This window comes from Heterocephalus glaber, unplaced genomic scaffold, assembly GCF_053883595.1.
Source record: "Heterocephalus glaber isolate CG9 unplaced genomic scaffold, H.glaber_assembly_v1.0 deba00000943, whole genome shotgun sequence".
NCBI lineage: Eukaryota > Metazoa > Chordata > Mammalia > Rodentia > Bathyergidae > Heterocephalus > Heterocephalus glaber.
Window position 1 is genome coordinate 6,850,814 of NW_028258175.1, and position 129,460 is coordinate 6,980,273.

At 43.1% G+C, this 129,460-nt stretch overlaps 1 protein-coding gene and 1 pseudogene across 1 annotated transcript; both read right to left on the reverse strand.

Moving 5' to 3' along the window:
- Window positions 1-51,529: 51,529 nt before the first annotated feature.
- Window positions 51,530-120,710, reverse strand: Otoa (otoancorin). Its single transcript, XM_087209110.1, has 28 exons — window positions 113,508-120,710; window positions 113,124-113,152; window positions 113,001-113,031; window positions 112,857-112,884; window positions 111,296-111,383; window positions 110,402-110,533; window positions 106,969-107,204; window positions 102,327-102,430; window positions 98,116-98,216; window positions 96,148-96,317; window positions 93,717-93,852; window positions 90,462-90,677; window positions 87,203-87,370; window positions 86,308-86,448; window positions 84,832-84,890; window positions 84,581-84,698; window positions 79,691-79,764; window positions 79,154-79,289; window positions 78,097-78,287; window positions 73,588-73,681; window positions 69,844-69,973; window positions 67,008-67,195; window positions 64,767-64,922; window positions 59,063-59,205; window positions 58,708-58,844; window positions 58,099-58,196; window positions 55,062-55,257; window positions 51,530-52,792 (listed from the first exon to the last, which is right to left on the reverse strand). Exons 1-28 carry the CDS (start codon window positions 113,596-113,598, stop codon window positions 52,722-52,724), a joined length of 3,462 nt encoding a protein of 1,153 aa, XP_087065236.1. The 5' UTR covers window positions 113,599-120,710; the 3' UTR covers window positions 51,530-52,721.
- Window positions 79,761-83,991, reverse strand: LOC110344212 (putative C-mannosyltransferase DPY19L2 pseudogene; annotated as a pseudogene).
- Window positions 120,711-129,460: the final 8,750 nt, after the last annotated feature.

Here is a 129,460-nt window from a genome sequence, read left to right on the forward strand (position 1 = left end):
GGCCCTTTTAAAATTTCCTTTTAATTCTTTAAGGCAAGGTTTCATTAAGTCACTTCATTGTCCAAGCTGGGCTCAAACTGGTGATCCTCCTGCCTCAGCCTCCAGAATGTTGAGATTACAGATATGTGCCACCACACCCACAGTGAGGCCCTGTCTCTTAATATTGTCACACTGGGGATTGGGTTTTGACGTCTGGAATTGGGACAGGGAGAGATGCAAACATTTAGACTATAGCAGATATTGTTCTGGGCCAATGTTTAGTCGACATCTAGTATATTTGATCAGTTATGAGAGTTGTTAAAATAACTAAATACTTCTATTTTTTTTGGAAAAGGCCATTCTCCAGAGCTTCACAGAAACCCTCCCTGATCTGTCCACAATCGGACAGGTAATGGGTTAGCAATTGCAACACAGAGCTGCTAATTGCCCTGCTTTACCTCTAAGACCAGTATCCATTCTGATTGGTCAGTTGGCAAGCTGGGAAAATTGTTACTTTTTAAAATATCTATTGTTCTCCCAAAAAATTATATTCATTCTTTCAAAAGAGCACAATGTCGGCTCCAATCAGAACTGCATAATGGTTATCCCGCTGGAAGAATTTGAGAACAGCGGTTTGCAATTTTTATTGTGGTCACGACTCACGTGTCAAATGACATTTACATAAAAGATCCACTCTCTTGGGCTTTACCCAAATTTTAAAAATTATTCTTGTCTGCATTCCATCCCATAAGTGAGCTGTTGGACTGGGGCTTCTACCCAGGGCTGTCTGCCTGGTGCTGTCACACACCTGAGCACAATTGCTCCTTCCGGAAGGCCTGTGTCAGCTCTCTTCTTGCCATTCATTTTACAGTTGGCCTCTGTCCCTCCATATTTCTTATCATTATGCTCTGTCACCCTGGCTGCTTTGTAAGCACTTTGGAGACGTACAGTTTGGCAGATGTTTTTGTTCTCACTGTACCTAGCCCACTGCCTGGTTTGCAGTAGACTTGCAAGGATACTTACTGCCATTGATACATGTCATTTGCAAAATGGTCCCTTGCTCTAGTTACTGCCACAACTGTCTCTGGGTGGTCACCACTGTGGAGGACACAGAGTTTGTTTCAGGATCCTTAAACAGGACTGGTATGAGAAATATTCCCCCTTTGTAAGGGGAAGAGATCTTTTCATCTACTTGCCTATTCCAAAGAGCAGTGTCCTTGCAGACCTTCTGCTTTTTAATACAAGGGATGAAGGAAAGATACTATAAGTGTTTCAATCTTTTTTTAAAAAATTTATTTACAGTAAAAGATACGTTACCAAGAAAAACAGAATAAGCGTGTTCAAAGGTGGGGGCATATTCTGAGTACTAATAGCAATGTACCTTACTATAATAAATTTTTGAATGTAAACATTTGCCATATTTTGCTTGCCACCCCTCATTGATCAAATATTTATAGCAATTTCTCTCAAACAAAAACATGATGAGTCCTCATCCACCTTATTCACTGGCTCTTACACCATGAGACTTTTGCCTCTTCTCAAAGCCATAATGACCATGAAAGATAAATGTCTGAAATCAATTCAGGACATCAAAGCAGCCATGATAGTGCAATTAAAGTCATTCAGGAAAAAGGATTTCCAGAACTGCTTCCAAAAGTGGCAAGAACAATAGAATAAGTATGTTTGAAGCGGGGCGGGGGGGCGGGGGGGTAATTTTGAGGGAGATTAATGGCAATTTGTCTTTTACTGAAATGAATTTAAAAATTCACCATATCTTATCACACCTCATGTCTTTACCTGCTCGCATTGTTATCTATAACAAATATCACTTCCCATGAAACAAAAATCTTTGACTCTCTTATATGCTCCAATCTAGATGTCAGAAGGAGTCATGGCTCTTACTGGCACAGCTGTGTCAGAGGTCAAAGTGCCTCATGGCGGATGAAGATCTTCAGATTGGCCAGTGTGTAGTTAATGAGGGTGATCCACACCCACGTCATAAGCAGATCCTCAAACCCTAGCGCTTTGACACAATGAGAGTGTACTTCTCACTCACGTAAAACCACAGTGACGGTGTTTCTGGTGAGTGGGTAACGCTTCCATGCAGTGATTCAGGGCCCCAGGGTCTTCCACTTTTTGGTTATGCTTCCTCTCCTAGAGCTCTGGAATTATCTGCACTCCGTTGACAGAGAAGGAAAGAGAACAGAGAAACCACCCAACAGTCATCCACATCACTTCTGATCATGTTCGGTTGGCAAGGACAGATCCAAACTGCAGCAGTCTCCATTCTATGTTACCACTGCCTGGCAGAGCTTCCTGGCACTGCAAGCAGCCACTTCCTGTTCTTGAACCCATAATCTAGCCTAGGAGGAAAGCCTGACTCCCAGAACATGAGTCTAATGAAGCTATTTCTTTTTAAAGTATAAGTAACTGCTACTGGCCCATAATGAACATTTTTATTTTTAAAGTATTTTCTTTCATAGAAAAGAAATATAATTCATTCTTTTCCACAGAAATAATAAAGAAAATTGCTACTGGGAAAGGTTTGGCATTTGAAACCTAGTGGGAGATTTCTCCAGCAGATGGTTTAGTGACAAAAAGCTTATAAGAATTTCTTACTGCTAGAGAGAGAAGGAGAGGGAAAGTGGGAGGACAGAGAGAGAGAGAGAGAGAGAAGAAGAAGGAGGAGGAGAGGCAGAGATTTTGATCTGATAAAGAAGTGTCCAAAGAAAGTAATTCTTATTCAAAGTCTGATGACTCAAATGATCCATACACTAGATCATAGATTTCAAAATCTGGCTGTGCATCAGAGTAGCATGGGAAGAATGTTTAAAATACCCCGGAATCAGAATATCTGTGGGTGGTAACCAGACATGCATATTTTTTAAAGCTCCATAGGTGATTGCATTGAAACCCTGTGGCTCAGCGGCTTGCTTAATTCTGACGGTAGCTATGAAGCTAGGCACTCTTATTAGCTGAGCAGATACTCTGCAGTCTTAGCCACCTGCTTTTCGTTTTCTATATCTCCAAACCCACCAGCAGTAGGCCCTTCACTAGACTCCTCATCTTTCAAGAAAAGCATTTGGATGATGTTTTTAAGAACCCCATGGGCAAGGGTGCCAGTGCATTTGATGATTTCATTTGGAAGCAAGGGAGGCAGAGTTGACAACCAATCCACCCAGCACTATCTGCGGAGAATCAGAGCAATGTCACAGCCAATGGCTCTGTCGAACAGCATTACCCACATCCTCTGAGAAAGAAAGTATCTTGGGAGGAGCATAGGCTTTCATAGATGAGCTGTAACTCCCAGCACTGCCATCAACTAGCTGGGAGCCCAAGATAATTTCCTCCCACCCAGTTTGTTTATTTGTAAAGTAGGAACAGATAATATTGACTCTATTACTTTATAAGTTTCAAATGGGAAAAATGTAAGGAAAACATCTGAGAAAGAACCTACCATAGAATTGGGACTCAATCAGTAGTACAGTCCTGACTGCATCTCTTCTAACCTCCTTCTCCCTGGAAAGACGAGAACCAATTGTAAAGGGTTGAGAGAAAACATTCACATTTCCCCAGTACTGTTAATTTTCTACAGAAAGGTTATCCAGGATAGAAATTGGAGATGGGTGAGTCTCTCTTATCGTTTGTGTAACATAGCTACCACTGAATAGACTCTTACCATGAGTCATGGATGTCACGCCAACCAGAAAGCATCTTTTAGCACCTGAGGCCACTGGAGGGAAACACCAGGTATGCTTTTTGTAGCTATAATTTAGGTTATAGAAATGATTTCTGTGAGTCCCACATGGTCAAATACAAAATTATATGGAATTCAGATTAATCACACAGACAGGCATAAAACACCAGACTCTAAATATTATTTACCCAGCATCAAGCAGATGTTTGTTTCCAAAGCTACAATCTCCTCTAATTGGCTGATGCTGCACTGCATAAACTCCAATGCATGCTTATGTTCTATAATGAATGACAAATGCTAGAAGAACCCTCAGCGAATTGACAGCCTCCCCCTCTGGCATGTAAATTATGTAGGAATTCCATCAGCAGACGCAGATCAGCTCATCTGCATGATTGGCAAGCTAGTGGATAAACACACCCTTGGATTCATTGTCCAAATGCAATTTGATCAGTTCATCTCTGTTCTTATAAATCATTTAATTTATTCATTGAGCCAACATTTATTGATTAGGCATTCCTAAGACAGACACTGTCTTAGGCCTTGGGAATATAAAGATGAATAAAGATATGTTCTCTTCCTTCAAGATGTTCACAGTGAAGGAAATAAAATAAGACTATTAAAGAAATAAAATGAACCATGTGAACAAATGCAAAAATAAACACGTGGGCAGGCTTCAGTGGTCACTCAGTGGAGAAATGGCCAACTCTACCAGGCAGAGTTAGGATGAAGCCACTGACTTGCCAGGTGAAATTTGGAGATGTTATCCAGATATGAAAAGGGAGGTTTCAATCAAGAAAACACCAAGGACAGGTGACCTGGGATGCCTCCCCCTGGGAGTCACAGAGAGTTTAATCTTGCTGGAGCACACGGTGCACGTGTCTACTTTGTTTGACTCCTATAAAATGCACGGCCCCTGGGAACGCAACATAACTGTATCTATTGAAGTTTAAAATGTGTACGCCTTGTTTGTGGCAGCAATGTGCAGGGAAGTGATTCTTCTGTGGAGATTAGTTAAATAAACTACACCAATATGCAGAAATACTCCACAAACTAAATACTATGCAAAAAGAATGAATACATGCTCCATATACATCAGCAGCCATGGAAGGACCTCCAGGACACACTGTCAAGTGAAAAAGGAAGTAAAGGAAAAAATATATATAGTATGCTGCCCCTTGGATAGAAAGAAGAGAAAATGAGAATACATGTTTCTTCTCTTTATTTTTTATCAATAAACTTTAGAAGGGCCAGGGATTTAGCTCAGTGGTTTCGCCACCTGCTGCCCAAGCACAAGGACCCAAGTTTGATCCCTGGTACCAAAAATAAAAATTAAAAAAAACTCTAGAAGGATCTATAGAGAATCAATACCCAAAAGGGTGATGGAGAGAAAATAGATTAAGAAAGACATGAAGTGAGACTTTGCAATATATATCATATATATACTTTTTATTTGGAGATCATATAAATGAGGGTATGGCTTATTCAAAAGGTAGAACTAACCTTTAAAATTTAGTTTAAAGTTGTTTCATGCTTTGTGGTCTAGCATTCCAGTCTTGATATCAAACACAGAGAATCACATACTTTTGCATACTGAGGTATGTTTCTTGTAGCATTGTTTATTGTGGAGAAGAGAGCTGAAAATAGTCGAAATACTCATTAGTAGAATCATGGAACTGAAATATATTCATATTTTGAAATAATATAGAGCAGTGCAAACAATGAGGGAGGTCTATGATGTCCACTAACATGGACAAATCCCCAAGTCCTATTGGTGCAGGAGAAAAATGTGTACAATGGTGCTTTTCTGGGGCTGGGGATGGAGAGGTGAAGGTCAGAAGATACAGAGTTTCTTAGGATGGATAAATTTGGGAAATCTCTTGTACAACATGGGGACTATCATTATAATAATATACTACATACTTGAAAAATTCTAAGATTATATCATAGATGTCCTTACAAATAAGTATATGAGGTGGAGGATATGTTACTAGCTTGATATAAGTATTTCACAATACCGACATACATCAAACTATCACACTGTACTGCAAATATACACTATTTTTCAGTTAGCAATAATCAGCAATAATCGCACCTCGGCTATGATACTGCCACTGCACAAAGCTCACAATTTTTAGTTATCAACCAGACAAGTAAATGAAAAAGGTTCAGAAAGATAACCCTACACATAAAGGTAATGCACACACACACACACACACACACACACACACACCCCAACTAATACAGAGCTATATAAGCTCAAAGAAATCACACCCAATTGGTGACAGTTTATACTTCTGAAGATGGCCTGGGGCAATGGTCAGAAAATCTCTTTTGTGAAGAGTCAGATAGTAAATATTTAAGGTTTGTAGGCCTTACACTTCTGTCATGAGTAATCGGCAATTCCACTGATCTGTGGGTGCAGCCATAGACAATATAAGAATGAAAAAACAAGTTCTAATAAAACTTTATTCAAAACAGATGGTGAGGCAGATTGGCCATCAGTAATTTTCCAACTCCTGGTTTAGAGAATGAGGAGGAGAGGCAGGCATAAGTTAAAGACTATATGTTTAGGTTTAAAAGAAGAAGGAGAAGGAGAAGGAGAAGGAGAAGGAGAAGGAGAAGGAGAAGGAGAAGGAGAAGGAGAAGGAGAAGGAGAAGGAGAAGGAGAAGGAGAAGGAGAAGGAGAAGGAGAAGGAGAAGGAGAAGGAGAAGGAGAAGAAGAAGAAGAAGAAGAAGAAGAAGAAGAAGAAGAAGAAGAAGAAGAAGAAGAAGAAGAAGAAGGGGGGAGGGGGAGGGGGAGGAGCAGCAGCATTCCTTAATGATACAACATTACAAAAATAAATTTAAAACAACAGTGCCGGTGTATTGATCTGTTTCAGCTACTATAACAAACTACTGCAAACTGGGAAGCTTCAAACAGCAGACATTGTTTTCTCACAGTTCTGAAGGTTAAAAGTCCAAGAACAAAGGTACAAGTGTTGGTTCCTACAGAGACCTTTCTTCTTGGCTTGCAGACATTGGACTCTCCACTGGCCATCTTCAGAAGGCCTTTTTTCTGGGGAGGAAGGGAAAGAAGGAGAGAGAGAGAATATTCTGGTATCTCTTCTGCTGCTGCTACTGCTGCTTCTGCTTCCACTTTGGCTATTTTTCCTTTTTCTTCGGATACCAGTGCTATTGGATCACGGCCTCAGCTTTTTCACTTCATTTAACCTTAATTTCTTACCTAAAGGCCCTATATCCAAATACAGTCACATTAGAAGTAGGAATTTCAACATATAAATTTGGAAGAGACACAATTCAGTCTACAACAGAAGACCAAGTCTTGCATCCAAAGCACTACTTTGTCCCAGAAGTCTGGATAAATTAGTCAAAATCATGATGTTTCTCAACTTGAAAAGGCTCAGCCAGAGGTTATAGCTTCCTCCTCTCAGACTCTCCTCCTTCTCTCTGACAAAAATATTCCTCCCCTAGGGATGTGCCTTGTCCTGATCTGGAAGTCTTTATCCTGCCATTCAGCCTTCCTCTGAATATCTCCTCATCTGTTAAACATCCTAGAAAAGGGTTTGTTAAAATAAGATCATGGCAAAAAAATTCCAAGTCCCCTTTGCTTCAGCTGGACCAGGAGAAAACATCTCTAACTCCCCACCTTAAGGAAGTGAGACACAGGACCAGAGCCTTAGGCAGGAGATTAAGGTGGAGCCCTTCACACTTCTATAGGTTACATATTTACTGAGGGAGAAGCTGGGACCCCCCACCAGGGAAAAGGCAGAGATGAAGGGCAGAGGATGACATGCCCAATCTCGTTCACATATCCTAGGCAATTCAACTCAGAGCCAAAGCTGCCCCAGTCAGCAAAATCAAAGCCTTGAAATCAATAAGGCCCCTTACAAGGCCAATTAGCAGCCACCTGTTATTCTAATAAGATCATGCCCACTTTGTGAAGAAAGGAGGGGTTTCTATTTCCTGTTCCAAAGACCCGAGGGTTGGATTTTTTCCAACTGCATTTAGTCTCCCAAAAGTTCTGATGTATAAAATGTTCCCCATCTCATTACATTCCAAGGAACCTTTTAGCATTGTAGACAAATTTCAGTGCCCTTTATTAGTCAGTATTACAGGTGCTCCCTGGCTGATTCATTCCATAAACTAACACTAGGAAAACACATGGACTTAAAAGTAGAAGAGACACACTCTTCCTTAAAGTCTTTCTATGAGTTTGGCTGAACTCTTATATCTGCGGCTAGCTCCGCTTACTGGAGGCTCATCTTGTTAGTGTGGAGTGAAGAGTATTCTTTGGGATTCCATCCATCCCTGTTGGTAAGTGTGCCAGCCTCTTTGGAACAATAATACCCAAGTTTCATGAGCTTCTCAGCATGTGGCTCACCACACATGTGCCTCCTTTGTCCATAACTGCAAAGTAGACCAATCCACACATTCACCTCTGCCAGCCAAGCAGCTGGGTCAGGAGTATTTATAGTGTTATAATGAGGAAATGAGGAAGAGTCCAAAGTAGCTTTGAGATTTCTAGGCTGCGTCCCATTACCGAGGATAGGGAAATACCAGAGTTCCTGATTGGGGCAGGGCCAAAGTGATAATGAGTTTCCTTTGGGGATGTGGTAAATTTGATATCTAAGTAAAGTGTTCTATGTAAGTATCTGGCACTTAGTCCTAGGTCCTAAATCAAAAAATGGACAAAATATATGATCATTTGATTCACAGAAAAAGATAAATAACAGCTCTTAACTATAAAGATAGTCAAACTCACTCATAATATGAAAAATGTAAGTTAACTACCTGAATACCATTTCTTACCTATCAGATTGGAAAAAATCCAAAAATTTGATAACATGTTTTGTTGATAAGAGCAAGGAAACAAGAAGTCTCCTACGTTGCTGGTGAGGATTTAATTTTATGTAATCACTATGCAGAGGAATTTGGCACTCCAACAAAATTATACTTTGTCCCTAAAATCCCACTTTGGAGAATTTATCCTAAGGGTATACATGCACATGTGAGAAGTTATATTGGTATAAAGTCACTCAATACAACATTATTTAAATGCAAATTGTTAGGCAACTTCTCAGGAGAAACAGATCTAAAAGCCTACATATAAACACGTACACATATACAGGCAGTCCTCTCTATTCACAGCTTGTGCGTTTATGGATTCAGGCAACAACAGCTAGAAAATATTCGAAAAAAACCCAGATGTTTTTGTCATTGTTCCCTAAACAATACAATGTAGCAACTATTTATATAGCATTTATAGGGGCCAGGGATTTAGCTTAGTGGCTCCATGCCTTGTTTGCAAGCGCAAGGTCCTGAGTTCAATCCCCAGTACCAAAAAAAAAAAGAAAAGAAATTTAATATATAGCATTTACATTGTATTAGGTATTACAAGTCATCTAAAAATTATTTAAATTCTATGGGAAGATGTGCATAGGCTATATGAAGATACTGCAACTTTATATAAGAGACTTGAGTATCTGTGGATTTGGGGATCCACAGAGCATCCTGAAAATGACTCTGTGCATGCATGTGTGTGTGTGTGTGTGTGTGTGTAGAAAGATAGAGTGAGAGATTTATTATAAGGAATTGCCGCACACAATTATGGAGGCTCAAAGTCCAGACCCAGAAAAGCTGATGGTATAAATTCCTGAGCCCAAAGACAGAAGACTGATGTCCTGGCCCAGAGACAGGCCAGGAGAAAGACTTCCCCTTATTCTTCATTCTATTCAGGGCTTCTCCAGACTGGATGAAGCCCACCCACATCAGAGAGGGCAGTCAGTTTTACCCTGTGCACCAATTCAAACGTTAATCTCACCCAGAAACATCCTTGCAGATGCACCCAGAATCATGTTTAACCACACATCCTGGCAGCCCATTGTCCAGTAAAGTTGAAACATAAAATTAATCATCACAGCAAGTGACTGGGAACCACTCAAATATCCATCAGTAAGAGACTGGTTAAATAAATTACAGGACCCTCAGACTATGGGACATGGTGTAATCATAAATTTTAAAAAGAAAAAAATGAAGATATTCTCTCTATACTGTCATAGAAAGATCTAAAGTGAAAAGAGCAAAGTGGAGAATATGTGTATAACACGGTACACCGAGGCCCAGGGATTTAGCTCAGTGGTTTCGCCACCTGCTGCGCAAGCTCAAGGACCCGAGTTCGATCCCCGGTACCAAAAAACAAAACAACCAAACATGGTACATGGAAAGGAAAATTAGGAAAACTGCCAGTTTATCTTAATTGTCTATCTGACTGGATTAAGAAATTCCTGGAGGGCCGGGGATTTAGCTCAGCAAGCGCAAGGACCCAAGTTCAATCCGCGGTACCAAAAACAAACAAACAAAAAAGAAATTCCTGGAGGAGTGATTGAATCATGGGGACTCTATACTCATCAGCGGATTAATCCACTGATGTTCACAGCTGAATGCGCTGTTGCAAGCTGGGCCTCAAGGGACGAAATGCGTCACTGGGGGCCGCCCTGGGAAGATGTATCTGACCCTGATGCTCTTTCCCTGCATTCTGCTCCCGGCCTCCATGAAGTGAGCTTTCCTCCACCACACCCTTCTGCCATGCTGTTTCTGCCTTGGAGCCAGCTGACCACGGACTGAAACCATGAGCCAAACTAAACCTTTCTTCCTGTAAGTTGCAGGTGTCAGGTATTTTGTCCCAGCAATGGGAGAGCTGATTGATACAAAAACTATTTGTATTTCTATTTTCTTGTGTGTGTATGTAAAGAATCTTTGAAAGAACTCAGGAAGAAATAAGATCAGTACTTTGCTGTGAAGAATAGAAGGAGGCAAATGTGAGACAAAGAAGGGAGAGAGAATTTTTGCTGACTGTTTATACTACCTGGACCTTTAGCTATGATGATGTAGTACAGGTTGATCATCCCTGACCCAAATACCTAAAATCCAAAATGCTTTAAATCTGGGAGGCCAGGGATTAGCTCAGTTGCACCAAACTTGCCTGGCGAACACAAGGTCCTGAGTTTGATTCCTGGTACTGGGTGTGTGGGGGGGTGCTCTAATCTGAAACTTATTAGGGTCACCAACATAACTTCACAAGTAGAAAATTCCATACCATGAATTTTTTTTCATGAACAAAATTATTTAAAATACCATATAAAATTATTTTCAAGGGGCCAGGGACTTCCTCACAAGCACAAGGTCCTGAGTTCAATCACCAGTAGCAAAAATTAATTAATTAAATTATTTTCAGGCCGTGTGTACAAGATGTATATGAAATAAATTAACTACATGTTTAGATTTTAGTCTCATCCCCAAGAAATCTCATTATGTGTCTATTACGTGTACATTCCCAAATTCAAAAGAAATCCAAAACACTTCTGGTCCCAAGCATTTGAGATATTGGATACTCAATCGGTTGCTATTTGAAAATATTTTAAATAACTGAGAAGAGAAAAATAAGTGTCAGGTGCCTATAAATTACAGCCCTTCAGGTCTGAATGCCAGGAAGGCAAGGTTGTCCAGGTAACTATTGCCAGAAAAGGAAATAATGTAGAAGTCGGGCCCTTAGGGGACAGCAGCACTGAAGGGGCAAGTCAAGAAGAGGTAGTAAGGGGCAGTTAGGAAGGCAGAAGACCGGAGAGGCAGGTGGCCCCGAAGGTATATAATGGTCTCGTGGCAAAATGATAAAGTGCAGGCGTAAGCACTAGGCAGCCGAATGGTTTCTGGGATGATATATTTAAGCAGATCGTCTGTATTGTGTTTGCACTTTCTATAGGAAATATATCACTTAGTTACATTTCTTTTCCTGGAATTCCTTTCTCTCCTGTCAGTGCAGCCTGATTTGAGATGTAAATAAACTGTGGAGAGAATGCCCCAGTCTCTCATACTCTGAATTCTACCACCAGCCCAGATGAGAAAGGTGATGAATGTATGAAGGCTGCTGTATAATCTCTTCTGTTTTAATACTCGATTATCGTGTCCCTCATCTTCCCCAGACCTGAAACTCAGCACATTAAAATTTCTTTGTTCCTTCCACAATGCTTATATCTCCATTGCATCTCTAGCCTCCTTTAATATTGTTCATTATTAAAATGAACACAAAAAAACAATTACTCAGGTGGCAGGAGGAGTCGTCCCGAGCCCACCCAACCACACTGAGAGCCAGGGTCCTTGTTCAGATGAATTACAGCCCACATGCCCAGCCGAGCCCCTCACCTGCCCTCGAGCTCCTAGGACCCACCACCGGCTCAGCCACATGCACTTTAGACACTGACAGCCACTTAATTCAGTGCGTGTTTGTTAACACCAAGTGCTGCAGGAGGGCCAGGCAGTGGTGCAAGCCAAGCCCTTGCCAGTGCAGCACTTAAGAACAAGCAATTAAGGACATAGACTCCCAGAGTGGCTGAGTTCAAGTCAGAACTCTGCTACTAAAGCTGTATGATCTTGGACAGATTCTTCACCTCTCGATTCCTTGTGGTTCCCATTTGGGAAAATGGAAATAAGAATAGCACCCACCTGTTGTGGGTTGAATGGTGTCCTTGCTCCAAAATAAATATGTTGAATTCGTAACCCCAGTACCTGTGAATGTGACCTTCTTTGGAAGTAGGGTCTTTACAGGTATAGTCAAATTAAAAAGTGATACAGAATGAGGATGGCTGCTGAATTCAATGACTGCTGTCCTTCTGAAGACAGAGGGAATTGGAGACATAGATACAGTCATCTGGAGGAGAAAGCTATGTAACCACAGAGGCAGAGACTGGAGCGTGAAGTTTTAAGCTGCACCAGCAACCACTGGAAGTCAGAAGAGGCAGAGAAACATCCTTCTCCAGAGCCATCGGAGGGACCATGGCCCTGCCAACCCCTTGATTTCAGACCTCTGGCCTCCGTGATTATGAGAGAACATGTCCCTGTTGTTTTAAGCCAGCCAATTTGAGGTAATTTGTTACAGCAACCCTGGGAAACAAACACACCATCTCAGAGGGTTGTGTGAAGATGGAGTCTACATGCATTCTTGGCTTGCCTAGAATAATGTCTGACATCTAGAGAATCATGCACAAGTGAAGCATGATTGCTCGTGTTCATTCCCATCATCGTTTCTCTTGTTATTGCTGTTGTTTTGCCCCATGAGCAGGCACATGTCCCTCATCACGTTAAATAGCGGACAAATGGATGCGCTTCTTGCCTGCTATATTCACAGAACCTGGAGCTTCAGATTGGCCAACAGCTCTTAGTCCAGCCCTGGCAAGGGAAGAAGCCAAAGTCTCCTGCACACAGTGCTTGAGTCACCCTCGCAGGGGAATTGCAAGAGGGGAGACGTCAAGGGCATGTGTGTCAGTTGGCAACTTGAAAACACTGGGCTGCTTTCTGTTAGACTGCTCATCCTGAGGGTAAGAGTGGATTCCTTAGTCAACCCCAAGTAGTTAGGCCAAAAGGTAGCAACAGTGGGATAGGATAAGATTCTTGGAGTCAGGCTGGTTCAAATCCCACATCCTCCACCTACCAGCTCTGTTACCTTTGGCATTTCTTTAACCTCTGTGAACCTCAGTTTCCTCATCTGTAAAATGGGCAAAGGCTAACAAAGAGACATGCACAATAATGTATAGTACAGGTAGATAGTCTGGAGAGACTGAGAAAGGGAAGTTTCTTCAAATACAAGATCTTCTGAAGACACACACTCAGTCTGATGTCTCTGAGATTATTCCCTCAGCCCACTGCAATTATCTCTTCACTGTAATCATGTCTCTCTGTGTAGGCCAAGATCCTCCAAGAAAGAGGATGTATGTTCCTGGGACTATGGATGGCCTAGAACAGCGTATCTGTGCAATAAAAACACATTTTGAGCAAAGTGATAGCTTAACCCAAAGTTTCCCAGTCTTAAGACATTTACGTTTCAGCTATATGGTTTCTGCTATATCCACTTACTACCCAGACTCTTGTTTTAATAATAGTTGCCTTTAAATCAGGAGCCGGCTAACCACGGCGAATAGGCCACATCTGGCCATAGTCGTTCCCGTATTGTCCATGGCTTTCAAGCTAGGACAGCAGAATTCAGTGGTTGCAACAGAGGCCATTTAACCCACAAAACCAAAAACATTTACTCTCTGGCCCTTCATGGAAAAAATTTGTCAACTCCTGCTTTAAATCAACTCACTTTTTAATGTAAATATATTTTTAAATAGAGAACTTTATATAGCTAATGTCATTGAAAATCACTATTCCTTGCCGTAAATGGGAAATAATGATAAAACGAAGATGTAACTATTATGATTAGGGTGAGTCACAGAACACACACAGAGCAGTAAAAGGACCAGGATTTATAACTGGGGAATCAGGGGACATAGGGAAAGGAGGTACTGGGACTGGACATTGCAGCTATAATAGAATCACAGCTCATCACAAAAGAACAGAGTAAATAAAGGCATAAAGGAAAAAGGACACTGGGAACAAAAAAAATTCTTTTCAACCTCTGAAAGTAATAAGCACAATTCATAAACTAGATTAGAAAAGAGGTTCTCAGCAGATTTATAATGAAGCAGCTGATGCTAATGAGAGCAATAACATTCAAATAGAAATCTGTTTACCTTTGGGAAATTCATACATAACTTTGACGCTGCACTGATTGATTTAAGGGCCAGGGACGGACTGATTAACCTTCCTGGGCTTTCTGTTTTTGAAGGATAGTTGCCTGGGATTCTAAACCGTGCTGAGGACTCCATCACCTGAGCGATGAGGAGCGACTGGCACCAGGTGGGACAGTGGTCAGAGCAACCAACCGGTTCATATGCTACAGTTCTTTCCTTTATGAGCACTGCAGGCTTGTTGGAAAACCAGAAGAAAGCTATGGCCCTCCTTTTCAGAAAAATGCACAGAAATAGACACACCAAAACTTTTGCATTTAAAATGTTCCACATTGGAAATGCATGTCCTGCACATAAACAGAAGTTAAAGGCAATCTATTTTTTAAAGTCTTGGTCTTATTATTTTATGACTTATTCTAGAGGGACTGGCTACAAAATTGTAAATAAAACACAAATTTTTCATTGTTCTCAAAATCACATTTTAATGAAAACATCACATTGCTTGCCGTGAAAAAAAGGTTGCAATTGTGGAGCAGTCTCTGATACCAATACCAAATCAGTTGCAAATTTTCATTTAAATGCTATCAAGGGTCCAAACTTCAGAACCCAAAAGGATATATAGGAGAAGACAAAATTAACATTCCCATTGCTCATTTTACCATGTGAGAGTGGGATTATGTAAGTAAACACCAAGGCCTCTAAGATTTTTTTAAATTAAATTCATGTTGTGTGTTTTCTTTTGTACTTAAGTTAATGAGCTGGGTCAATGAGTGAAAAATTTATCAATCTATGTTTAGATCCAAAGGTGGTCTGAGAGTGAGTGTTTCAAGGTGTCTTCAAATACAGCAAACCAAAAAATGTATCAGCCTCTCGCCCTCAACTCCAGTCTGCAGAAGCACTTCAGTTTTGCAGTTCGTGGACCTATTCCTCTGTAGGTTAACTATTTGGCCCAAAGAGCTCATGGATTTTCTGCAGCAATCATCATAGACACCAAAGGACCTGGAATGGGAATATTTGCATCATTCAAATGACCAATAATGTTTTTCCAAGTAAGGCCAGTAGTGAAAAAACAATCCCTGCCAAATTGTTCTGAGAGGGAGCTGTTCAGTTTTTCACAAAAGTGAAATTTTCACCCCACATTCAATCAAGAACTTAGGGATTTGTTTTCTGGCCACACAGTTACATATAAACAAGAGGAACATAATATTCAGCATCTATCCTGTGACAAAAACTCCTCAAAAGACCAGCTTTCATGGCACTAGACAAGACTCCTTTCAGGGTTTTGGCCAAGTCTCCATGCCAGTTGCAGAAAGTAATGAAGTGTGAATGAGTCTCCAGCAAGGCAAAGAAGCCATATGTGTTGTGCAGTGCGCCAGACGCGGCCTTCCATACCCAGACACTTTTCCCAGTTAAAGTTATGCCTGAAAAAAAATAAACTTTCCAGTCATAGATGTTTCCAAAGGGATCCACCAAAAGAAAATGTTTCTTTTGAAGGTGTCAGAAGGCACATAACGAATGAAGGTAGCTCTACACTGAAAGGTGTTGGCAGTTCCACGCAGTTACAGACCAAAGGAAAGAGGAACTGCTCCAATTTCTGCTTTAAAATATCAGGGGGAAATGTTCATCTTTCACAGTACATGAGGTTATTTCATAAAGGCATTACTTTATTGATGTCTCCACTCCAAGGCATAAACCAAGTAGATCATTGCTAGGGTGCTGTATTTTCCAAACCATCCCTTCACGTTCAGATCTCTGTTGTTTGACTATGTGAGGGGCAAAGTTGTAGGCTCTTGCAAGACTCACCATTAGGGCTGGGACGAAGACAAACTCAGGTGGAGTTTCATCCTTTCCAGATCTAAGCTCCTTCTCAAGGAGCACACCTACACGGCAAGACACTTCAGGTGGAAGTTGCTTCTTCACTCTGGTTATCTTTTGCAGCCATTAACAAGTAATTTCCATCCCAAGAACCACTGTGGCTTTAGCATCCCATTACGTTCAGTAATGAAAGTGAAAGCCAGAAATACATAAATTGCAACATGTTTTTATTTCATCATGCTTCCCAACCAAGCCAAGCTTAATATAAACCAAGATAGACTTGCTTTAACATCATAATAAGAGATTTGAGGTGTGATTGAAAAATTCTGTCAATATTTAATTTTTTAAAAAGTAACGTAAAAGATATGTTGTCATTAACCCCACTCAAAATATTCCCCCTTGCTTCAAATACACTTATCCCACAATTCCTGCCACTTTCGGAAGCAATTTGGAAATCTTTTGTGAGTGTCTTTGGTTGTGGCATCATGGCTGCCTCAATGTCCTGAATCAATTTAGAATGCTCACAGCAATCCCTATCAAATAAAAACATGATAGTGTGTCCTCATCCACCTTATCTACCAGACCTGGCACAGAGAGAGTTCTGGCTCTCCCCTAAAGTCAAAATGGCCATGGAAGAGGACTTTCAGAACTGCTTCAGAAAGTGGCAAGAATGATGGGATAAGTGTGTTTGAAGTGAGGGAGAATATTTTGAGGGAAATTAATGGCCATCTGTCTTTCACTGTAATTTTAAAAAATTTAAACATTCACCATATTTTTATCACATCTTCTGCCTTCTCTCATTTCTCAATGATAATCTAGGTATCCGCACAGGACAGCCATAAACTTTGTCTGTATGACCTCACCAAGCAAGCATCCTCTTTCACACAGAATCCTTTGGGATGAAACAATGCATACTAAACAAATATACCTTACTTGTATAATTTTACAATAAAAATTTTTAAAGAAATAACTTCGAAGTAACAGAAAATAAAACTAGAAAAAAAAGATGTGTGTGCTTATATGCCTCCCCCCATCTCTCATTAAGAAAGTTTGCTATTGACATTGACTACACCACAGTTACTGTCACAGCAACTTCCAGTGGGAAAATCAAGTAGCACTGTAATGCGATGTTCTGGCCAACTGGATCAAGGGACACAGGCCCATGGTCAACATGTACTTCAACCCCAATGCACCCCATATTTCCCGCTCTTCCCTCTGCTTTTATACTTCGATATTGTCTGACTTCTTATGTATGGGTAGAGCCATCCACTGATTAGCCAACATCTCCTTTGTGAACCTGTAGATCCCACACTCTAACAACATGGACCCCTCCCTTTCCTCCTGAGAACCAGTGTAGCTTAGTGCTCTAGTGAACAGCTGTGAAAGTCAGATAGGCCAGGTTGGATTCCCAGATCCATTATTTTATTACTTTAATAGCTATGTGACTTATTTAATTTTTCTAAGGCTTTTCCTCATCTGTAAAATGGGAATGAAAGGAAATAATGTATCTCTAAAGGAGTCTGAATCTAATTTGATGCCTAACTGCAACAACTTCCAAGTGCCAGCCTTTCTTCCTCCCCTTTCTGACCACATCTGAGCACAATGATGAGAAAGCCTGTGGGTGGAAAGAAGTTCAACACCATGTGAGCCTTGGCTTGTAAGCAAGAAGCCCCACCGCAGCCCTAACCTCTGCCATCAGGGAACCAAGCCAGTCTCCCTCCTTGCTCCCTCGAGCCATATTGGACCTGCTTAGGATGGCTTCCTGCTCTCCCCTGAAAGCTTCAGCATATGAGTGCTACACCTTGTCATACTCATGTATGTGTGTGTGCGTGCGTGTGTAAATTTGGGGTGATAATGTCCATCCCACCTCTTCAAGCTGACCACAACAATGAATGCTGTGAGCAGTGTGTCCAGGCACTGACCACCACCCCTAGGAGTTATTCTTCTCCTGCCTTGGCCTACAGACCGGCTCTGCTGCCCACTGGCAGCCTCTCGGGAGCTGCTGCTGGCTGGCGTGCTCTGTAAGTTGGGCCGCTGCCTGCTGGCTACCTTGTACTTTGAGCTGAACTGCTGTGCACTGCATTTGCTGAGTTCTTTCAAGTCTCCTCATACATTTAACCAACCTAAATCAGCAGTTTCAATAATTAGTGTTAAGAACAGAAGGAATGGCAGGGATCTTCCTTAAAATGCCCTTCGGTTGTGTGCCTTCAGCTGGAGCCTTCTGTGTGTCTCATATTGAACTGCATGCCTCAGTTCCAGTACATGCCGTGACCACCACTAGATTGAGGGGAATGACTCTGTTACCACGTGTTGTATGCCTCCAACAGACTTTATCCCCCATTTTATACAGTGCTCAGGGAAAAGACTGACATCCTGTGCAATACACGTCCTCATTGGGTGGCCCCTGTATGGAGAACATGTCGAAGTCATGCTCCTAAAAACATGTAGCTAACTAGGACCCCACAAAACAGTTTTGCTCCTGCTGCTGCCTATGTCTCTGCCACAGTAAAGATCTTCATCCTCAGAGTTATAGGAAAAAATATCTCCAGTATTCCCGTGATACAGCCAAAGGGTTAGTTTAAACTCTATTTAAGCCCTGGGTTTTTAAACCCAGTAAAGCAATCATTCCACAAGGGAGGCCTCTAATCCTAACTATATTAATTTGAGGCTGTGTGGAGGGAGAAAGTTCTAAATATATGCAAGGTAGCAACTTTTTCTTTGAAGTCCATCCAGTAACCACCATGAGTAATAGTCATAATACCTGGAGAGAAGAGAAGAACAACAAAAATGCTGAAAGACTGATCCACAATTTGACTCAATTGGGAATTCAAAATTTACTAAAAGAATTTATATGATAAAAATCTAAAAAGGGACAGATTGGCTTTTGCAGCTCTACAGCATAGATTCTGAATTAACTTTAACATCTACTGAGATGAATCTGTTGGCAAACTTTCACATGCTTTACCAAGATAGAGCCCCAAATTTTAGTTACCCTTGGGGATCACACTAACTATACACAATGTACTCCCTATAATCTTATAGGAGTTACTGAACACTAAAATAAAAGAGGAGGAGTTGGGGTGTAGCCCAGGGATAAAGCTCATGCCTGGCATGCACAAGGTCCTGGGTTCTATCCTCCACACCCCCCAAAAAAGACTAATAGCTATGTTTCTCCTTAACCATCAGACTGTTAACTATTGCCTTGTCTAAATCCCCTATAGTGAAAAACTCATTGCCCTAAATACCCCATTATTAGGCATGGATTGTCTGACCCAATATGTAATAAAGTTAAATTAAGTGTCTCACATTTACACAATTGGCTTAACGAAAGTGGAACTCCATTGACCTCGCTGATCCATTAGAATATTTGTTAAGACCCATATAAACTGGGTCTGGTGGAACTCCTAGAACTCCAGCAGTCTGGGATTCTGAGACAGGAAGAAGTTTAAGCCCAGTCTGGGCAACTTAGTGACTTAGCAAAACCTTGCCTTAAAATTTAGGAAAAAAATTTTTTTAAAGACTGGGGATATATAGGTCAGTGCAAAGGCTCAGGATACAGTCCGCAGTATAAATAAATAAATAGGAACAAGGCATTTAAGGATGAAATCCATCATGTAAGATCTATTTAAAAAGAGGGAGTGATCTCAACTTTTATCCATTGAAAAACCCAGTTTGGCCTGTTTTTAACCTTGGAAGGAAGGAAGGAAGGAGGCATCACCATGGATACTGCAATCTTGACATCATCAGAGTCCTACACCAGTACTTCAAGTGTTCTACCTATTCTATCTTCCAGCAGATTTAGTGTTTCTCTTTTAATAAGTAGATCTTTGATCCATTTTGGTTTTAGTTTAGTGCATGGTGAGAGATATGGGTCTAGTTTTAATCTTTGGCATGTGGAAGGTCAGTTTTTGCATCACAATGTATTAAACAGGCTATCTTGCTTCCAGTGAAAGTGTTTTGCCAAAGATGAGGTGGCTGAATGTCTTTGGAGTTGTTTCTGCATCTTCTAGTCTGTTCCATTGATCCTCAGATTTTTTTTCCAGCACCATGCTGTTTTTATCATTGTAGCTTTGTTGTATAATTTCAAGTCAAGGGTTATGACACCCCTGCCTTGCCTTTGTTGCCCAGAATTGATTTTGCTATTCTAGGTCTTTTCTGGCTCCAAATGAATTTTAGGATTGTTTTCTCTAATTCTGTGAGGTATGCTATTGGTATTTTGATTGGGATTGCATTAAATCTGTATAACAATTTTGGAAGTATGGCCATTTTCACTATAATAGTTCTTCCTAAGAACAAGGGATATCTTTCCATTTTCTGATATCCTGTTTGATCTCCTTTTTCAGAGTACTGTAGTTTTCCATGTAAAGGCCTTTTACTTCCTTCATTCAATTGATTCCTAGGTATTTCCCTTTTTAGGATGCTATTATGAAAGGTGTGTTTTCCCTAATTTCTCTCTGAATGAGTTTGTTATTTCTGAACAGGAATACTATTGATTTTTGAGTGTTGACTTTGTATTGAGCTATGGTTTTGAATGTGGTTATTAAATCTAGAAGTCTTTTGGTGGAGTTTTGGGGTATTCTATGTAGAGTATCATATCATCTACAAAAAATTAGAATTTAAATTCTTCCTTTCTTATCCTTATTCCTTTTATTTCTTTCTCTGGCTAATTCCCCTGGCTAATATTTCCAGAACTGTATCGAATAAGAGTTGTGATAGTGGACATCCTTGTCTTGTTCCTGATTTTAGAGTGAAAGCTTTCAGTGGTTGACCATTTAATATGATGTTGGCTGTTGGTTTTTCATAGATAGCTTTTATCAGATTGAGATAAAGACCATCTATTCCAATTTTTTGGTAGAGTTTTGATCATAAATGGGTGTTGGACTTGGTCAAATGCTTTTTCTTCATCTATTGAGATGATCATGTGGTTTTTGTCCTTGGCTCTGTTAATATAGTTTATTTATTGATTTGTGTATGTTGAACTATCCCCACATCCTCAGGATGAATCCTTCTTGGTCATGGTTCATAATCTTGATGATCTGCTATATTCTATTTGCCAGTATCTTATTGAGGATTTTTACATCTATGTTGATTAAGGAGATTGGCCTGAAGCTTTCTTTTTTGGTTAGATCCTTCTCTGGTTTTGGTATCAGGGTAATACTTGCTTCTAGGAATGAGTTTGGGAGTATTGTTTCCCTTTCAATTTCATTAAAAAGTTTGAGGAGTAGTGGCATTAGATCTCTAAATTTCTTGTAGAATTCAGCAGTGAATCTGTCAGGACCTGGGCTTTTCTCCGTTGGTAGGTTTTTATTACATCTTCAATTTCATTGACTGATATTTGATTTAGAACCTTTATATCTTGATTCAGTTTTTGCAGTTCTTATGTATCTAGAAATTTGTCCATTTATTCTGTGTTTTCCATCAAATGAGAATACAGGTTTTTGAAGTAGGTATTAATGATCTTCTGGATTTCTGCAGGATTTGTTTTGATTTCACCCTTTTCATTCCTACTTGCATGGAATGGAGTGTTTTCTTTCCTTTTTTGGTAAGGTTGGCTATGAATTTGTCAATTTTACTTAATCTTTCAAAGAACCAACTCTTCAATTCATTGATTCTTTGCATTGTTTTAGGAGTCTCAATTCCATTAATTTCTGCTCTAGTCTTTATAATTTCCTCCCTCATACAAGCTTTGGGCTTGAGTCACTCTTCTTGACTTAAGAGTTTGTGTTGGGAAGTCTACTGTAATTCTAATGGGCATTCCTTTATAAGTGATTTGTTTCTTTTCTCTAACAGCTTTTAATATTCTGTTCTTGTGTTGAATTTTTGGAATCCTGACTATTATTTGCCTTGAGGTAGTTTTTTTTTTATTTTGGCTAATTGGAGTTCTATATGCCTCACTGATCTGTCGTCAAATTCTCTTTCCATGGCTGGGAAGTTTTCTGCCACTACTTTGGTGAACATGTTTTTTATGTAATTTGCACTATCTCTTGCTTTTTTATTGACTCTGATCAATTTTATGTTATTCTTCTTTGCATCATCAACAGCTGTTGGATTGATTTTTCATAGTCCCTTGCTATTTTTAAGAAATATTTCTTTTCACGATCATTAACTGCAATCTTGTCTTTTAGATCTGATATTATATCCTCACATTGGTTCATTCTGCTGCATATACTTTCAATAAAAATTTTAATCTACTGGATATCTAACTGAATCTGTTCCATGGATTCTATTTCTATCATATGTTGAGCATTCATGGTTTCCATCATTTTCCTAAGCTCCTCTATTTTTTATCTGTATCTTCTCTAGATTTATTAAACATGCCCTTCATTATGGTCATCATCTCTGAAGTTATCTAAGAAATTATTTCAGATTCGATTTTTTTTCTAGAGCCTCATTCACTTGCTTTATTTCTTCCACTGTTACCATGTTAGAAAGTTCAAGGGAGTGGCTTTTGAATTGTTCCACCTCATGGCCCCCCTGGGTTTGCCTTTGGTGAGCTGGAAGTCTGGGGTTGCATCTTGCTTCCATGTCTTCTCATTTTCTTTTTTTTAGTTTAATTAATTCCTGGGTTGATGCTTATAAATTGTTTATGGTAGAAATCTTTATTGCTTGTATCAAGAACCCTTAGGATATGACTGCTTCTCAGAAATATCTTCCAGGTGTAGCTGGCTTTTGGGTCTGTTGCAAGATCCTACCTCTTTAATTCATTGGCAATGAGAAATTGCTGCCTATTTAGCCTAGTCCTGGGTTCTTTGGCACTGACCTGTAGTATTGTTTATGACACTCAGGCAATTTCAGTCTTAGCATACCAGGAAGAACAACCTATTAGAACATATATGTAACATTAGCTAAAGTTGTACAATTAGTAATGACAAAGGCATCAATCACACCCTAGAAAATGACAAATTGTGGTAACTATTAATTTACCACCTTTAACCATATGAACAGGATTTGTAGTTATATAACCTAATCTAAAACAAATCAGAAAACTCTGTACAGTAAATACCCCCATGATATGGTAATTTTACCCTCAGGGGAGAAAATTGAAAAGGGGCTAGGGAAAAAATAGAGAAATAGAAGAAGATGAAGGGATAGAGGCAAGGCTGGAGGACAAAGGAAAATCATGCAAGCTTTGGGAACTGGTGAAGAAGACAAGAGGGAAAGAAAGAAGAAAAGAAACAAGAACAGAACAAAACAAAAACTAGAAACAGTGTTCTCACTTGTATAAAAACAAGAACAAACATAGGGCCCAGGGATTTAGCTCAGTGGTTCTGCTGCCTGCCTTGCAAGCGCAAGGTCCTGAGTTCGATCCCCAGTACCAAAAAAAAAAAAAGAACAAATAATCAAGAAAAAGAAAAAGAAAAATTCAAAGAAGGGAAGAAAAGCAGGAAAAAAAATCTCCACTTCAGGGTGTATCTCTGCTATCAATGACTGACAGAAGGGGCAGACAGAGCCCAAATCCATGTTGATTAATCCCAGCAAGCCAGCAGTAGAATTATGTTGGTGGTGGATAATCCTACCAAACCTAGACCTTTAGTTCCACTGAAGTTCAGGCTGCTTCTGGTTTCTGGCTGTGAGGCTAGAATTGAAGTTTTTCAGCTTGTATTTACTCCAGTGACTCCTGCTAGTTTGAACTCAGTTGTGCCTCACCCTGACACTTAGACCCACTAGATGGAGCCAACCCAAAGTTGCTCTGAGTTCTGACTTCAGCTAGACCCTTTCCAAAATGTCCACCAGCCAATCACCCTCTCCTGGGGAGAATCTGAACCCAAATAATTCACCAGTCCACAGCATCCACTGCTCCATTCCACTGGTATGTTTCTGTGGAGGCCTCTGGGATCTCCAGTAGACATTGTGCCTCTGCAGGTCCAAGCTGCCCCTCCCACACCATGAGTCAGGGCTGAGGGAGAAAGCACCAATTGCTACCTCCCTCTCCTGCATTGTGGTCCCTCTCTTCACTCTCCTCATGGGCTCTAATTCTTACTTCAGATCCTTGCGGGGTCCCAGGGACCCCCTTCTCTCCTCCTTCTCTTCCTCATATTGCTATATTCCAGCATCTGTATTCCAAATATTGGAGAAGCTGTTTCTCTGCTGCTCACCATTTCACCATCTCAATAACCAATATTTAAATTACTAACTGCATCTAATCAGCAACTTGCAATACTTTCAAATCATAGATTTAGCTAAATATCTTCTGTTCTGAAGCTATTTTAATAGCCTCTCAGCTGCACTTTGTTTTCACCATCAAAGGAACACAATATGTCTTTGCAAGGGAATCGCAACAGCCCTGCCATTGCACATGGTCTATGCAGATCAGAGGATTACCATATCCAATATGAGCTTGCTAGAAATCTGCTCCTTTCCTTCCTTAACCAGGATGTTCCTGAAAAAGCAGAGGACTCAAAGGTCAGAAAAATTGGCCGAACTTCAGAAAGTCATCTTAGCACAGGTCAATAATTGGCTCCATCTGCACACTTTTACAGACTTGTGGACCCATACCAATGGTCAATGGAAAAAACAACAGTTCCTTATCCAAGTTTTCTCCCTTTGGAGTAAAGAACTCCGTGATCTCTTGCTTCACAAATACCCAAAATATAAACCAAGGTCACACAATTCTCTGAATGCACTAAAGCCCTAGTACAAAGCCTCACCTAGACACCTCCTATATCCTTTTGTGTTCTGACCAAAGCACTCATTTTACTTCTTCCCAACATACACAATGCTGGACTGTTGAGTGAGTCACTCAATGGAACTTTTATCTTCCTTATCATCTCAGGGTACAGGCCTCAGAGAAAACCATGAAGGCTTAATTCAATAAGTTCAAACTCAACTAAATGAAACACTGCACATCTTAGTGACCACTCCAGCATCAAAAGAAAATTGTAATAAAAGAATTCTATATGATCCAGCAATTCTAATGTTGAGTGTATAGTCCAAAAGAATTGAAAACAAGATCTTAAGGAGATATTAGTAGATCAGCATTCATAGCAGCATAACTCACAATAACTAAAATATGGAAACAATGCAAGTATCTATCAAATGATGAACAGATTAATAAAATAGGGTAGAACCATACAAATGGAATATTACTCAGCCTTAAAAAGAAAGAAAATTCTACACTATGCTATACATGGGTGAAAATAAAGACATTATGTGAAGTGAAATAAGCCAGTCATGAACACTATCTGTGTCCTAGATATGGATTCCAGGTGCCTAAGAGGCACCTAGAATAATCAGAATTGGAGAAACTGAAAGAAGAGGACCAAGATGAGCGGAGATTGAGGAGTTACTGTTTAGTGGATACAGAGTTTCAGTTTTATACAGTGAGAACAGCGGTGGGATGGATGGTGCTGCTGGTTGAACAGCATTATAAATTTATTTCATACCATTGAACTGTACATTAAAATAGTTAAGATGAGAAACTTTCTATGCATTTTACCACAATAACTTTTTTTGCAGTGCTGGGGATGGAACCCAAGGCTTTGTACATAGTAGGCAAGCTCTCTACAACTGAAATACATCCAAATCCTAACATTTTTTTCAAAGTCTGCCTCTGTCTTTGATGTTGGACTATTGATATCTTCTGAACTCACCCCTCCCTCTTCACCTCTGCCTCACACCTGGGCAAGCTGTCAGGAAAGCAGGAAAGCCTGGATGGCCTCCTTTGGTACCAGCAGAAAGTTCAAACTACACAAGCCCTAGCCTCACAAAAACTCGCCTCACCCTAGCTCCACTCCAACCACCACTAAAGCTAAGACAGTCTCCTTTCCCTGTCCTGTCAAGCAATTGGGGGACTATGCCTTGTTTTCCCCAGAAAATCTCACATTAGGAGCAATAAGCCTCTTTCTCCCCTTCTGGTGTGTGTGTAGCACCATCAGTCCTGACATCTGAGCCAGATTTGGGGTGAAGAGATCCGTGTCATCTTTGCTGGGTGACGGCAATAACACCTAGCACATTGCATGTTTAATACATGGAAATTGGTGTCATTTTTATCTCCCTACTTAAATGACTAGAGATATGTAAATCTGATAGTTACCCTACTCATGCCCAGAGAGGCAAGATAATCTAAGAGATATCCTTGAAGCTAAACATGGCAGGTCCTTTCCTGTGCAAATGGCAAATAATGTCAAAGAAGATTGAAGAGTGCCAATAGAAAGCACTGATGAATAGTTAGAGGAGAAATAGTTCCATGTTAAGGGAGGTTTCATCTGTTGGGTACTCAACGAATGAATGAATGTGAATATAAATATGAATGAATTTATTGAATGAAGGAATGAATGAATGGCCCCAGTATGTGGACCTGGGAACTAATTAGAAATAAGGGCAGAGAGGGCCGGGGATTTAGCTCAGTAGCACCACACCTGCCTCACAAGCACAAGGTCCTGAGTTTGATCCCCAGTACAAAAAAAAAGAAAGAAGGGTCTAGAGAAGGAACAAGTCAAAAATAAGAAATCAAAACCAAGAAAGTTGCCTTGATGTACACACTCCCTACATTTGTCAAACTTGAGTGATTAAAGTAAATGTTGTTTTTTTTTAAGTTTTGGTGGTGAGACATTCAGAAGCACCTATCAAAAATATCAAGACTGGTACTTTTTAAGAGATTGTGTAGAAAAAATTCCAAAATGATTAAAATTGGTGCAGAGACCAAGGAACAATTTTTTTCTTTATCATATTGATCATTTCAAGTGGAACTGTTAGCTATCTTAGAAAAATTGTGGTTCTGAATTGCTTTTGCCTCCAACTCTGGACCTCTGTTCCTAAAGGATTGTTTCCTAGAGGAAAACATTCAACCAGAAAATTTTAGCACACCAGAATCTCACTAAAGATTAGGAAATCTCTGTGGAGGACTGAATGTCTAAATTGAAAAGTTTTTGCTGTCACATCTAGATATAAGTGAAGTAGTTCTTCATACGCCCTTCCTTTCTTCTGTCTGTAGCTCACTGATGTCAACTTTTCTCTCAGAATTAAAATTAAATGAAGCCTATGACACTGATTAAATGAAGCATCACTCATGGAGGGACATGGCCCCCAGTTTGCCTCTACTGAAGTATCTTCAGAGATATCCATCTCACAGCAAATCTCCACTTAATAGACTATTTTTCTTTTCTGCTCATTTGCACATAACCCAAAAGTCCTATTTCAGGTGGACAGTTTCCACTGGGCACCCTCATTAGGCTGGGCCACCTCTGTAACGTCTTCTGAAGTCTCTAGCTTGAAGGATTACTACCCCTTCCAGATGGTGTAGGGTGACTTTCCCCTACCTGGGATTGCTTGGAACAAAAACAACTACTTCAGCTCCTTGTCACTAAACCAAGAAGAGATGGCATCAGACTTCTCAGAACAGGATGTCATTACTGGTTGTTCTTTGTCAGCCACAGGTGAGACTTCTGAGTAGATCTCAAAGCTTCCCAAGGCTCCATTCCCCACTGCCAGCCTTGCTCTGCAGTCTTCTCAGGACCCGTGTTTGGCCTCCAGACTGTGACCAGAAAAGGGACCCAGAGCCCAGAAGCTTAATGATGATGGAATGCAGGGATCTGGGCGCCCATCTTCAGCAACTCCACCAGTTCCTCTGGGGTGCTTCCTTTCGCATCATGAAGGGAATGCCTTTCCAAACAGCAGCAAACCCTCTCAACTGGTGGTTGATCTGGATATGTAAAGCTAATCCTCTAACTCCAACAAATGGTCGGCTATTAGCTGCCACTCAGGTCCTAAGGAAAGGCCAGGTGTGGTTGCTGCCTATGGAACCCAGGGGACATCCTCCCTTAAAATGTAAAGACATCTAGGAAATTAGTCTTAATAGCTTTTCTATTCTTCCCTCCAACTTCATTTTCTTTAGAATCAGAGAGATTTTCCTGCTAAAGGGTCCTTTAGTAAAGTAATATACAGAGCGAACATATCTTGAGAGTGTTCAAAATTCCATTTACGTATCACATTCACTATTTCAAATGTGTACTACTTGTCCTATTGTTTGCCTAGTCTTGTTCATTAAGTTCACTTATTCTTAATTTATATTTTTAATCTTAAGCAATCACATCCAAGAAATAATGAGTATGTTAGTTATATTTTCCATAATACGCATTATACTAATTTCCCTCTCAAATTTTTCATGTTCAACTTAGTATCATTTAAAACACTTTTAAATACCATATATAATAGTCAAACTTTGAGCAGCACAATAGAATCTGCACAAGTTTATTTTATTAGAAATTTTTAAACATTATGGGAAGACAAAAAATGGAAAGGGAACATTTGAGTTAACACAGAGATAGCATTTGCACGGAAGAGTTGCTACCCTGGAGGAACAAAGGGAAGAGCGGGACGTCATTAGAAGCTGGAAACTTGAGAAGACCCTCCCTGAGCTGAGCCTTCAGCCTCTCATTGTCACAGACAATGTCTCTGTCTGAGCCACTCCCGAGGGTGGTTCCAGGAGTGGAAAGGAAGAAACTGAAACCTGGGACATTGCTTGTCATCACCTCCCCCTACCAGGGCAAAGATTCCATGCTATTCCCAGGATGCTGCTGATTGGAAGAGCAGGCAAATAAGAACTCATCTTCCTTCCTTCTATGCCTCCAGTTGTGACGGAGCATTCAGCTGGCCAGGGAGGAAGCTGCTACCCAGAGCCTCAGGCCCAGCATCACACAGCAGTCTAAGGATGCACTAATTGAGAAGCGATGGCTTAACAATCAGCACTCCATTCTTGGCAAAATACTTCCATAAAAGATGCTCAGAAGAGAAATGCCAGTTTTGGAAAAGATGCTTGTGTGTTGTGTGAGAGAATTTGGAACAGGCTTTCCAGACCCCCTTAAGGCCCAACAAACAAATTATAATTTAGACAAGTCTGGGATTCTTCGCAGCTCAGCTTGTGGTGATGGTATTAGCTTCGCAACTCCAAACAAGTGAAGTTGTCTGTGTAAAACCCCCCTCAACAGCACCTTACTGGGAAACCTAGAGATGCAGAAAACAGAGCTTTTGATTCTTGTTTCCAACCAAGAGGGGTGGGTTTGCGCATAGGCACTATGTCTAGCCTCAGGAAAGGATGCCACTGAGGCATCCTTTCTTCCGAAGGGCTCACAGATGAAGGGCAAAGACAAACTCTTGAAAGTTTCCTCCATTGTGCACCACAAGTGATGTAGGCCGTGTGCCCTTCACTGCTAATTCCAGCTTTAAAATCTCCAGTGAAGCCAGACCTGGTGGCGCACGCCTGTAATCCCAGTACCCTAGGAGGCTGAGGCAGTAGGATCGCAAGTTTAAGCCCAGCCTGGCAATGTAGTTTTTAATGAAACCCTGTATCAAAGTAGAAAATAAGGAAGGGCAGAGAATACAGCTTAGTGTGAAGGCCTGGGTTCAATCACCAGTAACACCTAAAGAAAAAACCCCAAAAATCTGTGATCACAAATTCCTTACTTGGTTACAAAAATGTTCTCAAGTATTCACCCCTCCTTGTGTCCCACTGTTTATGACATGATTTTAGAGCTCCTCCCATCAAGGGCTGGTGTCTGTCCCTGCCCCTGAATGGGCTGGGGACCTGCTCTGGCCTGTAGAATGTGGCAGAAATGGTGGAGCGACGGTCCTGAGCGTAAGTCTCAAGACCGTGGGCATCACTTTCTCTCAGGACTGGGCCACCATGGGATGAGCCTGCCGAGGCCAGCCCAGAGGAGAATGAGCGGCCACAGGGAGGAGGGGCCCAGGTGCTCCAGCAACAGCCAACTCAGAAGCTAAGGCACCTGCTGAGCCACAGCTGGCCACAGATTCATGAAAGGGAACTCAGCCTAGAGCACAAAAACCTCCCGGCTGAGTCCAGCCCAAATTGCCAACCTATTAAGCCGTGAACCCGTAAGTGACTGTCATTTTAAGCCACTACATTTAGGGGAGTTTGATAAGCAGCAATAGTTAAGTGATTCAAATAGGCCTATAAGGCTGAGGGGAGACTTTCCCTGCCTCTGTTTCCAGCCACATACTTCATTCTCTTCTCCTCTTGGTCTATTGCTGGGATTCAGCCTGACACGACTGCACCCTATTGAGTCAGAATTGCCATGATTGGCCCTGAGTGGTAGGGGCTGGTTTTCCCCACATAGTTTCCTAGTGTATTGTGAATTAACAAAATCATTAGAGTGATACGTGGCGCTTCACAACTGGATCCTGGCTCTATCAGTGCCAGGAATGTGCCTGAAGTCTTTGAGATAAACCAGGCACATTCCAGTTTGGATAAAGTCACCTTTGTCCTGACCACTATACACACCCCCTCCTTATGAACCAAACTGTAGGGATCCAGCTGGTCTTGCTGCCACCCAGAACCACACTCCTGTCAGTAAATCCACAAAAGATTGCACTCTGTGGAATCCTGGGTTGCCTCCCGTTTGGGCTCATGGCGCTTCGATTTTCATGCACCAGTACTGGGTTGTTTTAGAACACCCGGGCCCGCCCTCCAGCTCAGATGTTGAAATCTCGACCCCCGAGATGATGGTATTAGAAAGAGAGGCTTTCAGAGGTTATTGAGTCGAGATGGTGGCACTCTCACAAGTGCAAGGAGTGTCCTTATAAAAGTCACCCCAGGGGACTCATTTGTCCCTTTTGCTGTGTTAGGATGTGGTAAAAGGACAGTCATTTAGGAAGCAGGCCTCACCAGACATGAATCTGCTTTTGCCTTGTTCTTGAATTTCTTCAGCCTCTACAAGTGAGAGAAATAAACTTCTGGTTTTTATAAGCCGCCATCTATGACGTTTTGCTGTAGCCGCCTACACAGACTAAGACCATCTACCAAGACCACTCTTCTCCACCCCTCACTCACGGATCAACTCCAAATCTGTAGTTATCGGTTTAAACACTGCTTCCTCTAGACTTCCCTCAATGTCTAACATAAATTCTATCTCTGTCTCATACTCTTCCACAGGATCTGCTACTCTTTCCTTCTGGCACTTACAATAATGTGTAATCATATACCTGGTTGTGGGGTTCTTCGTTTCAACTCGCCTCCTCCACTGTCCTGGAATCTCCCTGAGACCCCTCTGTACCCCTCACAAACAGTGGCTGGCCTGTGTGATCAAACAATTCTCTCTTCCCTGGTAGGTGGGGCTGTAAGCACGGGCTCCTCCTGGGAGGAGGGGCTGAATAGAAAATGTGTATCCAAATTTTAAACACAAAATTTAAATTGACCCACAATTCAACCTTCAGGAATCTGTTCTCTGGATATTCTTGTGCATGTGTGCAAAGACACATGTTCAAAGATTTATGTTCAGCACTGTCTATAACAGCAAAAGACTAGAAGCAACGCTAATATTAACCAATAGGGGACTGGGTATATGAGATACTATCTGAGGTGTGGTCAAAAGCTACAGTGAATGTTTTAAAAATTTATTTTAGAAAAAGACACATTGCCATTAATCCCCCTCCAAATGCTCCCATGATTTGAATATATTTCAATTACTTGTTTGTTAAAGACAGAAATAAATAGGCACTGATCCAACCACCTCTCTCAGTCACTGGCTGGGGCCCATCCTAGAAGAGCATAACCATGATTCCACAGCTAAGTGAGATCCTGAACACCCCAACAGCTGAAGGCAGTCAGCTCTCCACTCCACCAAGTGGGACAGTGAGCCACTTCCCAGATGAGGAGCTGAGCAGCTCATTTCCAGGTCTGGCACAAGGATCACCATACAATGATGACAAAAGAATTAAATCTAAGCCAGGCGTGGTGGGTCACGTCTGTAATCCCAACACTCTTAGAGACTGAGGATGGAGAATTGCAAGTTCAAGCTCAGCCTGGACAACTCAGCAAGACTCTGTCAGCCTAAAATAAAAAAAATAGAAAGGGCTGGGGATGTAACTTGATGCAAAGACCCTGAGTTCAATCCCCAGTACTGGAGAGAGAGAAAAAGAGAGAGAGCTAAATCTATGTACTAATATGGAACAACCTTCATGATATATTGTTGTATTAGTCAGCTTCCTGTTACTGTAAGGAAACATGTGGCACTGGCAAACTCCCTACCTTATAAGCCAGAAGCAGAGCATGATTCAAAGACTGGGTCATTTCCAGGGCACACCCCCAATTACCTAACTTCCTCACCCAAGTTCCCACCTCCCCAGTGTTGCCCCACCTCCCAGTAGCACCACCCTGGAAACAGAACATTCAACATGTGCACTTTGGGAGGACAGTTATCCAAGCCATGGCAAACAAGTGAACAAATAATAGAAAAGAGCAAAGAGATTTGGAACTAGATAGAGGTGGTGGCTGCACACTAATGTGAATGTCCTAAAGGCCACTGAATTGTGCACTTTAAAATGGTTAATTCTGTGAGAATTTCACCTCAGTTGTCTTGGGAAATGAAGAATACAGTTGCTTTTATTTGTGCTGACTAAAAGGGAAGTGCAGACATGTGTCTGTGTACAGACAGACATGCAGCCACTCTGGCAGGAAAAACAGACCTCAAGACTGTGGTCTCAGTCAGAAAGGAGGCTTACTCTTGCCTGGCCTCCCTTGGTGTTGGTTACATTTTTACCACAGGCATATAAGTACACCCCCTCTTTTAAAAACATCACTAAAGATGTTGTTTAGTTCTTCTTATGGGTGAATAAATTACTTGCCAACAAGAAAAACAAATGAAAAAATTTTCCTGCAAGATTGTTATGAGTAAGACACCACTGTATGAATCATTCAATTTTAGAAAATTCGGACTGTGTCAGGGAGGGTATATCAGGTTTGTCTTTCTCTCTCTGTGTGTGTGTGTGTGTGTGTGTGTACTTCAAGAATGCAGACACCCTAAATAAATATATGGAACCAAGCAGTAAATATCAAAAAGTGGCTAGAAAAGGAGTAAAGTATAACTTACTAAAAATTCCTTCACCAGCTGCTAGACCGTTCAGCATTGGGTAAATTAGCCTGCCTTCATAGACTTCATTATTTTAAGTCTGGAAGAATGGCCATCCCCTTCTCATCAAAACAGAGACTGGCCACCCTGTCTCTCCGCCGATCATTCAAGTCCATCTTTCAAATCTATTTGATGGCATCGCTCGGTAAGGGGACCTTTTTCAACATGGCTGCCTCTTTTTGACCCACAATAATTTCAACTCTTTCTACAGCTCCAGGCTCCACCAGGTTTTCTGTTATTACACAGACTTCCTTGATGACTCTAAACTGACCTGGAATGAAGAGACAAACAACATTTTAACTGTGTGTGTGATTGCGCTTCTCACTGGACTGCTCCGAGCCCTGACTTCTTTAGAGTTACAAAACAATACTAGGGCTTTGTTTCCAAAGTCATACAAGTAGTTTTCCAGAATCTCTGCCAGTGTTTGGTTTTATGTAGTCAGTGCTCAGACTTTTCTCTATGGAGAGACATATGGTTTGGGCCCATTTTAGCAACTCCATAATAAAACCGATTATAAAAATAAGTATCTAAGAATATCTTATGCTTTTAAGATTGACGCTGCTGCTCACTACTCAATTGTTAGCTGTGGTTGGCAATGCACTCAGCACCTCTGTGGTCAAGTTCACCATTGCAAACGCAGACCCAGTGTCAAATCACAGTGCAGGGGATTTGAGTTTGTGTGGACATCCTTTCATCACGGGCCACAGCTCACTGATCTCAAGATCTTGCTGCAAATTCTTATCCCTTCCAGGTGGCAGCACAGCTTCAAAATTACTGCTCTTTAAGAAAGTAAATGAACAAGGATACTAAAACCCCCAAAGCCAGAATGGTCCAGCAATCCTTCGTGATTCATTTATTCCTTTGTCCGGGCATTTATTCAACAAATATTGACTGAGTGTCTATTTGCATGGCAAGCACTTCATCAGGCCCTGCCAATACAATAGTGAGCAATAAAAATACAGCCTTGACCACATGGAGCTTATGACCCAGTAGGGAGATGGAGGTGGTAAATAAATAATCACACAAACATATGGTTACATATTGCACGATGTTCCAAAGAAAAGTATGGTGCTTACTTAATTTGGAAAGCTAAAATGATTCTCAAGGTGAGAACTGAGAAATAAGTAACTTCACTGGTGCAAAGTGGAAGGAAAAGTAGTTTAAGTACCAGTAAGAGTGACAACTATGTAGAAGGAGACAGGGATGTCGTTAAAGAAATAAAAGGACTGTATGGCTAGGGTACAGTGACCAAAGATGGTGAAGAAGGTATGACCAGAGAGGCTGGCAAAAATCAGATCATACTGGGTCTTGTAGGTTGTCACAAGAGTTTGAAATTTTTGATGATAGTCATTTTTACTTGACTAAGATGGAACCTCAGAGTTGTCCTGATTCGCATTGAAAATGTGGTATTTATACACAATGGAGTACTACTCAGCCATAGAGAAGGTTAAATGTTCATCATTTGTATGAAATGAGACTGAAATACTAAGTGAAATAAATTAGACACAGAGGATTAATTATCATATAGTTTCTCTTATAAGAAAAACCCAAAATATAAATAAATTAAAGAGAAAAATAAACAAGAAATAATAGGAAACAGGGAGGTAGACTTTTTGGAAATGGGAAGGAGATGTAGGAAAGGGAGAGGTGGGTATAATGGTTAACTGTGGGGTCGACTTGAGTAACAAACTCCAGCAGGATTAGTAAACACGGTTCTGGGTATGTCCGGATGACTGACTGACTGACTGACTGAGGAGGGAAGACCCACCCGGGCGTGGGTGGCACCAACCACTAGGCGTACAGCCTGGATGGAATACAAGGGAGAGGAAAAAGGAAGTCTCGCTTTTGCTCCTCCAGAGGAGCTCCAGTCTCCACCTTCGCCCTTAGCTGTCCATCTCCAGGCTGCCAGGGCAGACCCCTCACACGGGACTCTGCAGGGAGCTCCAGGCCTTCGACTTCTGCCTGGATCCTCCCGCTCTCCACATGCAGACGGCCATTTTACACTCTTCCACCCCTGACTCTGCAGGCGGCCATTTTGAGCCTGCATTGTAAATCTTTTATATATCATATATCCATACATATGTTTTAACATTAAATCTGATTCTCTAGTGAACCCTAATCAATACAGTGGGGGAGAAAGAGAAGTAAAAATGATGAAGATGCAATATGCTAATGTACTAATTCCCCAAAAGTGAATGTAATTATTATACATCACAAACATACTAATAAAAATAAATTTACAAAAGGATTCTGGATTTTATAGCAACTGTAAGGAGCCTTGGAAGGTTTCAGTAAGCATAGCAGCTTTATCAGAGATGCATTTGTTGAAGGTTTCTCTGGCTTTTTTTGGAAGAACAGACGGGGCAGGAGACAAAAGAGGAAGTAGGGAGATTAGACAGGCTGTTGCTGTAGACAATTGAAACATCATCGAAGCCTAGTGGGACGAGAGGAGGTAGAAAGAAGTAGATGAATCGGAGAAACAATACTTGGAAAGAAAGTTCAAGTGCAGAGGAGCAAGTGCGAGGGGGATGTGTCCAGACTGTCAGCTGAGCAGCTAATCACATACCCTCAGAAACAGTCTTCCACGACCATCTCAACATCCAAGCCTGCTTCCTCCTGAAATAAGAGCACTACTACTCTGAAGGATCCTGTGCTGCTCAAAGAGGAGGGTGCCTGGGAAGCACTGACAGTCAGTGCTGAAACTCTTTTCATTCTTTTTATGACCCCTCTTTGTTCCATATTCTCCTCCTTGTCTTTTGTAACCCGGTTTTTCATCAGATGAGCCATGTTCCATCCCGTCTTTGTCCACGCACTAACCCCATCCAAATGTCCTCTCTATTCCATTTTTGCAAGACCGAGGTTACCCTTCCTCAGGCCACACCTCTCCCAGCAGTCACTGACTTTATGATTCAAGGCAATTTCTCCCGCAATGCTGGGCAAAGGTAAGTCATTTAAATAGTGTGCTCTATTTAACAGCTTAGTGGTACATTTTGATTGCAACTTGGTCAACTAGACATGGTTTTTCTGGTTCTCATCATGGTTGCGAATGCATTTGCTCAAATAAATAAAGAATAACTCCTCCAACTAGGTATCCTGTTATGATTCATTCTTGTTACCCGTGCATAGTTCTCAGGAAGAGTCACCAGGATGAGGCAAATGGTGTTGGCTCCCCCACAACAAGGAGATGTCATGGAAATTTCTAAAGTGTGAGCTGTTGGCTATTTTCAAGGAGACTCGTTGCAATTTCTTGGGCCAGGAAACCCAAGGTTTGCAGTAGCTGCTTCTGGATAACTCCTCAGTTAAATCTGTTAAGGAATTAATGAATAAATAAAGCTTTAAATTAATTGGAATAATATTATGCCAACACCAATTTCCAGGTTTTGATGATGCAATGGGGTTATGTAGATGTTATTGATGGAAGCAAATGATGGGTATAAAGAAAATTTTTGTACTATTTTTGTTACTCTTGTGAATCCTAAACTATTTCCAAAATGAGAGGTTATAATTTTAAAATCTAAACGCAATTTTAAAAATTAATTATGGCAATCCAGCTTCAAAACACTCTGTGGTTGGTTATACTTCTGCATGCCTTGAGGAGGAACAAAATATATTCATGGAGCTAATAACTATATTTCTATCAACAATAGACCACACACTGTGCCGTAAGTTTATATTGGCTAGTAATGCCGTAGCCATCTCAGTTTGTGTAACTACACACTATGATGCTCCTACAGTAGGGAAATAACCTAATGATGCATTTCTCAGAATGTATCACTCAGAATGCATCACATGTATCATTAAGTGATACATGACTGTACTTCATGAGTCATCAAAGCTGCAAAAACAGAAGTTTTTATACATTACACGAAAAACCAGGTAGACATAATACAGTATTATAAAAATGCCTCCATTGACAGAGCCCAAGTTTCCAGCCCATTATCCCAGAAGTTCCTGTGGTGGGGATAGTTCTCAGATGCAGCGACAAAGCTCATCTCCAATCCCAAGGTTCTGGGCACCATGCAGAGACTCCCACCAAGCCACCCTGCCCCAGGACCCTGCCTACCTTCCACAGCCTCAGTGCCTCAAAGTTCACTGAGCCAAACAGCAGATCACACACTTGTTCTCCCATAACCTTTGCTCAAAGTTCCCCAAGCCTGTTTACAGGTAACAAGAATTTTTAAAGCAGCTAACATTGATTGGTCACTTCTTAGCACTTTACATCCCTTATCTTGCTTAATTCTCACAACTCTGACCTAGAGCTAGATAAGGAATCCACTCTGCAACCAGCAAGCTCTTGTGGCAAATAGGTCCTACCCCTCCCCGCCCTCTCTCCTTACTCCTCTGGAGACCCTCTGTCCTCCTCCTCTGGGGCCGAAGCATTTATAAGGGAAAAATCATTCCATCTCTCAGGTGTGGAGGGAGGAGAGAAATCCCACCTCCACCTCAAAGTGTGAAAAATAAGCTTAACCACCCCTGAAACAAGTTTTCAAATGCCTTTGAAAAGACTTATAAATCAAATAGGATTTGTGCATCTCTCAACTCTTCAAAATTAACATGTATGCACCTGAAGTTTAAGCAAAGAAATTCATTAAACAAACAAATCTAAAATCATAAAGCCCAGATTTAGAGATTTATCCCCTCACTCTAATAAATATCCAATTCAGATACCATTTTGCCTTCAAAGAGCCCTGCAGGTTCTTACCTTTGTTATCTTTCTGTGCTTTTCCCAGAAATATTACATCTTTGAAATGAAGAAAAACATTACTCCCAGAGCTAAAACAGAAAAGGCTTTGAACTATTTTAGAGATAAATCAACTCACAGTTACTGATAAACCAAAAAGAATAAAAAAGACTATTTCAAACCAAGTTGGCCCCTTTTACATATATTCAACTGTCAATTTCCAAATCAGCCTTAGAATACACACATACACAATCAAATTCTACTGAAATGTCACACAAGCCCCCATTCAATCAGTTCGACAATGTAATGGTTGTCAGTTAAATAAATCTCAAATCAAGCTTCTAATAGACCCTGATGCAGGCAGATATTACAAATCCCATACAACCTCTTTCACCAACAATAGCATTCCTTGTATACTAGATGCAAATTTACCTTAACTTTATTTAACTTTTAAAATGCTTCCCTGGGCTGAGTTGCTGAATTCTGTAATAAAGAATAATGGATCCCCTGATGGTCTCCAAGCACAGGTGCTCTGAGTGTGCACTGCACCAAGGCATCTGGCTAAGGTGATGAGTGAGGACACAAGTCCAATCCATGCTACGGTTAAGCCATCTCACCTGGTCTAGAGGTTCTCAACCTGGGGGAGTGGATTCTTTTGACATTCATTCACTCCATCCAGAGGAGTCACTTTTTGAAGTTCCTCTGAAAAGAAATGGCATCGCTTTGGAATTCACTCAAGGGAACTTAGGTGCCAGCTCCAGCCTTGGACAGACCCCCCACTCCCTGGCTGCCTCCTGTGCCATCCACATTGGAACCTGGAGGTGGAAATGGGCTTTTGTGCATAGCCACCTCTTCTCTACACTGCCTCTCAGCTTCCGCCCTTATTTTAAATGCTCAATTCCTAGTCCCCAGTATTACAAGTACAAGACTCATTCTTTCTGATTCTTCTGTTACAGAGAGATGGAGGTACAGCATGGGCAACTCTCAACACAGATTGTTTTGTAAAACACTGGACATGATTTCGGAGATGAAGAAAGTTCCGTTACAGATGAAAGCACAAGGAATACAAGGAACCTCGGTATAAGTAACTGAAAATCAAGTTCCTGTCTTACTGTATCACATGAAAACCGCTGGGCAGATTTCTACTAAAGTTGGAAAGTACAATCTTGAAGGTTTTGATTTGAAATACAGGACCCATTGTACATGGAGAATTTACTCTGAAGACTGCTAGAAGGGACTCGAAGGGATGAACCGTCACTCTGTCATTTTATGATCAGGAACACGTACAGCACAGATCAGAATGCTGTCAGGAGAGGAAACCAGCCCTGTGTCCGATAGAAGCCCGAGTCCTCTGGGCCAGGCACCACCATCAAACACAGAGGCCAACTTTGGTTTTTAGCTGCTTCTTACATGGGCAATTCTGTATTTCCTATCCCTGGGAGGAGTTCGGCAAAGACACCCTACTAAATGATCTTTTACAATTCTCTGGGCAATTGCCTGAGAGACTGAGTGAAAAGCAAAGGATGGTTGTACAAACAAGGAAATGTTTGTCTTTATTTGCCCAAGACCAGAATCACCAATGTAAAAGGAACCCATTTTAATCAATTTGGAAACTTACCGTGTCATTGTTTACTCTGTTTGTAGGTTCCTGGTGTCTTCTTAATAGTATTGTCCTATGCAACACACAATGACTTCTTGAACCTGTAGTAGCTTTTCACTCATCTATTCAACAAACAGTTACTGGACATCTGTTATGAGAGGTGATCAAAATATACAGTGAATGTTTACATTTTTAAAATGTATTAAGGTAGACGACACATTGCCATTAATACCCCTCGAATACTCCCCTCACTTCAAATACATTTGCCCCACTTTCTGTTCTTGCTACTTTCTGAAATAGGTCTGGAGTTCCTCTTTTATGAGAATCTTTACCAGGTGTGATCAAAAATGTGCTGAATACTCCTGCCGAGCGCCATCCAAAGGAAAGGCAGCTCACAAAAATATTAGTGTGTCCTCCCCCACCGTATTCACCAGATCTGGCACCGTGTGCTTCTAGCTCTTCCCCAAAGACAAAATGACCATGGAAGGTAAGCACTTTGAATCAATTCAGTACCTTGAGGCAGTCATGACGGCACAACTCATGAAAGAGGACCCCAGAGCTGCTTCACAAAGAGGCAAGAATAATGGGGCAAGTGTGTTTGAAGTAAGAGGAGAGTATTCTGGGGCAGAGGGAGATTAATGGCACTGTGTCTTTCACTATAATAAAAATTTTAAATTTAAACATTATATTTTTCAATCATGTTTCACATGTGTCCACCACTGTTCTGGGTACTGAGCATGTATCATGAACAAGACAGACAAAATTCCTGCCTCATAGAGCTCACATTCTGGGATGGGAGCAGGGAAACAGCTGTCCTTTGCTTTTCACTCAATCTCTCAGGCAATTGCCTGGAGTGTTGTTAAAGGTCATTTAGGAAGCTAGCCTTTGCAGAATTCCTCCCAGGAATAGGAAATACAGAGTTGCCCATGTAAGAAGCAGCTAAAAACCAGTAAATTGTGCAATAGGTCAGGTGTGCTATGGAGAAAAATTAAGCAGAGAAGAAAACAGAAAGTGTCAGGAATGCACCGTCAATGTGGGGCGGTCAGGGAGGTGACTGGAAGTGACTTTAGATAGAGCCAAGGCCTAAAGGAGATGTAAGTCTGAAGCCCTGAGGGGATCCAGTGAAAGGGGCTCAGAGGCACAGGGGACAGCCAGTGAGGACTGCCCTGGGGCAGGAGCTGGTCTGGAGTCCAGACACACACGCGGCCAGGTAGCTGCAGGAAGGGGGTGGGGCTGACACCCAGCAGGTGGCGAGCAGAGTGAGTTGGTCCTGTAGCGACTGTAAGAACTTTAGCCTTGACTCTGAATAAGATGAACAATCATGGCAAAGTTGCAAGCTGAAGAACCTGCTTTTTTTCCCCATTTGTCTTGAAGCAACATATAGCTGTCTCTCAGTACCTGAAAGGAACTGGCTCCAGAATACTCTGGATATCAGGATCCGAGCATACTCAAGGTCCACGTATAAAATGCCATGGCCTCTGCATATAACTTATGCACGTCCTCTCGTATACTTCAAATCATACCTGACAGGATGTAAACGCTACATAATATGATGTATATCTCAGTGGTGGATTAACTCAGAGTCAGCATGAGTGGGGACAGCAAGCTGAACTGTGTCAGCGTAGCCCTGGGCCACCCTGGGGACTGTGGCCAGCGGCATAAAAGGACAACAAGCATAAAGGGAAGTTTGCACGCTGGTGATTTTCTTGGAGAAGCTTTCCATGGGTGGTTTTCCTGATGTGAACTCGGCTGTCTCATCCTCAGAGGAGCTCGGTCCTCGCTGCCTCTAGGGTGGCTGCTGCTCCCCTTGGGGAGCTCTGCTCTTCGCCTTGGCCGTGGCTTCCTGGCTCCAGTGCAGATCCCTCAGGCGGGTGGCACAGACTTTCTGGCTTCTACCTCTGGCCCTCGGGCCTTCCTGGTGCAGATCCTCAGTATGGACCTGCGGAAGACGTTGCTGTAGGCTCCAGGCCTTCAGCTGGATTCTTCAGGCCTCTAGCGCAGACAGACCTCCTTTTTGCGTTCGGCTACATCTGACTGTAGAAGCACTGACTAATACAGTGTCACACAGTGTCTCATAAAGAACAATAAGGGGAGGCCAGGGATTTAGCTCAGTGGTGCTGGCGCCTGGCTCGCAAGTGCAAGATTCCAAGTTCAATCCCCAGTACCAAAAATATATATATATATTTTTTTCAAGCCATGTTGGTTGAATCTGCAGCTGTGGGACCCACACAGAGGCTGGCCACGCTTCTCTGACTCTGAAAAGACTGTGGTGTGTTGCTTACTCTTTGCTGTGTGGCAGCCAAACAGCATCACACTCACGACTGGATAGGACCTGGCTAATAACACAACTCACCCAAATTCAAGTTTTTCTTATATATATGCTCTTTTAACAGCTCTGAGCTACACTTCATAAACTATAAAATTCCCCCATTCAAAGCTTTATAAGTCAGTGCTTCGTAGTGTATTCAGAGTGCAGCCATCGCCACAATCTATTTTAGAACATTCTCAAGGCTCCCAAAAGAAATCCTGTCCCCACTATCAATCACTTGTCATTTGCCCAACCCTTCTCACCACTAACCCAATACTAGTCTGCTTTTTAATCTCTATAGATTTGTCACTTCTGGACATTCCATGTCACTGGAGCCACACAACTCGCCTAATACGGGCCTGGCTTCTTTCACTCAGCATAAGGTTTTCAGGATCCGTTCATGTGACACCATGTCTATTTCACTTCCTTTTTTAAACATTGTTCACCATTTTCCACAGTACAGTTCAGTGACATTAAGTACATTCACGTTGTTGTGTAACTATTATCACCATACATCTCCAAAACTCTTTTCATCTTTTAAAAACTAAAATTTTGCACCCATTGAGCAATAGCTTCCATTCCCCACTCTCTTCAGCTATTAGAAACCATCCTTCTACCTTCAGTCTCTTTAAATCTGACTACTTCGTTCTTTTTTCTTGCTAAATAATATTCCACTGTGTGGATATATTTCATTTTGTTTATCCATTCAATGAACCGCATTTGGGGTGGTTGACTTTTAGCCATTATTAATGATGCTCCAACTTATTTTTTTAGAGTATCATTCTCATTTTACATTGAAACAGACCCTAGAAGGGGGTAAGTTAGCCAGCTTTCCGTTACTATAACAAAATATTTGGGATAATTATAGAGGAAAGGTTTATTTTGGTTCTGCTATGGAGGTTTCACTCCCTGACTGGCCCCATTGCTTTGGGGCCTAGGGTCAGGCAACACATTATGCCAAGACTGCAAGGAGGAGGAAGCCCTTTCCTTCAATCCCGGAAATAAAAGAGAATGCAGAAGGAGCGAGTCCCACGCTCACCTGCAAGGGGCGCCCCCTAGTGGTCAGAAGTCTCCCTCTAGGCTCCGCCCCTTAAAGCGTCCACCACCCCAACTGTGTCAAGCTGGGAACTAAGTCTTCGACACACTGGCCTTTTAAGATCCAAACCTGAAAAGGAATCAAGCCAGAGAAGGAAAAACAGGAGGTTCTCTCAGGAATCCCTAGGAGAGCTGACAGCGGCCCACACCTGGGGGAGAATAGTCAGAAATGGCCACATGCTGGTGTATTTTTACACAACTCGTGCTCCTGGTGTTTTCCCTGCTTCTTTTTCCTTTTTTAACCATGACTATAATTACTTCACTGCATTTTTCTGACTTATTGGAGCACATGTTTGAAACTCTGATATAAACACCTACATTTATCTTTCTTGCTGTGTTAGGTATTTAACAAAGTCTGAGCTCTCCCAGGATTTGTCTGCATGAACAAACCACATCCAAATCTATAAAAGGCAGCTCCACTGTGTCTCTATAGTTCCACTGCAAAGATTTCACAGTCTTGATCTCTAAAATTAATTCATCAAGTTCAATGTATATGTACTCTTGAATTCTTTTCTAGCTTATATTTTTCAGCAATGTTGCTAACTACATTTCTGTGACATCCTTATCTAACACACTGGTTCAGATGTCAGAACGCATGGGAGTTTTAAAAGATTTTCTCCAGTGGGATGAATTTCTCTTTCATATGTGCAATGATAACTTGATCTGAACATGGCTAGCCAATTTTCTTTGCTAGATTAAAATTTTGTTTGTATGCATTTCTTAACAACTTTAAGCTATTGAGTAGCAATATATGCAAGAAAAAGCTGAGAGACTCATGTAACAAATATATTACCTGTTTATAACCTGTCCTATGTAGCCCAGGGTGGCCTCGAATTCACAGCAATCTTCATGCCTCAGCCTCCCGAGTGCTGGGATTACAGGCATGCACTGCCATGCCCAGCCTTCATGACATCAGTGAAAAACTTGATCAGATGAAACAGGCAGCATTAATTAACTTGATTCAGGCTATGCTGAGGTGAAGTGCCACCTCAAATCACAGGGGTTTGAGGGAAATTTCTATGGATTTTCCTTTCAACCTTCTGGGATGCATTCTTTGATACTAGATGTGTGAAACCCAGGAGTCAAGCCTAACAAAAAATGGATGGCACACTCAAATTGGGTAACTGAGAGCAGTTTAGGGAAGAGACCATTTCCAGAAGCGTGAGTGAGGTTAAGAGAAAACAAGGAATGTGAAATACCCTGCAATTATAAACTACAGGGAACTCTTACCCACCAGGTCTAAATGCAAAGGGGAGGGAGAGATGCCTGGATTGAGAGAGCTTAACTTTCAGAAAGATCCTCCCAGCAGGAGCTTGTGGGCTTCAAGGAGGAAGAGTCACTGCCGACCCTCAGGAATAAGAACCCTGACTTCCCTTTCCACCCTCCAACCTCCTGCTGGGTTTCCCCTGGCCAATCACAGCTGGATCCAGAGGTAAAGAATCTTAACAATGTTCTCAGGGCAAAGCAAAGCTGGGAAGAGTACAGGGTAGATTTGTAGACAAAGGCAGAAGGGATCCAAAGCATAAACAAAAAGCCAGACACTTGATACAAGCTTTTTTAAAGGAGGGAAATCATAAAAATTCTTCTGGGAATGAGGCTATCTAGACTCTCAGAAGCTGGAATTTAAAATTCATATGCAGAAACACAAAATAGCTTAAAAGCTATGAAAGTTTTCTCTGGAAAGGAAAAAGTGTCCTTGGCACTGGGTTTAGGGGGATCAAAGTCCTGTGTTGGTCAGTTTTCCATCACTAACAAGATCCCTGAGATGAACAACTTACAATGAAGAAAGGTTCACACTGGCTCATGGTTGCAGAGATTTCAGTCCATGGCTATTTGGCCTTGTTGCTTCTGGCTTGTGGTGAGGCAAAACATTATGATGGGGAGCATGTGGTGGAGAGTTGCTCACCTTGTGGTAGCAAGGAAACCAAGAAAGAGAGAGGAGAGGCCAGGTCCCAATATCCCCTGCAAGAGCATGCCCCCAGGGACCTAGTGTCCTTCCACTAGGCCCCACCTCCTAAAGCCTATACTGTCTTCCAACAGTTCCATCAGCAGGGGACCAAGCCCTTACCCATGAGCTTCAGGGGACATTTAAGACCCAAACCCCCAAAAGCCCGCAGCCTCAGCAGTACCCTGCTACATCTACCAAGAAAGCATTCCCCAGTACCTGGAGTGAGAAATACTGGAGCACCTGAAAGAAGCGAAGTATCCCTCCCCTTATCCTCAGGAGACACATTTCAAGACCCCTAGTGGATGCCTAAAACTGCAGATAGTACTGAAGCCTACATGCACTATGTTATTTCCTATATGTACATACTTATAATAAAGTTTATGTTAGGCACAGTAAGAGATTAACAACAATAACTAATAACCAAATAAAATGTACTCTAATAAGTTATGTGAATATTCTCTCTCTCTCATTTTATTTTACCCTTTCACTTAAAAGAAGCACCTCAAAGCTTCTCTGGCATGTCTGAATTGTCAGCATCACTACTCTCATGCTTTGGGGGCATTACTAAGGAAAATAAAGTTACAAGCACTTTGATACCATGGCAGGGCTACTAAGTGACTAACAGGGGAGTAGCATATACAGCATGGATACACTGGATTGGGGGATGATCACATTTGGGACAGAACAAGATTTCATCATGCCATTTGGAACAGCTAACTCAAAACCTATGAATTGCTTATTTTTGGAATTTTCCATTTAATATTTTTGAAATCACAAAGGGGAATTACATACTATACTCCTACCCAAAACTAAGGGCATTGTTGGAACTACAGGCTGGGCCCTGCAGAAATGGTCTTTGTGCATTGCATGAGGATACTTCGAGAGTAGCAGGCCTGGGAGGAGTGGGGGGTGAAGAACTTTAACAGCGTGTTCACAGGGCTCGATATTAGGGTTCAGCTTTGTTACAGACCATCTCCTCATTTCTGTTCTTTCATTTCTATAGCTAAGTACTTGACAAGACCAGTATGAGTGTTTGGCTATGGGGATAGTCACGGATGCTAAATCCCTGACCAGATGCCTGCAAGGACAGAAGACCCTGCCATTTGTGTGAGGCTGCTGGATGCTGTGTAGAGAAATCAGACTTCCTGAGAGCAGGCTGCGGCATGAGCAAATTCAGGCCACACCAGAACTAGAGGCCCCTCCCCTGGAACTCCTGACCTGAGTGAAGATAAGTGAAAGATGACATTGGCTGCCCTCAGGGTTCAGGAAGTCAGGCCAGTTGGACTAGTGGACAGGCATCCAAGGGAGCAAATCTGGAGTAAGTAAAGTCTGACTCAGCCCCTTGAGGCCTAATGCTCAGCAAGGGAGGGCCCAGGTGGGTGGGAGGAGCAAAGTTCCTTCCCCTGATTAGAGTCCTCTCCAGAACAAGCCCCCAGGCTCAAGGCAAAAGCTTCGCACACTATTTGCTATTTTGTCACTCACGTAAAGAAAGTTTTCAGACACAGGGTCCCTGTAACCATGAGGCACTCAGGTGCACCAGGCCCAAGCTCAGGGTAAAGCTGAGTGTTAGGACCCCATGAAGCTGAGATGCTCACACTGTTTGTTCTCATCACCAAGAACATGGGCAGTTTGTGACCAGCTGCATCCACAGTAACAACTACTGGAGGACACCCAATAATGAAAGAAAATAAACAGCCAGGCATAGTGGCACATGCCTGTCGTACCAATACTCCGGAGGCTATGGCGGGAGGACTGCGAATCCCAGCCCAACCTGGGCAGTTTAGTGAGGCCTGCCTGGAAAAAGGCTGAGGATGTAGCTGCATGCAGAGACCTGTGTTCAATACCCGGTACCACAGAAAAGGGAGAAGGGGAGAGAGGGACCGAGAGGAGGAGAAGGGGGCCTAAAATAAAGAAGCCACCCCAGGTGCTTGTAAACAGCAGAATCTCCAAACTAACCCTGCTCAGGTACCTGAATGGTCTGGGGATGGACCTGTAGGTGGGATTTGATCCAGGCTCCAAAATGTCTCACCAACCCAGTGTTTCTGATGCTATTTCTAAACGGCATTTTTCTTTCTTCATTTAATCCCATGTCTTCCTACAGGTTCTCTTCTCACCATTTCAGGGTGGCTAGCCGGTTCACTCCGAAGGGAGCTCGGGCTCGCTCTCTCTCTCCCTCCTTCCTCCCCTCTTCCCTCCATCTCCCCCTCTCTCTTTCCTCTCTCCCTTCTCTCCTCTTTCTCCTCTGTCTTCTTTCTTCTTCTCTTCTCTCCCCTCTTCCCCCCCTCTTTCTCCTGATGTTGATGAAATGTCAGGCTATAACCCTAAAGCTGAAGGGCAGCATGAGAGAAGGAAAGAAGTCAATTCTGAAAGAATGCAATGTTAAGAGACAGCAAACAGGAGATCAAATCCTTGTAACTTTCCTTGAGTCCCTGGATCCAGCTAGGTCCAGATGCAATGAGTCAAGGACCCCTGGTGCACCTATGGGTGCAGGGCGACTCCCATCAGCTTAGAGCCTGGCATGGGGGAGGGAGGAGACCTGGTGTCAGGAGTCCAGAGCATGAAGGTGAGGACAGTCTTGAGGGTAAAGTCCGCCCTTATGTTTAGGATGCACTGAGGAGCCAGGGAACAAAAGGCCAAATCAAATCTTTTAGGACAATGTTCCTCAACCTGCAATGATATAACCTTTTGCAGGAGGCACCAGGATGGGAACCAACTGTAGCAAGGCAATACAGAGAGAATGGAAGACAGAGAATTTCGCAGCCACTGTTACTTTTTCTAACTGGCATTGGTGTCATGGGAAGAGAGCCGTGAAGGGCAAAGACCCCATGGATGTTCCACTTCCTCCCACTTTCACCTAATGCAGAGCCACGAGACACAGCCCCACGACGCCCACAGGCCCTGCTGATCTGGCTGTCATCTCTCCAACCTCATTTCTCACCTCGTCCCCTTCCCACTTCTTAGTCGCAGCCTTGTGGTGACCTTGCCTGTCCCCAAGCACCTTAAGCTTCCATCCTGCCTCTGGGACCTTGCACTTCTCTCCTGCCTCGATTCTTCTCTAGATGGATGCCTGGCCTCCTGCCTTCCGTCAAGACTCTGCTCCATCACCATCTTTTAACAAATGCCTTCCCTGACCACCTGGTTCCTAATTAAAGTTCATTCTCTACCACTCCTTTCACCTAGAGTGCCCAAATTCTCCATTCCTTTTGCTCCATAGTATTGATTACAATCTGATATGTAAGATGTGATCAAAATACATGATGAACGTTTAACTTTTAAAAGTTTATTGTAGCAAAATACAAATTGCTGTTAATATCCCTCAAAATATTACCCCTTACATCTAACACGCTTATCCCATCATTCTTGCCACTTTGTGAAGCAGCTCTGGGGTCTCTTTTGTGTCTTTACAAGATGTGATCAAAAATATGATGAGCGCTACTGCCGAGCACCACCCAAAGGAAAGGCAGGCTGTGAAAAACATCATGGCGTATCCTCATCCACCTTATACACCAGACCTGGCCCCTTGCGACTTCTGGCTCTTCCCTCAAAGTCAAAATGACCACGAAAGGTAAATCTTTTGAACCACTTCAGGGAACCAAGCCAGCCATAAGAGTGCAACTAAAGACACTCACAAAAGAGGACTTCCAGAGCTGCTTCACAAAGTGGCAAGGACGATGTGTTCGAAGCCAGGGCAAGTATTCTTGGGGGGTAAGTGTGCAGTTAATGGTAACATGTCTTTTACTGTTATAATTTCTTAACTTAAACATCCCCCAAGTTTTTGATCATTCCTCATACGTATGTGTGTGTTTACTGTCTGCCTTTGCCACCCTCCAGCAGAGGCAGAGTTTTAGGGCTCACTGCATCTGTTCACCCAGCACAGGGCCTGGCAGAAAAGTCAGTTTCCCACAAATTTTTGTAAAACGAACACATTGCAATCCTCTATCTTCCCTCCCCTGGAGTGGAGCCAAAGATTCCTAGTCTTTACCGGGCTAAAATTCCTACTGAGGTCAGTGTAGTGCAAGGAAAGAAGTGGGTTTACTCATATATTCAACAACTATGGAAGGGACACGGACCAAAACTCAGCCTACTGGGAGCTGTGGACAGTGGCGGTGAGCAGGACAGAGAAAGCTCCTGGCCACAGGAGCTTGTTTTCTGGTGGGATAGGTCCTGAGGAGTAGGTGTGTCCGTTCCTCCAACGCCACCCTTTCCAGTATGACAGGTCCCACAGCTGGCCTGGGCACCAGTAGGAAAACACCAGACTGCCCATCCCAAGGTGCCAGGGAGAGTCACAGGGGAGCACAGTGGACAGTGGGGTTTCTGAGGGCTTGACACGGCAGAGAGAAGGTGAAGATGGTACAGATACCTAAAGGACAGCTCAAGGACAGACTCTGACCTCAATCACTTCAAAGAGTCTTCCATCTTGAGTGGACAAGGTGACCACACCCAAGGGGGAAAGCAGATGGCTTCTTGACCCGGATGTTCTTCCCTAAGGATGTGCCAGGCATACACCATGTGGTATTTATTACATGACCTGGAAGTTCTTCCATGAGACTGCAGGTAAAAGGACCTTGATGATACTGAGGGTACAGTCATGCTGTGGAGCCAGCGGGACTGGTTGTTGGAACAGCAAGTACTCTGGGGGAGATATTTCCATGAATCATTAGATACAAAGTCTTCGTGGCAAAGTAGATAAAACAACCATGTTGGGAGTACAAGCTCGGATCCCAACTTCCCTCCAGTGTGTGATTTCTGTGACCCCGCTCGTGAAAATGGGAAATAAGTGGGGGAAAGAAATCAAGAGCCATCATCAGCTATGAAGTAACATGGCCCTTTTAAGTGCAGAGGAGCTTAACAAACAAGCCTGGCACACACAGTAGGTGCTGGGAGATGTAATGTGAGAGATGAAGTGCACCATCTTCCCATCAGAGGAATAGAACCAGCACAGTGCCAGGACAGCATGTTGACAACACAGTGTAACAGCCCTGACTTCTCAGTGGATTCCATAAGGATTTAGTTCTTGCTTAGGAGTCTTCAGGTTGGCTGGGACTCCATAGAGCTCAGCTTGGCTCCAAGGTACAGGGTGAGTTCAGGTCTGCTCCACACATCCCTTCACAGAAAGTTGCAATTACTTCTCAAAGTTAAGCCACATCATGCAAGCATTTTTAAAACTTCTGGTTGGAATATAATATGTGTATGTGTGCGTATGTATATATAACTTAAATATATAGGATTTTGTCAATCATACTCAATTTAAATAATTTTAATAATAATAGATATATACTTTATAGATCTCCCAGCCAGACTCCTGAGAATTCTGTAATACTTAATTTTTCTGTATCTCATACACATGATCTATATAAGCTGGATGTATATTTGTGGGAAATATAGATTTTTTTAAAGACATCTCAAGAGGAAAAAGTAGACAAAGAACTTTCAAGGTGAAAGAAATGCCAAAGTATTTAATATTAAATTGTCACTCTCTTCCATGATGGCATTTCTTCAGGAGATCCAAGTACACAGACAGAGACCGAGACAGACACAGAGAGCAAGGAGAGTGGGGGAGGAGGGAGGGAGAGAGAGAGAGAGAGAGGGAGAGAGAGAGAGAGAGAGAGAGAAAGAGAGAGAGAGAGAGAGAGAAAGAGAGAGAGAGAGATCGGCCTTTGGCAGAACAGCCCATCCCCAGCAGATGCACTGAGCCCCTGGGCACCAGGACAAGAGAGAATAACTGAACCCCAAGTTCACTGAAGGGGAGGCTGAAGTTGCAGGAGTCTTTCAGCCCCCATCTAGCCAGGCTCAGCACTCGAAGTAGGCCTAAAGCCGGGGCTTCTGCAAAAGGATCCGGCTGGAGTAATAGTTAAAATGTTTCATAACCGGGATGACACAGGCCCTGCCACTCAGCCGTGACCAGCAGCACACGTAACCTGTGTGCAGATGGCCTGGATCCCTGCATCCTCCGGGGAAGCTGGGACAGCTGGCAGCCCTGAGTCCTCAGGGAGGGCTGACACTGAACTGGAGCAGAGGGGACAGCACCTGACAGGGCGGAAGGCAGCTTCGCTTCCGCTTCGCTTCCGTGCCTGCAAGGGACTGAGCATTTCAACCTGAGACCCCAGGGGTCCTGAAGGGCAGGAGCTGGATTTGTCTTCCTGCCTGAGGCAATCGACAATTTTATGTGTTTCAAGGCAAGCTGGCCTCCCGCCAGAGGAGGAGGTGAAGAGATGACTGGCAGGATCTCTCTCTGATCTGGCTTATTAGAGAGTTAAAGGTACTCGGGCTGGAAATGGTACAGTGCAGAAATAAAGAAGTCTGTGTGGGAGGCCTTAGGCCAGAGTTCTTCAACATCTCCAGGGTCAGTCCCCTGGTGTGGACAAGGGGCATCGTCGCAGTACCTACCTGGCAGGGTCTTGATGATGATGAAACGGTCTAATTGACAGTGACAGCCCTCTGAACAGTCTGACAGCCTTCCCTCCATCATGGAAGACAACATGATTATTCCAGGTGGGAGGGATGACCCGGAAGTAGATCAGAAAACAATGATCAAAAGGCTGGGGGTGGAGTTCAGTGGGTGCGAGGGCCTGGGTTCAAGTCACAGTGCCAAAAAGCAAAAAGAAAGAGAGAGAGAGAGAAACCATTAAGTGAAAAGATGAGATGCGGATGCCGTGAAAATAGCAAGTTAGCAACATGAAGTCAGACTCAAAGCAGAGTTGTTCTTGTCATTGTCTGCCTTTAGTTGTTCAAGATAACCCCGGGCCATAGAAAATGAGAACCCTGAGTGCATACCTCAGCCTCTCCGATGAGTCTCCACACAGATACGATCTCACCCAGCATCCTTCTCCCAGGAGCTGGTCTAACCCAGTGACTCTAGGGCCTGCTGATGTCTGTGACGAGAGAAATATTCTGTCCCTGGGAAGCAACACAGGCAGCCACCTCCCCACTAGGATGAAAGAAAAGCAAACCAGACCCTAAAACCAACTGGGCCACACCTTCCATACTGCAGCATTTTAATTTTCTATCATTAGCACAGGTGACACCTGCGCTCCATCAGCCTCTCCAATACCTGCTTTGTAAAATTCACCTGCCTCTCATGCAGCACCACACATTTGGGGGAACCCACACAGGCTTCCCTTCTCATGTCCAGGGGAAGAGTTAACTGTGGCTGTGCAGCTAGGAGAACCAGGATGCCTGCCTTATCACCTGAGGAGGGTCATGACAGGTAGCTCTGATTGCTACCTTCAAGAAGGTGTGGCTCTTAGAACCTGCCGAAGAACCCTGCTGTCTTCCTTGTCTGAGGCCCAACTTCCTGAGCCCAAGGCCAAGGGCAATCTGGCAACTTCCAGAAGTAACTTCGTCCCAAGCAGACTGGACCAGGGGCTGAATAGCCGGGCAGTGTGGTCTTAAGCAATATGTTTTTATTTTTTATTTCAAAGCATTCCTCAAAGCACAGAGCAACATAAAACCAGAAGAGCAACCACCTCCACTAAAAAAAAAAAGGTGATTTTGAAAGTTTAACTGATAACTTCAGTCGTTCATCCAGCTGATTCCCAAGAAACTAAAAAGCATCTGGAAAATGTATTTAATAATTGATTTAACGTTGAGCCATGTTAAATGTTTTAATTTCCAAGCACTGCAATGCCCACCAAAACATCAATTAGTCCCAGCAATCAGGCAAGAATATTGGCTCCTGTTGAGGGATTCATTTATTTCAACACTGTTAAGTATCGAAGGAGAAATCCAATGCAGCCTATAGCTCCAAGGAAGTGAAATTAAGCCAGAGTGGAAACCAGACCCAGCACTGGCTAAAAGGGTGTCATTCCTGCACGCCCCTCTCGCTCTCTGGAGGGAGCAAGGGAGGCCAGTAACTTGTAAGATCTTCGTGCTTTTAACAGAAAACATCTTTCCCTCCCCACAGCTTCTCCAACTCCACCCCAAAAACAAAGGAGGCTAAAACAAGACAGAAAAGGGCTCCCTGCTGGGGAGACAGGCTGACTTAAGAACTTGCAAGATCATTTTAAATAATTCTTTTTCCTTTTGGAGCCTTTTAAATGTCAAGGCTCCAGGGTCTCACTGCCCTCGTTGAGGCTCTGAGTCCAGGTCAGGGTCTGCCACCGTTGGAAGCATCCTGTGTCTCCACGTGGCTTGGCCAACTGCTCAGGACATCGAAGGGCTGAACATCGGGCCACTCACCACCAGCTCTGGGCCATGAAAAGCAGCAGGGAGCAGCCAACCCAAAGGCCCCAGGAGAGAGGCGCTCCTGAAAGCAAACAAGAGGACACATTCGGTCTGAGGCAGGAGGATGGCAAGTTCCAGCCCAGCCTGGGCAACTTAGCAAGGCCCTGTCTCAAAATAAAAAATATAAAAAAGGGCTGGAGGTGTAGCTCAGGGCAAAAAGCAAGCAAACAAATGGAAACATCAGGGTGTTCCCTTGGAGTTTCTGACTCAGCAGGTCTGCAATGAGGCCCAGAAATTTCCACTTTAAGCATCACTTTCAGGTGATTATCATAATTAAACAAGTTCAGGAAACAAGAGATAAAGAGTCTGGCATGCTAGAAGGATTCACCCAATGTCAGCTCTTTCTCAGGCCCAGGGGGTGCATGAAAAAATGGCGTCTAGGATCCTGCCTTCATCACTTTCTAACAATGCTCATTCAAGGGAAAACTGGTACCCACAGCTCTGTGGGGCATCTGATGTCTAGCACAAACTCCCTGTGCCAGCAATCCCCTTTGAAGAGCTCATCATTCAAGGTCGTTGGCTGTAGCATAGTTTACAACAGGAAAAAAAAATAGATACACACTTGTATGTAGATTTGGTTAGAGATCGGTCTGGCATAGCCATGAAACACACATTTGCACAGGTCCTGTGGATGCCGTATGGAACTATCTCTGAGGTATTTTATTAGGTTAAAAATAAATTCAGGGTGCAGAATAAGGTGTATAATAAGCCTTTGTAAAAATGCAGAGGTCTGATTTTGTAGTTTGTGCACAGAATATCTCTGGCCAACACTGGTTGCTCTGCGGAAGGGAACTGGGTGGCAGGGGGAGGGGGGAGGGGAGAAGGGACAGAGGGAAATTTCATTACATCAACTTTCAGACCTGCTATTCTTCAACCGTGTGCATTATCTATTGTGTGTGTTATCTAGTCATGCAAAATGCAATCATCTTTACAAGCAAGTTTAAAGGCGGGCATATTGTATTTCAAGGAAAGGTGATCAAAACAGTAGTGCATCGAAGGGCGTGGCTCCAGTTTGCGAGCCGCCTCTGGCCACTTGTGGCTGCAAAAATTGGGAGTCCCCCAAATTCCCATCCCGGTGGAAGTAGGGGAACTGGGAAGGAGGGTTTGTTGACAGAGAGGGGTGATCAGGTCAGGGAAGGGAGGACCCTAGGGGTGCTGGTTAAGCACCCTGTCCCCTTTCCTCTCTGGGGATCTGAGCGTGCTGCTCTCTGCTCTCGGGATACAACCCGCTTGACTGAGTCCATCTTCTCTTGGACATCACTGGTGGCCGGCGGCAGCCAGGATCCAGTCCCTCTCCCCTCAAGCCTATCCGGGTAAGTTTCCCGCGTGCGCCCTGGAGGCCTGCTCCTCCATCCTGTGCCTCATGGCCACCTGGCTGTGTGCGTGTGTCCCTCACTCCGTGCTCCCTGGAGCCCCGCGAGGACCTGACGCAGCTGGCAGGGGTCCCAGCGGGCTCCCCGGCCTCTCCACCGGCGGTGCGCACCAGGGACAGGAGCCCCCGAGGTGTGGGAGCGTTGTGGGCATGAGGAGAAACGGGCAGGAAAGCTGTTCCCCCAAGTAAAGTGCCTGCTCCACCCAGAGTCACCATTACCTTCCCCTGCTTATTTTCTTCCTGGTCTCATCAGTGTTTTTGTTTGTTTACTTGCTTGCTTGCTTGTTTGCTTGCAGTACTGAGGATTGAACCCAGGTTCTACATCCCCAAGCCTTCTTTTATTTTTTTATTTTGAAACAGGGCCCCACTGAGTTGCTAAGCTGCCCAGGCTGCCCTCAAACTTGTGATCATCCTCTCTCAGCCTCCCAGAGTGCTGGGATTACAGACCTGGGTCACCCTGAAGGGCTTCTTATCATATCTGAGATCCACTTGTTCATTTACCCACCTGTTTTTCTTATCTCTGTATTCCCAACCCGACTACAGATTTGAAACATAGCATGTATTTGCCCTATATATATTGGTTGAATTAATACTGGGCAGTAAGGAGGGGGGATGCAAACAAAGGGTGGATGCAAAGGAGCTAGTGAAATGAATTTACTCCTGAGATTCTGCTCCAACGCATTCCAGGGAAATGGAATTTTTCATAGCTCTCCCGGGTGGCTTTAAAGCGCTGCGGAGTTGAGGTTCACTCTGGGAGCCTAGGCAGGGGCTTTGAGGTTATCTCTGAGTCTGAGGGCAGATCCCTGAGGACTATGAGACGCCCCGTTCTGAATTTAGTAACCTCCCGTCCCAAGCCCCGCAGGTAACAGAGGGGCCGGGAGGGCTCGGTGGGGCCCCATGCAGGGCCCGCTCGGCTCACCCCGGGGAGCCCCTGCGGCGGACGTCCGGGTGGGGCCGGCGCTCTCGGGCTCGTCCGGCCAGGAGTGGGTCTTGGCGCCATCTAGTGCCCGCTGTAGGCTCTGCAGCTGCGGCGCGCTGAGCCGCTGGCTCTGGCCCTGGGTGACGGCCGCCGCGTTCTCCGGGCCCAGGCGGGCGAGGTGCGCGGCAGACAGCTCCTGCGGGGGAAGGGCGGTCCTCAGCGCGCCGCGCCTCTCCGTCCGGCCTTCACCACCTGCCCTGCCGGAACCCGCACATCTCGCCATACCGAGGCCCGTGCGTGCGCTTCTGAGCTGTTTCCTTAACATCAGATCACTTTCACTACACAAGCGTATGTATGTAAAACTGAAAAAAAGAACTGAACAGAAATTTCCAAAAATGGGAAACCAGCGAGACTCGCCATAAGCAAGCACTGAACAGAAGTCAAAAGAAAGCAGCATATGCGAACTCCCGCTGGGTCTGCTGGCCCGTAATATTTGGACCTCTGGCCCCTTTAAAAAGCAAGGATAGGGGAACTCAAAAGGGTTAAAAGACATTTTAAAACATTCTAGTTCCAAATTAAGACTTTCTCCTGGAAGTGTGGGGTAATAAGGGAGAGTTGAAAGGGGAATCATGATTTTCTCACTCTGTGACAAAGCTGTTTAATCCACACACGATTCCTTTCCAAAGCTCCGGGTCCTCAACCTGAGAAAATGCTTATATAGGAAAGAAAGCACGAGCCTGAAAGCCATGGACCTGAAGCTGGGCCTCAGCTCTGCCACATACCAGCTGTGTGGCCTTGGACAAGTTACACAGCCTCTCTGAGCACTTGGCTTAGCTGTGAGGTGGCCCCGAGAATTCATCTCCCATGCCAGTTCTGATTCTCGGCCATGACTGCCTGAACACCAAGCCATGAATCCCGCTGGGCTTGGAGGAGGAAAAGTCTGGTGACCTAGTGGTGATGTCTCCCAGCAGTGGGTGATTCTGCTGTGTACTCTGTCACTGAGGACTGTGAACAAGATATTTTCCAAGGGCGACAGCTTCGAAGGACTCAGTGACTAGTTCCTGTGGGAGTTGGATAAGATGGGATGACAGGATTCTGCTTTTATAGAAGGATCTCTAGCCTCACTCTGTTTCAGAGCCCCCCATCCGAGAAATCTTATTTTTCTGATCCCATCCATTCCTCTCAATCACACTCTTCTCTCCTGTGCAGGTAGATGCTTCCCCAGGGCCACAGCTTAAACTCCTGAATATAGCAATGGTCCCTTCAAGCTCTGGGTACCCACATCCCTCGCCTCACCCCTGGGGACCTCACTGCAGGAGAATGAGCAGCTGCATCTACAGTTCCCAGGAGGCCATCCTTCCAGGCACTTCCTTCTGCCTGGAATTCTGTTCTCTTGCAGCCTACCAGACCTGTGCTCCATGATACAGCATCACCTCCTCATCGAGAGAGAGAGAGAGAGAGAGAGAGAGAGAGAGAGAGAGAGAGAGAGCTGAATCTACCGTTAACAGAGTCTGCATTTCAGAAATTAACTATCTTTCCAGTGCTGGCCCTATGACCCACAGGCCAGATTGAATCTCTAGGCCTACTGTGTTTTCAAAAATAAATTCAAATGGGCTGCCAACATTTAATTATCAGGAGATTTCATACGAAAATGAAGACTTCCAGCTGCTTCTATTAAAAAAAATAAGGCCCAGCAATACTGGGTCCTCATCATCACATCACGTTAATGTGGCTGCGACGGGAAACGGCCTCCCCATCTTGACAGGGCTCTCGCATCCCACCCGGCCCCACCCGGCCTGCCAAGCGCGCTCACGTTGCCTTCCTGACCCCCAAAGTCACCCTCACCAGTGACGTGGACCCCAAGTGCCCCTCTCCCGGGGCCTGAAACAATGAAAGTTATCAATAAGCGTTTCTGGAATGAATACTTAGCAATGAAGCAGCCACAGCTGTGCTCCAAAGGAGACCAAGCGTGAGTGCTCAGCAAAATGCCAGGACTGAGCTGCCTATCCCATGCGGAACGCCCCCAAAGGGAAGCAGGAATTGGTTCCTCCTCCTCGGCCCAAGAACTGTTCTTTACGCCCAAACAGCCGCTCCCTACGCTGTGTTGGGAACTGTCCGGGGTGCTGACGTGGTTCTAGCTCAGCTGCCAGTCTTGAAATGAACCGCGGGTTTGAGTGCCTCACCCGGGTGTGGCGAGCAGAATGCGTTCCCACGTTACTCATGAACACCAGCGTCCATCAGAGCAGAGCGTCCCGACCAAGTGTCCCTAATCCCGTCTGTGGACAGGAAGCAAGGGCCTCGCCCGGACTCCCTGCTCCCTCACTTCAACTTACCCATCTCCATCCTTTCAATTCTTCCACAGCAATGAATCACCTGTCCTACTGTGAGTTATCTAATACTTCTCTTTAAATCAACTACAATATTTGTATTTAAAAGGAAATGTTATCAAGCTCCACAATTTGCCATCTGCAAATCTGCTATCCAGAAACTGTTTTTTCCCCAAAGTTTAAAACAAACTTATTTACTAGCAAAACTTGACCTGAATTGATGCGAAGCTATTTATAGTCTGTTCCAATTAGTGTGACTTGTCAAAGATTTCTTCTCAAAAATATTAATGCATTGGCTTATAATTACTTCAGACACTACTGGAGGTGTTAAGGTACATATTGTACACCCACAGGGAGATCTTTTTAAAATTTGAAAAGTTCTGAATTCTGAGTTTATCTGTCCTCAAGGGTTTTACAGAAGGACTTAGGAACCTCTCACATCACCATAAATAGAAAATCCACATCCCTTGCTGTGAAGAGAAGGTGACCATAAAAATAAATCTAATCAAAATATAAACACTTTTTAAAACTTTTTTTAAAACACTTAAAATTATCTTGTGATTATCCATTGTGGGCCTAGAGATGTCCTCTGGCCCCACTAGCAGAAGCCTAGTTGCAAGTCCCAAGAATCCATGGTCTGCTACACGTTTCCCTATGTGATCTGAAATGGAGTCAAGCTCCTGTTTCTCCTTGAAGAACTGAGCACCTACTTTGAATATCTCGTCAGGAAGGCATTTTATTGCTGATGGCTGGAAATATGGCATCAGTTCCTTGTCAAGCATTCGGAGCTCTGCCTTAGTTAATCCAGCTGGGGAGAAAAAGGAATCAGGGGCTTTAGTTCAAGCCATCGGAACACCATGTGTTTTATTAATGGTGCTGCATAATGTACAGATCTGCGTGAACTAGACAATCATCATTCCTTACAAAAGGCCCGGAGAATCACATTGGGGAATCGAGTTCCTTAATCAACTCAGAAAAATATGTGGGTCACATTAGCCGTGATTGGCCTCCTACAGTGAAATGTATGCCCAGAGGAGCTTCAATTTACACACTTTAAGATTGTGTATAAATCTATTTAGAGGCCAATTAAATCCTTCTATACCAGTGTTTTTCAAACTGTAGAACGCACAAGCATCTCCAGAAAAGCTTATTTTGAAAGCACATGTACAGATCCTACTCTCTGCAACTTCAAGTCTAGCCTCTACAGTTGCTCCATTGATGTTCACATGTGGCCAAGGATTGTTACTTTGTTTTACTTTATTTTAGTCCCAGATTTAAGTTTTTGAAGAAGTAACAGGTGTGCTCCATAGGCCTCTTACCTGCAATGGTCCCAAGCTCCTGCAAGACAGAGCTGGTCCATTTAGAGGGCTCTCCAAACACAACTTCTGCCTTCCTTTTAAATTCAGCCAAGACATGGGTGCTGCAGAGTAATGTCCCAATTCTGGCCACCACCATCCTTGAAAGAGAAAAGGATACAGTATGAACTCGGGGAAATCTCCAACCAAAAAACAATGTGTAGAAGGTTAAGTAGACTAAGCACTGAGACAAGATCCAGCTAATCCCACTCTCTATTCTAGCCCAAAAAGAACCAAAGCATCAGAAAATGGTGAACACTGAGATGGGTAGATGGATGCATGGATCGTCTGTCATTTTACATGCTAGCATTCTGGTTACCTGAATTCTGAGATCTGTATAAGTGGGATTTCGGTGACATTCATAGCACACAGGGTGGCACCAAGTCCTACTAAATGATAGCTCTTCAGATCTTGGATACCATAGCCTGAATCCTGGAGGAACCCTTGAAGGATGGATTTAGCCTATAAAAGATGAAAATGGCTTCTGGTTTATTTCCTTCAGAAACTTTTATTACTTTCAGATACTTTGGACATTCAGGACCCAAACACTTCCATCTGTTTCCAAAACTTTCCAACAATATCCCATAGTTCCCTGCCTCTGCCTTTGCTCAAGCCAGCCCCTCCATCTGAAATGCACCTCTGTACCCCCTCCATCTGAAATGCACCTTTTATGTTTTTGTTCAATTCAAATATCACTTCTTCATAAAGTTTTTCCAGTGCAGCTAGAATGAGTTTTTCTTCCTCTATTTCCTACAGAAATACACTTTCTGTCACTCTTCAATTCCAGAGAGCAGTACATAAAACGCTTTGGTATTAAAAATCACACAGGCATATCTCCAGTGAGCTTTGATTGAAGGGTACTGATGTGTAGGATTCCTGGTTTCCAGGACAGTGGCTGTTCGACATTCATGACTTCCCCTGGAGGATCACTCCTCCCACCCTTATTCCATGTACTTCAGTCTGAATTAACTGCAGATGGCTAATGATGGGACCTAGTCCTGTCCAAGTCGTCTTTTTTTTTTTTTTTTTGTACCAGGGATCGAACTCGGGTCCTTGCACTTGCACAGCAGGTGGCAAAACCACTGAGCTAAATCGCCGGCCCCCAAGTCGTCTTTTAACTGGATTCAGTGATTCGTTCTCTGCTGGGTATGTGATCTAGCCAGAACCAGTGAAGGCTTTGAATGGAGCGATTAACAGAGAGCTTGGACTTGAATTTGGAAGGATGCACACGTGGATCCTTGGAATGATATAAATGCAGATCTGCTAGATAGAAAGATCTCTCACTACAATAAGAGTCTGCCTCTGAATACAAAGGAAAGCAGAGCCCCCCTTCAAGGTTGTAAGAACTAGGGTCCCAACAATAATCTTGAAGCTCCTGGATCCAGCTATACCTGAACTCTAAGGCTGAACTTTTCTATTATGGGAATCAATAAATCACTTCTTTTGCCCAAACTAGTTTACAGCTACTTCTAAGTAAATGAACCCTGATTCATTTGATCTACCTATGTTGACCTGAAAAAGGATGCAAACCAATCCATTGCAGATGAGCTTTATAATGAAGTCAGGATCATTTGGTGTTCATAGGAGCAGGGGGGAAAATTACAAAAGATCACAAGGCAAAAAAGAGAAGGAGACTTCCAAGAACGAGCATCTCCTTACTGGAGTAAAAGTCACAAGAATGCAGTCAAGTTCCCCTTCACCTTTCAATGTTAGTCACCCCATCACACAATGTGGATCATTACAGTGTCAAGAAAAATGCTGAGAAATACTGCGAAAGGTTGCAAAGGAGGCTCTACTGTTGGTGTGGCTATAGCCTTTCCATCCCTTGGCTATATTGAAGGGCTACCTTTTCCGAGAAGACTGCCCTCCGGACTCCTTCAGCCCAAACAGTCCCCCTCCCCACTATTGCTATGAGTATCTGTTCCATTTTCTTTATCGCTTATTACAATTTTTAAACTTGTTCATCTTCATCACTGACTTTTTTGTCTGTATCACCAGTAGACTCCCCCAAAACAAGGACTACATCTAGAGAGTTTGCCATTTTGTCCCAAGCATGTGCCATAATGCCTAGCACATTGTGGGAGGGCCGGGATTTACCTCAGTGGTCCTGGCGCCTGCCTTGCAATTGCAAAGTCCCAAGTTTGATCCCTGGTACCAAAAAAAAAAAAAAATCCTATCACATTGTGGGAGTCCAATAAGGAGTTTTTAAGTGAGTGAGTGAATGAAAGAATGAATGAATGAACGAACATCGGAGTGAATGACATATAGAAGTCATATGCAATATGTGTTCCTTTTGAAATGGTATCGTTTTGCTGCCTTCACATGATGGACTGGCTTCAGGGAGATTTCCCATGTCTCTGTAAATCAAGCTCATCTGTTTCTTTATGAAGTATCCTTCAATGATTACTAAACTCATAGCTACTGTAGGGGAGTTTCAGTAATGCCCCTCTGAGATGTAAATATCTTTATCTAAAGGGGACTGTGCATACAAAATAATAATAGCTAACATTTATTGAATGCTTTCTGTGCTGGCACTATTTGGCCAACTTTATCTCATCTAATACCCTAATCCTAAGTGTTAATATTAAGTATTAATATTAATATTAACCCTCTTCCACAGGTGAGCAACCGAAGCACAGAGGTAAACAACCCATATCCCACTGCTAGAAAATACTGGTACTAGGATCAAAGCCAAGACAGTCAGACTCCAGAGCTTATACTCTTAACCCGTGAAGACGTTTGGCTAGGGAAAAAAAATGAAGACTCAAGATAGATTTTGAATTTTTCTTATTAAGTCTTCACAATCAGGTTTCACTATTGGACTCATAGCAATTTGTGCCCCCCAAGTATGAGGCATTCCCATTTTAAAATGAAAGTGCAAAAGTACGATTCAAACAAAATTACTTTGAAGATGTAGTATTAAATTGTCCTTGCCACTGGAACCCAGAAAATGCAAGCTCAGCCTGCAGGGTGATAAGTCAAAATATATTTCCTTGAATGACTAGCCCAGTGTATATGTAATGATTCCAAGACAATTAATACCAACACTTTTAGGCAATATTAACCACTGAAAAATGAGGAGCTATAAGATTTCAATCTCTCTCTTCATCCCTCTGCCTTCTATAATAGTTTTTCCCCTTATATTGGTTTTTAAGCTGAACTATCTGTTAATATAGTTCCTCCAGGTCTGACTATTAATCTAGAAACTTGCATTTAAGGGTTTGATTGGGAACTAAAGTTGAGGAACTGACTGCAAATGATATATGCAAATGTTAGGTTTTCATATCCTCTTCGAACATATTGATAAATCTCACTGCCATCCATGGGAATTAAAATTGGTGCAAAAGGAAAGAGACACTCTAGTTTCTGAGTTGAATATATTTTTGTGTTTCCCCCAGACTGCATATAGCATGATTTTAATATCAGATGTGTAATGTGCCACTTCTCAAACTAGTCAAACACAGTTTTAGAGTCACAGAACCAGAGGTTACCAGATGCTGGAATGGAAGGAACTTTAGGGTTGGATTTAATCCTGTCAACTTGCAAATGAAAAAACTAATCCAGAAGAGGGAAGGAGGAAGCGTGGTGGTGATGGTAATGATGATGAAAAGCAGCTTTAATGACTTTTCTGTACCAGACATTATCCAAAGTGCTTTGTTTTATTAAGTCATCCAATCCTCGTGACCTGCACCTCTGTGATCCACAGCTCCAAGGGAATGCCCTTCACACTGTGTTCAACCTGAATGATGACACTCAAGAGTTGTGGAATATGACAACCTTGATTACAAAAAGCCCGGGAGAAAAGGGACATGCATGGGCTGTGCTGCCCAGCACCTATTCTCCCTTAGTTTAATAATACCACTACACTTTTCTGTTCAAGAACTATTCTGTATTAGTCTTCTAGTGCTGCCATAACAAATTACCACAGACTTAGTGGCTTAAAATACAGACGTGTTCATTTACAGTGCTGGAGATCCTAAGTCCTAAAATGAATCAGCAAGACATGTTTTTTCTGGGAGTCCCAGTGGGACTTAACTTTCTAGCTCCTCCATCTTGAAAACCAGCAGCATAGAACCTTCTTATCTCTCTTTTCCCCTCTGCTTCCATTATCACATCACCTTGTATAGCCGTGGCACCTGTATCTCTCTAGGACACTCTGTGATCACACTGGAACCACCGCGATGACTCAGGGTATCTCTCCATCTCAAGGTCCTTCAATAAATCTCATCTACAAAGGCCTATAAGGCAACACACTATATTTACAGGTCCTAGGAATTCAGATGTAGATACCTCTGGGAGCCTTAATCAGCTTTCCACATGCCCTTCCCCACTCTCAGTACCTGTGGCCCTGGGCAGAGGGACTACACTTGCTGACACAGGCCCGGCCAACCAGTATCTTCTCCCCCTGACCTGAGCATTGTTCAAAGCAATTACATCGTTGGACTTAATGACAGGACTTTCTAAAGCACAAATGAAAAAGAGACACATTTTTGTAGGGTTGCTAATTAGGTAAGATATAAGCCTGTTGCTGAAAATGACCACTGAGGAAGAACTCTCTCAATGAAGACAACATGGAGGAGCTAGGACTTCCCTTTCTGGCAGTCCAGGTGAGGAGACACCCTAAACATCTCTTCCAGTCAAATTCTGGGGAGAACTGCTTTTTAGTCCATGAAGGATTAGCTGTCACGGAAATTTTTCTTCCACCACAAACAACTAGAAGAACTGAAGGAAAACAAGGAATAATCATACCAAAAAAACAACTGTACAAAACTGAACAAAATATGAAACTACTATATTCAGATATTGGACAACAGGGAGCACAGGATGGTGATCTTGAAAGAAGGAAAACAAATAAGGTGAGCCCAAAAAGTTTCCTTTCTCACTGCCTGGAGACTCTTTCCACGGGGACCCAAACACACTCAGAGCTCCGCCTGAATTGAGGACACAGACCCAATGTCAAAAACCACAGAAAACAAACCTAGCAAACTGTTTTTCCTTATGAGTCCACCTCAACACTCAAAAGATAGTGACTCACTCCCACTGACCCCTCCAGAGCAAGAAGGTGTTAGCATCCATTTATTCAATAAATATTTCCTATGTGATAAAACATGTATACCTAACCATATTTTTTATAGAAAAATATGTCCAAGTCATCTTTTATAGATACAGTTTCTGTGCCCAAGCTCTATTCTAAGCCAGTATAAATATCACAGGTGGCCCCAAAGGAAATAAAATGAAACTCTCAGAATGTTTTCTTTCCATATAAGCAGCCTCAAAGAACTGAAAATCTACATTTTTCTATAAATAATGAGAGGGAGACAGAGAGAGAGAGAGAGAGAGCAGAAAGGCCAGGACACCTACTGTCCATGGGGTGAGTACTAGAGAGAAGAAAACTACACAGTGAGAATTCTAGAAATCTGCAAAGATGCCAAAGATGTCCACCTGAGTACGGAGTCCTGATTTGCACATGTAAGGTCTGAAAGTCCACAGAGTCAGGGAGGGTCATCAGAAGACAACAGGCTGAGCAACTCCCATAGCTCACATGGAGGGGAGAAGGGTGAACTTTCCCACCAGCCAGAGTGGGGAGACCTTGAAGCACATCATGCATTAAGGCAGGGTCTTTAGATGAACCACGTCCCAGTGATGGGGGTACATTAACCACAGAATGAAGGTCACTCTGGACTTTCCTAAGAAAACTCAAATGGAGAAAAACGTAATTTAAACATAGACCAACACAAAGGCCAACATTCTTTAAAGGAATACAACTCAGTCAAAAGCTCACCAGTGTAAAATTCATAATGCCCATCAACTAGCCAAAGTTACTAGGCTTGCAAACAAGCAAGATGTGACTCAGAACTAGGAGAAAAAGTGATTTGCAGAAAGAGACTCAGAAATAACATTGATGATGGAATTAGTAGCAAGGATGTGAAAGCAGCGATTATAAATACTCTATGAACAAGGAAAACATAAGCCAAATTCAGAGAGAGCTGGAATATTGAGAAGACCCAGGAGCATCCACCCACCTGCCCTAAGGTCCAGCCTGTCTGCTGGCTCAGAGAAGCAACGGTGTCGATGGAGCTGAGGTCCAGCTCTCCCAGTTCTCTCTCAGTAAGAGCCAGAGCAATCCGCCCCAGGGAGACCACGTGGTGTTCTCTCCAGCGGGAAGGCGAGTCCCAGACCTTCAGGTGGGGAAAAAACAGAATGTCAGTGACACTGCTTGCTACAGTCAAAGTGTGCATGTCCCCTTCAAGATGCACTGCAACCTAATTCGCAATGTGACAGGAGAGAAGGTGGAGCCTTAGAGAAGTGATCAGGCTATGAAGACTCTGACCTCCTCAGTGGGAGGGGCGCCCTTGTAAAAGAACCCCCCCCCTCCGAAAACTTTGGAGCCCTGTTTCGCTGTGGAAGTATGCTGTCAGATAGTGCCACCTATCAGAAGCCCTCACCACTCCACCTACCAGGGCCTTGATCTTGGACTTCTCAGCTTCTAGAACCATGAGAAGTAAATTTCCATTGTTTATAAATTACCCGGTGTAAGGGATTCTCATAGCAGCTTAAACAAGATAAACCAGTATTTTAAACAGACACAGGTCTGGGCCTAGTAGCAGCAGCCTCTAATCCCAGCGATTCAGGAGGCTAAGAAAGGAGGATCATGAGTTCGAGGCTACCATGGGCAACTTAGTGACACCATGTTCCAGGAAAATATAAAAAGGGCTGGGGATGGGGTAGGGTGCTAGCCTAGCATGTGCCAGGCCCTTGATTCAGTCCTTAGTACTGAAAAAGCAAAACAACAACAACAAAGATATCGAGTAAGTCTCTTTAATACAACACTATCTTATGAATCATTAAGAAAAAAATGACTACCTTTGTTTATTTTATTTTATTTTATTTTTTGGTACCAGGGATTGAACTCGGGTCCTTGTGCTTGCGAGGCAGGCAGCGGAACCACTGAGCTAAATCCCCGGCATACCTTTGTTTAAAGAAGTAAACATATGAAAAAAGTTCATTCTCAAAAAAAAAGAAAAAAGTTCATTCTCAATTTTAATTAATGAAATGTTAATTAAAAATAATTAAATTAAGACCATGTTGGCCCGCCATATTGATAAGGAGTAAAAAGAACAATCATTTATGAAGTGGTAAAGACACAAGGTAAAGGGCACCTTCGTTTGCTGTTGCTGAGAATGTATATGGGTATATGCTTTTAAGAGGGAAAATTGTCTATAAATATCAAAAAATGTGTATCTGGGGCTGGAATTGTAGTTCAGGGGTAGAGTGCTTGTCTGTCACACACCAGGCCCTGGGTTTGATCCCAGCCACACACACACACACACACACACACACACACACACATACAATGCATCTGTATTGAACTGAAGAATATGTTTCTTGTCACTATTCCCTAAACAATATGTATAACAACTATTTACACAGCACTTACATGTTATTGGGTGTTGTAGGTTATATTCGAGTATCACACCATTTTAAATAAGGGACCTCAGCATTTATGGATTTTGGTATCTGCGGGGGTGTGGAGTCAGCTCTCCATGGTCACTAAGAAATGACCATCAGCAGGATATCCATGCATGAAATCTCTATTTTATACACATACACAGAAGTCTGTGAGACTTCAGGTGAACATAACAAATATCTAAAATCCTTAGTTCTGGGTAAAAGACTGGTTTTCTTATAATTTTCTGATTTTCTACAATACACTTGGATTACTTGTAAAACCACAGACTTCTACATATAGTTTTAAGCAATTTGATTTTTTTAATCCCACAAAAGTGACCAGATCTTTCACAACTGTCCCAACAGCTAAAACAAGGCGCTCATTGGGAACTTTTTAAAGATGATGAGCTTCTTCCAGTCTTCCCTTTCCTCTTTCCTGCAGTTTTCAGATAAATTTGCAGTAGATGCTGGGCAAATTCTGCTGGCAGGAATTGGGGTTCTCTAAACAGTTAAAGCAAAGGCAGAATTCCAGGAAACAGTTTCAGTCAGAACATGCAGAGAAATTGATTTTCTGATTACAGGATGCCAATACATGTTCCAATCCATTTTCTGCCACTGTCCTAAGCAGGAGGAGCTAATCCCATTACTCAGATTAGGATCTCACGACTACATCGTTTGAGCTGAGGCAGTGACATTTCAACCAAATAAAGTACATGTCGATTCCTTGAGGAGGGCTCCACAAGGACATGCTGAGGCTGAGTTTCAGTTTTGTTTGTTTCTTCTGTTCAGTGCTTCCTCCCTGAGGTGAGCTTTACCTGGATCGCCTTCTCCTTCAAGGCCATCAGCTGAGGCCAGCTGAAACCCTTGACAGCACCCAGCAGCTCCACATTCCTGATGAACGTGTCTTCTCCCATGCAGAAGAGATCCTCAGGCTCCCAGCAGGCATTGGCTTCAGCCAACTTGAAGATGTCATCAGAAGAGGGAGCAGAGACTCCATGGCAACCTGCAGGACGAGGGGATGCGGAGAAGGAGCAGGGAGAGAGCATTTCAGTAAATGTTAGTGTCTTTATTGAATATAATCCTTCACCAGCCAGACTGGCTCACAACAGGCAGGGGAGCATAGGAGCTGGAGGCACAGACCAAAGGCCCAGTTTGAACCCCACTTCTGCCATTTTGCTAACTACCTGGTAACAAAACTCATGGAAATGCCAGATTTTTGCATAGCCACATGCAAAAGAAGGAACTTCACAACATGACAACTGGACTCCAAACTCCTTGAGGGATAAGTACTCATGGTAAACAGTCCTGACCTCAGGTTCAAATCCTGAGCATTTATCCCTCTGTGCTTCTGTTTCTTTGTCTACAGAATCGGTATAAAAAGTCCCTTGTACGATGATTAAGAAAGCTGAAAACGTCACCATATTGAAAGCGCTTAGAACAATGTAAGGCATACAGTAAGCCCTGAATAATTATTTTCCATCATTATTATTCAATACCTGCCTGGCCCCCTACATGTTTGAGTTTGCAACCCAGCATTAACGGCTCCAGAGAAAGAGCCCTCCTGTCCAACTGAGACAGTGATTTGCTGTCCACAAAAATCATAGTGGGGGTTGTGGCCTTCTAGTCCCAGGAAAGAAGGGAATGGGCCTATTCCATTCTCCTGGGCCACAAGAGAAACCCATCCATTTCAGTCTTTGCATAAACTGAGCCTTCTCAGAAGAGTTACCTACCAACATTCAAATAAGATATCATCATTGCTGGCCCAATGTGCCCAGCAAGAAATCTCAAGGCTCTTAAGAGCAGTGCTGGATTTTTGCCTCATCTTAGCAGCTGACTGTGACTGCGTGGACTGACTCACCCTCATCAGAGGCCAGGCATTTCCCAAGCCCTATGGCCACTCCCTTCTCACTGTGTCTTCAACACTAACTCACTGGGCTCCAATCAAGATGCAAAGTTAGAGCAGGGTGCCAACTGTGGTCCTAAACATCTTTATCACAACCCACTTGGAGGGAACTGAAGAGTCATCCTTCCTGATTCCCGGGCTCAGTGACAGCACTGCATTACAGAGCAACCAAAGAGCTGAATGGCACAGCAGGGCCTTGATCTTAGTACTCTGTGTGTCCAGGGCTTAGGGTAGAATGTGGCACATAGTAAGTGTTCAGCAAATATTTGTAAAATGAACACATGCACAGCATTAACTAAAATAAAACCAAGTAGTGATTGTGCTGATACACTGATTACTAAAAACACAGCAGCAAGTGACACTCTGAGGCAACTAATAAAAGCCCTAAGTAATAGAGCCTCCTCCCCTGAGTGAGGGAGGTCTTGCCTCATGTGTGAGGCTTTGGGGAGGCAACTGGATTGTGGGTGTGAGACACTGGATCGTGGGCATGTGACACTGAATCCATCTATTGATGAGTTTATGGCTGGGTGTGATGTTGGGAGGTGAAGCCTGGTGGGAAGAGATGGGTCACCATGGACCTGGCCTGGAAATTATATATATATTCCTCCTCCCTTGATGGCCCACTGCTTCCTGCCTGCCATGCCATGAACTTCTCCTCTGTGATGCCCCTCTGCCACGCCATCCTGCCCCGGAGCCAGCCGATGATGAACTGAAACCTCTACAAACTGTGAGCCAAATAAAGCCCTTCCTCCTTTAACTTGTGAGTGTCTGATATTTTGCCCCAGCAAAGAGAAAGTAATGAAGACACTGCCATCATGCCCCCTCTGCCTGGAAGCTCCAACCTGAAATGTCCACATAGACCACACTCCACTCCACAGGGCTTCATTCAAATGTCACCATCTCCATGAGACCTTCCCTGATGGCTCTCCTTTCACATCATGATCCCCTACCAGACTCCCAGCCCCCTTGCTCAGCTGTATTTTCCTTCTTGACATTCGTCCTCATATGATATACTGCATATTTTGCTTATGTATGGAATTGATTGTTTGGCTATACCTCATTTCAAAGTAAGCTCTAAAAGGGGCAGGCATTTTTCCTCTTTAAGTCACATAATAGATGCTTAGTAAATATTTGCTGGATGAATGAAAGCAAGCAAGCACTGATTATTAACTTTGATTATTACAATTACTATTAGGCCTGATTAACTTTGTCTTCTCGTGGCTGGCACAAGTCTGCACATAGCGCCTAGTAAGGATAATAAAAATATCTAACACTTCTTGAGCATTTTCTACATGCCAGGCACTGCTGTGAATATGTTTATAGGTTATGCCCACTAGTCCTCAAAATAATCCAGTGAGGTACAAGGCTTTCGTTTTCCCGCTTTACAGAAGATGAAAGCTGAAAATAGAGAAGTTAAAACACTAACCCAGAGTCACACAACAGTAGTCAGTGGCAGACTCGTAATTCAAATCTGGCCAGCTGCCCCTGTAGTTGCAATATTTAGCTGCTAAACTGTGTGGTTCCTTGAAGCCAATCCTACCCATTAAACCTAAGCCTGAGTAAGAAGTGTGGCGCATGATTTCAAATCTCTTTCCAAGGTGTCGTTCTTTGGCCTGTGGATTTTTGCTATTCTGTTGCTTCCCAAATACTTCATTTGTCCCATGAGCAAGGAGGCCCCTTAATGTCAGAGACTCAGCTCAAAACACCGCCACCCTGGCATGAGATCAGATACCCCAGGGAACACTCACCAGGGATGGTGTGAAAGCTAGGATTCTCATCACTGCTATTCCGAACAGACTCAAAGACAGCCCAGAGAAACTCTTTAGGGGGCTGGATCCCAGCTATCCTTGAAGCTGTGTGTTGAAGAATACCAGGAAACTGTGGGTTAAGAGGGACAGATCATAATCAAAGCACATTACACAGATTTAAATCAGAGCTTAAACAGTAACATTACTTAATGCCCTTTATTCTTCCTCACTGCAGCTTCTCATTTAAATTTAATCCCTAGCCCAACTAACGTGGTCTCTAAAAAGAATCCTATTAAATGACACTTGATCTCCACAATAATCCACTAAATGTTAAATAAGTATATGACATTTTCAATAACCAGAACATCAAAAATAAAGTCATAGGGCCAGGGATTTAGTATGGATTTTTTGTTTGTTTGTTTTGCTTTTGGGGGGGGTACCAGGGATAGGGCCAGGGATTTAGCTCAGTGGTGCCACGCCTGCCTCGCAAGCACAAGGTCCCAAGTTCAATCCCCAGTACCGCAAAAATAAAAATTAAAAATAAAATAAAGTCATAATACTTGACACTGGCTGAAATGTTGGAGACATACACCCTCACTTTTCAGAGGGACTGTTAAATGGTGCATTATTACCAGGGCAATCTGATAATATCTACCAAAATGTAGGTTCGTTTATCCCTTATTGGCGTGGTACTATTCTATTCTATTCTATTTTTAATTTCATATTTACCATAAAAAGAAGCAGGGAAGGGTTACCTTTGGGTTTTGGATAGAGATTAGCATTGAGGAGCTTTGGTTGCCCTGGAGAAGGCATCAGTTCTCATCTGGAACTAATGGACTTTCTAGGGACTTGGGATATTACTGGGGGCCCCATCCGGGAGCCCAGGAAATGCATCAAGCGCTCACACTGTTGTGCACTACTGTGCCCCAGCCTGCCCAGAGAGAAGGCATCTCAGCTCATGTAGTTCTCTCTAGTCCAATTCTCAGGGGCTCGGGCTGCAGAGTTCTCAGTCAGTTTGTCTGGGCTGGGGACCATAGAAGTCCCCAGTTGATTCTCAAGTGCAGCTAAGGCTGAGCGGCCGCTCTAAGACACAGCCGTGAACTGCATGATGACCTTACAGTCAGCGACAGGCCACACACACAGTGCTGGTCACATAAGATGGTAATGGAGCTGAAAATTCCCCGGCGCCTAGTGACACCGCTGCCAGCCCTAACACAGCACATTCCCTACGTGCTTGTGGTGCTGCTGTGTAAACAAACTGACCGCCCTGCGAGTCATCTAAAAGGACAGCCGTGTGCCAATTAACAATATTTTTGTTTTTTGTTTGGTTTTTTTTTTTGGTACCGGGGATCGAACTCAGGACCTTGTGCTTGTGAGGCAGGCACTGGAACCACTGAGCTAAATCCCCGGCCCAACAATGTTTTCCATCAATCCAAGCCCGAGGTGCAACAGTGGGCCCCTGAGATCATGTCGTCTCCTGACGTTAGTTTGTGAAAATACATTCTACGTTGGCACAGTGACAACATCACCTGATGCTGCATTGCTCAGAACTTCTCCCCGCCATTAAGCAATGCATGACTGTGGTTAACTTTTAAAAATGCAAAGTGCATAGTGGAGAGACTGGTATTTTCAATTCTCTATTTTTAAAGGGGAGCATGTGTGTAGGTACGGGTAGGATTTTTCTGAAAGGATGCAGAAGAAACTGAGAACGGTGATCGCCTCTGAGGAGGGAAGCTGGAAACTAGAAATCTGGATGGGAGCAGCTGTTACTTTTCATGCTGTAGCCTTTGGAGCAGTTAGGATTTTTGTTTTTTATCCAGGAGCATATATTACTTGTTTTATTAAACATTCAAAGCATGAAAAAAGAGTATAGAGAATAATGCAACAAAACATCCGTGGACCCACAATCCAGCTTATGAAATAAAACATCACAGATATAATCAATAGGCTCCGCCCTTACTGTTCTGCCTCCCTCCTTCCCCAGAAGTAACTGCGATGCTGAATTTGGCATTAACCATTCTCCTACACACTTTTAAGTCTCTCTTACATATACGCTGGTTTTGCATGTGCTTCAAATTAATTGAGCTAGGGGCCGGGGATTTAGCCCAGTGGCTCTGCCACCTGCCCCGCAAACACAAGGACCCGACTTCGATCCCTGGTACCAAAAAAAAAAAAAAATTAATTGAGCTAGTATTTATTCATGTACTTAGTATCCTACTATGCATATTCTTTGTAACTCAGGGTTTTTTTCAACTCTATGTTGTGTTTTTTGAGATCTCACCATGTTTATATAAGACTGTTGATTTTAGAACTTTCCTTTTTTTTAATACTGGGGATTATTCACATCACATGGAGCTACATCACCAACCCTTTTATTATTTTTTATTTTGAGGTGGATTCCCAATAAGGTGCCCAGGCTGGGCTTCAACCCACAGTCCTTCTACCACAGGTGTGCACCAACCCTCCCCTGAAGTTGATTTTTTAAAGACTAGATCAGTATTATAATATTTATATATCTACTTCTTATGACTGTATGTTTGAACATTGAGAAGATGATTTGACCGTGTGTGATACCAGAGCAATGTGCGTGTGCGTGTGCGTGTGTGTGTGCGTGTGCGTGTGTGTTGGACAGCCCCACTGAGCAGGTACCATGTGCACCTGTGCACTGTGGTACAGGTAGGAGAGTGTGAGGTTTTCCTGCTTGTAGTAGATCTGACTGTTGTTCAGCAGGCATTCACTTCTTCCCCATCCTCCACCTCCATGGAAAGAAGCTACTTCCTGCCCCATAGAGGTGAGGTTTAGTCGTGTGACTGGCAGGCCATTGGCATGTGGCCGAAGTGACAGTGTGTCATTTCTCCAATTAAACGTTTTCACTCCATTTGCTGGAGCTTCAGACCTTCTCTATGAAAAGATCCATCAAGGGCTCCAGAGACAGACTTAGGGAGACTTACGGCTGCCCCAGAGACTCACAGACCAGGCAGCAGGAAACAAGCACTCTTTGTTATATGCCAGTGAGACTGAGTGACTCAGTGTGTGGCCTCACGTACACAGCAGGAGGACACTGATTTCCACTCAGCTTGCACGTCTCGGCTCAGGCTGTCTAATCATAGAGAGTCACCCCGAGCACAATGCCCTGTCAAAGCTGATGCCCAATAAAGCTGTGTCTTGAGGTTCAATGTGTTTGCACAAGTGATTGCAAAAGCCTGGGCATACATGTGCCCAAGCATATCATACTGGTGGCCATAAGACCTTGAGCAGAAGTGGGTGCGTTGGCACACACCTGTAGTCCCAGATACTCAGGAACCTGAGGCAAGAGGATCACTTGAACCCAGGAGTTCAAGATCGGCCTAGGCAACATAGGGAGAGACCCCCAACTCAAAAAGAAACCCAAAAAAGCACTAAGACATGACGATCATGAGTTCAAAGGTAGCCTGGATTACATAGCAAGTCCAAGGCCAGCCAAGCTATGTAGCAAGACTCTGCCTCAAAAAAAACCAAAAGCCAAGTGACAATTCCCAGGCTTCCCACATCTGCCTGGAGGGCCAAGGGGCGGTTCAGGGCTCTACTCAGCTCTTGCCTCACTCCCTTAACCTGGGCCTTGGGCAACCTGAATTGAAGCTAGAAACATCTGAGGGAAAGAGGAAGCTTCCAGAACCACAGACTATGGCACCCACGGGATACAAGTGGCCACACTTTCCTCCCCTTCAAACTCTTCAGCCTCCATGGAAGGAGGCACAGAGGTACCTTTGTGGCAACAGAATGTAGTTCATCTCCAGAGAAGAGTGTGAGAAAAGGTGCCAAGTCCTTCAGAGTCTCTGCTGTCCAGTTCTGTGGGGGTCTACGAAGAGATGACAAGCAGTAAAATAAACCCCATGTGGTGATGGACATCATTTGCCCTTGTACCTTAGCATCTTTATTTTCAAGAACTGACCATTCTTAATACCTAGAAAGGCTGTCAATCACAGGGCTCTACTGTGGCCATGTGGGCATGTGATGCAGACTGACCAATCAGAGCTATCCCTTGGAATTTTGATGGAACTATCAGAGGGACTCTCGTTTTCCTTAGATCTCTTCCAGTAAAGAGGACACTGGAGGCCAATCCTGTCACCAAATGGAGAAAATAAAGGTCACACCAAGGAATTCTGAGCTGAGGAATAGGAGAAACATTTGAGACTCTAGACCCAGCCATGCCTGAACTCAACACCATGTAGTTTTCCATTATATTACATTTTTGAACTCAGCAAATTCCCACTTTTGTAAGTTTGAGTCAAATTATCAAGTTTCTGCAACTTACATTACAATGTTTCCTTCCTTCCATTCCTTAATATAATAAGAGTAATAATGGAGGGGCCAGGGATTTAGCTCAGTGGTTCCACCGCCTGCCTCACAAACACAAGGTCCCACATTTGAAAAAGAGTAATAATGGAGTTTTTCCTATTTAATTACCCAAACAGTCTTCTCTCACAAAAACAAATTTTTTCTCTTGAACTTGGCAGGATAACAGCCCTAACCCAGAACTTTGTTCTAAGATAGATCAGAAATGTCTATAATTAAGTACATGACACTATCTTTGGTGACATCTGTAAAAGAGATCTACCCAATTAATAGTGATAACCCCCACAAGACCAACTGCCCCTGGTGCCCACCTCTATTTCTTCAATAAAAAGTATCATCCCACTAGGCCACGAGTTCATGAGAGCAGAAACCACTCTTACTTTAATAACCACTTATTCTTTAGTCCTAATAGAAAAACAGTTGCCACATACTCAGCACTTATGTGGCGCATCTTATTATACATTCTTTACCTATATTAACTCATGTAAGCATCACAACCACCTGCTGGGAATGATGACTGTCCCCATTCTACAGATGTCAAAATTAAACTGCAAAAAGATTAATCAATTTTTCCCAGGCCACCTGGACAGTAAACGATAGAAACAAAATTTCAACCCGAAGATTGTGACTCCTGAGTTCACGCTGTTAAATTCTACACAATAGTATAATGCCTGTGACACCATAACTGCTCAAAAAATACTTGTCATCTCAGCCCTGACTGATAGCTAGGCTCTCCCTCAGGAGACACTACATGGGAAAGAACAGTTCTGTTTTCTTTCAGGGACCTCTGACTCACTCGGAGGTGCTGGTTCCTATCATCATCCTCCTCCAGTCATAATAAATACAATAATGTAGGAATGCAAACTGGTAGTTACTTTGGAAGACAGTAAGATGCCTTCTTTGAAAACTAAAATCATTCTTACCATATGATCCAGTAACTGCATGCTTTGGTTTTAACCCAAAGGAGATGAAAACTTATATTCACACAAAAATCTGCATATTAATGTTTATAGCAACTTTATTTATAATGGCCAAAACCCATAGGTAACCAAGATGTCCTTCAGCAGATGGCTCTCTACATAAACTGTAGTACATCCAGACAGTGGAGTATTAATCAGCACTAAAAAGAAATTATCTACCAAGCCATTAAAAGACATGGAAAAAAACTTAAGTGCACGATACTAAATGAAAGAAGCAAATCTAAAAAGCCTACATGCTGCATGCTTCCAATGACATGACATTCAGGGAAAGGTGAAATTATCAGTGGTGACCAGAGAGTAAGGGGAGGGAAGAATAAATTTACGTAGCACAGAGGATTTTTAGGGCAGTAAAACCATTCTGAATGACATTTAATGGTGACTATGTTTTCATACATTTATCCAAACCCATAAAATCCACAACACCATGAATAATTCCCAATGTAAACTACAGACTTTGGGTAATAATGGTAATGTAATGACAATAATGTCGATTCATCAATTATAATAAATACATTGCTCTGTTGGGAGATGTTGACAATGGGAAAACTATGGATATATTGGGGCAAGGGATATATGGGAATTCTATACCTTCTTCTCAATTTCGCTATGAACCTGAAACTACCCTTAAAAACTACTCTTTAAAACAATAAAAATGGACTTCTAGAAAGATGGCAGAGTGGTAAACAGCAGCAAAAGAACATCCTCGAGATTCAGAATCCAGACAGTGGAATATAACAACTTGGGGAAGAAAAGAAGGAAGATGGATCCCTGGGAACCAGGACAGACTTGAAGGGAGAATTGGAGCCCACAGGGAAGTGAAGAGACAGACCTCAACTCAGAAAAAGGAAGTGGCAAAGCACTTCCTCCCTGACTCCTGGCTTGCAGAGTGAGAGAGGAGCCTACAGAGACACAGTGAGTTCATGTGACTCCAGAGGTCTCCACGGAGAAACACACCAGTGGAACGGACCAGTGGATGCTGTGAACTACAACAGCTGGTGAGTGACTCTAGTTCAAACATCCCCTGGAGAGAGTGCTTGGCCAGACACCATTTTAGGGAGAGGCCAACTGGACCTTGGACTCAGAGCAGCCGTGGGTTGGCTTCCTCTCAGGGCTCCCAGTGACTGGATGAGGCACAACCACAGGAGACATTCAGGGTCAGAGAGCCAAGGTCAAGCCAGCAAGAGACACCCAGAGTGTTACAGGCTGAACAACTCAGGCCCCAACCCCACAACCAGAGGCCAGGATCAGCCTGAATTTCTGTGGAGTTGAAAGCACCAGAATCAACACCCCACCCTATTCCTACTGCAGGCTGGCTAGGATCATCCACCACAGATCTGGGCTCTGTCTGCCTCCTTTGTCTACCATGACAGTGGAGCCACACCCTGATTGGACACTATCACAAAACTGTAGACCCCAGAAGATAACCACAGGCTTGAAACCACAGAGAAATCTTTTTTCTCTCTTTGCTTTGGTTGTTGTTGTTATTTTTGCTTGTTTGTTTTTATTTTTTCATGAGTGTGGACATTGTTTTTATTGTTTTGTTTAGTTCTTGTTTTTGTTTTTTCCTTCTTTCTTTCTCTCCTGCCTTCTTCACCAGTTTCCCAAAGCTGGGGTAACTGTCCTTTGTCCTTCAGCCTTGCTTCTAATCTTTTTCTCTTCTTTTATTTCTCTATTTTTTCCTCTTATCCCTTTAAAATTTTCTCCCAAGGGTAAAACTGCTCTGTTGAGAGGATATTTACTGTATATGATTTTCTGATTTGTTTTATGTTTTATTATGTCACTACATGTCTTGTACCTATGCTTAAAGTTGACAAATTACCAGTTACCACAGTCTGTCATTTTCTAGACTCTGCTTGATGCTATTGTTATTACTGATTGTACTAATTTAGCCAAGGTGACGTAGTTGTTGTGATCAGTTCTTCTTCCTTATATGCCAATACCAAGATTGTCTGGGGGTCATAAACAATATCATACTCCAGTACCAAAGGACTAGGTGCTAAGTCAAATAGGCAGCAACTTCTCAACTCTAATAAATTGAAGAGGCAGGATCTTGGGATAGACTCAAAAGCCAAAAGCCAGCTATGCTTAGAAGATATATCTGAAAAGTGGTCATTTCCTTAGGAGGTCTCAGTACTAGTAATAAACTATCATATGCAATTTACAAGCGTCAACACAGAAAACGAATTTTTAAAAATAGAAAATGAGAAGACACAGAACCAAGATGCAACCCCAGACCTCCAGCTCACCCAAGGAAAATTCAGGGGGAATTGAGGTGGAAGAAATCAAAAGCCACCCAGCTGAACTTTCTGAAATGACAGCAGTGGAAGTAACAAAGCAGATGAATGAGGCTCTAGGAAAAAAATCAGAAATTATTTCACAGATAATTAAAGAGATGATGACCATAATAAGGATATGGTTAGTGAATCTAGAATAGATACAGATTTAAAAAACAGAGGAGCTTAGGAAAGTGATGGAAACCATGAATGCTCAACATAGGAAAGAAATGGATTCTATGAAGGAGATTTAAACATATCCAGGAGATTAAAAATTCTATTAAAAGTATGTGCAACAGAATCAACCAATGTGAGGACACAATATCAGGCCTAGAAGACAGGTTTGAGGTTAGTGATCATCAAATGAAAGACTTCTTAAGACAATAATAATACGAAACCTTACATTTTAAAGTGGTATCTTTTCAAAACTCTTTCCCTTCCATATGCCAGGGTGTGTCAGTGGCAAACATGTAAGGCTACAATTGTCCCACTTCACAGGGAATCTGAAGCCAAATCAAGGAAGTGCGCTTTTCCAGAATAGGTGCAGGCATCTGATCGTATCCTACGCTACAGACTGTCTTGGCTGACAGGGCAGGAGAGGCGAGCTTTGGTTCCCCCTCACCCAGCACCCTTAGCCCCACAAAGCTGAGCCCCAGCCCTCTCACCCGCTCTGCTCCAGGAGCCTGAGCCTCACCCCAGCCTTCTGCTCAGGGCTGAGGTCTGGACAATCTCTGAGGACGTGCACAGCGGTGGCCCAGGCCCTCGGGGAGATCCCCCTTTCAATGAAGGTCGCAGGTAAGTGGCAGAGCAGGTTCCCCACAATGTCCATGATGTACTCATCAGCAAGGGAATTGTCCTGAAACCAACAAGTGGAGCTGATGAGAGATCCAGCAGGGCTCAAGGACAGGATTCCTTAAAAATACTTCCTGCCTCAAACTTTTTAAAGATATTCCCTGCCATGGACCACAGAGACAGGTCCCCTGATTTTCCCCAGGGAGGCTGATCTCCAAAGTCTGAGAAAACCTAGCTGGGGACATCCTGAGCACTCAGTAGATGAGGGCTGTTGTTGTCACACCTCTAGGGACTCTCCAGAGTTCGACAAGCATCACAATAATAGTATAACATTAAAAAAAAACAGCACTGCAAAGTTTGTATGGCACTTGAAAGCTTTCACGGTTCTTTCTCAAAATGGTAAAAGCTTACATTTATTGTCTGCTCACTATGTGCCAGGCACTGTTTTAAGTATCTGCAGGTCTTGATCCATTTAATGTCCCTAATAACTGTCAGAGGTCAGCACTAATATCACCCGCTTTTTAAAGACAGCTTCCCAGGCAGCCTTGGGTCCTTGCTCTAAACAACACAGTGCCTACTTTATGCCCTCCAATCTCCAGGAGGCACCCACCTTACAGATGAGCAGACTGAGGCTCCGGGAGGGAATGCAACTTTCCCAAAGCCTCATAACTAATTGCTGCATGGCTGGAACTCTGACTCTATACCATGCTTTCTGCCCAGTCCTCCCAGTGGCCTCCCCTCATTCAGGCCCTGGTATAGGAGTCTGCAGAGCCAATTGCCAAATGGCTCCAACCAGTGATTTTAGAACCACAAGTCAGATTTCTTGCCATCACAGCAGGCTCCAGATCCCCTCAAGGGCTCCCCAGATGGCCACAAACACCCCAAGGAGAAGGGACATCAGTGAGAACGTCACTTATGAAATTTCCTTACCAGGCACTGCTGCACTTTCCTCAGGACCAAATTCTTTTTGTGGGAATCTAAAACCAAAGAGTCCAAGTGATTCTTCCCTAGGCTGATCAGAAAGGGCACACACTGGGAGGCTGGGACAGAAGCCAGGAAGCGTACCCTGGAGAGAGAAAGGGAGACTGAGGGGAGGAAGAGATTAGCTCCTCCACATCTGCTCCTGAAACCAAGGTCCACAAAGCAGGAAGTCCCCACTGCTCCTACCAGGCCTGGTTCTCCTCTCAGGCCTACCTCAGAGGCCAAGCCGAGTGAGACCTGCTTCACTAGTAATCGTACAGACATGAGGTGCTTTGCCTTTGGCTTTTAAATAAAAGAAAACCAAGAGAGTTTGAAAATCTATGTGGGGCTCAGAATTTAATTGCTAGTTCCTGAGAGCTTAGGTGTGTAAGGCACTCTCCAGGCTGCCTCTGGATTCTCAACAAAACACGGGTAGAGAATCACTTTGGCTCCAGTGATCTCACCCATGGCTGCCATGCTGGAGAAGAGGGGCCCACGATCACTTACGGAAGTGTGGCCAGGAGGAACAGCGGTATAGTCCACCTGGAAACGTCCCAGTATTTCCACGCCAAACAATTAACCTGGAAGATGAGTGGTTCTAGGAGTTGAGTCCAACAATAACCAGAGCAAACACAGAATGTGGTTCTGTATTCTAGGCCCTGTTCTAAGCGTTTCCTAGATGTTCATTTATATATAAAACACCCTGTGTTGCGGGTACTGCTACTGTGCTCACATTACAGATGAGGAAACAGAGGTAAGAAAAAGATGAACACAAAAGTTTCAGTGTGATAATGTTCATCCCAATTTCGCTTATAACTATAAGAAAGTGAGACATAACCTGAATGTCCAGCAGTAGGGGATTAGGTAAGTAAATTATGACATAAACATACAATACTATGCAGTGGATAGTATAAACTCATTTGTATTTTTTAAGTTACATGTAAATATGTCCATACAGTTCAAAGAAAAAACTCTAAGTTTTCCCTGTACTAATCTGTGGAAGAGGGACACACAATCTTGGGACTATTGACATTTTGGACCAAATAACTGTATTGTGAGGGCTATTCTGTGCGTTGCAGGATGCTGAACAGCATCCCTGGCCTCTGCCCACTAGATGGCAGTAGCATCCACCCACACCCACACCCTAGATGGAACAACCAAGGGTCTCCAAAAGGCCCCTAGGGAGCAGAACAGTCCCCTGTTGAGAAACACTGGTCTAGGGAAATTGGGGGAAATTTTACATCCTCCATATTGTTTTGCTTTATATAGTAATTATGTATTTTCAGTAAAATATAAACAATACAGACAAATTTTCTAATTAACTGGTATCTGAAGGTTCTCACCACTGGGAATCTAAGCAGCACCTTGCTGGGGAAACTGCTCCTACTCCAAACAGGTAGGTCTGCCCCAAAGCAGGTCTGACCTCCGTTCACTTATTCAGTTACTGATTTCCCTGTCTGGGCAGGATTCTTAACGTAGTTTGATGGTTCTCACTTCTCACGAGGGAACTAATTAGAAATGCAAATTATGCCATTCAGGGGTGTAGCTCTGTGGTAGAGTGCTTGTTTCAAAAGCACAAAGCCCTGGGTTCAGCCCTGGTGCTATAAAAAAGAAAGAAAGAAATGCAAACTCTCGGGCCTCACCCCAGACCTGATTTATGGGAAACTGATATTGTGGCCCACAATCTGTAGTGTTTGTTTGTTGTGTTGTTTACCATCCTGGGGGTAGAACTTTGCCTCCCATGTTAGGCAAGCACTAGGCAAGAGCTCTACCACTGAGCAACACCCCTGACCCCCAATTTGTGTTTTAATACGCCTTCCAGGCAATGCTCATACAAGCCCAAGTTTGAGAAGCACTTGCAGAATAAATAATCCAAGGAAATGATTGGGCGCTATGAAAATTTTGCATATTCTCTTAATCTCTTTTTTTTTTGCATTTGGAACAGTTTATTAGTTAATGCAGCTCATCCCTTTTTTTTGTTGAATTCTGCCAACTTCTTTAAAATATCCCCTATGAAAACATCATCTAAAATGTGTTTCTCTAATTTTATGAATGCCAGGTAGTCTGTCTTTCTTCTTTGCTCCACACTTCCAGCAAAACAAATTATTTGAAAATGATAAAATAAATAAAATGTGGCATTCTTTCTTAGCTTTTTTGTATCCTATACTAAAATATTTTACAACAATAGAGGTTGAAAACATAATTTTACTCTTTCTTTTCTGTATATGATTTCATGCCTACTATACGTGAACTAACATGGAATTAAAGCATTTTGTTATCCCAGGAATAGAAAGCCAAGGCTATAAGGGAAGTGTAAGTACAAAAATTCCAAAATGATTAACTTACAGTAAACACACACCAGAATATTACAGATTCAGCATATTTAGCATTCACTAGGCAAAGGAAGAGTAAGTACGAGTCTATATTTGGCTACTTTCTCTTCAAGACAACCACTTACCATTTTTCAAAGCATTATTGTTGGGTAGGTTTTATTGGAAGAAAGGGTTTATAAATCATGACCTTCCTCATCCAAAATCAAACCTAAATGAGGACTTACAGATGTGTATTACAAAAGACGTTGGCTGGAGAGAAAGGCTATATCCAAAAAGTCAGGGGCCATTAAGATAGAAAGGCATTCAAGATTTAGCATCTGCTAATCTCATTTGATAAATTTAACTGGATTTTCCTTTCTGATTATGTTTAACGGCCAATTTTCGTTTTACCCAGATATTAAGAAAACCACTGGGTTCTAAAGACAGGTTAATACCAGTTGAACTTAGGTTGAGAACTAGTCAGGGGGAAATACTTAACTGGTTGGGTAAGCAAATTTCTAGAGATTCAAAACGAGCTGTTTTTAAAAATACTTCAACTAGAAAAGATCTTCAAAGACAGTGGAAATTATAGAAGATCCTTCCTGAGCATTATTAAAATTATCTATGTGACAAGCTTAACAAGGCTGACATTCAATGGAGAAAAATAAATTTGCCTTTAGTAACCAGAAAAACTTTAAGCAATTCTTAGTCTCTTATTTTAAGCATCTCTTATTAAAACCTGTGATTTAATGAATGTTAAGTCTGCATCTTTGATGCCTTCTCTGCACCACCTTCTTTGCATGAGAAGTGGCTGAAATAACGTCCTTCTCACTTAGCTTCCAACCCTCTGTACCAGGCGGTTTGAAACATGGTGGTGAAGGAAGGCACTGCATCTGGGAGCAGGGTGCTGCTGAACAACGGCTTGGCGGCACAGAGGGGATCTTCCATGTCCCCATTCTCAGGGCACTGCAGCCAGGCTTAGCTCTCCAAATACACCATGCTCCTTCTAAAACATAATAACAGGCAACTCCAGCAATGTATCTCTCACTCTCACAGATGCTTGACTATACACAGGATAAACTATTTTCATTCAGCCCTCGAGTCTGCATCCTCTAGGGTGATGGCTCACGCTGGGGTGCAGCATGGACAGCTTGAGGCTCACTGTCAGCACAGCTCTTGCAAAAAACAGCATCTGGTCGGATACTGCATTTGATCCACTGAGTAAGTTCTTTCTGAGGCAAATTAGTAAAATCTCCCATTATGCTCCAGTGATTATAGATTTTTGCACAACCTTGTATTGATAGCACTGTTAGAATGCCAAAGATAAAACTCTCAAAACGAACTCTGTGAAAAAGTCAACCAAAGAGCCATCGAGAGCAGATCAAGGAAGCCACAATACACACGTGCTGTGTCACAAACAGCTTCAGCCTCAAAATCAAAATAGCAAGGGCTGCCAATGCTAACAACAGCAATGTGTGAAAAACCAGCTCACCATGTTTAAGGAGCTGTTTTCTCAGATAAGCGTTTGTAGATAAGGCACATAAAATGTCATGAATAGGTCTTTTAAAGATAAAATAAGTGATCACCATAACTGGAACCAATCACGTCTTTGTGTATCTCAGTCGCTTGTTCCATCAAGTCAGACTCAGGAGCACGGGTGTACATTAAGGTATCAAAATTTGTATACTGTAAGATTTTGGTTGCTATAAGGTCACTCAGGCTAGTGTGGTCTGAAATGCCTAAGATTTTAGACGTCAGAAATTTCCACATGATTATTCCAAGGCACCAACCACAACAACCTTGAATTTGTCAAAAGTTGAGTTCAGATACTTCCAATCTATGAATTTTATTTCTCTTTAGAATTATCAGCCGTGCCATTACACATCACGGGGTGGGGGTGGGGGGGCTCTCCACGCTTGAAGGAGTAGCACAGCACTGTAATTAGACCTCCTGATTGACTCCCACTCAGGTATGCAGCGAGGTGAAGAGCAATCCCATCGTTAGTCCATTTGGGATAAGAAGCAAGCAGGCCCTCCAGTCCTTCACGGCTCTCAACTTCCTAGGAGACCCCACTCTGGTGACACTCCAGCAGGCGCTGGTTTCCCGCCCAAATAAATTCATCATTCCTGTGGCTGCGATGCAGTACGCTAGGACTCCCCCTGGATAAGTTCAGAATCGTTTCACTGTATTAATCGCAAGGCGATGCTCACTGAGCCTGTCATTCCTAATCATCCACCTGCTTTCCAAACACGAAGGTGTTCCGGTAATGGTCTTGAAGTACGAACAAGAAAGTCCCATTTCATTGCACAAAGACATCTCCTCTTCCAAAGCGGAGAGGTGAGAAAAGGAGCGGTCATTCTCCAACAACGATGTTAAATGTCTCCAGTGCAAAATTCCCACAAGGACCAAAGGCGCAGCGCGGCTGCGGGTCCCGGGGCTCTGCAGGGCGCGCTCCCGGGGCCTCGTCCTCCCGAGCGCACGCAAAGGATCGCAAAGGATTTACGCCAGTGGTTCCGGGGATGGGGAAAGAACCCACCGCTGGAAAACTAACCTGGGTCTGAAGCCCCAGGTACCCGCCGCCTCCCTCTCAGGACTCTCTGCAGCCAGCACTGTGCCCGAGGCTTGCTTTTTACTAACTTGGCTACTATAAAAAGTCAGTTACTGCCTCCAGTCTCCCCAAAGAGCTAAAGCTTCCCTGGGACCGTTTAGAAAATAAAAAAGAAAGAAAATGCTCTTAGAGAATTAATTGTTCCCATTCTCAGCAAACCGTGGAAGGGACAGGAATGTTAGATGAGGGGGACCTTCAGTCCCAGGAGGACATGCTCCGCCCAAACATGCAGAAGGGTATACCTTACACGTTTTTAAGGTTCACAGATGAGTATGGGAAAACCAACTTGTCCAAACTTTGGCTGAAGTGATCTAGGTACTTGGAGATGTTAAAAAGAAATGTTTTGTTCAATATTAGGTGTCATCACTTGAATCTGAATAATTCTGGCATAGGTAGCTTCAGATACCTCAGTCATTCCAGGCCCAGTGCATAGGGGAAAGAGAGAGAGAGAGAAGCAGGTAAAAGTCTCGGTGGTACCTGATCCAGTGAAAGCAGAGAGAGATTGTTCTCGAAATACTGGAAATGGGCCAGGAAGGAGTTGCCATCCATGGCGTCAATGTGAGCGCACGTCACCCCTTTGACCAGCTGCCCCACACTAGAAAACAAAGCAGGACCAGGAGGAGAGAGAAAAGGTGGAGCGAGAGAAGACGGGTTCATTCTGACATCGGGTACAGGTGGGACTGTTCAGCTCTCCCTCCAGAGCCCTGGACTGAGTTATACTCTCCTACCTCAGGAGTTCCTCGGGCCTTCTGGTCACCTTTGACAGAAGCTCATACAGAAACAAGGCCTAAGGGAAGAGAGAGATTGAAGAGCAGATGGAGCCCAACACCAGGAGCCTCCCATTTCACAGATGGGAAAACAGGGTGAACAGAGTATGCTACTAACCCAGGACCAAACACTTGCTAAGTGGCCATGAGAATTGGAACTCATGTCATAGTGATCCCAGGGGCCACGTGGTTATATTCCAGACAGAGCTACAGTTTTGCTTGCTGTGCTCTCGGAAGCCACTGAGCCTGGAGGACTCTGCACCCCCTCTCTGCGGGCCCACCTGCTAGTCGGAGCACAGGGCATCCCAAAAGCAGCTGAATAGCCCAGGATCGGAAGTGCCATCCGTAAGGGGAGGCCTGCTGCAGTGTGCTCCGCAGCCCTCCCAGATGAGCACTCTAGGAGAACAATGCATAGTCGGCAGGGGACTCATTTGTTTTAAGGAGTGTAATTTTACAGAATACCTAACTTGCAGATGCGATCAAGTACGACATTCATCTATTTTATAGACTTTGAAACTTTGAACATAATTCCCCAAGCAGAGTAAATTATGAGCCAGCACTAGACAGGCACTTCTGTAACATGGCAGCTGAGGGCCTTCAAACATCGGGAAGGCCCAGATGAGAGGACCAAGGGTGGAGGGAAGCCCTGGGCACCCTGTGTGTGGCCCTGGAGATTTCCTGGGGCCCGAGGTCAGGTTCAAGGATCCTCTCAAGCTCTTCTGAGTCTCAGGAAATAGCAAGTCCATTAGCTCAATTGCTGGAACAAAAATAGCTGATGTCCTTGGTGGCAGGGTATATTTTCCAAAGTAAAATAATAGCTCCTGCCACTGAGTTTGCTGATGGTTTGTTACACAGCAATCAATCACTATAACATCATACAACCATGTAAGATGCTGGAGCAAAACCCCCAGGAAAAGAGAGGGATTTTTTTTTGGTCTGTTTTGCTCATATCTGCACTTCCAGAACCATGAGGAACACTGGGCATGTGGTTAGTAGGTACTCAATAAACACTTGAGGAGTGAATGAAATAAAGTGGATGAGCTAGACATAAAGACAGAGAAAGCTCTATGGCCAGGCATCAGTCTCAGTAGCACATTCTCCCCAGTCCATCTCAGTACTAGCAGCAGTATTTAATAGTGCATGTGATGACCACTAACATTTACAGCACACTGTGCATGAGCAGGTAGCATGATTTAGCGATCCTCGCCAGAAATTATCCCCACTTTGCACATGAGAAACAGCTTCCCCAAACCTAATAAATAAATGGGAGCTAGAATTCATGCTAGGTCTTGCCTAACTTCTTAACATTATGCTATGATGCCTTCTGGGTTGAATCACTCAGAAGAAAAAAAAATTGCTTTTACCAAATTAACCCAAAAACAAACCGCTCCCAGGAGACAGAAATACAGGCTTGATCTGTGCAGATCCCACTGGTACCTGGCTCCTCCGAAGCTCCTTTTCCTTCAGGCCTGTAGAGTTGAGTCGGGGTTCTCTCCGTAAGTCAAAGAGAGACACTTCCTTAAAGAAAGCCCCTTGCAGCTCCATGATGCTTGCGGCAGTGTCTCCTGCTTCGTTCAGCTGTCCAAAGAGAAAAGAAAGATGGTGAGAACCTTCTAAAAGGTGTATGGAGACCTGGGTAAGAGCTAGAGACTGCTCCATGGGCACATCAGATCCACTTAGCAACTCAATGAGGGAGAGACTATCAGTGTACCCATTGGAGGTGGGAACATTAAGGCTTAAAAAGTGATTGGTTGAAAGCCAATAAGTGAGATTCAAGCCCACGTCTGTGTTATTCAAAACCCCACACTATTTTAACCATACCTGCTCCCACTGTCCACAAGGAGCTAATGTGTAGGCTAAGGCCCTTGGCCTTGATTTCCTAATTGATTTTGCAGTTGGACACTGTGGGCTTGATAAGACAAGTCCCACTGCCAAGTGAGAAAGGCAGGTAGCCATGACTTCAGATCCCAGAAGGGGCCTTTCAGAAACACTCTCAAAACTTCAGCTTCATTTTTAGGCTTGAAAAACAAGTTTTTAAAAAGTTATTAGGTCAAGAAACCTTGTTTAAGAAAAGCCTTCCTGATGAGACTGGAGAGAGGAGCAATGAGGTCTGTCTGGGAAGAACCACAGCACGGCCAAAGGCTCTGTCTGGGAAAAGGAAAGATGAGCCTTCAGGAGGAGGCATTCTGGGGCTTCAGAACAACCCTCTATACCAGTGACTGAGACAATCACAGCCCTGAACAAATGGCTCAGTGTCAGCCCATTCACAAACGCCCACGCTGCATTCTCAGGGAGCCACTGTGTGGCTAAGGACCAGACATCTCCCTCTCACCTTGCTGAGGACACCGTGCTGCTGGGCAGGTGACAGATCTGACAGGTGCTGGGAGACTGTGCTTCTCAGCACCTGCACGAGGTCCTTGCCATCCATGTTGTGGAAGGCCTGGGTGCCAACCCCCGCCAGCAGCACGCCCATCTGGCTGACGTTGTGGAAGGACAGCACCTGGCAGAGGACAGCCACAGGGTGAGACTTTGCTCTGGCCTTTCGCCTCCTGGACCTACTGTCTGCATGTCAGGTATTGGGGCGGATGACACCTGAGGGACACAGTGATGAGCAGGACAGATGCTGCACTCCCAGACCTTTCTTACTTCTGTCAGAAAAGAAAGTTGTGATTTCCACATGAAGGATCCCCCAAAGACCCATGTGTTGTTGGTTCGGTCCCCAGGGCAGCAGTGTTTAGAGGTGGGGCTTTGGGGAAGAGATTGGACCTTGAAGGCTCTGAATTCCTCAATGGATTAACCCATGGATGAGCTCGTAGGTTAATGGGCATATTAGGGCCTAATTGGATGGAGCTTGTCACTGGGGCTGTGGCTCTGAAGGGTATATTTTGTACCTGCCCTTCCTCTTGAGTTCTTTTCCTTTCACTCTACTTTCCTTCTGCCATGAGGTGAGCACCTTTCCTCCCCTATGCCCTTGATGCTCCACCAGGTTGTTCTGCCTCATCTCAGGCCCACCGCCGTGAGACTGGCCAGCTATGGACTGAACCTCTAAAACCATGAGCCAAAATAAATCTTTCCTCCTTTAAATTGTTGTTCTTCGGTATTTGGTCACAGAAGAAGAAGAAAAAAATGCTAAGACAAGAATTAAATACCAAAACATAAGTTACATGATAAAGGATCTGCTGGGGGAATTACTATGTTATTCAAGCCCATAATATAAATGTCAAGAAATGGTGCCTTTAAGACCCAGTGGGCCTGTGTGTGTGCGTGAATGAGCATGTGTGTCTGTGCATGTGCATTTAATTTGAACTAATTGACAACATTTTAAATTGTTTTTAATTTTTAGATTAACTTGTTTTATGGGAAGAATTCCCATAGAAGTCCACACTTGAGTTTCTGTTTTAAAAAAGAAATCTAAACATCAGGCAAAACATTCCCACCTAGCCACGAATAGTAAGAGCTGAACAGCAGCTGCCCCTTGAGATGGGGGATGGGTTCCCGGTTTACCCAGCTCCTCACCCCCAGAGCCCTGAGATACCCCATGCCTCTCACTCATGTCACCGGACAGGTGTCTACCATGGAAAGGCCCCACACTCATCTGCATCCAGGTAGAAGCTGTGGTGGAAATAAATGTTTTAGGATGCAAGTCTGATATTTGAGGTCAAATATGGTCAGAGCTGGATATACTGTCAGAAATGAGGCTGCTTTCTCCCCCCTCCCTTACAGTGAAGCTGCCAGATGGTTTTCCGTATAATCAAGGGTACAACTTGCTTCTACAAAAGGATAGATGAGAAGTTTCATTCAGTTATTCTCTGTAGAATGAATAGTCTCTTATTGACCCCAGAGAAGGCGAGAACTTTAGAGCTCTTAGCCTCTGAGTCAAAGTGTTCTGTCCCTTGGTAGGAGGAACTGCACACTGGAGAAGAGACAAACTCCTTTTTCCAGGGTTATTAGGGGACAAAATAGTCACCCTCAGCTTCCTAAGACTAAATCCACAGAGAAATAGCAATGTGGACCTATGGAGCCCCTGTCAAGGTGCAGTGACTTGAAAAGCCTTCAAGGCCTTCAAAATAAAGTCTCCATGAGGCTGTAAAGAACAAGACATATGGGCCAGCCTTGGCCTTCGGTCAAAAAGGGTAAGTGTTTGGGTGACAGTGGCCGAGGTGCCATGGTAGAGACAGTGTGGGCGCTCAACAAGCAGACACTTGGTTCAATCCCAGCTTTGTCCTTTTATGCAGATTTGCTGATTCCCTGACATACCCTGTGCGTGACATAAATTACCTGAAAGTTGAAGATTATAACACCATTGACCTCATAGGGCTGATGGGAAGATTAAATGATTAATTCACTTAGAACAGAACCAGGCACAGAGTAAGTGCTTGGTAAATATTTGTCTTTGTTCCATATTGGAATTGGTCCTAATCTAATGGTCATGAGCCAGTTGGCATCCTGGGAAGTAGCTGTATGTGTGAGCTGAAGGACCAAGACACACAAATGCTTAGGGCTCAAGTTTCTGGAGTCTGGCGCTCTTTCACCTGGACCCACACAGGGAGACTGGTCCAAAGGAAGATCTATTTCCATCCCACAAGCAGCTAGAGCGTAGACTAAGGCTCTTGTTCCAAACGGGACCTTCTGCCTTACGTGTCCCCTCTTCAAGGCCCAAACTAGAATAAACAGTGTCACCCCTGATCCTATATTGAGGAATGTGCTAGCAGCCTCGAAAATAAGCAAGAAACTGCCAAGTGTGGTCGTGCACACCTGTAATCCCAGCGGTGGGGAGGCTGAGGTAGGAGGATTGCTGTGAGTTCAAGCCCAGCCTGGGCTACAAAGCAAGACCTTGCCTCAAAAAAAAAAAAAAGCAAGAATTCCCAGGGACAGACCCCACACATTGATCAGCAGCTCCATGACAGTTAACACACACACTCAAACTCTACTATGCCACCTGGTGTTCAAACATTTTTATATCACCCAACACATAAAATTCTGCAGCAACATGCTATTGCTACCCATTTAACAAAGAAAGAAACTGAGGCAAAGTGAAAGTGAGCAATTGTACATAGTCACACAATCAGCACATGACAGGGTGAGTATTCAAAGCCAGGCAGTCCTCCTCTGCACTACCTTCTCACTGTCCAGTTGCTCCTGCTGTGTATGTCCATCACCAACTGTTATGAACAAAACGTTTGTGTCCCCCAAAATTCATATGTTGTAGTCCTAACCCCAGTGTGATGCTATTTGGTGGTGGGGCCTTGGAGGTTAGATAAGTTCTGAGATAATTAGGGCTGGGTGGAGCCTTGGCCCACTGGAATCAGTGCCCTTATAAGAAGAGACACTGGGAAGCCTGGCCTCATGGAGGTCACGTGAGCACATGGCAAGATGGTGGCCTCCCATACGCCAAAAGAAGAGGCCTCAAAATAAAACTTAATTCATCAGCACCTTGACCTTGAACTTCCCAGCCTCCACAACTGTGAGAACTAAATTTCTGTTGTCTTAGTCACCCAATCTATGGTGTTTTGTTATAGCAGCCTGAGCTGACAAACACACTGGCCCTCAGGTCTTAGGGTTCTCTAGGGAGACTCAAAGTTCCAACTGACCTTTTCATGGGCCAAGTACTTGGCAGACAAGATGATGACCTGGCTTTTGGCCCAACCTGAGACCTGGTTGAGAGTGGAGATGGCAGCGTGCACGGCCTCAGGGGACAGAGATTCCAGCTGACTGGAGGTCAAACCCACAACCGCATCCGACAAAGAGCCCAGGGTCTCGTTAAGGGTCTGGTTCTCTGTGGCAATGTCCAGGAGGTCAGCTTTGAGCTATGAGGAGAGCAAACTGGAATGAGCATTGGCAGAAAGCAGGGCTGTGGCTCCCTCAGCTGTTTCCTGGGTACAGGACCCCGCCACCCCTCCCCATCCCTGCCCCATCAAAGCCTGCAAAGAAGGATAGAAGGGGACTCCTGCCATGCTCGCTCAGAACACCTCTCACCTGGCTTTAATGTGCTGAAAATTCAACTTGAGTTTCATTTAAAAATTCATGAGTTATTAAATCAACCTTAAAGCATGGCAGGAGGGAATTTTCCTTCCTTATAACTCCACTGAATTCTTGCAGCACATATTTTCCTTTTGTGACCTTGCACTCTATATCCATAAATACAGCCATTTTTCTTTTGGGAAATATCTGGAGGCTTTTTCATGATAATTTGTAATCCGTGAAAAAAATCATTCTCAACAGTACAAGAAAAGTTACAGTGTTCTGAAAATCCTAGTTCATAAAAATAACTAAGAGGCCGGGGTGTGGCTCGGTGGTGTAGCACTCGCCTAAAACGAAAAAAGGCCTGGGTTTGATGCCCAGCACAGAAAGTAGAGGAGAGAAAGGAAGGAAGGGAAGGCGGAGGGAGAGGGAAGAACTATGGTTAGCAATTGGGTGTACAGCCTTCTAAGTCAGTTTTTACACAGTTGTAATACAAACAAGAGTACAGTTATCTGGTCTGTGTTTGTCACATGAAACTATGTCTTGTACAGCTGTGGTCATTTTTATTATTTTATTGCAATAGGCCTGCAGAGCTATAGCCAAATGTGCTTCCCAACTGCTTCTGATAAGGAAAGTAATAAACTCTCTACCACAGCCCAACCTCTATAACAAAAGCAATGGGGATGGTGCCTGGAACACCTGAATTTGTGGGAACAATATATTCACTTCAGAGCGGCGCGCGACTGTTCCGTGCAATTTGGAAAGAGCCACCAGGGGCCAGCAGAGTGAAGTAGAAGAAACCTGGCCGCGCCTGGCTTCTCTCAGTTTAGTGGGTGGGCTTCCCTGGGGCAGCTCCCGTGTCTGTAAACGGAAGGGTGGGCTGAGTGGGTCTCAGAGAGCGGTTCTTGACGGGTTGCAGCAGCACCACTCGGGAACTGGTTAGAAATGCAGATTCTCAGGCCTCGCCCCAGCGTTGCTGAAGCAGAGGCTCACGGCGAGAAGCCCGGGAATCTATGTTTAATGATCCTGCCCAGTGCATCCGCTGCACCCTTGTTTGAGAACGGCTGAGATGATCCCACAGGGCTCCCCCGCGTCTACTTTTATTCGACTTCCTTCTCGGTCAGGGCTGCAGGCCTCCCCCCTTTGTGGCCATAAAATGTATTTTTCTTATTTTTGGCTTGAGCTTGCTTGACAAGGATTTCTTTTCCTTGAAAGTAAAAACGCATACACATCGACGGAGATAGGTGACCCGGATGTGAACTGTCAGATGTGACGGGATTTGGGGGTTATGTGTGAAAAACTGCGGTAGAATTATTGATGGCTTAATCAAATTTTTCTTTAAGATCACTCACAACATCTTTTCAACTAAAAAAAATTAAAGCTGGGGTGGGGGCGTACGTCTGTGACCCTAGCATCCTGGGAGGCTGAAGCAGGAGGATCACAAGTTTGAGCCAGCCTGGGCAACTTAGCAAGACCCTGGCTCAAATTTAAAATTAAAAAGATCTGGGGGTGTAGCTCAGCGTGAAAGCCTTGAGTTCAATTCCCAGTACACCTCCCCCGCCCCCCCCCAAAAATGAAAGGGAGGACCTCAGAATTGAGATTTCAGTGGGAAAAAGAAGACAGAGGTGGAGGGCGGAGGGAAATGAGAGTCTGTATTTGCTAATTTGTCCAGAGCCTGGTCAGTAAGAGATGCAAATATCAAATGTTGAGAGTGGTGAGGAGAAATGAGTCATCACTGCCAACTTGGAGGTGGGGAAATTGTTAAATGATCACTGTTACATAGACCCTTTGGAGGGCAAGCCAGTTGGCACATGAAATGGTGAAAACAATCGAAATTCTACCAGTAGAGTCACAACTAGAAATTCTGTCCAGCAGTTTAAAAGAATGGACTGATAATATGGGTATGAATTTAACTAAATGACTGAGGTATGGGAAAAGCAAATTTTGCAGAATTATGTGCAGTGTGAGCATAAAACTAAATCGATAAATAAAACCACCCATCCAGGTCCTGAACCCCAGCTGCGATGGAATCACCGGAAGCACTTTAACACCATACACACTTAGGCCACGCGATAGACTGCTGACCACAATCCCTGGTGGAGAGGCTGTCACGCATCTAGAGCCACGCCCGGAACCCTTGCTCAGTCTGCACTATTCCAGCTGCTCCACATCCTCCTGAAGCTGGATGAAGTGCAGCTCACAAGGCCTCCCCAAGCCTCCTGAACCCAGATCTGCGTTTGAGACTCCAAGTGGTCAGGCATGGTGTGCATGCCTAGATCTCCAGCTGAGGCAGGAGGATGGCGAGTTTGAGCCCAGCCTGGGCAACCTAGCAGTGAAAGAGACCCTGTCTCAACATAAAAAATAAAAAGGGCTGGAGATGTAACTCAGTGTGAAGGCCCTGGTTTAATCCCTAGTACCACAAAAATAAATAAAAAAAATAAAAATGGGAAAAGACCCCAGGCGATCCTTATGCATGTCTCACTTGGGCACAGCTGATTTAATTCCATCTTCCTAAGATTTTTCCTTGTGCTATTTTTTTTGTCATCCTTCCTGTGTTATGCTCATCTGATCTCCTCTTCTATGGGTGGACTTAGATCCTGATTAATGCTACATGTTTTCGCTCAAAGGCCAGGCAAATGTGTTGTTCCCATTTCTCTGGCTGGTAAAACTGAAGCCAGGGCCCCGAAGACATGCATTCTGCCTGCACTTTTCTTTTTCTAGTACTGATGACTGAACTCAAGACCTTCCCACTGAGCTACATCCCTAGCCCTTTTTTATTTTTTTATCTGCAGGCAGATTTTGCTAAGTTGCCTGAGCTGGGCTCAAATGTGTGGTCCTCTTGCCTCAACCTCTCAGAGTGCTGGGATCGCAGACTCTGTCCGCACCTTCTGAACACCGGTCCGGAAGCCCCGCAGGTGGCTGCACTTGATCATCTGGTGAAGCAGGACTTGGGCCATCGTGGCATCCAGCAGCTCCAGGTCATTGTAGAAACAAACCAGCAGCCCCAACCTGTGCGGGAGGATGAGAGATGCTGGTGGAGGGCTCGGAGCTGGGGCTGCAACCGAACCCACCCCTCATCCCAGCCAAGAGGGTCACGAGCACAGTGGCTACCACTCACCAAGTTCTTTAACATGCACTTTTTTATCACAACCACCCTGTGAGGTGGGAGCTCTCCTCGGCCCCATTTCACAGAAGGGCAAAGTGAGACTCAGTGAGATCAGGCGACTTTCCAAGGTAAACAGTAGAGCTGAGACTCTCATCTAGATCCACACACCTAACCCATCTCTCACCTGGGAGGGGTCAAAGCCATAGGTAAAAGATGGTGCTGACATTTAAGAAGGGAAAAAAGAAACACTAACAGGCAAAACAGCACAAGGACAGAGGGATTCGAACTCTAACTGGGAGCAACACATCCAGGGATTAAGAACATAGATTCAGGCCAACTGGAGTTGGAAGCCCAGTTCTCCGAGATACCTGATCTCCAGTGAGTGACAACTTCCCTACAAGGTTGCTGCATACAGTTGTGCAGCACGACTACGTAGGGTGGCCCTGCCTCTCTGAACATTTAATAAAAGAGACTTGCTTTGTTCACCATAGCACATCATAATAAATATGATGAGTGAAGGAATGAAGTAACCATGACAGCTAAACGAGAAGAGGCATACCCAGTGATAAGCGTACTTCACAGTGGATACGAGGACTCCTTCATTAATGAATGTTCTTAAAGCTAAGATGAAAACTACTCAGCCTAGCATGGCCAGACTGCCAGGCTGACCACAATCAACCTGGCTCCACCATCTCAGAAAGATACTGATGTATCTGGACATGTATGCTGAAGAGAAACCTGGTCCAGGGAAAGGATATTTGAAAATATCCCTGATGAGAAAGAGAGAGCTGCTTAACTCGCGGAAAAAAGAAAAGACTCAGGAGGAGTGAGGGATAAGGTCAATGACCACCAAAGTCCAATGCATGGAATCAACCTAAATATATATCAGTAGATGAATTCATTTCAAAAGTGGTTTAGATACACAATGGAATACCATTCCACCTTTAAAAAGAAGGAAAACCTGTCATTTCCAACAATATGGATGAACCTAGAGGAAATTATGTTAAATGAAATAAGCCAGACACAGAAAAACAAATACTACATGATCTCATTTATATGCAGACCCTAATTTTTAAAAAGTTAATCTCGTAGAAGCAGAGAATAGAATTTCAGTTAGACAGGAGAAATAAATTCTGGTGATTGTGGTCACTATTGTTAATAATAATGTATTATATTCTTAACAATTGCTGAGAGAGTAGATTTTAAGTGTTTTCACTACCAAAAAAGAGAAGTGATAAGTATGTGATATAATGGATATGTTAATTAGCTTGATTTAACCATTCCACAATATATATCAAAGCATCATGTACACCATCAGTGTGTACAATTTTTGTCAATTTAAAAAATAAATTATTTTAGAAAAAATAGTATTCATTGAGTACTTACTATGTTCCAGGTATGCTTAATCCTTATGAAGATCTTAATGAGCACGGAAGATTCTTGTCTTCCACTTTGTAGATGGGAAAACGGAAGCACAGAGAGGCAATGCCACATGGCCAAGAGCACACAAATTGTGCACAGCACAGCCAAGATTAAATCCAAGAAGTCTGGCTCCAGGTCCCACATTCTTAACTGTGAGTCTTTGCCGGGGGGGGGGGGGGAGAACCATAGAAATGTGGAACTCATTTGTAGTGGGTGAAAATTCCTAGGGATGGGGGGCTGTGGTGGAAAAGTTTTATGAACAAACACTCTAAAAGCGGCTCATTTGAAAACCTTTAAGGTGATACGGTGACGTTGGAGGGACCAGTGTGACAATGAGACCCTGGAGGACAGAGAGGCGCTCACCACCCCATCCTCACTGCCGGCTCCGACAATGGAACCCTGCTTGGTCCCAGCCCTTCCAGTGGTGGCTCCTGGCCCACCCCTGCTGGAAGTGGTTCTGGGGGAATCATGATGCCATCACTAAATTCTACACTGGATCTTGTGCAGAGGCTCCCAGCTGAGTCTGATAATAGGAAGTTCTCAAAACTGGGGACCCAGGAGCTGTTTCCAATGCTTGATACAATCTAAAGCAAATGATGCACTCCCCTTGGAAAAGACCAAGTTCTAGGTATTTAAAATGTCCCATTTCCACGCTTAGAGTAGAAAGTAGCACTTGAGAAGGTGACACAAAATGCCTGGCTCACCCTGCCCCACTTCATTACTATCTAGTAATAATAGTAATTATTATTCCCTTCCTTCCCTGAGTCAGAATTGCTTCTTGAAAGACATTCCAGAGGGCCCAGGATCCACTCCCTTGCCTGTGGATGGTCGAGGTGTTCCTCATGTCGAAGCTGGAGGAGCTAATCTTCTCCAGAAATGCTCGGGCCAGTTCAGGAGTGATGTCATAGACTGTATCCAACTGCTTGGTGGCATTGTCATAGCTGATAAACAGCCCAATCTGAACAAAGACAGGAAGATGGATGAGTCGGCAGAAGTGGACCCCTGTGGCCCCATCCTGGTGATTTGTGCTGTGCCCCCATCCCAGACCCTTGGATACACCACTCAGTTCTCAACTGGCATCTGTCATTGATTTCTTAATGGTCTACAACTTTTCTTTGGTTTCCTCTCCAACTTTACTGTTATTTTTTAAGTGTTTTTTTTATATTCCAGCAGCTAAACTTTGTAAGCTAATCTTTGCACATCTATTGCTAGATTTATTGTGCTGAGGTCAGAGAATATGGTCCACAAATTTTCTGCTTTGAGGAATCAGAGTTTTTTTTTAGAAGATCAGCAAGTTTATAAATAACTCTGTGGTAATGAGGGGAAATATTTGTTCTCTTTGTAAGATACAAAATTCAGTGCATATATATTCAATTGTATTAAATGTGCTATTCAGATTCTCTATATCCTTGTTCCCCCCTTGCTTATGTGTCCAAGGGTGTCGCACTGACTGCTTCTACTACTATCAGGCATGTATCCACTTTTCCTTGTATTTCTAACAGATTTTACACTCTATATTGTGATGTACCATAACTGTATTTAAAAGAACTCATAGTTATCTCTCTCTTGTGGGTCATATACTTTATCCACATATAATTCCTTCTTACTGTTAATGCTCTATGGGTTCCTCGCTCTTTTCTACATTTTCAGATTATGGTAAGCTCCAAGGCATGCCTGACTTTAGGAGTTCCTCCAAGAGCTCAGAGCCCTAAGAATATAAAATATCTACCTTTCTGAAAAATCACTCAACAATGGGAGAGTCAAATGGAAGGGGGAAATTGTTAATCCTAGGACAAAGGTTATAAAAGTTGAAAGATATTTAAAGTACTCCCAGTCTCCTAGATAAAAGAGAAGAACTTAGTTCTGCCTCTGGTTTCATAACCAGATATTGTTGGGTCAACTGGTCTTACTAACAAGTCAATCATTTGATGCAAACTGTTCTCTCACAAGCCAAGAAAAGGTCATGGCACATATGTTTAAAAAATAATTGGAGTCAATACCCAAATTCTTTATGAAGACCTCTGTGTTGGCAGCATTCTGTAGAGGTTTTGTTCAGAGTCACGGTGCCCAAGAGATTTTGATATTATTGAGTCAACTAACCTTAGACATGTACAATCCTTTAAACTCTAGAGCCAAAATCCAATCATTCCTCCTGCTGAAGTAGCTATTAACAGAAGTCACTATAAATAGAAGTAGCTATTAACCCTTCAAAGCCTAGTGTTACATTTTAGGAATGCCCATTACAGTGGAATGTAATGAAATTGTCTATCTTCAAATTCTTGTTTCTTGAATTTTTCTAGGTAACATATATGAAATTGCAAAAAATTCCCAAAAAATGCACTCTTTGGCCTAAATGGGTTAATACCAGTTACTTTTGTTATGAGTTCATTCTTCCAAGGACTGGAAACTCCATAGCTATTGTTCTTGGCCTTTCTTGAGTATAAAAATATCCTCAAATGATTTTTGGGGGGAGTTCACAGTCAGTATTCCCTTTATATCATGTTTGTTCACATCAAACTCTTGGTTGTTCAAATTACTTCTTTTCTTAGCTCTCCTAGGCTAGAACACACTTCCACTACAGACTGCTTGGGGCCTTTTAACAAGAGTTTTCTTTAGAAAGTAAAGATATATTGGGCTAAATCAGGTACAAAATTTCTGGGCAACTTTGACTAGCTGATTGAACACTGGAGTTGTAGAATATACCTTACCCCGGGTGTATTAGTAATGGGGACATACAAAATATTTTTCCAACTTACTTCTATAGAACTAATTTTCATAATTTCTTCAAATGATAGGTGAACCATATATCTGCCCAAAATCCATAAGTTTTCTGCACTGACCCATGAAACAGAATCACCTACAGAAAAAAAACAAACACACACAGACACAGACACAAATGAATGAGCAAGTAAGTAAATGGATAAATAAAAGCCTTTCTACTGCTGTGTGATGATCAACAACATCTTTGGTGCCAAGACCTTCTTACATTCATGAAGTCCTCCAACAATCATTTATTGAGTGCTTGCCTGTAAAGCACTGCTCTACATGGGCCATGATCCCAGATGGTCACCACTTGAGACTTTGCTACTCAATGGTATGGTCCCTGGTCTAGCAGCATCAGCACTACCTGGAGCTTGTTAGACATACACATTATTTTGTATTAATCAAAACTAAAAAATACAGTCAATTATTTTTAGTTCAATTAGTTATTAAATAATCTGGCAATTTGAAGTATGTTTGGCTCTTTTATTACTGTCTCCTCTACAATCCATGAGTAATAAGTTTTAGTGATTATCATACTCATCGCCATGTTACTCTACTTGAACCAAACCAAATAACTCTTCCCTCTCCACAGGCACCCCAAATGTTCTCCAAATCTCTGCTTCCTTGGGCCCTTCTGGCCACCTCAAATGCCTTTCCTTAACCTGGGTCCAAGTCTCATCTTCAAGACTGAGCTCAAACTTCCTCTTCCCTAAGGCCTTCTCTTACCTACTTGGCCAGAAGGAATCTCTCCCTCCTGAAATTCCCAGAGGACTCTCTCTATCGGTCTGCTCTGGCATTTGAAATTTCCCATCAGCAATGTGTCAGTGGGACTTTAAGAACAATCATGTCTAAGATCCAACTGCAAGTTTCACTGAGCTGGAACTGGCTACCATTATCCCCAGTTTTACACACAGCATCGTATGGATGGCATTTGGGCAAAGAAAAAAGGGGAAGGCGGGCACATGCCTCTGGGATGCTGAAGTAGGAGAATTGCAAGTTGGAGCCCAGTGGAAGCAACAGAGGAACTTAGCCAAAACCTGTCTCAAAATAAAAAATAAAAAGCCTGGGAACATAGCTCAGTGTGAAAGCCCTGGGTTCAATCTCCCTGTGGGGTAGGGGAGACAAAGAGGAGAAGGAGAAGGAGGGAGGGAGGGGGAGGAGGAGGAGGAGAGAGAAGGGAAAAGAAGAGAAGGGAAGGGAAGGGAGAGGAGGGAAGGGAGGGGAGGGGAGGGAGAAGAGAAAGGAGCATGTGAAACAGTTGCTAAAAGCTGTTTCAGGAGGTGTGGGCAGTGGCTGATGCTCAAATGACCTGGCGAGGTGGCTTTTGCATGAGCTGATTCACAAGAACCTCTGGATGCCTCCCCCAACCTGGAATCAGAGGCGTGCAGATCACAGGGGACTCTGAACACTTGATGTGGCTAATGAAGGACAGGATGGCCCCAGGAGTGGTAGAGAATTGGGGAAGAGGAACTAATTATTAAGCATGAACTGTTCTTCTGCAGACCCATGATCTCCAAGCTTGGGACATTTTTAATAGTCAAAGTATTTCCAGTTACCTCAAGGACAATCATGGAATAAACAATCTAAGGTCCAAATAGATTGGATTTCATTCACTGAGTTTAATAATGAAAGTTAGCATAGAGGAATTCTAGAAGGAAAATCTGTCACTAATTAAATTCTGGTAATAAAGACTTGGAGAAGTCTAGAGGTTGAGTGACTTTATCAGGGTTACTCAGTATGAGATTCGGATTCCTGGCAGCCTTATTTATAGGCAGAGGGAATCCTACTATACACTTAAGACATTGATTACAATGTTGTTTAATGTTCCTTACAAGCAAATCTCAAAGTTTAATTCCAGGGAGATGGATTAATTGACATTCCTTTCCCTCCACCCCAGCTGGCTTCCTTTATGCTTCCCCAACCCACTAATCTCATTCCCATCCCAGGACTTTTGTATTTCTTGTCCCTCCGCCAAGAATGTCCTTCCTCTAGAACCTCACATGACAGATTCCATCTCCTCATCTTGGTCTTAATTCATGTCACCTACTTGAGATTCCTTAATCCAACTAACAGCCCTTGGGCCAAATCCAAGCTACAACCTGTTTTTATACAGGCTGGAAGCCAAGAATGGTTTTCATAAATTTTTTTCCTTTTATTAGTACATGTCTTCAGTACATGATGATTACATTCACTGCAGGGAATTGGTACATGTGTATAACACATTTCAGCTCCCCTCTTTCCCCCTCCCTCTACCCACCTTTTATTTTCCCAGCATCATTTGTTTATCTTACACGACCTTATAAAGCTAATTATCATATATACAGATTGAAAACCAGACTAATAGGCCAAAGGGTCTTCATATCTTTAAATGGTTGGGAGGAAAATCAAAAGTAGACTAATGTTAGGTTACATGTGAAAATCATGTTAATTTCAAATTTCACTGAAAAGTTTCATGGGACACAGCCCTGCCTATTGAGCTACCATCCTTGGATGTTTTCACAATGCAACATCACAGACTATAAATATTTATTCAGCTTTTAAATGCCCTTTACATTAAGTATTTGCCAAGCACTATTCTAAAGTAGTAACCCTTCCTGCAGTATCGATCTATTTTTTCTTGTTATGGTTTCGATATAAAATGGCCCCCGAAGCCTCATGTGTTTGGGAGCTGGTTGGATTACAGGAGCACTGTAGCTGGCTTGCTGCTAGGAGGTGGGGTCCTGCCAGAAGGATGGATCCCTGTGCACCTGATCTGAAGGTCATATTTCCCTTTTGGGCTCCTCCCTTCTCACTCTGTTTCCGGGCCAACATCACATGAGCAGCTTCCCTCCACCAGGCCACTCTGTCTCCCAGACTCAGCCGACCATGGACTGAAACATGAGCCACATAACCCTCTCCTCCTGTAAGTTCTGGGTGTCAGTACTATGTCTCAGTGCTGAGAAAGTGACTAAGAACCCCTCTTCCTAGCAGCTTCTCCTGAGTTCCCTCTCCTGTCTTCCTCCCTCTCCCTTCCTTTCTTTCCTCACTCTCTCCTCATTTAAAAATTTTCTCCCTCTACCCTTCTACAATAAAATAATAGGTAGGGCCATGACAGTGGAAATTTTGTCTTATTTTCTTCTGTGTCCTCAGCTGCTGACACACAGTGGGCTGTCTTTAAGGTTTAAAAGTTTATTCTATTTACATTACTGACATTAAACCCTTAACGTGTTGAAGGTATCTGCAATTGCATTGCTAATCTACATATCCATGCTTTTCCACATTTTTTCTCTCAACTGTGCTAAAATATACATAATATAAATTTCAGTGTCCTAATATCAATTGTTCGCTTTGATGGCATTAAATAGAGTCCTTCCTCAGTATCCACTGGGGTTTGGTTCCAGGACCCCCAGAGATACCCAAATCCTCAGATACTCTACTCACTTGGGTGAATAAAATGGTGTGGCTTTCGCATGTAACCTCCACCCCTGCTCTCTGTGGACTTCAAATCATCTCCAGATTGTTTAGACCTAATACAATAAGTGTTATAAAATAGTTGTTCCACAGTATTGTTTAGGGAATAATGACCAGAAAAAGTCTGTACATGTTCAGCACAGGTGGATTTTTCTTGAGTATTTTCCATCCACAGTCAGTCGAACCCATAGATGTGGAACTCACAGACACAGAGGCTTTACTGGGTTTCCACACTCTGGGTTTATACCATCACCACCACCCATATCCAGAATTTTTTGCATCTTACAAAACTGAAACTCTACCACCATTCCAATTTCTCTTTTTATGAACTTGACTATGCTACGACATAGACATTTAATAAATATTTTTCAAATAAATGAATCCTGACCTATTTCCACTTTGGTTGCCAGGAAGCTCAGAGCTAAATGTCTGTGCTTTATTACCTAGGTTTCTTCATTAAAGTATCTCACCTCCATTTAATACAGACACTTTTATATAGATTTTGAACTTGTAACCCTATTCTAAAAGTTCTCACCGAACCTAAGATGTGCTAAAAAATTAGGACACGTTGTTAATTGTAAGATACAGATACATCCTCACTTCAGACACTTCAATATGGGAAGTGTTTACATGTGAAATGGGGTTTCATTCAGAAGCCCTTCTGGAAATGGGAGAGAATGGTAAAAATCACAAGTGATCAAGCACCTATTTGGAGGGTGGGCTTCCCCCAAATACTCCCCCAGCGCAAGCTCACCAGGGGCATGGGAGGATGTACGCAAGATCCCCGTCATCCAGGAGTACAGAGCTCTCTGGGCACCAGCCGAAGTTCGGTCATAGAGATCCTTGAACAGTGCAGATCTGAAGAAAGCAAACACGGCCATCATTAATAAGCAACAGGTGGAGGGTGCTCGACCGGGAGTCAGGGGGATAGATGAGCCAAAGCCATCGTGCACCGAGACCCTCCCTGCTCCTTCGCTAGACACAGCTATTTTCCCAACTCTCATCTTCCCCTTCACAGCTTAGCACCTTCCAGAGTGGTCTCCACAAAAGGTCTCCACTTCCTCCCTTCTGGGTCCTTCTTTGTTCTTGTAACAAAACAGCTTTATTGAGATATAATTTACGTGCCTATAATTTATCTCCTTACAGTGTACAATTCGGTGGTTTCCGGTTTTTTCTCAAAGTTGTACAGTCTCATCGTTATGAATTTTAGAACATTTTAAGCACTTCAAAAAGAAACACCAAGCCCTTGGCTTTCAGGCCCTCAACCCTCAGTCTTCCCAATGCCCAGAAACCGGTAATGTACTTCCTGTCTGTATAGCTTTGCCTGTTCTGAACACTTTCTCTAAAAGGACGAACATGGTATATTCTGTCTGGCTTCTTGCACTTGGCACGAGGCTGTCTTTCTTTTAGTTTTTTGTTCTTGTTTTGCTTTCGTTTTTGCTCTGAGGCAAGGTCTCACTATGCAGCCCAGGCTGGCCTTGAACTCACGATGTATGTGGCCAGGCTGGCCTCCAATTCATACTTTGGCCTCAGCCTCCCAAGCACTGGGATTACATGCATAGGCCACCGCTCTCTCTTGGCATGATGTTTTCAAGGTTCATGCATGTCATAGCGTGTATCAGCCCTTTTCTCTTTTAAGAGCAAGAGTAGGTGAAAGGGCTGGGGAAAGATGTAGATTTTTAAAACGTAAAAAAAAAAAGGTTAACATCATTGAAGGGAAAGCGTGCCCATTTGCAAAAATGCTGGCTCTGTTACTTCCTATTAGCATCACCTAATGTGAATTAGTCTCTCTGTTATTTAGTTTCCTCGTATGAAAAATGGGTATGGAATTAATGGCATCATCCTACAAGGAGAGGGGCAGCAGGGTAGAGTGGGAAAGGTAGCAATAGGGTCCAGGAGAGCTGGACTAAGCTCAGGTTAGGTCGGATTCCATGAGACTAATGGCTCTGTGCTCCAGAGAGACCAGGCCAGACGCTGCTGTGCCCTTCTCCCACAGGAGGAAAGCACAGAGATGCCCTCTGTGAACAGAGCCCGCCCCATAACGGCAGTCCCACCATGCCTTCACCTGGGACGTCGCGGCCTCCAGAGCTGTGAGAAACAGATGTTTGTGGTTTAAGCCACCTATGGTATTTTTATGACAGGGACCCAAACTGACTAAGATAGTCAGGTAAGCATCATGGCTAGCTAGGATTTAGTGACACTTTGTTTTCATTGTATTTACTTTTGTGATTGCTTTTACCTAAAACAATAGATACTGGTTTCTCATTTATGATAATGGTATCAAATTTACACGTGCGTGCATGCGTGTGTGCGTGTGCGTGTGCGTGTGTGTGTGTGTGTGTGTGTTACTGCCAATGGAACCCAGGGCCTTTATTTTAAGATAGGGTCTCACTAAGTCACTAAATTGCCCAAGCTGGGGATTGAACTTGCAATCCTGAGGGCTCAGCCTCCCAGAGTGCTGAGATTACAGTTGTGCGCCACCTCATTTAGCTCAAATTTACTTTTAAAATAAATATTCTTAAGGAAAAAAGATGAGTCATTAAAAAGAACAACATGAAATAAATCATGGTGCAAATGGATAAATGGGGCAGAACCCGCAGGGGCGGCGCCCCGTGGACTGAAATTTCAGGGGCCCCATTCTGGTCAGCGTCTCCCACCTCTACAGACCGTAGCACAGTACATCAGGTTAAATTCCCTAAAAAGGAGAATTAAGTGGCTGCATAACACCCACATTTATTGTTTGGGAGTGTTTCTATTGATGAATTATTTTAATTTTATGAGTTTTATTATACAATGTGTACTTAACAGGAAAATAAAGTAAAATATTAAATTGTAATATGTATTTAGTGTTTACAATAAACATTAACATTTTCAGCATCAACTGTTTGCTTACAAAATCTAAAAAATAACAGAGATAAATTCCTATATGAACTACAGTGAAAATACAAATGAAACTCTACAACAAAAATAATCTTTACTTCGAGTATCACACCCAAGGCAGTTTTCACATGTGAAGGCAGTATGTTCCACACAGAAGCATCACTCACTGGGACAGTGCATGTGTTTTGCTTTCCTGTCTTTTTTCATAGGACACACTTGACATCTTGCTGGCCTTGCTGTTTTGCTGGAAGTTCTTTTTTTTTTTTTTTTTTTTGGTACCGGGGATCGAACTCAGGTCCTTGCACTTGCACAGCCGGCAGCAAAACCACTGAGGTAAATCCCCGGCCCAGGAAGTTCTTGCGATGTTTCACCTGTCTGTTCAGAGGTCTGTTCCAGCGTTCTTCTGCAGAGTTCTTTGAGCAGATATCTATTGTTCTTCCCCAGTTGTAATTGATCTTTTATGAATTCCAGCCCCAATTCTCTCAGAAAATCTCCCTGTGATAGTTTGCACTTGCTATTTTCTTGGTAAACTATGGTACTGTTTATGCCTGACATGATTAGGAGGGAGTAAAACACAACCATTGGCCAATGGTTTCAAGTGACATCATAGTTACTGCATAACTCGTCAACATCTGTCTACTTTGCCTTTTGTTTTGTTGTAAAATGTGACCATTTCTGGCTTCATTTATGTTGAGCATTCACTATCAATCTTTTTTTATTTTTGTTTTTTGAGACAGGGTTCACTATGTAGTCCAGGCTGGCCTTCGACTCACTATGTAGCACAGGCTGACCTTGAACTCACAGGATCCTCCTGCCCCAGCCTCCTGACTGCTGGAATTATGGAATGCAGCACTATGCCCAGCTTCACTTCAAGCTTATCGTCATGGTGTAACACTGACAGTCTCAATACTACTTTGTTTTTCTTCACCATGTAGGAGGCCAATGCTACGTCTTTCTGAAATCCAAAGATGGTACTATACATTTCTCTATTGCGGACTTGGAACATTTTTTTCGGGAATCTCGGCTTTACTCTCGCTTATCGTTCCTGTGCTGGTCAACTGGTGTTCTTTTAGCAAATGTAACATCAATGGGTAACTAGTTAACCATTGTCAAATGTGATATTTCCACTATTTTTTGAAATAGGTACAAGCAGTCTGTTCCCAACTTCATATGGTTTATTACTGCACAAATGAAGACCTGGTGGCTGAGTTTCAGGATAAATTTCTAAATTCAAGGTGTAAAATGTCTTCCCACCTACTAGAGCATAGAGCATATATTTTTATATCATATTTGGAAGGTTTATTTGGCATGTTCAAAGCTATAACAACCATGAAATGATGCAAGTTGTCCATCAATTGTCATGTATTCAGATGGTGTATAAATTGTTTGACAGCTCAAAACAAAGCTTTCAAAAATTGAGCAAATAGCAGCCAAATTGTTGATTTTTTTCTTTCTTGGCGAGTCTTTCTTTTGTCAAAACATAGGCAATTTTGAAGGAAACCAAATCTCTTGAGTGTCATTGTTCTCAAAATCTCAACACCACATCTGTCACTTCTCCATAAATTCTTTAGATTCTGACAATTAGAATGATAACGTCCTGCTATGAAGGCTTTTAGTTCAGATCATGAGGCGTCATGATAAATATATTTTAAGTATTGCTACTGGTGTGTATAGAATGTTTTACTTGTATTTCATTATTAGTGTGCTTCACAACACCTGGTAGCATATCGTCCATTGCAAGCAACACTGAATCACAGTGCTGGCATCCAGTCCAATAGGTTTCACCTGTGGCAAGAACCTAATAATATTTTCCATCCTAGTTCTAACGTTGGATCGTTCAGGTATAGATGGCCATTTTGCAGCATTTCAACTAATCAAATATTTATTTACGTTACTGTTTTCTTCTTCATCAGAGTTAAGGTCTTCATCCAAATCAAGGTCTTCATCCTCTCCTTCTCTATCTGTCATGTCTCCATCTCATGCCATAACTTCTTCAGCTTACAGATCCAAGTCATCTTCAGTAGCTGAGTCACCTGGTGACTCACTTTCAACCTCCTCCCATAGTTGAAAAAGCAGATTTTCATGAGACATTGTACTGAATTGGGCTGATTCTACAAGAAAAATCAAAAGAAGACATTCCATAAAACAAATTATAAATGCACAAAAATGGAACATGGAGCGTGAGGTGGGTAAAGACTCACTTGTTCTTGCTTTAACAGACATGTGTACACCTTGCCATCCGTCTACCAAGTGAGTGAGCACAAAGATCGCTTCCTGTGTCCCCCAGCACAGCTAGAGAGACACACCGCTGCCTACCATTAGGCTGAAGTAAGTATTTCCATTAGGAAAGTACAGTTTGGACGTCTGCTACCCAACAAGAGGCACCGAGGGTAAACTTCTCCAGAAGGTGCAATCGGCCTGTGCCCTTGTCACTTTCGGCCAGGTGTCACCTCCTGCAATGCTCTCAGAGGCCCCAAGGGACAGCACAGAGGTAAGCAGGTGGAGGAGGCACTCACAGGTCCTTAAAGGCATCCTCGCGCAGGTGCCGGGGCAGCCTCTCGGTGACCTCTGGCTGGAGAAAGTGGGCTGAGGAACCCCTCAGCACCCTGTCCAGGATCTCCACACACTCCAGGGAGTTCAGCACCTGGAAACACCTCTCCAGCGTGACGAGAAACAGGCTTCGGTTCACACCAGGACTCTGCAAGGCTTGTTCCCGAATCTCTCTCAAGTCAATGACAATGTCCTTCAGGTCCTACAGGAATGAGAGAGGCCAGGGTAACCTTGTGAGCCACCTCTCCTTTCATAAGCCCTGGGAGGGACCACATACTGCGGCGGGGGTACAGTGCAGGATCATTGTTTAATACCATGGCCTTTTCAATACCAGCCCTTTTATTTTGAGACAAGGCCTTACTAAGTGGTTAAGTTGCCCAGACTGGGGCTCTCACTTGCAATCCTCCTGCTTCAGCCTCCCAAAGTGCTGAGATGTGAAAACTGCTATAATTTTCCATCACCTGCAGGACAAAGGCCTTTGCCAGCTCCATCTACCCTAGGCAACTTCTCATTCTCTAGATTCACCATGCCCATCACACCTGAGGCCCTTAGTCTACCTGAAATTCTCACCACTTCCTCTTCTCCTAGTAAAACCCAGCTCATCCTTAAGGCTGGCCTCAGTTGTCACGTCCATGGTGAAGTCTCCTCTGTTCTTCTCTGACCTCCTACTTTAAAGATGCTCGTGAACCTGCCTTTCCTCCAAGCCCATGGTTCTTAACTCTGACTGCATATCAGTATCACCTGGGGAGTCTTAGAAAGTCCTGATCTCCAGCAGCACTACCTAACATCTGATTTAATTGGTCGGGGGTAGAGCCCAGGCATCTGATTCTAAGTGGTAGCCAAGGTTGAGCCAGGGAAGTCCTTGAGGCCCAAGCCATGTGGATAGCAGAGCCCCGGTACCTAGAAGACAATGAAAAATAGCCAGTTCAAATGAATGAAGAATCATTTGAACCACGGAACCCAGGAATACATCAAGGTTTAGTCACAGCCTGATGATCTCTCTGCTCTTCACCCCATGCACCCTCAAATAACAGCCACAGAGCAAATATGCACCACCTCATTTAATTCACATGACAACTCTTTACGATAAGCCCCACAGATACTGGGGTCAGGCATTCCTAAGTTCAAATCCCAGGGCCCTCACAGTTTCTATGTGTGTTCTCAAGAAAATTGTTTTTAAAAGGTCTCAGCTTCCTCCTCTATAAAATGGAGATAAAATCAATACCTACCTTGTAATTTGTATAAGATTTGAACAAGACAATGAATGTCAAATGCCTGGTACCCAGTAATCCTCCACCACTGTCCTGTGCTACTACTATCTCAGCATCACAAGTGACAAAAACAAGACAGAGAATAAGCAACAGGCCCAAACATACCCAGAGCTGAGATATTAAATATGTATTTGATTTCAACCCCATGATTTCACCTTGACTGAGTGTTTCCTAATTTCATCATTAGCTGTCAGTGGCTGAACAGTGGTTAAGATCACACTTAGAGATTCCTAAGCAGGGACCTGCGGATAGAACTTGGGATGTCTGAAAATTGGAGAAAACTGCACTCATTCTTCCCAACACAGAGCTGACAGGTAGCATTTCCTTCAGGGATGAAGGTAGGCAACAAGGCACTACAGAGGTAGCAGAATCTTTGACTTTGTCATCAGACAAAATCACCGTCACTTTCATAATGCATTACAGTTACTGCAGGTATCTTACAACCTCATTTACACTCAATACTTCCTCTAAACTGCAGAAGTTATTAGATGTGCTGCTAAATTGTGATACTTCATGAGTTAATAAAGAAGCCCCTAAATTACGCTCCCCCAAATGTATTTGTTTTGTACATTTTGATAAATGTTTTTCAATGTAACTGGCTTCCTTTGCAATCTTTTGTATTTTAATTTATAGATCTTAAAATATTATTTGGCTGGGCGTGGTGGTACATGCCTGTAACTCTGGCACTCAGGAGGTTGAGGGAGGAGGATCACTGTGAGTTCAAGGTCAGCTTGGGCTACGTAGTGAGTAGGCCAGCTGAACTACATAAAAACAAAAAAACAAAAAGCTGTCTCAAAAAAACAAAAAATAGAATAAAATAAAACATTATTTGGAGGAGCCCGCAGATTTCACCAGATGCCAGCAGGGCTTGCAGCTGGGGTCAGAAACCCAGTTTCCAACCTCAAATTTCCTATTTCCAATCTGTGTCACCTGAAGTTATTTAACCACCCTCTCCAAGCCTCAGTTTCCCCATCTGAATATTGAAATAGTAAGATTTTTATTCATCTCCTTTCAAAGGGTCCTGGAGAAGATTCAGTGGTCTATGCATATTAAACCCTTAGAACAATGTTCAGCAAGCTATTTGTCCCAAAGGTTAAAAGTAGCCCACCACCTGCTTTTGTCAATAAAATTTTATTGGAACACATCCATACCCATCCATCTATAGCCCAGGACCAAGGTTTCATGCTGTAATGGCAGAGTTGAATGTGACAGAGATTATATGACCTGAAAAGCCTTAAATGTTTACTACCTGGCCTCTTACAAAAAGCTTGCTGATCATTCCATTAAAATAATAACTCACACACAGGAAACCCTCAACAAACTTCAAGCCATATTATTGTTATAGCTCATGTGCCCATTTTTGCCATATTTTTGCACTGCCTTTACTATGATGCACTTCATACTTTTCTTTAAGCTGAGTCCTTATTTTTAAAAACACCTTAAATTCATTGCAAAAGAAAATATTAAATCCCTACCAAACTGGTTTGATGTATTTAACAGACATGAAAGTAAGTATATGATTGAGGACTGGATATGTAGCTCAATGGTAGAGAGCTTGCCTAGTATGCATGAGGACCTGGGTTCAATCCCAAGCACTGCAATCAATAAATAAGTTTATGATTATCAAAATGTTTAAATGGTTCATTTCCTTTTAGAAAACACTGCTCCACATTAAATGTCTGCAATAAGGAAAATTCTAAGCCTTATCTTTTTGGGTCTCAAGAACTGTCTGAGTCTCAGAGGCCCTGCTCTGTGATGATATCACACCACTCGGCTTATTTTATGGAAATCATCTGTCTCTCCTTTTGTATGCACTCCAGACTCTAAGCTCCTTGAGGACAGGGCCAGTCTTTCACCTCGATGTCTACTGGGGCATAGTAATTATTCATTAGGTCCTTATGTCCCCTCATGTCTTAGAACCTACAAGAATACAAATGACAAGGTTCTTAATTTGAACTTTAGAGAAAGGAAGAAGGAAGCCTAGGTCCTAAAGCTCCTGGTAGGTTAGAGGAAGGAGAAAGTGAGAGAGAAATGAAAGGCCACAGACTGGGTCAGTTCAATTTGATTCAATTCAACAAGCACCAACTGGCCCTGACTTCTCCTCCTCCAAATGCCAAGAACTCCTCACCAAGTGGTCGTGCTTGTCTTCCAAGAGGCATTTCATGGCAGTGCGAAACTGCTGAACATCAGATTTCCTCAGGTCCGCCAGTAGCTTCTGGGGCTGGTACAGTCGCTGCTGCAGATGATTTTCCATGGCTGCCTGGACACAGGTGATGAGACAGTGGTGAGGATGGAGGGACCAGAGCACTTGGTCAGCACCCTGGCCAGCGGCCCGCCCTGTCTCCCTCCAATTCCCTGCAGAGTCCACAAGCTGGCCGCCTGCACATGGGTTTGGTTTGGCCAGTCCCAAAATTTTGAAATAGCTGCAGACACTGAAAAGTCAACAAATGCTTCCAGAAATCCAAATTTCCAACTTCAACTTGAAAATACAAAGATTGGGCGGCACGAGGTATGCATCCCCTTCTGGTGACCACCAACGGGCCAGGGCCAGCTCCTTGCTCATCACAAACTCAGCCAGCCTGGCTTCCCCTCTACATGGCCCACTTGGTCCCTGCAGGTAGTTAAGGTTGACCTCGGGCCACGAGGTTGAGCACCCCAGATGTGCTGCTCTTCTAACACAAGCTATCAGCCCAGGAGCCAAATTCATGTAGAATGAACAACCACTTAGCTCTGGATGGTTATGTGAGAAAGAAATAAACTAAACTGTTTGAGCTGTTTTATTCTGGAGTCTCTTGAATACAGCAGCTTAGTCTATACCCTAATATACCATGTCTCCATCAAAAGTGAGAAAATGAGAGACAGAAGAGCTTGTATGTTTCAGGAAAAATTGGGCAGAACATTCCTCTTTGTGGAAGTGAAGACTCTCGCTATACCTGGGACACTTCCTCCACTTTCCTGACCCCTGGGTTTGCAGTCTATGAGCAATGGGAGCAGAAAGTGCAGATGGGTCTCCAGTACACACCTGCAGGCTGGGAAGGGTGACGGCAACATTCCAGGAATTCAGGTAGTCCAGGACTTGGCGGGACAGGTCAGCTGTCCACCCGTGGGCACTTCAGTCAAAGACAAGGGGGAGAAAGTTAAGACAACTTCCCCTACAAGTGGCACTGCACTAGCAGTGGAAATGGCATTAGATGCCAGGAACTTTGTACGTGGAAGTAGGAGGCACATTAACCTAGCACAGTGATTAGGGGAATTTCCAATTCAGGAATCTGCCTGGATCCAATTGCCTCAAAATGCTTATCAATTTCTGAGCTGTATGCAGTATTCTAATTCCCTTAACAATCCACAGGGACTGACTAGGGTTGAATATGGGCTTGTAAATATAATTCTCCCTTTACTAAGTATAAAAAGTAGAAGCTGAGATGCCCCAGGAGGTTGCAAGAGTATAGTTGAGAGTGGGCTCCAAACTTGGATTTGAATCCAGGCTCTAGCTCTTTTTTTTTTTTTTTTTTTTTTTTGATGCCAGCGATCGAACTCAGGACCTTGTGCTTGCAAGGCAGGCAGCGGAACCACTGAGCTAAATCCCCTGCATCAGGCTCTAACTCTTAGCTGTGCGAACTCAGGCAATTTGCTGAATGTTCCTATGCTTTCATTTCTCTTTTATGAAATAGGGCAAACAACTGTGCGGATTCAAAAGTGGATAGAAAGTGCTTAAAACAGTGCCCAACACATAACAGCACTCGCAGTCTTTGTTGTTGCTGTTGTTGTGGTGGTGCTGAGGCTAGTACCTGAAGCCTTGTGTATGCTAAGCACACACCCTATCACTGAGCTACACCCCTAGACCTACAAAGAACCTTTCATAATCCCATGTTATAAATAGATGTGTGATTGAATGGATAAATAATTTAGCCTGAGAAAATACATCCAAAACTACCAACCGGAGTTATGTTAGGTAGAGGAACGTATATAGGGATCTTCCACTTCAACATAACTGGGTGTTGCTGTCATGGGACTCCAAGGCCCCATTTCTTCCCCTTCATTGTACTCGCCCTATTAGAATTTTTTGTTAATATCAGCCTTCCTACCACACTGCCTGGGTCCCTGCTTCACATCCCCAGTACCTAGCACAGACCTGTGGGCAGCACACAGCAGGACAGGGAAAGGAATAGGCAGGCCCTGGAGCCAGATGCTGGATGAAGTCCCAGCTTCACCGCTGGCCAGCTGTGTGGCCTCCGTTCACCCTCCCTGAACCCCAGCTCCACTGTTCTGTTCAATGCGACGACAACCAGTCCTCCTTCGCAGGCCGCTTGTGTGGATTACATGTATTTCTATGCACCAAGCTCTTGCAACAGTGCCTGCGATGTCATAAGCATTCCATAAATTTTGGCTCTTCTGCTACAGCAGAGGAGGAATAAATATTTCCTGAACAAGTGTGTCAATTCTACAACACTTGTGCATTGGTTGACATTTTGTGACATTTTTTGTAATGAGCACATATTATTTCCTACTATTAAGAGATTTCCTTTAAGAATTATTATTCAAAATCTATCCCATCCCTTCCCCTCCCCTCTAGGGCAGGTTACCTTTGAAACTGTATGAGATCCAGTAGTGCTACAATGGGAATAAAATGAAAAGACAACTTTAAAGGAGTCATTCCAGAGAGATCACAGCTGCATTCTGTTTGAAATTCATAAAAGATGCAAGTGGGAACAGAGTGGGTACATTACCATTCAGATAGCTTCCCTCTATTATTTCTTCCTAAAAGGCAAAGAGATAACATCAAGTATAACATTCAAAAGTTAGCAGCTCCAATGGAGGGAATTTTGATCAAAAGTAAATGGAACACTCACCGCCATTTTTTGCAACAGTGGATGCAAATCTGTAAGAAAGCCATTGAATGTACAAGTAGAAGTGAATTGTGTGACCTTCAAAATACAAATACAGATGAGAAGAGCTCCCCCAAAAGCTACTCATAAAAGAAATGTTCAGTGAAGTTTAATTTTACCTGTGCCCAGTGTGAGAAAACGCTGGTCTGAAAAACCCTTTTAGAATAACCCTGAAAATCCTACTCATCCACCCACCTCTTATCACCATCCCTCCCCGACCCCCCACACACACTCACACATGCACACATGCATACATCTCAAAATTCCTGAAAGCCTACATTGATCTATCCCACTACATTCCCTAAGATGCATAGAAATCATGGAAGGGATTCCTCCCTCAGGACTTACCCTGCCTGGAATTTGAAGCTTTCTGACCTGTCACTCCATGGCTCAGAAAAAGGATCAGGAAAAGAGACCATGTCCTAGGTTCCTGAGACATTCTCCTGGAGTTAATTCAAACATAGAAATGGCTCAGGCTTGTTTTGTTCCAACGTTGGAGAATATTCAAAAGACAAAAGGGTGCATGGAGACCCAGAGTGCCTTGACAGTTTTTTAAAAGTTAATTTCAAAATTCCAGCTACTTTGCTCTATTTAATCCCCTATCCTAGTTTAAGACACATTCATCTCTCTCCTTAGTGACTACAATGGCCTATCTACATTCCACCCCTCTCCATCCTACTGATTCCAGTGAAGAGGAGTGGTTACAAAATAGACACTATTATATCTCCTATGAGATTTGTATCCAAAATAGAAAAAGAATGCTTATAACTAAGAAAAAAAAGTCAAAGGAGGAAAAGACATAAAGTTAAAATTCTTTAAAATAAATATATAATCGGGCTGGGGATTTAGCTCAGTGGTTTCGCCGCCTGCTGCACAAGTGCAAGGACCCGAGTTCAATCCCTGGTACCAAAAAAAAATAAAAAAATAAATATATAATTGTCTAATAAACACACAAAGGATGATCACAGCATTAGTTAACAAGAATACGCAAATTAAACCACAACGAGACCACTAAAAACCCACTAGAATGGCTAAAACTTAAAACAACAGTATCAAATGTTGGCAATGATATGGCACCACAGGAACTCTCCTATGCTGTTGATACAGCTGCTTTGGAAAACTGGTAGTCTTATAAAATTAAATATGTACTTATGATGAAGGAATTCCAATCCTAGGTATTTACCCAACAGAATTGAAAACATGTCCACACAAAGTGTGCTCAGCTTCATTCATAATACTCAAACAATGGAAACAACTCAAATATCCAACAACAAATAAAAGGTTAAATAGGGTATATTCACTCAATGGAACACTATTCATCAATAAAAATGATTAAGTTAGAATTTTGATTTTAGCCACAATGGAGTAGGTGGCAGGGGGTAAACCCTCCTGCCTTAAGCAAATAGGAAACCAACCAAAACATATGACACAAAGGCTTCCAGACATCAGGCAACAGGTAGCACAAGGCTGAGATCCTGGAAAGAACAGAAACAAAGGAGTTGAGCAGCCATTGGCTGCATATTGATGTAAGAAACCACCTGGGACTGGAGACAAATATACCAACAGCCAGGACAATCCTTCGAAGTCACAGGGACGGAGAATAGTTCCCGCAGATGGAAACTTCTCCACTGGGCCTCCAGGACAGTCCTCAGAGAAGACAGACCACATCAGTTTCCTGGGTTTGATATTGTACTACAGCTATGCAAGACGTAACTGAGGGAAACAAGGTGAAGAGCACATGGGACCTCTTTGTGTATATTTTGTAATTGCCTATGAATCCACATCTTAGGCACCCAAAGGAAAAAAGAGCATATGATATACATAGAAAAAGGAATAAACTTCTGATAGATGCAACAACATGGATGAACATCAGAAACATTATTCAGAGCAGAAGAAGCTAGTCACAAAAGAGACTATATCACATAATTTCATTTTCATGAAACTCTTAAGATGGACAAATAATCTCCAGGGATGTAAGAGAAATCAGAAGTCTCCTGGGGCACATTTAGGGTGCAGTGAGTGTTTACTGCCAAGGGGCACAAGGATACTTTTGGGACAGCAGCAATTCTGTATCCTGATTGTGATGGTAGTATCTGCATTTATCCAATCACATTAAACCACTCACTTAAAATGGGTATATCTTATTGTATGTAAGTTATACCTTATAAAATGTTGCTATCCAAAGAGAAAGGAAAAATCATGAGCTATGGAGCCAAACCACCTGATTTCAATTCCATCTCTGCCACTTACTAGCTGTGTGATATTGGACAAGTTTCTGTGCTTCACTTTCCACATCTGTAAAATGAGGTTAACAATGGTATCCTCATTATACTCTTTTAAAAGGAAAAAAATGAGTTAATAATGGCAAGTCATGCAGAATGGGCTTTGCTCAGTGGGAGCTCTATATGTAGATTTTTTAATGCAGAGCATAATGCCAATTTTAAAATAAAGGTACATTGTTGTAGGTGTATAATACCCATATATATTCTTTAGAATAGTTCTATTGATGAATTATTAATTTTAAGTTTATGAGTTTATTCTATTAAACAATGAGTACTTAACAGAAAAAAATTCAAAAAGTATTGATTTTTATATTTATTGAGTGTTTACAAAAATGCATCAAAATTTTCAACATCAACTGTTTTCTGGTGTGCAGTCTAAATAATAACAACAGAAATAAATTCCTATATAACTACAATGAAAATGCCAAATGCAAATACAGCAAAAATAATCTTTATTTCAATTACCACACCTCAGACAGTCTTCACACATGACTACAGCATGTTCCATACATACATATATATCGCTTACACTGACAGCATATGTGTTTTGCTTTCCTGGCCTGTTTGTAGGACATACTTGACATCTCACTGGTCTTGCTGTTTTGTCAGGAGGTACTTATTATAATATATAATGTGTAGTTAACAGGAACATAAAATACCAATAAAATAAAGTATTAATATGTATTGTGCATTTAGGAATAAACACCTTCACAATCAGCTGTGTACTTGCTTACAAAACCTAAATGAGAACATCAGAAATAAATTCTTATATGCACTTCAATGAAAATACCAATAGAACCCTACAGCAAAAAATAATCTTTGCTTCAATTGTCACACCCAAGGCTGTCTTCACACAGGACAACTGCATGTTCCATGCGCAAGTATTGCTTACACTGATAGCACGTATGTTTTGTTTTCCTGTCCTCTCTTGTAGGGCACAGTTGCCATCTTTTTTGTTTTCCTGTTGTCATAGTAGGTCTCTGGGATGCTGTGCCTGCCTGTTCACCTGTCAGCTCACCAGTGTGCTCCATAATTTTTTTGTGTAGTTGCCCAGGCAGAAACATTTTGGTTTCCCTTGGCTGTAAATGATCTCTTATGAGTTCCAGCCCCAATCCTCTAAGAAAATTTCTGTGATATTTATCACTTGTTATTTGCTTTATAAACTATCAAACTATTTATGCCACACATGTTTAGGATCCAGTAAAACACAACCATTGGCTAATGCTTTGTGTTTCAAGTGACATCGGTTGCTGCATCAACAGCATCTACTCCGCCTTTGGTTTTGTTGTAAAAAGTTACTATCTCAGGCTTCAGTTTTGTCAAGGCTTTAGTATAGTTAAAAACAAAAGAGCTGAGTCACTTCTTTCCTTTCCCTTGTTCAACTGTAAATGCCACATCACAATATACTGCCTAAAGCTACAGAAACCACAAAATGCTGCAAGATGTTGTCAATAGTCATGTATTCAGATGGTATGTAAACTGCTTAACCTTTTGAAACAAAATTCTCAATGAGCAGATAGAACCCAGATTATCAGTTCTTTTTCTTCCATGGTGGTGGTTTTGTCAACAAACATCAGGCAATTTTGAAGGAAACCAAATCTCCTCAGTGTCATTGTTATTCTACAAAGTTCAAGCCCACACCCATAAGTCTTTTATAACCATAAGTCTTTACATTTCTGTGATTACCATGAGAAAGCCCTGCTAAGTACAGCAGATCTATAAATGCTTTCAGTTCAGCTAGTGAGGTGTCATAATAAACACATATTTTAGTATGGCTTCAGCTGTATACAGAACGTTTTACTTGTATTTCATCATGTGTGTATTTCACAATATCTTGTGGCATTTCATCTCACAAACAATTTCCAATATTGAATGCCAGTGCTGGCATTCCATCCAATATGTTTCACCCCTGCCAAGATCCTCACTATATTTTCAGACGTAGTTTTTCGGGGGTTTTTTTGGTCTTTGTGGGTCTTTGCTCTCGCAAGGCAGGAGGCAGACCCACTGAGCTAAATCCCTGGACCTCAGATGTAGTTCTAACACTGGATCGTTCCATTTGGTTGTGAGACCATTTTGTACCATTTCAACTAGTCATGTACTAACATTGCTGTTTTCTTCATCATCTGTATCAGGGAGGTCTTCATACCCTGTCTGTATTTGTCAATTCTTGCTCCTTTCACTGTCACAAGAACTTTGGCTCACTTGGCCAAACATATCTGTGCACAAGTCACCTGATGATTCACTTTCAACCTCCTCCAAAACTTGCAAATCTGGTTTTTCATGTGCTATCATACTGAATTGGGCTACTTCTACCAGAAAAATCAAAAGAAACCTTTAAAAAACAAATCCTAAATGCACATCTGTTGCTGCTTTGGAGCTCATGTACACACCTTGCCATTCATCTGCCAAGTGGCTGAATACACAGATGGGTTCCTGTCATCTCCAGGCCTAGCTGTGAGTCACACCCACATTCCATTATGGTAAAGTACATGTAAACATAGGTAAAAATCCCAGTTTGACACTTGCACAGGTGCACACACCTTGCCATTCTTTGTACCAAATGGGTAAACACAAAGATTCCTTCTTGGTCCCCAGGTGCAGCTACCGAGATGCACAGCCAGCTACCATTATGCTAAAGTACAAATTTACAGTAGAAAAGTATGGGATGGGTTGTTGTTACCCAGTGTTACACCCTACAGCAAACAAGCCAGATTAACATTTTCAAATTTCAAATCTATTCATTTCACCATGTCTCTATTTCTCTCAGAATAAATCCCAAGACTTTTTCAGCGGCCTTATCACACACAAGCCCCTTCACCCCTCACAACCCAGGCTCCTGCTCAGGCCATCCTTCTGTCCCACCCAGGGAACATTTTTCCCATATCAAGGTCCTCTCAGAAGGCTTTTCCCCTCCCTCTTTGCCTGGCTAACTCTCTTTGCAAATCTCAAGACTCCAATGAGTCCTTCCATAAATTCTCTAAGCCAAGACAATTAGCCAGAAGAAAAGCCCAACTCTTCTCTTTTATAGCACAGCTATCTTACCTGTTTATATCTATGTAATTATTTCATGCATTCATTCATCAAACATGTATTGAACATTACTATGTGCCAGGCATTATTCTGTACTCTGAGGATATAGCAGTGGGCAAAACTAAGTCCCTGCTGGTGTGTTGAAGTAAGCCAGGCAAAAAATAATAATCAAATAATTCTATTATGCCAGGGAGTGATAAATGTTACAAAGAAGAAAACTGGGCAGAAGAGACAGTGAAGAAATAAATACTGTGGTCGATAGCATGTTCAGGACCGATCTGAGGAGGTGAAGGAATGAATCACAGGAATATCTAGGGAAAGAAAAAGCGATAATGTAAAGCCCTTGAAGTTAGAAGCATAATTTGAATGTTCAATAAATGGCATGAGAGTGAGAAGATGGAAAGTGAGTTTGGGGAAGAATCAGGGCCAGGGTAGCAGGGTGTTTTGAGCCATTGTGAGCACTTGGAGTTTAAAAAAACACAGGAGCTGGCCAGGGGAATGTAGCTCAGCGGCACAGCACTTGCCTGTTAAGTGCAAGGTCCTGAGTTTGATCTCCAATACCAAAAACAAAAAACAAAACAAAACAAACAAACAAAAACACCGGAGCCCCTGGTAGGATGTGAACACGAGAATGGCATGCTCTGACTTCCATCTTCTAGTCAGAGGCTTCTGACTAAGCCCACTGATTGCTACATTGAGAATCCTCAGGGAACAATGAGGCTAACAGGGGGACAAATCCACATGCCAGTGACTTGGTCAGAGGGACCAGTGAAGTCGATCACAAGCGGCTGGATTCTGGAGCTGTTTCAAAGGTGGAACCAGATTTGATGTAGAGAATGAAAGGAAGAGAGAATCATAGCTGAATCCAAGGGTTTGGGTCTGAGCAGGTAAAAAGATGGGAGATGGGGAAAACCACAGGGCTCCTGAGTTTTGGCAAGACTCTCTGGAGCTCCATTTTGGACATGCTATGCTTGAGAGGTCTGTTGAATATATGGGCGGGGAGAGTTAGTGGACAGTGTTGGTGTTTGAGTCTGCAGGTTAGGGAAGAGGTCCAGATTGAATTTGTCTGTGCATATATATATTTTTTTCTTTCTTTTTTTTTTTTTTTGGTACCGGGGGTCGAACTTGGGACCTTGCGCTTGTGAGGCAGGCGACAGAACCACTGAGCTAAATCCCCGGCCCCTCTCAGAATATTTTTAAACCCACAACATTGGATGAGATCACCAAAAAAGTGAGCCTAGGTAGAAAAGAGGTGAGTTTTAAGGACAGAAACCCAGGGTACCCCGTTGTCTAGATGGGACCAGCAAATTCAAGACTGTGGGAAAGTCTCCAGAGTAAACAAACAACCTAGCTTCTTCAGAAAATATACTAACAGTGATATAGGGGAAAAAATATAACTCCCAACCTGCTAGATGCCAGACATGCCAAGTTCATGTTCCTCAAAATCGAAGAATGAACTCTAAGGAACCACAAAAGTTAAGAGTAGGAAAAATTTATTGAGAGAGATAACTCCTGAGAAACAAGAGCGGACCAGAAAGTAGGTTGCCATGGACCCCTTTCTCCTTTGGTTCCTGGCTGAGATGGTGAGCAGTTCTGCTACACCACACACTCCCACAGTGATGTGCTGCTTCACGGTAGAACCAGTCATGGACTGGGACCTCCAAAACCATGAGCCACAACAACCCTATTCTGCCAAGTTAATCACCTCAAGGATTTCTCTACAGTGTTGGAAAAGTGACTAACACAAACAGTTTTTACATTGTTTATATGGCTGAAAAAAATCAAAAGGATAGCATTTCTTGACATAAACATTTTACATATGAAATTTATTTCCAAAGATTTTTTTTTTCTTTTGTACCAGGGATCAAACTCAGGACTTTGTGCTTGCGCGGCAGGTGCCAGAACCACTGAGCTAAATCCCCCGCCCTCACATACAAAATTTAAATTTTAGTGTCTATAAAGTTTTATTAGAATGCACCCTGCCCATTCGTGTAAGTACTGTCTATGGGTGCTGTGAAAAAGACTATGTCCCAGCACACATTTAAACCTGCAACACTGAGTGCCCTGGTAACACTTGAACGATCTTCCACAAGGTGACTACATCTCGATTGCTGAGGGGTTGGCCTGCAGTAGGTTTGGTAAGTACATACTATGGTGTTTGTATAATGAGATCATGTAAGGATGCATGTCTAGTCCCTGTCATTAAGCAATGCATGCTTGCATCTCCTTTTGCATATTGTACATGGTGAAATTTTTTCTTTTCTCCTCTCCCCTCCCCTCCCCTCCCCTCCCCTCCCCTCTCCTCTCCTCTCTCTCTTCTCTCTCCCCCTCTCTCTCTGTCATAGGGGGAAGGAGCCAAAGGCAGCCACAGGGCCTCCCACCTGCTAGGTAAGTGTTATACTATTGAACTACATCCCCAGGCCCCCAAATTTTCTACATAAGTTTTAAAAAAGAAAGCAAACCAACCAATACTGTGTATCTTTAATAAAAGTAACCAGGAGATGAGGAAGTAGGGAGGGAACTGAGAGGAGTGGCCAGAGGGCCAGTGCAGGTGGGGAACAGTAAGGGCAGTGTCCTTGAGGTCAAGTGGAGGAAGAAGGCACCTACAGCTTCTCAAGGGTTTAGGAGGAGGAGGTCAGAGTTGGTCCTCGCTCCAGCTCACTCCCAGGCAGACCACACCCCAATTAAGTGATTGCACCCTCTTGTAGTATTACCAGCAACTCTGGGTATTAAAAGGAACCCCATAATGCACACCTATGGTCTCTCAAAATTATTTTATGGGCATCCCAGCATTCTCTAGTACAGATTTCCTTGGTATTCCCTAATTTGCTATGTCAATGGATTATTTTCGCCCCAAGGGAGCCTCCACAGCCAGCTTTGGTAACAGTTACGCTCATTTTACTACCCAGGGCAAAAACAGACTATGACATTTTTGAAACCTCCAAACACCAAAAGCTGGTACATTCTAACAAACTTGGAGTGAACCAGATTCCAAAGCACTTTAGAGCCCCAACCCCATGAACCTTGAAGCTGTTATGTTCTACTCTAATAATAGCTTCTTCCCAAATTGGGGTGTTTTTGGCTTTGGGGAACCTCTGGTCTTTGATTCTGCCTTCCCTTTGGCCAGCTGCCCTGGGTCATTAGCTTCATTCACAATCCTCCAGTTTCCCACACAATGAGGCTTCTTGTGTGCATTGCTACAATCTCTCTATTAACTCTACAAGAGGTTTACAATTACTGAAACAAATGCCTGGCTTTCTGCTGCACATAATGTCTTCGATCCAGCAAAACCCCAGCCCATCACCAGTTTGGGATTTGAGTTTAATTAAAAGCTCTTTGGGTCACTCTCTTTTAGGAGACAGGCCAAAAAGATTGAAAGGACTGAGCAGAGCAATGGCGATTTGGAGCCGATAGCTTTCTCCATGGCCCTACCTCTTACCCACCAAAGCCACCCTTCTCCCCCATGGAAATCAGACAAGGAAGGATTCCTCCGGTGGAACCTAAAGTGAATGCAGCAATTATAGCCACAGACTCAAACACAGTGAGTGTTTGGATGAAGAGGGTGATCAATTGTCCCTGCTGCCTGGGACTGAGGGTTTCCCAGGACACAGAGCTGTCAGTTTTAAAACCTGAAAGTCACAGGTAAACCAGGGCAAGTTGACCAGCCTATAAATCAGCCACTTCTTCTTCTATGAAACTTGTAAAGACACTGGGAGGCTGGAACATCCCACCCCAGACACAAAACAACAATGTCTAGTTCTAAGGGTTTTCTCTGGCTACAGAGCAGCTCCACTTAAAGCCTGTATCATGAACAAACAAGTACAACCATAGCAACATTAAAGGGGAGAGTTTCCACCGAAAACAAAAGGTACTGTTCTATGACTACTGATTCAAAATGGGCAATGTGTCTGGCTTGCAGAATACCAGCTTGATTTAACTGGACTTAGATTTGATTTCAAATGCTTAGCGTTGGAACCACCCAGCTCAGGACTATAGAAGTTAAGGGAATGGTGGCTTCCTGGATTAGAGAGTGATATGGAGACTTGAACTCTTGTCCCGGCTCTGTCACTAGCAGTGAGACTCCAGACACACTCCTTCCTTCCCTCTGTCTGCCTCAGGAAACCAAGTGGACGGCTCTGGATTCAATGAGAGGAAGGAACTGGTCTGACTGTGCATCATACAGAGCTCTTTCCATCCGCCTTACACCCTCAGTTTGCTTCATTTTATAGGTGAGTTCAGTGGACGCCAAAAGGTCACACAGCAGGGCTGGAGATTTAGCTCAGTGGTGCCGCTGCCTGCCTCCCAAGAGCAAGGTCCCGAGTTCGATCCCCGGTACCAAAAAAAAAAAAAAAAAAAGCTCATACAGCAAGCAAACAGCAGACAGTGAGCTCCAAAGTGGAGCTGCTGCTAGACTCCCTCGTATTCCCGATCCTAGCCACTGCTTCCTGAAGGATAACTACGGACACGCTCCTCTGTGTGCATCGTTTTACTTCACTTTTGATGAATCTTTACAACAAACGTTATCCCTATTTCACAGATAAGGAAATCGATTCTAAGAGGTCGGGGGACCTGCCCAGGGCCACACAGCTACAATGTGGCAGAGCCAGGTGGTAAACTCAGAGCTAACAGAATCTAGGTACTTACTAGCTTTACTCTCCAGCCTCTCCGCTCAAACAGCCCTGAGCCCAAAGCTCGGGGCAGCCAGGGCTACCCCAAGAACAGCAGCGCCACTTTAATTGGCCCACCCATTAGCAGCTGTGTGCTACAGGGGAAATTCCTAACTTCTCAGGGCTTGCTTTTTCTAGTCTGTACCCTGCAGATGGCGCTCGAGCCTCCTTCACAAAGACTATAAACACTTTTAAAGTTTGTAGATGTATCCAACGCATGCACAATCCGTGCTGCTTGTTTTTCCTGCATTTTTCCCATTTCTTCTTCACAAGATCCGTAAGACAAGTATTGTTACCTTCCTGACGCGTAAAATAGGTAAAGAAGCCAGTACTGGCACCTATAAGAATTCGATGAATCGTAGCTATCCGTGCTGTCTTCTCTGCAGCTACAACTGCAAGTTGTCCTTGCTGTTGTTAATATTACTCTTACTGAGTCGGTTTGCATCCCTTTCCTCAAAGTCCCACCACCACTCCGCCGCGTGGAGGCCCCCACCCCAGGAGCCCGGAAAGCCTCCGGACGGACTTTGCCCTCTGCGACTCTGTCCACACCCGACCCCTCCACAGCTGTGCGCATCCCTGGGAGAACCAGCGGCGCCCCCGCCTCACCACGCCGGGTCCCCAGTGCGGTCCGCTCTCCGCTCCGCGCCTCACCTGAGGTCCCGGCTCCAGCTGCGCTGCGTCCTGGGCGGGGGGCGCTGGGCGGGGCGGCGGGGTTCAGCCGGGGCCCCCAGTCCGCCTGCGGCTCCGCAGCCTCCTCCCTGCACCCCCCAAGGGAGAAGCCAGGGCCTCGTACGGCGCGTGCCACACGGCGGGGCGCAGTCCCGGAGCAGGTAGAGTGCTAAAGACGGCGACCAATTATAATGCGGGGCGGGGGGAGCGGATTCAAACAAATCATTAAAGAATCGCAAGACAACTGGAGCAATGTGATCACTGGATATTGGATGGTTAGGTTTTCCAAAGGTGTGGTCGCTAGAATCCCGTCTTTTAGAGATACTTAGGAAACTGAAATGAATGATATGAAATCTGGGGTGTGTTTGGAAAAAGTTTGGAAATCTGTTTGGATCAAGGAGTGGTGGGAATATGGCTGTAAGAGCTCAGCCCTCTGCTGATCATTGCTGAAGCCTGGCGAGGGAGGATCATGACCTTTCTTTGTTTTTTATGTGCTTAGAACTAGTAAGACCTGTAACAGATGTGCATACAAGGTGTGACAAATACTGTGTGTTTAAATTTTTTAAATTTATTACAAGATACATTGTTGTTAATCCCCTCAAGATACTCCCCCCTTCCTTTGAATACATTGCATCATTCTTAACACTCTGTAAGTTCTCTTTTGTGTCTTTAGCTGCACTGTTACAGTGCCTCAGTGCCCTGAACCAAGCAAAAACATTGACTTTTCATGGTCATTTTGACTTTGGGAAAAGCCAGAAGTTGCACAGTGCCTGATCCGGTCAATAAGATGGACGGGGACAAGCCACAGTGTTTCACAAGCCCCCTTTCTGTTGCAGGGCATAGTTCTGATCACACGTTGTAGAGAAACGAAAGAGAACTTCCAGAACTGCTTAAGAAAGTGGCAATAGAAGTGGAATACCAGGGTCCCAAGCAAGGAAAGTATTTTGAGAGGGATCAATGGCAATTTGTCTTTTGTAAAGCTTTTTTTTTTTGCTAATTTTTAAGCTGTTCTTAGTTTTTGATAGCCCCTTGTACACACATCCAAGAAGTGGTAGGAAAAGACCCACCCTAAGTGTCCACCAGGGAAATTGTCAAATAAACTCATACATCAACCTGTACATTATACAGCCATTAAAATGTACATTTAAATCTGGGAGTGCAGCCCAGTGGTAGCATGTGTGCTTAGCATGTGTGAAGTCCTGGATCCAATACCCAGCACCCCTCCCCTGAAAGAAGTCATTTAAATAAGATCATATAAGAAAAACACAAGGAAATGATCTTTATATCCAAAACCAAAGAAGGCTAATATTAACATATGTTTGTGAACTTTTGTTAAAATGGGAAGGATCTTGGCATGCTTCTAGGCTGATTAGGATTGTTTTGTTTTGCATTTTGTTCACATTTTGTATTTATGTTTATGTGCAGCTACATAATTTTTTGACCTTTTTAACTGAAAATAAATTTTAAAATTAAGATGGGAAGCAAATGTATTAAAATAATAGGTTTGCATGGTGAGATTTTGCATAACAGTTTTTGCAACTTAATGATAATTTAATTATGAACCTTAGAGGTTTCTTATCATCCTTCCCATTTAATGAAACATCTCAGTCCCTATAACGTTTTACTACACATATTCATGTAGACAATTTTTTTTCAGTACTGGGGATCAAACTTGGGACCTTGCACTTGCAAGGCAGGTACGGTGCCATTGAGCTAAATCCCCAGCCCATACTACACATATTCAAATGCCTGATGCTGATATTACTTTATTAGTAGCAAAATTAAACATTCTCTTCAGAAATAACCAACCATAGTGTTCTATTGCCCATCTGATAGTTATTTATACAATACTAGTATCTAGCATCCTCAGAAACATTATTTTATGCCCAGAGTCCAGCCCTAAATGATGGGAAATGTCTTCCATCCTTTCTCAAATTCTGATTTTGAATATAGGGTACCAGTGAGCCACATAATTCATTTTGGAAAAACAAAAATATATCATTCGTTCCTTTTTTACATATTTTCATGTTTAAAGTTTTAGAAATATAAGTGCACATATACATGCATTGGAAATCTGGAAGGGCATATACCAAAACATCAATATTGATACTGAATCATGGGACAGGTAAAATCTGTTTTCATTTTCTTCTTTTGGCTGTCTGCATTTTCTACTTCTTCTACAATGAGCATGTTTTCCAATGCAAAAACCAGGAAGGCTTTATGGTCAGTCATATCCATCTTACAAATAATAAAAAGAAGGCAGCAAAAATCAAGTGCTAGGAAACCTGTTTCATTCTGCTGAGCTAAAGAGGATGGCCGTTGTGGCCCTGGCCCCTTCAACTCTGCCATCGCAGTGGTGCACACCTGCAGTCTCAGGTACTGGGGAGGCGAAAGCAGGAGGATCACAGGAATCCAGGAGCTGGAAAGCAGCCCAGGAAACATAGGAAAACCCTGTCTCAGTAAACAAATCAGTGATCTGTGTTGAATCCTGAACGGGATATAAGAAAACAGGATTTGAAGTCAGGCATAGTGACAGATGTCTATAATCCCAGCTACTCAGGAGGCTGAGGCAGGAGGAATCCAAGTTTGAGGTCAGCCTAGGCAACATGGAGAAACCCAGTCTCAAATTTAAGCAAGAAGGTATCCATTCTTAATCATTTTCCAGGGCTTAAGAAGTGCAGATATGTAAGATGCCCCAATTTTACATGATCATGTACTTGGAGAAAAATTTCTACTTTTCATTTTAAATGTTTTGAAAGTACTTTTAAGTGACTTTGTAGTGAAAACATATTATTTAATTCCTGTGAATACAGCACACTGACTCTAAAATCCAGAGGGAATCTTAAGTTCTAGTTATGTAATAATATTCTCCCAATTCTCCAAAGTATAAAATTTCATAGAGAAAAAGAAGCAGTTTGTTATCAATGAATACTGATTCCACTTCAGTGATACCAATACAGATAGCAAGCTACAAAAAACACTTTACTAGGAAATGAAGCCAAATACTGTATAAGTTGTACTACAAAAACAAATGATACACTATGCATGAGGGAAATGTAAACCAAAACCACAAGATAACACCTCACACCACTAGGATGACTACTATTTTAAAAACAGAAGACAAGTGTTGGCAAGGATGTGGAGAAATTGGAACTCTTGTGCGCTGCTGGTGGGGATGTAAAATGGTGCAGTAGTTGTAGAAAACAGCATGGCAATTCCTCAAAAAACTAGAAGCAGAACTGCTGCATGACCTAGCAGTTCCACTTTTGGTATCAACCCAAAGGAAGTGAAAGCAGGGTCTTGAAGAAATATTTGTACCCTCATGTTCACTGTAGCATTATTCACAATAGCTGAAACATGGAAGCAATTCAACCATCTGTCAGACAAATGGATAAGCAAAATGTGGTGTGTCTATACAATATAGTGTTATTCAGCCTGAACAGGGGAGGAAATTCACACATGGATAAACCTTGAGGACACTATGCTAAGTAAAATCAGCCAGTCACAAAAAGACCAGTGTTATGAGTCCACTTATTCAAGGTTCCTAAAATACTCATAGGAAGTAGATGGTGGTTCCTAGGACCTAGGGTGGGAAGAAGGGAGAGTTGTTAATATGCATAGTTTCAGTTTTGTGAGAAGAGTTCTAGAGGTAGATGTTGGTAATGGTTGCACAATATGAATGTATTTAGTAGGAACAAAAATGATTAAGATGCTTAATTTTATGTTACATGTATTTTACTACATGGAACACCACTATCAATTTTCCAGCTGTAAAAACTGGGGGGGAAATGATGGCACCCTATTTCAATGGGCATTAAAACTAGTACTAAATTGAATGTGGTATCCTGAATTGGATTCTAAAACAAGTCATAAGTGGAACAACTGTTAATACCCTAATACAGTAGACTGGAGTTTAATAGTAATGCACCAGTGTTAATTTTTAGTTTTGAGAAACACCATGGTTATATAAAATGGTAACACAAGAGAAAACTAGTGAAAGAATACAGAAGCTCTCTTCATAAATCTGAAATTATTCCAAAGTAAGTTTACTTTAAAAGTTAAAAAGATACAACTGAAGTTAAAATCAATTCTTACATCGAAGATAGACAACACACATTAGAAAAATTGATAAAGTACCAAAATATAAATGCCTGTGTAGCTTTAGTATATGTGAAATTATTCTAATCCCTCTTTATGGTTCTTACCTATTTCTCATCATCTTCTAATTGCAAACAGATTGTTGAAATTTATATTGCACTATCAGTTCTTTCATTTCTGGGTGTAGTTTTTCATTTAAATTGCAAATACATCTTAGTGTGGATGCAATGTGAATTTCCTCACTTTCTATCTTCGGTAAGTTGGTTATAAGTTTGGAGTATCCTAGTTGTCAAATCTGATTATGAACCTGATTTTGTGCTTTGTGGATTCCCAAGCCACTGTGATTCAGCGCTCTGTCTTCCAGCTATAATATGGAAATATGAGACGTAAGGTAATTTGGGAGTCCTGGACATCTGCACCAACATGGGAGGTCACTATAGCCACTGGAAGCCCACCATAAATCTCACTTCCCTCACAAAGCGCTGGGGCTCAAACCCTAGGGCCTTTTGGATGCTAAGCAAGCACTCTACCACTGAGACACACTCCCCACCCCAAGCCCATGATTGTGCTATCATCGTTACAGAAAAGATCATGGAACACCTCTATGAGTAGCCAAATTGTGGGAAGCAATTGATGAAAACATCTCCCTTCATTACAAAGCTATAAATACTATAATCAGGACGAAGTGAAAACAAAGCTTTACTTAGATGACCAGAAACACCTGGGTTTTACTTGCCCCAACTCAGCTCATTTTCTGTTAAAAGCCAACTATATAAAGACTGACAATGGCTCAAACAGGATGGTAAAAAATACAGGAGTGGTTCAAACTATTCCACTCAAGGGAGAAATGACTATAGGCATTGTATCTTCTTACCCTCCCTTCTCTAAAGTTAGCAGTCTGAACACCCCAGGGGTTTAGAATGCAGGTGCAAGGAGCCAGAAGTCACAGGTGCGGTGCGGCTTGCATTTCCTTTCTCCACTGACCTTTAAGGTCAATTGGTCTTTGAGCACAGAGGGATTCTAAATTTCTCCTTCACTTGATGTGACGCACTTACACAGGAATGGCGCAGACAAGGAGGCAGCTTTATTGCACTTCGGGGCGGGGGAGTCATGATTCCAGTTAGGGGTGAAAAACCATTGACACGCAGTGAGCAACACTGCCATCTAGTGGGGTGGTGACGCCCCACCAGGACTTTCAAGAACTGCATTTGCTGATTTCCATTGTAACCACAAAACAGCATTTGTATTTATTTATTTATTTATTTATTTATTTTTGGTACCGGGGATCGAACTCAGGTCCTTGTGCTTGCGCAGCAGGCGGTGAAACCACTGAGCTAAATCCCCAGCCCAAAACAGCATTTTTAATAAAGTGGTCTTCAGAGAACCTGATTTTGAGAAACCATTTTTGCCTTTAAAATGCATGAATGTATGTGCTTTCTCTGCTTTTGGAAGTTAAAGAATAAGATGTGTTGTTTTTAACGGATCGCCAGTTGAATTCTCAACTTAAAAATTCGTGAGACACTGGGGACAACCTGCCTCTTTGATCATCTATCCC

Bases quoted from the DNA above. Each gene is read 5' to 3' on its own strand.
- Otoa (XM_087209110.1), bottom strand. From the start codon at position 113,598: ATGTCTCAGGAACCTAGGACATGGTCTCTTTTCCTGATCCTTTTTCTG. The intron at 84,891-86,307 runs GTACCAGTGGGA...CTCTTCCCTTAG, and splicing joins AGGAGCTTCGGAGGAGCCAG to GCCTTGTTTCTGTATGAGCT. The intron at 64,923-67,007 runs GTAAAGCTCACC...CCCCACCTGAAG, and splicing joins TGAAGGAGAAGGCGATCCAG to GTCTGGGACTCGCCTTCCCG.